General features: G+C 46.2%; 2 protein-coding genes and 1 long non-coding RNA gene across 4 annotated transcripts; 1 reads left to right on the top strand and 2 right to left on the bottom strand.

The window, feature by feature from the left end:
* Positions 1-34498: 34498 nt before the first annotated feature.
* Positions 34499-39769, bottom strand: LOC138372075 (apolipoprotein D-like). Its single transcript, XM_069337284.1, has 4 exons — positions 39564-39769; positions 38930-39149; positions 37575-37735; positions 34499-35419 (listed from the first exon to the last, which is right to left on the bottom strand). The coding sequence occupies exons 1-4, from the start codon at positions 39696-39698 to the stop codon at positions 35207-35209; spliced, it is 729 nt and encodes a 242-aa protein (XP_069193385.1). The 5' UTR covers positions 39699-39769; the 3' UTR covers positions 34499-35206.
* A 9543-nt stretch (positions 39770-49312) lies between these two features.
* On the top strand, positions 49313-55107 carry LOC138372074 (uncharacterized). Of its 2 annotated transcripts, XR_011230684.1 has the most exons (4): positions 49313-49470; positions 51316-51439; positions 51639-51701; positions 54538-55107. It is a non-coding gene; the product is annotated as an uncharacterized lncRNA (long non-coding RNA). The 2 variants fall into 2 exon arrangements; XR_011230683.1 differs by having other exon boundaries at positions 51316-51701.
* An 18689-nt stretch (positions 55108-73796) lies between these two features.
* Positions 73797-113594, bottom strand: LOC123765835 (uncharacterized). Its single transcript, XM_069337282.1, has 9 exons — positions 110715-113594; positions 109279-110649; positions 90237-90309; positions 87371-87421; positions 85921-86118; positions 85635-85764; positions 81931-82080; positions 74412-74445; positions 73797-73933 (listed from the first exon to the last, which is right to left on the bottom strand). Exons 1-8 carry the CDS (start codon positions 111629-111631, stop codon positions 74426-74428), a joined length of 2910 nt encoding a protein of 969 aa, XP_069193383.1. The 5' UTR covers positions 111632-113594; the 3' UTR covers positions 73797-73933; positions 74412-74425.
* Between the last annotated feature and the right edge of the window lie 30585 nt (positions 113595-144179).

Here is a 144179-nt window from a genome sequence, read left to right as displayed (position 1 = left end):
AGCGGAACGGTACGTCACTTTTGTGAGTCGATTTCATTTCAAATTACGTCCAAATTTGGCCATAGTGCGTATACCAGCGGAAAGTGAAGTTATTTTTAAGAGGACGGGTTGAGTGAGCGTGCTATCTTCTGACACCATTACAGGTATTACAGGTGTTACAAGAGCAGGTGTTACAAGAGCAGGTGTTACAAGAGCAGGTGTTACATGAGCAGGTGTTACAAGAGCAGGTGTTACAAGAGCAGGTGTTACACTTGTTCCTTTGGCCTTCATGAAAGGTGGATGGTATCCTGGAAGATGGATTTTCATTTCAATTGTGTTTTCTAATCTCTGTGTTTCACAGATGCCAATGCTGGGTATCTCTCCCTCAGCGTATATTTTACTTCTGCACAAGTACACGATGCTGTTGGCACTTGTGCAGAAGCCATGTAAACTACATAATCCATAAACTACATCTACATAATCCTCCCATATACGTTACAAATGTGAACTGTTATCACAAATTAAAGCTCAGTAATAACTGAGTGTTGTTGTATCCGTCAGTCTCGATAAGGTTAGGCGGGTTGCTCGGGTTGGTACGTTTCTGGGAATGGTGAACAGTTCTATTTTTTTACGGAGTGGCCTGAGTGGGCCAGACGCGGGTGTCGGTCAAGGCGGGGTCCCTCGCTCCGTATCACCGGATTGGTTTCCTGTTGGCCTGGGACAGGAAGCCTTTACCTGGGCTTACTGAGCCCCCTCCCCCCTAGGTCAACTACTGACCTTCTCTAGGATGCAGCTCACAACAGCTCCCTGGTACCTATTTACTACTAGGTCAATACAGGCAAAAGGTATAAGGTCCCCCTCCTAGGTCAGTCACTCATCTCCTCTAGGATGGAAGCCTCAACAATTGTCTATAGGTTTCCCCATTTAGTGCAAGGTGAACAGGTTCATCAGGTGAAACAGGCCCTGAGCTGTGAGCCGAAGCCTCACAGTGTTGTTGGTTAAGAGTCAGCTACTGGGAACTAAAAATTCCAAGTAGCACGGGCTATGGCGAGCCCGTGAAGCTGCAGTGGTCAGCTTAATCGCCTCGCAGCGAAGATCTCCTGAGTGTGAACCCTGGCCAGAGTAGTACGATTTACCTGGTTGTAAATCATTTGGCGGATCGTGTGCTGTAGCGCAGTAATCAGTGTAACATATTCTGAACCGAAAGGACCCGGGTTCTATTCCCCGACAGGACGGGACATTTGGACACGTTCCCATAAACTGTATGCTCACGTGGCAGTGAATAGATACAATTTAGACAACTATTGTGGCTTGCACTCTAGACAACGTCAGGTTTCTGACCAAGAAACCTCGTTTTTTTTTTTTTTTTTTTTTTTTTTTTTTTTTTTTTTTTTGAGATATATACAAGAGTTGTTACATTCTTGTACAGCCACTAGTACGCGTAGCGTTTCGGGCAAGTCCTTAATCCTATGGTCCCTGGAATACGATCCCTGCCGCGAAGAATCGTTGTTACAACCAAGTACACATTTTACTGTAGCGTTAAACAGAGGCTACAGTTAAGGAATTGCGCCCAGTAAATCCTCCCCGGCCAGGATACGAACCCATGACATAGCGCTCGCGGAACGCCAGGCGAGTGTCTTACCACTACACCACGGAGACTGTTTCTGACTCTCAGTAACGGGCTTCCGGTCCCCGACACGGGTCAGCCAGAGCACCTCAGAGAGAGCAGTAACACGGAGAGTCTGGTTTTTTTTTTTAGATTTAGCTATTCAGAACGAAGTGTCCATGTAGCACGGGCTATGGCGAGCCCGTAATGACGGAGAGTCGTCAACCAACACCCGAGAGAGAGAGGAGACGGCTCCTTACAAGGGGCCGTCTAGGAGCCGGTTGGTCGAGCGGACAGCACGCTGGACTTGTGATCCTGTGGTCCTGGGTTCGATCCCAGGCGCCGGCGAGAAACAATGGGCAAAGTTTCTTTCATCCGCCTGTTAATATAATAATATATATAATAGTTAATATAATAATGTTAATGTAATACCCCTGTTACCTAGCAGTAAAATAGGTACCTGGGTATTAGTCAGCTGTCACGGGCTGCTTCCTGGGGGTGGAGGCCTGGTCGAGGACCGGGCCGCGGGGACACTAAAGCCCCGAAATCATCTCAAGATAACCTCAAGATAAGGGTTAATGTTTGTTGCAGGGGAGATCGCAGTTATTCCTGAATAGGAATGAACTGTTGTCCCTACATCCTATAGTATTCACCTAGTTGTGTTTGCGGGGGTTGAGCTCTGATCTTTCGGCTCGCCTCTCAACTGTCAATCAACTGTTACTAACTACTAACTAATGTTTTTTTCTCTCTCTACACCCACACACACCCTCAGGAAGCAGCCCGTAACAGCTATTTAACTCCCAGGTACCTATTTACTGCTAGGTAACAGGAGCATCAGGGTGAAAGAAACTCTGCCCATTTGTCTCTGCTTAATCCGGGAATCGAACCCGGGCCTCAGAATTACGAGCCCTGCGCGCAGTCCACTCAGCTACCAGACCCTTACTGTTGGGGGTCCGTACACTTGACTGCACACCTGATTGTTCATAACATTATTCACTGTATACCTCATTCCCCACACACCTGGCTGACGGCACACCTGTAAATTAGAATTGCACATATATGCTGCCGGAATATCCACATATAAAGCCCACAAAACACCCTTCAAACTAAACAGCGAGTGAAGGTCTCCGACCAATATAAGGCATGGAAAAAAATATATATTTTTTTTTATCATGTTTAATTGCGAAAGTGGACGAGAGGTGCCAAGCTGAGGATGTGTGAGGTGGACGAGAGGTGCCAAGCTGAGGATGTGTGTGGTGGACGAGAGGTGCCAAGCTGAGGATGTGTGTGGTGGACGAGAGGTGCCAAGCTGAGGATGTGTGTGGTGGACGAGAGGTGCCAAGCTGAGGATGTGTGTGGTGGACGAGAGGTGCCAAGCTGAGGATGTGTGTGGTGGACGAGAGGTGCCAAGCTGAGGATGTGTGTGGTGGACGAGAGGTGCCAAGCTGAGGATGTGTGTGGTGGACGAGAGGTGCCAAGCTGAGGATGTGTGTGGTGGACGAGAGGTGCCAAGCTGAGGATGTGTGTGGTGGACGAGAGGTGCCAAGCTGAGGATGTGTGTGGTGGACGAGAGGTGCCAAGCTGAGGATGTGTGTGGTGGACGAGAGGTGCCAAGCTGAGGATGTGTGTGGTGCCAAGCTGAGGATGTGTGTGGTGCCAAGGTGAGGATGTGTGGTGCCAAGCTGAGGATGTGTGTGGTGCCAAGGTGAGGATGTGTGTGGTGCCAAGCTGAGGATGTGTGTGGTGCCAAGCTGAGGATGTGTGTGGTGCCAAGCTGAGGATGTGTGTGGTGCCAAGCTGAGGATGTGTGTGGTGCCAAGCTGAGGATGTGTGTGGTGCCTAGCTGAGGATGTGTGTGGTGCCAAGCTGAGGATGTGTGTGGTGCCAAGCTGAGGATGAATGTGTTTGGCACATTGTTCTTGTGCCAGTGTTGTTGACCTCCAAGGGTGTTGAGGGCAGACGAGGATATCCTCGTCTGCCCTCGATCGAGTCACAATAACGTGGCTGAAATATGTTGACCAGACCACACACTAGAAGGTGTAAAGGGACGCCGACGTTTCGGTCCGTCCTGGACCCTTCTCAAGTCGATTGTGGACAATCTTGAGGTTATCTTGAGATGATTTCAGGGCTTTAGTGTCCCCGTGACCAGGCCTCCACCCCCAGGAAGCAGCCCGTGACAGCTGACTAACACCCAGGTACCTATTTTACTGCTAGGTAACAGGGGCATAGGATGAAAGAAACTCTGCCCATTGTTTCTTGCCGGCGCCCGGGATCGAACCCGGGACCACAGGATCACAAGTCCAGTGTGCTGTCCGCTCGGCCGACCGGCTCCCTATCACAATGATCACAATCGACTTGAGAATAGTCCAGGACGGACCGAAACGTCGGCGTCTCTTCACTTTCTAGCGTGTGGTTTGGTGAGGTTGTTGATGGTAGGTAGGTGGTGGGCAGCCCTGACCCTTAGTGATATAGGAGGTGGGTGGGAGGAAAGTGCAAGGCCAAGTTCAAGTTTGCTGTGGTGTCTGGCACCCCACATGAGGACTACTTCTTCTTGTGGGCCTCACCTTGGTTTACTTAAGGACTGCCATCCATCAGGGGATGTTGTATAGGCTCTAGTCCAAGATTATAATACATTTTTATCTGCTATATGCAACGTTGGTACTGGGGTTGTGGTGGTTGGGTAGTTAGTGGTTCATTAGGTATGGTACAATAATATTATTCGGTCTCTGAAGTCGGTGAGTTATTGAGTTGTTTTTTTCCTTTAATGCATTATCAATGTTTCGTCACCACGATGAATGCCTGGTCAAGTGTTTGTGAACGAGGCTGAACAAACAGCTGCTCTGTCAGCTGGCCACGCCTAAACTTTCAGCTAATACTGTCGGCTGATCGCACCTTCACTGTCAGCTAACACCCCCTTCACTGTCAGCTAACACCCCTTCACTGTCAGCTAACACACACCTTCACTGTCAGCTAACACCCCCTTCACTGTCAGCTAACACACACCTTCACTGTCAGCTAACACACACCTTCACTGTCAGCTAACACACCTTCACTGTCAGCTAACACCACCTTCACTGTCAGGTAACACACCTTCACTGTCAGCTAACACACACCTTCACTGTCAGCTAACACCCCCTTCACTGTCAGCTAACACCACCTTCACTGTCAGCTAACACACACCTTCACTGTCAGCTAACACCCCTTCACAGTCAGCTAACACCACCTTCACTGTCAGGTAACACACCTTCACTGTCAGCTAACACCCCCTTCACTGTCAGCTAACACCCCCTTCACTGTCAGCTAACACCCCTTCACTGTCAGGTAACACCACCTTCACTGTCAGGTAACACACCTTCACTGTCAGCTAACACCCCCTTCACTGTCAGGTAACACACCTTCACTGTCAGCTAACACCCCCTTCTCTGTCAGCTAACACCCCCTTCACTGTCAGCTAACACCCCCTTCACTGTCAGCTAACACCCCCTTCACTGTCAGCTAACACACACCTTCACTGTCAGCTAACACACCTTCACTGTCAGCTAACACACACCTTCACTGTCAGCTAACACACCCTTCACTGTCAGCTAACACCCCCTTCACTGTCAGCTAACACCCCCTTCACTGTCAGCTAACACCCCCTTCACTGTCAGCTAACACCCCCTTCACTGTCAGCTAACACACCTTCACTGTCAGCTAACACACACCTTCACTGTCAGCTAACACACCTTCACTGTCAGCTAACACACACCTTCACTGTCAGCTAACACACCTTCACTGTCAGCTAACACACACCTTCACTGTCAGCTAACACACACCTTCACTGTCAGCTAACACACCTTCACTGTCAGCTAACACACCTTCACTGTCAGCTAACACCCCCTTCACTGTCAGCTAACACCCCTTCACTGTCAGCTAACACACCTTCACTGTCAGCTAACACACACCTTCACTGTCAGCTAACACACCTTCACTGTCAGCTAACACACACCTTCACTGTCAGCTAACACACACCTTCACTGTCAGCTAACACACCTTCACTGTCAGCTAACACACCTTCACTGTCAGGTAACACACCTTCACTGTCAGCTAACACCCCTTCACTGTCAGCTAACACACCTTCACTGTCAGCTAACACACACCTTCACTGTCAGCTAACACACCTTCACTATCAGCTAACACCCCCTTCACTGTCAGCTAACACCCCCTTCACTGTCAGCTAACACCCCCTTCACTGTCAGCTAACACCCCCTTCACTGTCAGCTAACACCCCCTTCACTGTCAGCTAACACCCCCTTCACTGTCAGCTAACACCCCCTTCACTGTCAGCTAACACCCCCTTCACTGTCAGCTAACACACCTTCACTGTCAGCTAACACACACCTTCACCATCAGCTAACACCACCTTCACCATCAGCTAACACCACCGTCACCATCAACGCAGTAACCACAACACAAACAACACAATTAAGGTGTTGCTAGCAAGATCCTGTCAACAAAGTGTTCGGGTTCATCCTAAAGACTTGTCGGTACGTTTATAGGTCAATACTTGGGTGTCCGTGGCCATTTTAGCTTACCGTGCCCAAGTGATGTGACCGTGCCCGGGTAAATAAGGTGACCGTGCCCGGGTAAATAAGGTGACCGTGCCCAGATAAGGTCACCAGTACCTTCCTCGTGGTGACCTACAGCAGTTCAACCACGCCCATCTCCCTCTGTGACCAGCACACGCCCATCTCCCTCTGTGACCAGCACACGCCCATCTCCCTCTGTGACCAGCACACGCCCATCTCCCTCTGTGACCAGCACACGCCCATCTCCCTCTGTGACCAGCACACGCCCATCTCCCTCTGTGACCAGCACACGCCCATCTTCCTCTGTGACCAGCACACGCCCATCTCCCTCTGTGACCAGCACACGCCCATCTCCCTCTGTGACCAGCACACGCCCATCTCCCTCTGTGACCAGCACACGCCCATCTCCCTCTGTGACCAGCACACGCCCATCTCCATCTGTGACCAGCACACGCCCATCTCCCTCTGTGACCAGCACACGCCCATCTCCATCTGTGACCAGCACACGCCCATCTCCCTCTGTGACCAGCACACGCCCATCTCCTCCCCGCACGCCTCCTCCCGCACGCCCTTCTACAAAATATCGCGTCAGATCACTCTACAATTTTCTCCTGCGACCTGGCCGGAGACCGGGCCGCAGGGACGATGATCCTCGAAACCAAAGAAGAGGGGGTAACTGTTACATAAAGCTGTCTTCCTCCAGACGTGACTTGGTTTAGAGCTCACACTCGGGCACTTTGACCGCTTCTAGTCGCATTACAGGAGCTCCAGTGATAGATTTGGGATGTCTGAAAAATATATGTGCACGCCAAACACCTGCAAAGCATTGGAGCTCGCCAAAGAGCTGCAAAATATGTGCGCTGGCCGAACATATGCATGTAATTTCAAAGGCCTTGTCTTGTATTGTTTACGTTCTGGTAATTGGGGCTTTATATTTCGCGACACGCTCCAGTTTACGCGAAAGAAAGATCACTTTTAAAAACTCGAGGGTGTAGCCAAAGCCCCCGAAATCATCTCAAGATAACTTCAAGATAACTACAAGATAACCTCAAGATAGCCTTACTGACACTGTCCTCATAGCGCGTGTAGCCTTGACACAATCTAGGAGCTACTTGCAACAGTTGCAACATATCTCTGCCATTTATATACTGTGATTAAGAATGTCAGTCCCACCTCAGATGTGCTGAGTGTTTGACAGCAGTCAACACAGATGTAGTGAGTGTTTGACAGCAGCCAACACAGGTGTAGTGAGTGGTTGACAACAGTCAACACAGATGTAGTGAGTGGTTGACAGCAGCCAACACAGGTGTAGTGAGTGGTTGACAGCAGTCAACACAGATGTAGTGAGTGGTTGACAGCAGTCAACACAGGTGTAGTGAGTGGTTGACAGCAGTCAACACAGGTGTAGTGAGTGGTTGACAGCAGTCAACACAGGTGTAGTGAGTGGTTGACAGCAGTCAACACAGGTGTAGTGAGTGGTTGACAGCAGTCAACACAGGTGTAGTGAGTGGTTGACAGACCCAACACAGGTGTAGTGAATGGTTGACAGACCCAACACAGGTATAGTGAGTGGTTGACAGAGTCAACACAGGTGTATATAGTGAGTGGGTGACAGAGCCAACACAGGTGTAGTGAGTGGTTGACAGAGTCAATACAGGTGTAGTGAGTGGTTGACAGAGTCAACACAGGTGTAGTGAGTGGTTGACAGCAGTCAACACAGGTGTATATAGTGAGTGGGTGTCAGAGCCAACACAGAGGAAGATAGTATCCCTCTAACGTTCAATATGTATTGAACCCGCCGGAGTTCAACACTCCGGTGCTAGTGGAAGTCCCAGAAATCAATCTTTCAATCAATCAATCAAACTATTCCTTTGCCATGTTTTAAGAGGTTCATGTCGCCTTGAGGCTAACAACGACAGATTAATTATCAGCCAAGAACATTAAAGTTCTCGTTCATATCTAAAAATAATATTATTACTTTGAGAGAACAAACGATCATTCAACGTTTAAATTAATTAATATACAAAAGCTAGTTACTGATAACTCATTAGCAGAAACATGTACACATTAGTAACTTTTTATTGTACTTTTCAGCCATGAATTATTTCTAGAAAAGTTGTTGCCGCAACGAGTATTTTATTGCACGCAAGACATAGTCAACAGTGATCGCTAACTAGGCTTGATCAAGGATGCTTTCTCTGTGTGAGGAAGAAGATAATATGGCCTTCATATCGTTAATGTCCCAACCTCAGGTCACTGGTGACCTGAGAGAGAGAGAGAGAGAGAGAGAGAGAGAGAGAGAGAGAGAGAGAGAGAGAGAGAGAGAGAGAGAGAGAGAGAGAGAGAGAGAGAGAGAGAGAGAGAGAGAGAGAGTGAGAGAGAGAGAGAGAGAGAGAGAGAGAGAGAGAGAGAGAGAGAGAGAGAGAGAGAGAGAGAGAGAGAGAGAGAGAGAGAGAGAGAGAGAGAGAGACAGACAGACAGACAGACAGACAGACAGACAGACAGACAGACAGACAGACAGACAGACAGACAGACAGACAGACAGACAGACAGACAGACACAGAGACACAGAGACACACACACACACACACAGAGCGAGAGAGATGAAAAGGAAACACTACTGGAATTAATACTTCCCTTAGTTATCACCAGCTGAGGGAGGCACTAAAACTTACCACAACCTTATCCCTGGAGCAAACACTGAGACACACACTTTAGGCACGACACGAACACGCCTCTATCTACCAGACACATCCAGGACTTCAGCACTCATCAAAGCAGCCAGCGCCGGAAGCAGCGTCCACCTGTAACCTAAACAAATATAGATGAAAAAATACTGGAGCCGTAAATGTGATCCAACCCGAGTCTGGATTTCAATTACCAGGGAAAAATTGTGTCTCCCTTACAGAAGCTTCGAAAATATACAACCAGGACCTCAAAAGCTACTCTGAAAGCCTGACCCCAAATGTCCCAAGAGGGTAGCAGTATATCTCAGTGTCATACAAAGCTACAGATTCTCAGTGTCTTACAGAGCTTGGAGGAGCCATGAGGCACAAAGGTGCAAAGTGGGTCAAATATGCTCAAACGGTGCTGAAACGGGTCATTTCTGGAGGAACGGGACCACAGACAAATGCTATAATTACAGAGGACCACATACTCCAGAGAACAACTCCTCACAAGCAAGATCCACAAAAACTACACCACGCCCAAGTAACCCAGATCCACCCCTCACACCCCAGACCCCAGACTGTTAAGTGACACCCCCATATCACACCCACCACCAAGTCCCACCACGGACAAAATCCACCGACCAAAGCCATACATACACAGTAGCCAACCTTCTCCCAAGTATACAATGCTCCAAACTCGTCAAAATACCAACCACTTGAAAATATTCCGTGTTTCCATACTAGCATCATGATTGAGGGGGGATACTAGTTCTGATTGACGGTAAGGATTGACTGATTGTAAATACAATGACGGTAAGGATTGACAGACTGTAAGTATTGAAGGACTGTATGCACTGACATGCTATTTGTAAATGTATGGTGAAATACAACACCATTATTCACAACATACGTCAGACCTAGATTAGAAAATTGCAGCTGCAACGTCGTGTTCGTACTAAGAGAAACATTAATAAAATAAAATAATTTAAACAAATATCATAAATAAAATAGATTTAAACAAAAATTGGGATCCATCAAAATGGGTCTCAAAATGTAATAAATGAGGAGATATGATTACTACATACAAGATCACATGAAGATAACTTAAAACAGGGAAGATTTTTAAAACTATCAATAATTTCGACCAATGGCTTCATTTACCAATTACTCATGGAATGTCGAAGAGAAAACTCTGAGTTAGAAAACTCTGAGTTAGAAAACTCTGAGTTAGAAAACTCTGAGTTAGAAAACTCTGAGTTAGAAAACTCTGAGTTAGAAAACTCTGAGTTAGAAAACTCTGAGTTAGAAAACTCTGAGCTCTGTTGTAGAGAAGAACTCTGAGGGAGCCGAGCGGACAGCACGCTGGACTTGTGATCCAGTGGTCCTGAGTTCGATCCCAGGCGCCGGCGAGAAACAATGGGCAGAGTTTCTTTCACCCTGTGCCCCTGTTACCTAGCAGTAAAATAGGTACCTGGGTGTTAGTCAGCTGTCACGGGCTGCTTCCTGGGGGTGGAAGCAGGGGACACTGAAAAAAAAGCCCCGAAATCATCTCAAGATAACCTCAAGATCAAGATCAAGAATCAGAAGCTCTTAGAAACAATGTATACAGATGATTACAATTCTGGCTGGACTGTACAAGTAAAGAGCGGTGACAAATTAAATTAATATATCTGGACGTAGATTGAATAACATTCATTACACACAGAAATCACACTAAACGTGATGCATCAATGAACAAATCCACAAGGGCCGTGACGAGGATTCGAACCTACGTCCGAGAACATCCCACATCCCAGACGCTGCCTTAATCGACTGAGCTACATGGTCAAAAAAAGAGTTGAAACTGAAGTTCTACTGAACTTACTGGATCCTGCAGCCTCTCCGAGACACAAACCAGGGTTTTACACAACTCCCCCATGCACTCGAGCTATTTCAATAGGCCGTTCTCCCTCTCGTCACGGCCCTTGTGATTTGTTCTTTGAATAACATTCATCTTACAAGTTTGAGGAGGATGTGTATGTTTACAGAGGTAGGCTGGTAGAAGACACCACGGTCTGTTTACAGAGGTAGGCTGGTAGAAGACAACATGGAGCCACAACCCCCTTGAGACACACGCAGCCATGTTGATGCAGACACCGAAGGGAACTCTTGCGAACACAAGTGGACCAAGCTCCTGCTCTTTGGCTTCACTCGTGAACTTTGAGACTAACATGTTGACCTTTGGTACCACCCTCACCAGGACCACCACCCGCTCCCACTTCTAGGGGACCATTACCCCTCCACAACGTCCCCTCAGGGTCCCTTTACCTTCTCAAGGATCGCCACCACCACACCCCCTGGATCCTCAGAAACATGCTACCTTTCCCTGCCCCCAGGGGCATTCTGTGCCCCTCACAAGGACCCCTTCCCCCCTCCCACGTCTGGGTCTCTGACTTCCCCTCCTCTCCTCCTCACAAGGATAACCCCTTCTCACCCCACTCTGATTCCATCACCACCCTAGCCGCCTCCCTCGAACTCTCACCAGACGCTCTCACTCAGGTCTGCCATCTTATATCTGTTATGCACACTGCGTATAGCCACACTTCCAGGTATCCCACCCCCTCCCTCTGACATATTCAGGTATAGCCCCTGACATATTCGGGTATAACCCCCTGACATATTCTGTGTTATGTTGTAGACCATCTCTGAGTTATATAAGTCTACCGTGAATATTATCAGAAAAGTCAAATGTGTGAACTTTTCGAATATTTCCTTGTTATGACTTTTGTACTCCAGATGACCTCTGTCTGACGGGTCCGCCTCCGACAGTGTTCGATCCTGTTCAGTTTAGACGACCCAAGTATCGAGCGCTTCGATGTTTCTTTGTTTTGTCTTCTGTAGACACTTTGTGTGGGATTGGCTATACAATATCTCCCCTCCCCCGCACACACTTTGACCTACAATTCTTTATTTATTTATTTAATTTATTTATTTATTTAATTATTTAATTATTTATTTATTTATATACAAGAAGGTACATTGGGGGGTTAACAGAGAATATAGAAATTAGGTTGAATTTACATTCTTGTAAAGCCACTAGCACGCATAGCGTTTCGGCCTTTGAAGAATTGTCTTTGAATTCGAACACAATCGACTTGAGAATGGTCCATGACGGACCGAAACGTCGTCGTCTCTCTAATTTCTAGTTTGTGGTTTGGTCAATATTTTTCAACCACGTTATTTGTGACTCCTCGTCTGCATTGTCTTTGAAGGTGCCCCCAATAAAGCTCTTCTCTATAACTTTGACACTCAGATATAGCTGGGAACACACTGACAATGCCAGTTTAGAGTGTTAGAGACATGTAGTGCTTCGGCTAGGATGATGCTCTGGGGCCAGATTCACGAAAGCACTTACGCAAGCACTTACGAACGTGAACATCTTTCCTCAATCTTTGACGGCTTTGGTTACATTTATAAAACAGTTTACAAGCATGAAAACTTCCCATTCAACTGTTGTTATTGTTATAAACAGCCTCCTGGTGCTTCGGGGCTCATTAACTGCTTAATAATTGGAAACAAAGCCGCCAAAGCTTATGAAAAGATGTACAGGTTCGTAAGTGTTTGCGTAAGTGCTTTCGTGAATCTGGCCCCTGGTTCTGTGTGTGTGGGAGGGGGGAGCGGGGATTGATGTGAGATGCGATAGAGTCGTGTTTGTTGGCTTAAAATGTTAACACCTTGAACAAGTGACCGTAGAGGTCGACATTAAAAGTGAAGGGATTCATATCTTGTGAACTTTTGAACAGCTGGCGGCCTTGAGTCGACTATTTACTTGTGCTTTGTTAGGACGCGCTAAGGCATCTAGGAAATAATTTAGTGATTTAGGTCTTTTTTCTATTTCAGGACTGTCCTTAGGTGTAATTGGTAGACTTTGTAAATGTGTTAAGTGCGGGCACATACGCACAGAGATATACAGGCGCACACACACACACACACACGTGGACATACACACACACACACACACACACACACACACACACACACACACACACACACACACACACACACACACACACACACACACACACACACACACACGTGGACATACACATATACACACACACACACACACACGTGGACATACACATATACACACACACACACACACACACACACGTGGACATACACATATACACACACACACACACACACACACGTGGACATACACATATACACACACACACACACACGTGGACATACACATATACACACACACACACACACACACACACACACGTGGACATACACATATACACACACACACAGGCCCCTGTTACCAAACAGTAAAGCAATTGAATTCTACGACCAGGCAACAAAAATAAGGCAAGAAAGAGAAGGGTGGGCAGACTGCATATTTTTGGATTGTCAGAAAGCCTTTGATACAGTGCCACACAAGAGGCTAGTGCGAAAGTTGGAGATGCAGGCTGGAGTGAGAGGGAAGGTACTCCGGTGGATAGAGGAATACCTAAGCAACAGGAGACAACGAGTCTGTGTGAGGGGTGAGGTCTCAGATTGGCGAGACGTCACAAGTGGAGTCCCGCAGGGGTCAGTCCTTGGACCTATACTGTTTCTGGTATATGTAAATGATCTCCCAGAGGGTATAGATTCGTTCCTCTCAATGTTTGCCGACGATGCAAAAATTATGAGGAGGATTGAAACAGAGGATGATAGTAGGAGGCTACAAGATGACCTGGATAGACTGAGTGAATGGTCCAACAAATGGCTGTTGAAGTTCAACCCGAGTAAATGCAAAGTAATGAAACTAGGCAGTGGAAACAGGAGGCCAGGCACAGGATACAGAATAGGAGATGAAGTACTTAATGAAACAGACAGAGAGAAAGATCTAGGAGTTGATATCACACCAAACCTGTCTCCTGAAGCCCACATAAAGAGAATAACGTCTGCGGCATATGCGAGGCTGGCTAACATCAGAACGGCGTTCAGGAACCTGTGTAAGGAATCATTCAGAATCTTGTACACCACATATGTAAGACCAATCCTGGAGTATGCGGCCCCAGCATGGAGCCCGTACCTTGTCAAGCACAAGACGAAGCTGGAAAAAGTCCAAAGGTATGCTACTAGACTAGTCCCAGAACTAAGAGGCATGAGTTATGAGGAAAGGCTGCGGGAAATGCACCTCACGACACTGGAAGACAGAAGAGTAAGGGGGGACATGATCACAAGCTACAAAATCCTCAGGGGAATCGACCGGGTAAACAAGGATGAACTTTTCAACATTGGTGGGACGCGAACAAGGGGACACAGGTGGAAGCTGAGTACCCAAATGAGCCACAGAGACGTTAGAAAGAACTTTTTCAGTGTCAGAGTAGTTAGCAAATGGAATGTATTAGGAAGTGATGTGGTGGAGGCTGACTCCATTCACAGTTTCAAATGTAGATATGATAGAGCCCAATAGGCTCAGGAATCTGTACACCAGTTGATTGACGGTTGAGAGGCGGGACCAAAGAGCCAGAGCTCAACCCCCGCAAGCACAATTAGGTGAGTACAATTAGGTGAGTACACACACACACACACACACACGTGGACATACACATATACACACACACACACACGTGGACATACACATATACACACACACACACACACACACACACACACACACGTGGACATACACATATACACACACACACACACACACACACACACACACACACACACACACACACGTGGACATACACATATACACACACACACACACACACACACGCCGGTGGCTGTGTGGATAGCACGCTGGACACGTAATTCTGTGGCCCGGGTTCGATTCCCGGCGCTGGCTAGAAACAATGGGCAGAGTTTCTCTCACCCTGATGCCCCTGTTACCAAACAGTAAAGAGGTACCTGGGAGTTACACAGCTGTTACGGCTTACTTCCTGTGTGTGTGTGGGGGGGAGGGTGTAAAAAAAATAGTACTTAGTAACAGTTGATTGATTGACAGTTGAGAGGCGGGCCGAAAGAGCAGAGCTCAACCCCCGTAAGCACAACTAGGTGAATACACATTCGATATGGTCCCGGATGAAAAACTCCTCCACAAACTAGAGAAGCAGGCTGTTGTGTCTGGAAGAGTGCTCAGGTGGGTCCGAGAGTGTCTGACAGGAAGGAAACAAAGTGTAACAGTGAGAGCAGAGACATCAGAGGGAAGAGAGGTTACGAGTGGAGTGCCACAAGGATCGGTTCTAGGGTAGATCCTATTTCTAATATATGACAATGACTTAGAGGAAATTGACTCCTTCATATCAATGTTTACCTGAGTTTACCTGAGAGCCACGCCTTATTTTAAGGAAGAGGCGTGGCTTGAGGAACCTTCGCAGCTCTGGGAGCATTGTATATTTTGTGCATGTACGGGCAAAGTATGGATAGCAGGAAATTTATGCAGACGAGGAGTCACAATACCGTGGCTGAAATATGTTGACCAAACCACACACTAGAAAGTGAAGAGACGACGACGTTTCGGTCCGTCCTGGACCATTCTCAAGTCGATTGACCGAAACGTCGTCGTCTCTTCACTTTCTAGTGTGTGGTTTGGTCAACAGGAAATTTATGTTAATCAAGAGATCAGTAAGAAAAAATGGGTTTGAAATTGTACTTTTCAAAATAGTTTGCCGTGTATGTGGTGGGGAGTGCAAAAAATCGTCGTGTGGGTTTGAATGTGACCCCTGGCACGCTGTTCCCTTGTGAATTCTGGCGACACCGACCAGCCTACATTCATCCCGTACCCCAGATCATTCCCTCTGCCAATTTGGGTGAGACTAGCCCCAAGCGTCTGGCCTCCTACTTTGGACAAACGGTCAAACAGACAGACATTATCTCTTATAGTATAGATATATACTCTAGATGAGCTACTCTGGTCTCTCCAGCGCCTTCCTCCTAAGCTTTCCCAGCATCAAGGAAACTGTCATTTTAAATTGTCCTCTCCTGATCTACCAGAGGACCCAAAAACGACGTTTTTTGGCGTTACGTAACGCATACGAGCGAAAATCGACGTTCTTTGTAGGAGGAGAGATTGCTTTCTCTCTCTTCCTCCTTCCAAGATTGCTTTCTCTCTCTTCCTCCTTCCAATTCTCTCTGCCCCTGCCTCCCTCCAGTTCTATCTGCCTCCCTCCCTCCGTCTCTCCTTCTTCTCTCTTCCTCCCTCCCTTCTGTTCTCTCTTCCTCCTTCCCGTTCTCTTTCCAGTGGGCAAAAGAAGCTTGAATAAGATTCAATCAACGTTATTGGCTTTTAATCCACGTCTATGACCAATTCCGGCAATAGTTTCCGGTCGCGCCGGGACATTGACGTTATGCAGGCGTTGAGTCACAATAACGTGGCTGAAGTATGTTGACCAGACCACACACTAGAAATTGAAGGGACGACGACGTTTCGGTCCGTCCTGGACCATTCTCAAGTCGAGAATGGTCCAGGACGGACCGAAACGTCGTCGTCCCTTCAATTTCTAGTGTGTGGTCTGGTCAATTGACGTTATCTCCAGCTTCTCATAACTGGCGGAAGCTCTTTGAGGGTTCTGGATACACTGACGCCTTACTACACCCACGTCCACACTCACCCCATTCATACACTCACCAATATACGCTTCTACAAGCTTCATACTTTGAGAAAGAGCTCCTACTAAAACATTCATATCTATTTGGATCACAACATTTGCAAGTGACAAGACATGTAAGTATTTTGAGCCCCCTCTGGGGCCTCTGAGGAACTTCTTCTTGAGATGATTTCGGGGCTTTAGTGTCCCCGCGGCCCGTTCCTCGACCAGGCATCCACCCCCAGGAAGCAGCCCGTGACAGCTGACTAACACCCAGGTACCTATTTTACTGCTAAGTAACAGGCGTTAAGGTGTATTACTGCAGTCAATAGATAAATATTTCGTTTGTCAACATGAAATATGGAATGGGCCTATAATTGTCCTGTAGTTCACTTGTGGAACAGCGTGTTCTCTGAACTACTGGTTTCGTCAATCATGTCAGTAATTTGTAATATTTACTAATTGGAAACCGTAAGAGCACGGGATTTCATATCCTAGCAGCAAATATGTATTTCATTTATAATTTGAATGTAATTCAATTCCTTATTCATGTGTTTATCAATAAATGAAAGTTTGATGCGTTTAGTATAAATTGTTCCCTGAACAATACTAATAAAGCTGATGAATTAACTGAAATTCTTGTGGCAACACTGCGGGTAATGAAGGCTCGTTGATTGAACCCGGTGCGGGTCACTCGTTGAGCACGGGAGACATCTCCCGTCACGCAGGGTGCAGTCGCACCTCCACAGATCTCCAGTATCAGCTCTTGATACTGGTAATGGCTCAAAAGGGCCACCACTTACGGGCTATTCATGCCCGTGCCACCTTTTGGGTGGCTTAATCTTCATCAATCAATCAATCACTCGTTGAGTCAACTGGCCACGACCCGCTCGGTGTTGTCTACGGGTCACTCATTGTTTACACCAACGCCGCTAGATGCGTCGGGATCGGCGGCGTCCTTCTGAGTGTCTTGTAGACCTGACTGGCAGGGGCTTGCCCTGCTGGTGGATAGTGCCGGACGTTGAAGGAGTCACTGCGGCGCCCACAGTGTCCTGGACCACCGGCTGTAGTACAAGTTGTTCATGCTTTGAGAACGGTGTGGAGGTAGGGCACCTCCTCCCCGGGCCTCAGTCGACACCCTTCCCTATACAAAACAAGGAGTGGCGGTTCTTCCCGCACATCAGCACGTGTCTACGAACACCGTCGAGACCCACACTCCCGGGGTCCCAAAACTTTAGGTGAGATTAATCCCTTTTCCTATCTGTAGTTGCTGTTGTTTTAGATCCAGCTACTGGGAACAAAGAGTTGCAAGTAGCACGGGTTATAGTGAGCCCGTAGTGGACTTACCTGGCACAGGAGCGGGGCTGTAACTGCTCAATCTGTAGATAACTGACCAATTACCTTGGCGATTGAAGTATGTATGTTTCCTCTGGTGACCCGGTTATGAAGCAGGGAACCCAACATTGACCGGAAGGTGAAATAGGTTCACCGATGCTCATATTAAATTCTATATTCCAATAGATTTGACACGTAGCAACTTGTGCAGCACCCCGCCACAACTAACTCGTAGCCTATAACCCTCCCGCAGTCCGCTACTTAAATAATATAATGTGGGACTGTGGCCAGATTCTCGAAGCAGTTACGCAAGTACTTACGAACGCGTACATCTTCCCTCAATCTTTGACGGCTTTGGTTACGTTTATTAAAGTTTACAAGCATGAAAACTTCCCAATGAACTGCTGTTATTGTTAAAAACAGCCTCCTGGTGCTTCGGAACTCATTAACTGTTTAATAATTGTAAACAAAGCCGCCAAAGATTGAGAGAAGATGAACAGGTTCGTAAGTGCTTGGGTAACTGCTTCGTGAATCTGGCCCCAGGCCAGGACAGCAGCTACCAGTCTGCAACCCAAGCTAGAGGTCACCTCCCGACACACCCTCACGTTAACAGCAACAACGAAGGGACAAAACTCGTTGGCAACTAAGCAGTGCCAAGTTATCCCACGCCAGTGTTATTAATAATAAGCGTCTAGGGCACTGATTAAGCCTTAAGTTTGTGATATTATATTGTCTATGAACTTTCCCCACATCAGTAGTCTACGTCCTAGGCTCAGAATCAAGTCACCCGGGTTCAATTCTCGGGCAGGGCAAGAACGGTTGGGTATGTTTCTTTTCATCAGATGCCTCTGTTCACCAAGCAGTAAATAAAAAAATCTTCCTCTCTTGCCTCACACGACGTGATAATGGTCCTGGACGGACCGAAACGTCGTCGTCTCGTCACTTTCCGACCTGTGTTTTGGTCCTTAGCTCAGCAGTAGCTCCATAAAGGCGTGTGACTGGCATCAGGGTCAAAGACTTCACCATTTACTACGGGTTCCGAGGGCATGGGGTTCGAGCCCCAGGCGGGACAGAAAGGGCTGGGAATATTTCCTTTCACCTGATGCCTTTTTTACATGTCACTTTTTCAACAATATATATACATACCCAGGACTAGGCAGCTGTTGTAGGTTGCATCTTTGGGAAGGTCAGTAGTGGGCCTAGAGGGGGGACCTTGATGAGACAAAGCACAGGCTTCCTGTCCCCGACTATGACGACCGATCTCCTGTTGCATCATGGGAAAGCAATGAAATTAATATGTCAAAACCTTGCCACCACCACTTTTATTATCATTCATAAGTATATTAAAACTTGGGGTAAACTTGGTACCTAATCTGTCAGGAGAGATGCTTATAGACCCTACTCGACTTCTCTTCAGCCTTTAGCCAGAAATGGGCTCTACTAGGCATACTCACCTGATGTTCGGCCAGAGACCAGAAAAAAGGGGTTTAAAAGCTTCATTGAGGTCTTAAAACAACATACAGGTATGCTCAGACTTTGCTAAAAGATCTATGCGAGCTCCACAGATGACCAAAAGACTGGGAAAAGTTCCTAAATATTAAAAACTGCAAGACTTTACACGTAGGTCATAACAATGCACAGCTACAATATCAACAACACATTCAGCGAATCAAAAACAAAAGGAAAAAGGGCCTCTGAGCAATGGTCCACCCGACACTGTAAGCTGCTTATCATATATTAACTACGGTAAAAAAAATAACTACGCCAGCTGGCTCATCCAACAAACCTTTGACGTCAAGGTAACGAAAGTGACTATTCTGCTGTACAAACTTCTTCTGAGTCCCCCCCCCCCATCTGGACTACTGCGTCCAAGCATGTAGACATTGGCTGCAAAAACAGACATAATTGTACTTGAAAAGGTTCAGGGCAGAGGTACAAATATCATCCCCTAAGTCAACAGCCATACCAGGAACGGTTGAGGGCCTCGGACCGGCGCCACAATACGCTCATGTGTCAAGGCTGCGTTCAGCGAGACCTTTAAAATACTGAGCAAATAAGAAGATATTAAGACATTAAACTAGACAGCTTCTTTACAAGGTGCAATGAAAGTCTCACAGGTGTCGACAGCTGCAAGCTCAACAAGCTCATCTATGAGCTCTTGTAACTCATCTATGTATGTACTTTTACCTGAAAAAGCATTTGAATTTTTGAATTTGAGCTAAAATGTTGGACAGATAGCAGGAGATGCTAAACCCCGCCCTCACTCTATGCTTCCTCACACACACACCCACACACACACACACACACACACACACACACACACACACACACACACACACACACACACACACACACACACACACACACACACACACACACACACACACACACAAATAGAAACTGAGTACCCAAATGAGCCACAGGGACGTTAGAAAGAACTTTTTCAGTGTCTGAGTAGTTAACAGAATGCATTAGACAGTGATGTGGTGGAGACTCCATACACAGTTTCAAATGTAGATATGATAGAGCCTACTTTAGAGCCCAGTAGGCTCAGGAACATGTACATCAGTTGATTGACAGTTGAGCGGCGGGACCAATGAGCCTGAGCTCAACCCCCGCAAGCTAGATGAGCTAGATGAGTACACACGTACGCCCAATTTCACACACTCATTTCCTACATTCTCTCTTTCTCTCACACAGTACATGTAATATTATTAATAAAAGCTGAAACACTGCTATTGGGAACGCAGAAACCATGATTTACGACTGGCGGTTGATGAGTCGGTGACATGATAGCCAGCGGGTGACTGGCGGGAGTGTGTGGTGGACAGGGGGTCTTGGAACCACAGCTATTTCATGAATTCACTGAACATGATAAGTTCACACTGAGTATATATATGTGTGAGAGTGTGTGTTAGCGTCGCTCACACACTAAAAAGAAGTGTGTGAGAGCGACCCAAAGTGATAGAGCTAAATACAGAGTCAGAGAGGGAAAAACTCGGTCTCTATGCCTTCATGTGTCCTGAAGCGCAGTAGTCTACGTCCTCGGCTCACAGTCGAGAGACCTGGGTTCGCTTTTCTCCGTGAATATTGCCTCTCTTTACCTAGCAGTAAATAGGCACCCGGGAGTTAGGCAACTGTTGTGGGTTGCATCGCGGTAAAGGTCGGTAGTTGACCTAGGACGGGTCTTAGTTGAATCAAAGTACAGGCTTCCTGTCCCCGAGAATGGTGATTAAATTTGGTCAGGAAACATGATATTTCAATTACAGAAGCAAAACAAGTCTTAATTTAATAATCTTAATTTAACTTTCAGAGAATTGTTTCTCTTTCTCTTGGTAACTTATGCTAAGTGACTTTTAGTACTGAGTCATATAGACCTCCAGGGGCGGGTCCCGCTCCGCCTCGACCCTCTTAAGCTACTAAGCTACTAGTGTCTTCAGAGCCTCGGGTTAAGTATGGTCAGTGCAATCGTACTTTTTGTGTTTACATTTCTCCTTCGAAGATATTTTATATTCATACAGACTTGTGTATATTACAATTTGCTTCAGAGAAAAGGCAGTTACAATCAGTTTAAATGCTTGGCTTTGATACACAAATCAGTAAGGCATTCTAAATCCTATTGAAGTATCATTAAATTAATAAATTGGACGTCAGGAGTTTGGTATGGAAGAGTTTGTGGTTCAGCTCCTGAACTGTTTATGACTAACCTTCCCCACCACTGCCCACTACGGTGGATATGCAGTTCCAAATAAACTAAATTAAACGTAGAAAGTTTAATTCTGCATACTATTAGAGAAGGGACGAAGGCTGCCCCACTGATCCACACATGGCAAACATCACACAGTGACCCCCTACCCCCAACCTCCCCCACACCTCCATTGTACACACTGACCCATCCCAACCTCACCACTGCACACCAACCCCTTCACCTCACTCTCTACACCACTTGCTGACCCCCTTCCCTCCTTCATCACCACGCAAAGGATAACGTAGGACTGACTAGACCAACGATCATGGTCTATTAAAATTGGTCATGAAACATCTGGGACCACTACCCTTTTAGGAGAAAAAAAGTCATCCAGGAGAAATAATCAGAATTAAAGTTATGTACACAAATGCAGATGGAATTGCGAATAAAGAGGTAGAGATACATGAAAAGGTGACAGAAGAGCAACCACACGTTGCAATAATGAAAACAAAACTGACAAGTGCTACTGGAAATGCAATCTTCCTGCAAGAATACCAATTAAGAAGGAAAGATAGGGAGAACATGGGTAGTGGCGTAGCTCCAACTACATTGGAGCTTTGAGAAAGTAAAATTATCAGAGGATTACCACCAGCAAGAATATTTTCTAGGAATAACAACAATTGGGGATGTGAAGACAGTGGTATAGTGATTTACAACGCCTCACCAAACGTCAAAAGGCCTATGGAGGAATATCATAAATGCAACGAGAAGAAATATAATTTCCATTCCCTTTATCCTAGAGACAATGGAAAAAGCTGAAACCGTGGAAAGGGAGGGGGGGGGGGCCGAGAACTGCAATTCTAATTTATAATTCATTTTGTATGTATGTATTTTTACCTGAGTACTGTAAAGTATTTAGTTATAATACATGGGGGATTTCAATCATAGACTGGATAAGAGAATGTGTCTCTGACGGGTAGAGCCCAGACGCTTTGTGATAGCCTCACTCAATTTTGCAAGAGGAATGGTCTCTGTGGATGGGGGGGGGGTTGTCGGTCCTATTAGCCCTATTAAGAGGGGGTCGGGTCCAGTAGCGAACCCCAGCATGTAATCGGTGAGAAATGGCTGGCTGAGACCCTAGATTTTTCATTCGAAACTTAATAAACGCTAATTAAGCTTTGCATTTTCTGAGAGTATAGAGGGTGGGACAGAGGGAAGGAGAGGGGGAGAATGTTGGGAAGAGAGTGGATATAGTGTAAGTAATGAGAGAGCGGGGTAATAATGGGAGAGGGAAGCAAGATTAATATTTGTGTACTATGTGAATTTGCGAGCCCCTTGAGGGACCTTAGACGAGGGTAGAAATAACCTAAGCTACTCTTATCCTTCTGAAAAGTATTTCATTACCTTATTAAACTTGAACAACACCACACCCTGACCCGATCCTCTCCTGCTTCATGACCACACCCCCGCCAAAAACTGACTCCCCTCGTTACTAGCACACTGATCCCCTCCACCCCACCTTGAACTACACAACTTGCTCTGATTCCACACCTACGACAGGCTGACCTCTGACTATTTTTGGGAGAAAGCCCAGAAAACCTGTCCTCCACAGTCAGGAGTCTTAACCTTGTGGTAGTCACTCACACACACACACACACACGTATATCTTTTAATTATATATGTCATTGCTAAGAATGGGCGAGGGAAAATGACCTGGTTTAATTCACTTTGTCGGGGACTGGCAGCCTGTGTATGGATGTAATAAATATACAAATAAATATATATACACCTTGGCCTGTATCAATGTTCCCCCCCCCCCCCCCCAACCAAGATCAAACTACTGATCCACCCCCACAACAGTTGTCTAACCCAGTAAATGTCTACCCATTTACTGCAAAGCAAACAGAGGCATTAGGCGAAAGGAAATTTGCCCAACAATTAGGCATCCTAGGTTAGAAATGTTATGTTATTCAGTGTTAGTAAGCAATAATTAGTCGGTTCTTTATTTACTTAAAATGTACAATGTGTTGTTATTGTAGTTTTGGTGATTACTTGGTACATTTTCAGTCAGGAATAAGCACGAGCATTTCCGACAATTTACTTAAAACGTTGAGAGTCCAAAGGGCGAGTTTAACATTGGGAGTATTAGATATGTTAATGAGGGAGGTGGGAACAGGTACAGTACTTTCCTATCAGTGACAAGGAGTGATCTACCTCTATGCCTCGCCAAATATTTTTCCAAAAGCTGTGGATGGAATTGACGTCAACTGCTTTCTTAAGTACATACCACTTGGCGACCATCCATACGTGGAACGAGAACTTAAATCTCTTCAGCTCAAAATCTGGAGACATGGTATAAATATTCCAGAGGACTTAAAAAAGAAAAAATCAGTCGGGCATGATTTTCCTGACTAATAATTCCACAATTGTCTAGATACAGCAAGAAAAAGGTTGGTAGACTGCATCTTCCCAAGCCTGATAAAGCACTCTAGATAATCCTCAAATTACTTGTGCATCTGGATATGAATTGGGCAACTATACACATGAGCAGCCTCTCTGCATTAACGGTGATGGAGGGACAAGAGGGCATTGGTGGAAGCTGGAAATTCACTGATCTTAGAAACTCTAGACAATTCTTGTACTTCGTATAGGTGGTAATTAAGTGGAATGCAATGAAAGAGGAGGTTGTGAAAGTTATTTCCATCCACAACTCTATAAAACAGATTGAGAGTATTACAAAGTGCAGGAGGTACAAAATACTAGACAATCAGCAGTTTTACTCCTTATCAGTGTCTATCAGGAGTGAGCTGGAGTAAATACAAAGTATTCAAAACACAGCTCAACATTAAAGTAGCTGCTGTAGGAAGAAGGGAGTCGTGCATACAGGGTTGACTAATGGCATTTTATCCATCTGAAAAGCATGGAATTGATTTTGTAATGAATGAATAGTAGTTTCTCAAACTTCACATTATCAATTGGGGAAACAAATTCAGAGATTGAATGAAATTCCAAATACCAACACGTTTCTTTTAGATAAAAAAAAGTATCTTGTGTGCAGCTGGCCACTTTCAACATGGGAGAATGATACTAGGCATTAAATTATAAAGTGTTTAATATAAATATTACACTTGTTTTAGATCAATAAAGCAATGTGTATCGAGATTACTTTAACTGGAATACTACACCGAAAATTATAAATATACAGCATTCAGAGCAATATGAACAGCTTTAATCTTTTAGATGGGATATGCAATCTAATGGTAATCCTTGTAGTTGTATGCACTGACGATGGCCCTTAGTGGATGGCTGCCTGGGAGTCCATCTAATCTGGAAGTAGAAGAGAACTAAGCTTTAAGGTGCAAAGAAAGATTACAATTTTACCTTTTTACACAATGGGATAATGTGACTTCTCATTTTGGTTTGTTCTTCAGGGTATACCAGATTTACCATTTTCTCTTTCAAGAGTAATGTGTACATTTCAATTCAATTAAAGCAAACATTTGTACACAATTCCCACAATTTAGTACAAACTTTTCTCCGAGTCCATAACTACAATCTGATGTAGATTAAACAAAATGCTACAAAACATTTCATAAATTAGTTCAACTAGATAAATTAATATTAAAACCAATAATGTTAAGTACTCTTAGTCTGCTATATCAATAATATCAATTAAATTACAAACCCATATCATAGGAATTTAGAATGTATTGTGCAAAAGGCTAAAATTGCTATAAATTGAAAATTTTGGAGTACAATATCTGGAATATATGAGGGCATACCCATTACAAGAAAATGGGTAAGCAAGGAAAAAAAAAATTGGCAATTCCATTTATTGGTTGTATTTCCTCTATGTTATTTGTCTGATACACTTATGGCCTGGCATTTTTATATTTAAAAAATACTGCTAGAATAACTATCAGACCATAAATGTTCGACTTGTACAAATACAACTAGGAAGCACATGGGAATTTTGTATATATATTCTGTGAGTGGTAGTGCCTCATTTTGTATGTCTAATTTTCTTTAACAGTTGCAATCCAATAACTAGATTAGAATATATCATTAGCAAATAAACTCCTAAAAGGTTGCAAATAGACATTTGGCCCTTTAAATAAAGCCCGGTTGGTCCGGCACTCCTTCAAGAGGAAACTAGATTTATTCCTCCAAGATGTCCACGGTTGTTCCGGCAATATTTCTTATGCTTGCTGGGAGGACGTTGAACAACCGCGGACCTCTGATGTTTATACAGTGTTCTCTGATTGTGCCTATGGCACCTCTGCTCTTCACTGGTTCTATTCTGCATTTTCTTCCAGGCCTGTTAGTTACTTTGTCAAGCTTTCAGCTTAGAGAATTCTCAAATATATGAGTTACTGTATTTAAACAATGTTGACTTATGCTGTGTGTGGAAAGAACAAAACTGTTCTAAGAAATTAATGTTCATGTAAAAATTATCATTAATTATATTGCTGACTAATGTTCCGAACAGGATATTCAACAATCCTATGCATATTTACTCAAGTATTTTAGAAAAGATACACATCAATGTCACTTACAAGGCCAAATTTCTATTTGCAACCTTTTAGGTGTTCATTTGCTAATGATACGTTCTAATCTAGTTACTGGATTGCATAGTACCTCTGCTGCCTCGTATTTCTTTACCACTTAATTATTCTTATCACTTGACAAAGATCACTCTAGAGTGGTTGCCTATGGAGCTCCCTTAATCTCCAGTAGTTTCAAGTACAAGCTTTAGCCACTACGTAATTTTCAACTTGCCATCTTGCTTCTACAAAAGAAGGGTTCTCAGGGTTCTACAAAACCTTGTGAACCCTGAGAGCTGGCTAGCTCTCAGCGATTCACCATTTTTCACTGTACTCTGCCATCTCTTATTGAGATAGCTATTTATGTTGGGGGCCATGATTGGTCGGGAACCAATACTGTAAATCAGTGGTTCTGAACCTTTTGACGAATGGCACTTTTTTTTTCCAATTCTCGAAAGACCCCCTCAAGAGGGTCTCGACTTACCAGTTAGGAATTGGGGCTTAAGATCATATGTGCATAATAAAGAATTGTTGGACATTTGTCAAGATATATGTATTTGTTAAAATTGCTTATTTAGTAATGGTACATGGGAAAAACAAATAAAACATTCATCCTCCAGAAATACCTTGCAATCACTTGTGTAGTTTTAATTCTGGCCAGAAGATGGGGCTTGCCTGCTGCTGCTTTAAAGGACTTCTGGAAAAGATAAAAAAACATGCTCACATATTTTGAAATATTTGTATGAAATTATTGTTTAAAAATTATAAATCAGAAGAGTTTTTATCAACACATTTTTTCAGTGTGTGTAACAACATAAAACATCATGGAACACAATAAACGAACAATTTGATTTTTTTTTTTTTAAAGAAATTACTGCATGGCTCATTGCCACAATACCACAGAAGGCTGCCTTCCTCAAGGTACCAAAACTGGCCAACTTTACGACTCATCACAGTTAAGCCAAAACACAAATTTATGATATCTATACTTCTGAATTTTTTTTTTTTTAATACCAGTATGTACACAGGCATAGAGGTGCCTTATATCATGGCTGCTGCAGTTAAGGATTATGTACAACCATCCTTTCTCAGGTGGCACTCTAAAAAATTCTCAGTGACTATATTATTTAACTTTTATAGTCAAAAGTAGGTACAGTAATAACTTTTACAACTCTTACCAATGTCCAAGAAGTTTTGAAAACTTTCCGTTGGCTGATTGGTAGTTTCTTCTGAAAGATATTTGATTTGTAACAAATTTGTTTCCCTTTCCTTCTATTTAGTGTCAATTGCACATTTGAAATATATTACTGTGGAAGTTTAGAAGTTTGTGGAGGGGGGTCTATCAAGATGGTCTTAAATAATTCAATATTTATCTGAATATCCAACCTTATAAATTATATTCTACACAACATTCATAACTATGGGATAATTGTTACAATACATGTTTGAGCAGAAAACAAAATCACTAATAAAAGGAGTGATAAAATTTAGTTTCTAATACAAATATTAACTTTATTGCTCTTTTTTTTTGTCTAATAGAGTAATGTCTATTAGGAACTTGTCTATGTAAACAATTTTATTTACAATACTGTACTTTGACCTACCCAAAATACAAGAATGTTTTCATCCTGGGCATCATGTGACGCCTCTAGTTGTGTTTTCATTCTGGCCAGAAGATGGTTCTTGCCCAGGTATATTCTTGCTCAAGATGACCATTCTGGAAAAGGACAGTGATTAGGGGTTTGGAAACATCTGCATAAAAATAATTAATTCTTTAAACTATCAGATAAATTTTTATCAACACTTTTTTTCAGTGTGTGTAACAACATGACACATCATGAATTGGCCTATAGCTCTCAGAAACACTAAACAGGAGATTTTGGTCTATACCAGAAGCATACCTAGAGAGGGTTTCGGGAGTTCTACTTCCCGAGCCCGGCCTGAGGCCAGGCTTGATATATCTGACAAAGGTTAAAATCTATCCCTTGGTCACTTTCTTCAAAGAGTACAACCATTCTAAATATGTTTAGAAATAATTTCAGAACCATTATATAAACTGAAAGAGATAACCTACAAAATGACACCATAATTGAGTATAGATGCAATACTTGCAACAAAATAAAATGATGATGGCCAAAGTTTCAGCCACCAAGAAATCAAGTTAACTTTGTTCAAGTTAACAGCAAGATACATGTGCATGACTATTTTAAAAAGGAGTTTCACTAGTATAAAAAATTTGAGAAAATTACTAGAGAAGAGTGGGGATTGAAGCAGTATCTCTTCATGAATGCCAAACGTGTGCCATATCCGAGCCACAACATGCTACAAAAGCTATTCAACCCAGAACACTGTGTTCTCTATTGAATTTGTTAGCCCCAAGGGTATGGCGTATCTGGTATTCACCAAGATGCTGGTTCAATCCCGCTCTGCTCTAAGGATTGTTTCATTAAATTAATATAACTACTGTAATTGTAATTTCCTTTTATATAAAAAAAATTATACTGTTATAATAAGTGTCATTTTTTAGATTAACTTCTGCACAACATGACTAATAATGGCAAAATACAAATGGCTAAGGACAGGCTCCTAGTTATCCTGGATGACCAGTAACTTCTATTGTGGCAACCAATGAGTAAGATTTAATATTAATCGATACTAGCTCTTATGGTTGCATTGTGCCGGTTATGGGCCACATCGGTTGTTACTCGTTAATTTATTGTCATGTGTTAACTCCTCAGTACAACAACATAATCCAATAATCCAATAATCCTACATCTGCCAATAATCCTACATAGGCCAATAATCCTACATCTGATTTAGAAAGTCAATTTTGGAAACTGAACCAAAAAATAGCATAACAAATTTGAAAAATTAGGCTTAGTCAATATAAAGTTTCTTTCCGAGCTTTATTATTTGAAAACTCCAAGAAAGATTCCAATGTACTAAGAGCATATTAAAAGTCAGGAGTTACAATCCTGCAGTGAACTTTCAAATATCCCTCCAAGAACACACATTATGCTTAGGAAGCCACATTAGAAATTCTATCTAGCCCAGAAATGATCAGATGATTAATTCCATAAAAATTCTCAAGCCTTTGCTTGGGCAGTACTGAATTTTAAAACAACTGGATTAACAAGGAAGAAAATGTTCAGTGTTCTAAGACAGGACATTAGAGCAGCTGAATGACATGAATTTTACCTCTTCAATGATACAAATTGCTGAATACAGTATTTAATAAAAAAACAAGATGCAATTCACAAATCTCATCAACAATTTAAATTCTTTTCTATACACTATCTTTTCCAACAAATTACTAGTTACTAAATTGTCTCAAGACAATTATTAATACAGGGTATAGATTTAGAAATGTTACTTAAAAAAAAAAATTAAAACATAACAGATCATGGCATACTTTTTTTTTTATCAAAATTACAAAACATGAGAAACAATCAGCTTCCTACTGTAATACCATGATTAAAGTTTAACCTTCTAGTTGTCCAACCTGTATGTTTATAGTCACCAGTTCCTGAAAGATCAGTCACTACTAAACAATCCCACAAGTCAAACTTTTTAATGTGTGTACTTTTCTGTTGAGGAGTAAGCTACATTCTGCCCACCTACTTTACCTTTGTTATTAACAATCAGGGTTGCATTAACACACTTCCAGCTTACCTACATATGTGTAAAAACTAAAGTTTTTAAAGCATAAGTCACAACACAAGTCAAGCCTGGCCTTGGGGAGTAGAACAACTCCCAGAACCCTATCAAGCAGGTATCATATCCTATGCCTTTATTTTTTATTCTGAAATGTCTGATCAACAGTAACGCGAAATGGTGTAACTTTTAATGTCTTGACTTACCCGAAAAATACTATATAGAACATTTTCATCATGGACAAACAAGAGGTGATACCACCAGTTGTGTTTATTTTTGGTAGAAGATAGCTCTTGCCCAGGCATACGCTCGTTCAAAACGACCATCCTGGAAAATGAAGTGTGCTGAGGGGTTTGGAAACATCAACACAAGATTAAATAATTCTTAAAACTGTCAGATAACTTTTTGTCAACACTATTTTTCAGTGTGTGTAACAACATGATACATCATAAAATAGCCCTATAACCTTCTGCATTTCTACCAAGTTTATAAACCACATACACAGGACTAATACATAAAAACCGACTAACAACTCTTTGAAATACCAAGTAGGGAAGAAGATTCATCTATTTGGCAAACATTTCCTCTTGTCAAGGATTAAGAGCTGTACAATAGGAGCTGCCAAATATGGGCCAATAGGCCTTTTGCAGTTTGCCCCGAGTCTCATGTTCTTAAAACTTGTTCTACTGGGGACTGGTTGTTTCTGACACGAGACAATTTGACGAAGCTCGTTTTCTGTTTGTTAAAAGCATAAATATTGTTATGCTTGGCTGTATTAGCTTAGGTTAGGATGTATTGGACTCAGCTGGGTAGGTTACATTGGGTTGAGCTAGGTTAGGTTAAGCAAGTTCCCATAACTGTTAACTCCTGGGTACCCATTTACAGATAGATGAACAGCGGCATCAGGCAAAAGGAAACGTGTCCAACCGTCTTTCCCACTCGGGGATCAAACCCGAGAACCTCCACCGAGTCGATGAAAACCATTGTAACTAGTTCACGAGTGTAAATTGCACTGTTTAATACTAGATTAGGATCCTGTACACGAACACAAAGTATACTAACGATGGATGTGGCATAAATTATAGTAAACCAAATCTAAAGATTCAAAATCACTGGAAACCTATGTAAACCAGTGACAGAGCCCTTTAAAATCCTTTTTTGCTGCCATTTAAAGTCAATTCAAAATTACCCATTTACCAAAAGCCACCCAAAGCGCCTTTAACATCTGTAAGAACACACATTTGTTTACTATAATTTTGGTGCTGAATGAAGATCCTGAAAATACAGTTCTATTCTAAAATTGGCTCAATTTATGACGAGACTAAAATAGGTTTTGGGCGAGAGAGGGAATTATCAGGGAAAAGCATTAAATCATTGCACCTATATAGCACTTATAAGGGGTCAGGATACGGATTTGGGATGGGACGGGGAAAAGAAATGGTGCTAAACCCACTTGGACGGTCGGGGATTGAACTCCGACCTGCAAGAAGCGAGACCGTCGCCCATAACGTATCGTCCGCCATCATCGCCTTCACTCAACACCAATTTTGGCCTAATTTAGTTATAAAATGAGCTTATATCTGTTATATAGTCATTTATCCCTAAGTTCCATATTCAGCACCAACATTATAGTAAGCAAATATACTACATTTCTTCACCTAATGTAATTTAAGGAAGCTTTGGGTATGTGTTAATGCCTTGCAAGAATATAAGACCACCAATAATTTATTATAACAATGGTGCTATACCCTCAATCTCTCTATACATTGGTATGTACGCTCACAACCCCAATGTACCTTATTGTATGTATATAAATAAATAAATAAACTTGCATAGGGAACAAGACCTGCTGGAACAATGGCAGTCCGTCCACCGTCAACTTGAAGTTATCACTTCAAGTTGATCTAGATAGGGTTTTGAAATGGTCAAAGGATTGGCAGATGCAGTTTAATGCTGATAAATGTAAAGTTCTGAGGTTAGGTAATGATGATAGAGTTACAAGATACGAGCTAGATGGTGTTGTGATTGCGAAGTCGGATTGCGAAAGGGATCTGGGAGTTATGATTAGTAAGAATTTAAAACAAAAGGATCAATGCATAAATGTTCGTAATAAGGCAAATCGGACACTTGGATTTATTAATCGCAGCGTTAGTAACAAGACACCTCGTGTGGTTCTCAAGCTATATCTTGCTCTAGTTAGGCCCCATTTAGATTATGCAGTTCAGTTTTGGTCGCCATATTATAGAATGGATATAAATTCACTTGAACGTGTCCAGCGTAGGATGACTAAGTTAATTCCCCAAATTAGAAATCTTTCATATGAAGAAAGATTAACAAAGCTTAAGTTGCATTCACTGGAAAGGCGAAGAGTTAGGGGTGACATGATAGAGGTTTACAAGTGGATGAATGGACATAACCGGGGGGATATTAATAGGGTATTAAAAGTATCAACACAGGACAGAACACGAAACAATGGATATAAATTGGATAAGTTTAGATTTAGGAAAGACTTGGGTAAATACTGGTTCAGTAACAGGGTTGTTGATTTGTGGAACCAATTGCCGCGTAACATTGTGGAGGTGGGGTCCCTCGATTGTTTCAAGCACGGGTTGGACAAGTATATGAGTGGGATTGGGTGGTTATAGAATAGGAGCTGCCTCGTATGGGCCAATAGGCCTTCTGCAGTTACCTTTGTTCTTATGTTCTTATGTTCTTATGTCCCAGCCGGTTGTACCAGTGATGGACACCGGTCAATATAACAGCTGCCATACGCCATACCGTAATGCACAAGTAACTAAGCTCCATCAACCCGCTGGGAAGACGGGACACCATGAGCGTAGCTCTCATCCTGTAACTACACTTAGGTAATTACTTACTTGAGATCGTCTCCTAACACCAGCAGGGAACAACTTAAGACTTGCTCGACGCGATGCTCATGCCACCAGGCCCAGTGTTACACGCTGTGTGGTGCTGCCACCTGGCGACCGTCCTGCTGGTTGGTGATGACTGGGGATGCTGCTGCTGCCACCTGGCGACTGGTGGAGATACTGGTGCTGCCACCTGGCAATCGTCCTGGTGACTGGAGGTGCTAGTGCTGCCACCTGGATATCGTCCTGGTGACGTGACGGTTAATTCATGTAACCTTTCCTCGTCACTCATACCAATAAGTTCTGGGACTATAGTCTGTTGGTATACCTTTCAATTTTCTCCAACTTCGTACTGTGCTTCACAAGGTACGGACTCCATACTACAGCTGCATATTTCAGGATTGGTCTGATATATATATATATAATATACAAGGTTCTAAATGATTTCTTACACAAACATCTAAAGGCAGTTCTAATGTTAGCCAGTCTTGCATATGCCACTGATGTAGCTTCAACAGATATGTTCGGTGTGATAGCAGTCCCTACATCCTTCTTTCTATCCGTTTCATGGAAGATTTCATATCTCATATCGTATCTTGTGTCTGGCCTCCTGCTCCCATCACCTAGTAGCTTCATTACTTTATATTTACTCCAGTTAAACTCTGTTAGCCGTTTGTTAGACAATACTTTGTCAAGGTCATCTTTTAGCTTTTTGCTGCCTTTCTCTGTGTTAATCCTTCTCATACTTTCTGCATCATCAGCAAACATTGAGAGGAGTGAGTGTATTCCCACTGGAAGATTGTTTACATATATGAGAAGTAGAATAGGTCCAAGACCTAAACCCTGTTGGACTCCGCTAATGACATCTCACCACTCCAAAATATCACCCTCAAAGTGATTCGCTGTCTTCTGTTCCACTTCTCTCTGGGGTTGCCATACTACCAATGGAGGGTTCCCCACTCCCATCTGAAGCTACTGGTGTTACTGTGCTGAGACCTGTGGGTTGCCCATTCCCTCTCGTGTCTCTCCCTTGCTTCTCCTACCTTGTCTCTCTCTTCCCTCATCATGTCTCTCTGCAGAAAAAAAACATTCTGCATTCCATTACATGCAAAAGTTTGCTGTTCGTGGTTAAGACTGCCTCTTTTGTGGCATTTTCTTGAATGCTATCTTTATCAGTCGATTTCTTATCTTGTAGCTGTCAAGCCTGAAGAACACCTTCTCTAAGGTACTATCAGCCCCCCATCCCCCTGACTTTGTACACCCTCAAGGAGCTTTGTCACAGTTGTTCGGTCCTTCCTTGTGTATACTTATACATGAGGCGGTGTTGGTGCTGTCACCTGGTGATCATCGAGAAGTAAATCTTAAATAATACAAGTGTATGCCTATACCTTTCAACATCATTACAGAAATATTGTACTGTATATCATTTGTTAAATTACTTAAACAAGTCATATATATATATTAGCTTCATGTTTAGTATTGAATGTTTACTCATTAAATCTATGAAGTCTCCAGGGCCTCCAGGAGCTCAACGGAGCACGACCTTCCCTCACGACTTCTGCTGCTCAAGTAACATCAAGATGTCCTGCGAGCCTCACATCATGTCAGCATAATATCGACATCTCCCTCCATGTCAATTATCTACATGTTCATCCTCTGCTAATGCTTTTTAAACTATTCACTGATATTTGTCAAGCATTTAATATAAAATGTCAAAACGCTGTCTGTGTATCACTTCCTTTATTCTATGCACCATTATGTAACAAACAACCTATGTATATTTTTAATACAAATTTTTATAATTATTATCCAAGATGAATTTATCATTATTATTATTATTATTACTTAAGAATTGAGTGGTAAATCTTAGTAAATCCAAATAGTACAAGAGAATGTGTGGACTGAGTGCATGTTTTAAGATTTGAAAACAGGAGCTGTTGCAATAGGCATGTTCTGAAGCAATACTGTTAGCACCTGTTGCAATGGTATTCTGCAGGAGTAAGTCAAAAATACATTTACTGGTTATATAAAGTTTATTTTAGGTACACGTAGACATGCGTTAACTAGTTTATATAAATATATATAATTGGTTGACAATTAAAGTTAATTACCACCAAACATGTTACCTATTAGTAAAGAAACACTTCAACTTCCGATATTGCCCTATCCATCACAATATGTTTGATAATATATATATAGTAATTTTCTCCATATTTCACGCTCCGTACCACTTGGAGATAGGCAGAAGCATAAATAGCAGCGTCCTCGTATGGGCAGAAAAGTCATGTTCGCAAATTAACATGTTATGAGCACAGCTTCGAGGCTGAAGGCATAGTCTTGGGAGCCCCAGTGACACTAGTGTGTATATGTTCCAAGGTTGGAGTAGTTACTAGGACAACTTTGGAAGAAATAAAAACTAGAGAGAGTCCCAGGAACCCCCCCTATATGACCCATGCTGAGAACCATGTTATTTCAGGTTTCGTGGCCTAGACGTTATATCCAGGTCTCATGGCCTAGACGTTATATCCAGGTCTCATGGCCTAGACGTTATATCCAGGTCTCATGGCCCAGACGTTATATCCAGGTTTCATGGCCTAGACGTTATATCCAGGTCTCATGGCCTAGACGTTATATCCAGGTCTCATGGCCTAGACGTTATATCCAGGTCTCATGGCCTAGACGTTATATCCAGGTCTCGTGGCCTAGACGTTATATCCAGGTCTCATGGCCTAGACGTTATATTGAGGTACTCCTTAGCTTCTTCAAGTGTCTTGATATCCTCCAGGTTTTCGTCACCGAGGAGACCCATCATACTCAGACCGTTGTGGTCTATCTTGAAATTGTAGTCGACCTGTGAAGGATCGAAGCAGTTGCCCTGGTCGATGGTATTGAGCCGGGAGAGGTCGATCTTGTATTTCGTAAGATCACTTTCCAGCTGCGCGAGGCATTAGGGTGATACATGTTATTTTAGATTATAAACATGGAAGTCACAGTATCACAATATATCTACAAGGAAATTTTCAGAGCAAGATGAGGATGGAACTAGCGTCCTGGGTTACTAGACACGCGTGTCTAAGAGTGACCCAGGACGCAGGTTCGATCCCCAGTCCTCCTACAAAGATTCCATATATTAGCTTGTTGCATATGATATATAAATATGCAAGCCTTCAAATTAAAAAATACATCAAGAACTCGTTCATGACACAACTCACACGGGGGAAAAACAAATAAGCATAGTATATGAAGAAATCCACAAGGGCCGTGACGAGGACTCGAACTTACGTCTGGGAGCATCCCAGACCCTGCTTGAATCGACAGAGCTACGACATGGTCACGGCCCTTGTGGATTTGTCCATTTGATACATCACGCTATTGTAATTTCTGTGTGTAAGCATAGTATATACTTAGCTATGGACTTAAGGGATATACAATTACGCATGCCAGAGAGGAGTGAGCACAATACTGGTTGAATGGTTGCTGTACCAAGATAATTTTGGAGCTACTTAATTTTTTAAAAAGTAATTATAAGAGACTAGGAACTTCTGTCGCAATGAATTTGTATTTAACAATAGTTTAGACACGCAACACAGAGTGGCTTACTGGTCTTTAATACTAGTTAGTGAACCTCGTCCAGGATGTTACATTTACTTCTGGTAGGGGCTGTGTTAACTCATCTTCGGAGCTCGAATGACTTTTTTCTTATATTTAAAATAATGTTGTTATTGCTGTTAGAAAGCCAAGATTATTAGCTACATTGTGAGCTTTATTTGAAAGAAATCCGCCAACTCTTAAGTAGTTTTTTAAAGTCTTGCTGATTACCCCCAAAGATGTGGCAATAATGGCGCGTTGAGGATTTATTTCGCCGCATTTCTGGCGGGAAAATTCAAACCTCAAAACACAATTTTATTTTTTCAAGAGTGAATTTATTAAGTTGTCTATCGAGTTAGACGAAATTTTAACAGAATACACATTTCAGCAGACTTTATAATTCATAGTACGGATATTTTGAGAAAAAATAAATATATTGTTTAAATATTTTTAAATATTTTTAAATGTTTTAAATATTTTACCTAGGGTGAGTAACCAAGATTATGTTTTAATGGCTAAATATATGATAAATTTTAATCTTCGAAAATTCCTGCAGTTCAGTGACCTACGTTCTTCGTTCCTGACTCACAATTTATGTATTTATTTACTTATTTATTTATATATATATACAAGAAGGTACATTGGGATTGTGAGGATACATAGCATAGTAATTACACTCTTGTAAAGCCACTAGTACGCGCAGCGTTTTGGCCAGAAATATCAGAAATCACAGGTTCGATCTCCGAACAGGGCAGAAATAAATGATTGGGCACTTTTTCTTTTCCCTGGTGCCTCTGTTCGCCAAGCGGTAAACAGGTACCTTAGAGTTAAGAAACTGTTGAAGGTTGCATTCTGGGGAAAATTTTGGTATCGAGATTCGAATGTTCGACCCACAGAGACCCTTAATACCAGCCTAGGTATACAGGCTTCTTGTCCCCAACTACGGGAATTATTTAGCGGCTTCAACGACCTAGTTTACTGGCTACATAAGATCCACAGCTTGGCTTGGTGCATCTTTGTTGAGCCACGGTTGGATACAGAGACGTATGGTACTCTGTTTTCTCTTTTGGAGTATCTCTATGGGTTAGCTTCCCGCCAAACACACACCGAAACTACGACGTTGGTACAACGTTCGAACCAGTTTTAACACCTAACCAGTTATAACAACCAATATAGCAAGTTGTAACAACGTTCTAATACGTCATAAACACGTTAAGCCAAGATGTAACAACTTTATTACAAGTTGTAACAAGCGGAAAATAGAGACAGTTTCGGTTTGTGTTTCCAGGGTTGTGCCTTATTATGTAGGAAGTATAACACTAATAACGTAATTATATTTTGGACAAGTGTTATATATATAGTAAAGAGACTATTGTAACACGTGTGCTTAGAAAGTTACATTTTGTACAAAGGGAAGTGTCAAATAATTACATTGCTCCAAAAAAAAAAAAGAGTTCACCGTTTCCTCTTAAGATCTGTGCAGAGTTATCTAAGACACGTACCTCTTTTATCTTGTCTGCTGGGAGCTCCTTGGTGCGGCTGAGAATGGTGGCTGACACTCTCTTGAAGATTCCCCACGACTGGCACTCAAGGTCTACGGCGTAGGTGTCGTAGTCTGTGTCCACTACTGTGTACACGGTGTTGATGACCTCGTCCAGTATATCTGTTAACACAATGGCTGAGGTGAGTGTCTGAGGCGCTCGGGAAGACCATGCACGCCCCCCTCACAAACTTCCCCGCCACCGTGCCATGGCCGCCCTCCCAAGATTAACCCCACGACAGTGTCATGGCCCAAGATTTACCTCAAACTCACATGAACACCATTACTGACTGTCTCTCCTGCCCTCTGCAACTGTCATGGCCACCCTCACTGGCTTGCTTTCCCCGTTCTCTTGAAGCTATCATGCACACCCCGACTGGCGTCCTCCTCCGAAACCCTCACGGGTGTTTGGAGGACGCCTCGCTGATCACACAATAGAATGAAAAGGAATTCAGCAACGCCATTTGTTAAAACTATGCTTACAAATATAAACTATGATTTTCATTGTTCCTCACGTCTGCTACTTCACCGCTCATGCGGCTAAACGTTTCCCTTGATGAGGAGCTAAGTTGTAGCTGCTGTCCGAGATCAACCAACTGAGAGAGGTCCTAGGAATGAGTGTGGGAGCAGAAGAGAACCCAGAAGCAAGGCACACAGTAAAAAACTGGATAGCTGGACGGTTGTGTGAGCAGGACACAACCATAGTGAAGATAGCTACTGACGATTTCAGACGTTGAACTCTTGTGCTCTCAGGTAGAACTCAGCGTCTAATACAGGACAGCTAAGCAGATCGACACAGATGCCAAGAATATTGACGTAATAGAGGACGCTCAGGTTATATTCAGATGGGACATTGTGCCAATATAATAGCAAGAAAAGGCCGCGGGTGTTTTTCCTGGTGCAGGAATAGAAGATATTGTTTATGACATGACCAATATAATGTTTGGAAAAGAAAACAGTCATGACTTTACATAGCACTGGAAGTAATAATGTAGGGAAATGTAGAAGTGTAGGAGTCTAGCTCTTTACCACACTAGTGCCCTCTCTCACCCACTCTAGCTCTATATACGTTCCTATATTCTATCCCTCCAAAATATTATAGTCCTATTACTGGTATGTTGACCAGACCACACACTAGAAAGGTGAAGGGACGACGACGTTTCGGTCCGTCCTGGGCCATTCTCAAGTCAATTGAGACTTGAGAATGGTCCAGGACGGACCGAAACGTCGTCGTCCCTTCACCTTCTAGTGTGTGGTCTAGTCAACATTCTTCAGCCACGTTATTGTGCCTCATCGCCTGCTATTACTGGTACTTACTGCCACTCCAGTCGAGCTTCATCTTGGCCGGGGTGGTCCGGTCCATCTTCAAGGTGCCCTCGTTGGTGACCGTGGCCTTGTAGGGGGTGACGTCGACGATGATGGGGGTGCGTAACTCCTGCACCTTGAAGCTGGTGCTGTTCTCCTGCAGGTCGAAGGTGGTGATCATACATCTGCTCGACGTCACCAGCTTCTTTATAACGTACCACGACCCGTTGAACTGTTGGAGCAGAGAGGTGCGTCAGGCAGGTCACTTGTCCTCCAGATAACTTGGAGTTGTTAGTAACTATTTCGACTCTGTTTTTTGATGCTTCGCTGTTGTCATTGACAATTTTTGGCCTGTTATGAATGCTTCGCCCCACGTACTTCAAATACAAATAATGGCCAACAGAGTATACACCTAAACTAACCTATTGATAATAAAACAACATGTTAAAATTGATGATTGCATCTTTGGGGACGGCCCACTGCTTTAACGAGCCTGACCTGAGAACATGTTGATCTGAGAGCTTTTATGAAACGCTACTTAACTAATAACACTTACGGCTTACTGTCGCAAAGTATATATATAATAGTAGTCCATTAATAAAGAACATAGAAACAATACAAACACACACACACACACACGACTTACTCTTTGAGGGTTGAAATCAGGAAAAGGTGTAAAAGGGTTGGTTGAGCAGCTGCCCCACATCATCTGATGGGCAGCACCGGTGGCCACCAGGGCTGCCAACACACCCACCACCACCACGCAGGTCTTGTGAATCATTGTGTTGTCACTGCTCGCCCTTCACCAAGTCTCAACCTGGGTTGCTTCCTATAGAGGGACGAGCATCGTGTTACATATGTCGGCAGGTAACTTTACACGTATGGCTTAATCAACCCGCTCTCGCACAAGACAGTACATATATAACTTATTGCTTATAGTCACTATTTGGCTGATTAATAAGTACATATGTGGTATATCTATGTTGTATAACGGGCTTATCATAGACGGTGCTATTGCGATTTATTGTTCCGCGTAGCTGAATCTAAAGCAAAATAGAATTAGTATACCCATTATATAGTATTATATAGTATACCCATTATATAGTAGAATTAGTATACCCTAGTATTAGATCAGCTGTAGACGATCAGTCACCTGAGTAAATTTTAGTGTTTATTTTTCTGTTTGAGGTGTTCCCTCTTGACGCTCTATCTTTTGTATCAAGATAAGTTCATGGGGTTGTGTCAGATAAAGGAAACTTTTACGGTGCTCTGATTTTTTTTATGTAAAATCCCGCAATTTTGACGGATTGGTCGATTTCGTTAAAAATGTTGTGTGAGGCGTGAGGGCAGATTGTCTACCAGTTAGGAAATAAACATTGAAAATCTCTAAAAACATCCTATTACATTGCTTCTAACTTTTATCTTTAGGTACTGGACTTGGGGAGGCGTATCAACATCCGGAGGGTTATTAAAACCATCACAAAAAGGTAAGTGACCAAGCCAACAGTCTTAAGGCCTATCAACCACTGGAGGGCCGTTAAGGTAAGTTTAAGTTTTAAATTTTTATTTTTCCGACCTCTACAAAAATTTATAGTACAAAATTTTCCTGCCCGAAACGCTTTGCGTAATAGTGGCTTTAGGCATTGTATGTACTAGCTCTACCTATAAGTCAAACAATCCTTGTAAATATTTATTGTATGTATGTACCTTACCTAAATAAAATTGTATTGTATTGTGTTGTATTGTAAAACGTGAATTTTTTGGGTATCGAACAGTATATGTTTGTACGTTCGGATGAATAATTGTCATATTACTTACTTATGGCACAGTCTCCGTGGTGTAGTGGTAAGACACTCGCCTGGCGTTCCGCGAGCGCTATGTCATGGGTTCGTATCCTGGCCGGGGAGGATTTACTGGGCGCAATTCCTTAACTGTAGCCTCTGTTTAACGCAACAGTAAAATGTGTACTTGGATGAAAAAACGATTCTTCGCGGCAGGGGATCGTATTCCAGGGACCATAGGATTAAGGACTTGCCCGAAACGCTACGCGTACTAGTGGCTCTACAAGAATGTAACAACTCTTGTATATATCTCAAAAAAAAAAAAAATATGTGTCATCATTGTATCTCTGCGTTGTGTATACATTCCTTCCGCTTAGAAGTGATCCTTCTTCCATGGCATTTCCAAATTGGCTTGAATTTTACGCATGTATGGTTTATGAGAGTTACCCCGGCAAAATGTCAATTTCCAATGTGTCTGAGCAACCCGTCCTCTTAAAAAGAACGTCACTTTTGGCTCGTATGCGCGATATGGCTAAATTTGGACGTAATTTGAAATGAAATCGACTCACAAAAGTGACGTTCTGTTCCGTTTTCTATTTGAGTCGTCCGGCCTACGCGCAGAGGTTATAAGAGGACACTTTAAATTAACGTTTTTCATAACGTTTTGAAACTTTATGAGAATTTCCTGCCCACCTAACCTATCAGAGGACCCTTAACTTACTGTTGTTGCAAAAAGAAATCCCAAATTTATTTTCATTTTTTTTTCATTTTCAAATTACGTCCAAATTCGGCCATACGGGCAAACGGCCAAAAGCGACGTTCTTTTTAAGAGGACAGGTTGTTGACCACCACCACTGTGGGCCTCGACGAGGGACAGGAAACCCGCGGCTTGTCAAGTTCCCCCCCTCCCTCTTTATTACCGTTTTTTTCCAGGCTGAATTTTGAGTTGGAGCGTTGTCTTAGCATATACGGCTTCTATATACGATCCTGTTTGATGTATCACTAAGGGTTTAATATCATTATTCTTGAATGACCGATAAACACACACAGAGATCACACTAACGTGATGCATCAAATGAACAAATCCACAAGGGCCGTGACGAGGATTCGAACCTGCGTCCGGGAGGATCTTGTGGATTTGTTCATTCGACCGATAAACAGTTGTGAGCTAGTCCAGTTTTCCGATATTTAGAATATTAGCATTTACTTGTGTATACCAATATGTCCTTAACAAATGGCGGAGTATTGCCTCTTTACAATTCCGCTGTTGACTTGGGATGGTGGGAATGTCGACAGACACTAGTGAAGTATAGCAGCACGGCGGCTATACTTCAAGAACAATAATATGTCATTCACTGATCACTGGTAATTTCAGCTCTGCCGGACAGTCAGTCTTCCTGACTTGAGAGGTTATCTTGAGATGATTTCGGGCCTTTTTAGTGTCCCCGCGGCCCGGTCCTCGACCAGGCCTCCACCCCCAGGAAGCAGCCTGTGACAGCTGACTAACACCCAGGTACCTATTTTACTGCTAGGTAACAGGGGCATAGGGTGAAAGAAACTCTGCCCATTGTTTCTCGCCGGCGCCTGGGATCGAACCCAGGACCACAGGATCACAAGTCCAGCGTGCTGTCCGCTCGGCCGACCGGCTCCCACATCCGATACACACCGGACTTGTGTATCACAACACAACACAGTTGCAAAAGTTGGGCATACAGATGATCCCATCTCAACCCCCATCAACTGATAAGGAATATTTATAATTAATATTAATTAAACTTGTCCGAAACGCTATGCGTACTAGTGGCTTTAGGTAGTGTATGTACTACCTCTATCTTTAAATCAAACAGAATGTATGTACTTTTCCTAAATATATTATTATTATTAAAACAAATTTGTCTCTCATTGCTAAGCCCGAGATACGCGAACAGTAGTTTTGTGTAAAATCACTGATAACTTCTGATTCACAAGGTTTTAGGAAGTGATGTGGTGGAGGCTGACTCCATACACAGTTTCAAGTGTAGATATGACAGAGCCCGATAGGCTCATGAATCTGTACACCTGTTGATTGACGGTTGAGAGGCGGGACCAAAGAGCCAGAGCTCAACCCCCGCAAACACAACTAGGTGAGTACAACTAGGTGAGTACAAGTCTGACAAACTGATGTATTTAAAAAAATAGTCACCACAAGATATAAATGTTATTGAAGACTAACAGTGGATGATGGTCTGACAATATGACCTCTTGAGCAGTTATCGCAAATATGCTGTCTTTGATACTCGCCTCTACACCTGGAGGGATGAGCACGAACTAAACTTTTCCACGTTCCTGCACGGCTTATATAGTGAGCCAGGGCCCCGGACGGTGCCTCAGTTGTCATGTAGTGCCGAGAGGTGATGTTTTTTCGCTCGTATGCCTCAATTAAGGCCAAAAATTTTAGTACTAGAAAATGGAAGCGGATGACCAAACCACACACTAGAAGGTGAAGGGACGACGACGTTTCGGTCCGTCTTGGTCCATTCTCAAGTCACAATCGACTTGAAAATGGTCCAGGACGGACCGAAACGTCGTCGTCCCTTCACATTGTAGTGTGTGGTCTGGTCATCATACTTTAGCCACGTTATTGTGACTCATCGCCTGCAAATGGAAGCGGCTCGCAAAAAGTGACGTTAGGAGGACGGACTGGGTGATGGCCATTGTCAGGATCCTCCCATCTGCTATTTTCATGTGGTAAAATACAATTAAAATAAGAATATCAGTTCTGTATAGTAAAATAAATGACTTAAAGAAAGATATTACTTAGCTTAAAAATGAATGTAGAGCGGACAAATTTTCAATAAAAAGTTAGGCAAATTAATATACTTTACATTCACAGGCTTTCAGTGCGTGTAGCATTAGATAGTTTGTTCTTAAACTAGACTTTGTACCACCTTAAGCCTCATGTTTTTCACAGTGGTCATGCGAACCTCGGTTTTCAACCTTTCAAACATCTACATCTATATAAAAGGGTGTTTGTCCAACGTCGGAAGCCAGACGCTAGTGGCTAGTCTCGTAAAACATTTCAGGATGACACAAGGGTTGTTGGTGACGGTCATAAGCAGGTCGGAGTTTGTCCCTCATAGTGACTTGAAGTGACTCTTATAAAGTTTGCAATGTGGTTTAGTTTTGTAGAGTTTTCCAACAGTTTCTCAGCATTTCATAATGTATGCTGAGATACATAATGTAACATAACCACAACTTTTTGTAACGATATTATGATGTTACAATGTTATACGAAGGTAACAGTAGTAAATATAACAGATGTAGACCCACGCTCTGCCGGTTACAACATATATAATATTTGGACTATTTTGGACTAGTACATTGTATGTACTAAGACTAGCATGGCAGCAGGCGTGGCTTAAAGCATATTTGATAGAAAGTGACCATATTTTTAGCATTGTTGATAATGCTGTCCAGGTATTCCATGCGTCTGACAATCTTCTTTACATGAGCGTGGAGTAAGGTGACCAGGTTACCGAAACTTATGGTCAGTCTGGGTTTTAGGAGAATGAAATACAGCAAGAATTTGTGTGCTATGTTATGTGCCCAAAGTTCCGTTCCTGCTTCAGGAATTTGTAATCTCTTTAGAATACAAATTCTAGAAGCAATCCTAATCAAAGAAAAAAGAGCATAGGCTTAGGGGCCCGCGCAGGAATATCCCTGCCCCTCCCTCCCCCCTCAGAAAAAAAAAATACTTTGCCTCATTACCAAAATGAGGCCTAGACCGAAACCCATTAGAAGGTAACGTCATTCATCAGCACCTGATCTCTGTGGCTTGGCTCGCCTAGCCTGTTCCTTACCTCTACCTGAGTACATAGTCCCCTTACCATGCACGCTAAACGGGCTCACCATAGCCCGTGCTACATGGAAAGTTCAGTTCCAAGTAGCTAAATCTAAAACAACAAGCAACATGCTAAACACCATATCTCACGGGAAGATGTTCCGCGCAGGAACGAAACTTTTCATGAAATATAGAATGCATCTTTTAAAGTTTCTGCCCGAAAAGCTTGGCGTAATAGTGGCTTTAGGCATTGTATGTACTAGCTCTATCTATAAATTCATAAATTTTTGTATCACCCCTTGTATGTATGTATTTTACCTAAATAAACATTTGAATTTTTTTAATTTTGAATGTGAATTGTTTAAGTATCAAGTCTTGTTGTGTAGCGGACAGCAGTTACAGCATCCCACTCATATACTTGTCCAACAGCATTGGACAAGTATATGAGTGGGATTGGGTGGTTATAAATAGGAGCTGCCTCGTATGGGCCAATAGGCCTTCTGCAGTTGCCTTTGTTCTTATGTTCATTATGGCCATATAACTTGCCCGGACTGCTCGGCATTATCCTTAGATTTTAATGAATTAAATGTTATATATAACGATCGATGTATCTTCACTGTCTCTGTGTGACAGTGAATATAAGCAGCATCTTTATCTGTTTCCCCTGCAGTAACCACACCCCTTCCCTCTCCGGGTCGGCCGAGCGGACAGCACGCTGGGCTTGTGATCCTGTGGTCCTGGGTTCGATCCCAGGTGCCGGCGAGAAACAATGGGCATAGTTTCTCTCACCCTATGCCCCTGTTACCTATCAGTAAATAGGTACCTGGGTGTTAGCTGTCACGGGCTGCTTCCTGGGGGTGGAGGCCTGGTCGAGGACCGGGCCGCAGGGACACTAAAAAGCCCCGAAATCATCTCCAGATATCCCCTTTGCTTCGTATGGTGTATTTAATTTCTCCCTCTACCTCGTATGGTCTGACAATAACCACATACTGGAAACATACATTGGTGAGCCTGGAGGCGAGACGTCCTGGTGGCCTTGGCTGCGATGGAGCAACTCCTGTTGTTGTAGTTTAAGATTCGCTACCTGGAACAAAATGTTCCAGGTGCTACCTGGAACAAAATGCTACCTGGAACAAAATGTTCCAGGTAGCACGGGCTATGGCGAGCCCGTAGTTGCTGGTTGTCTGGTGCCGGGAGGCGGGCACCCATCTCTCCTCACCCGATGCGTCACGTGTTCTGCGCAATCAACCAGTACGTTTAAAATTTGACGTATTTCTAAAGGTTAACGCACCGTAAAATATATACGTTTTCTATACATTGGCCTCGATAGGTTGGGTAACTTTCTTGGGTTCGTATATTTCTAGTTGCAGAAAATAGTTTTTTTTTTTTACGGAGTGGCAAATCGAGAAAAGTCTGAATGATTACCATTGCCAGTTTAAACAAAAAACCAAATAACACAGAAATCACACAGCTTAGTCCTTTATATTTTGTCAATAAATTTATATTTATACAACTAGTAGGAATGTAGTTAAAATGTGAATGATAGTCGAGCAGCTTGTCTCGGTCCGGTACACGTGACACAGTAGAGTATAAGCTGAGTTGGTTCAGTTATTATTATTAACATCTTTATTGACAAAATTAATTACAATTTTGCCTAATCTGAGGATTTTGATAGTCTTATTAAAGTGAGGATAATGCTGGTATTCACTGTCACGCAGGACAGAGAGTCATACATAAGACAATAGGTCTAAACTGTAGGCTGAAGCACATATATATCATTGTTACAATCAATGTTTTAATGTATGGATACGTGAAAACAACTTTCTACTGTGCACTGCCACACAAGGGCAGGGATGGGTTCATAAGTGATGCAGCTTAGAAGTAATATAAATAAAAATTGTTCTTCATTCTTTAAAATGGACAAGCAAATGGTTCAGTGTTGAGCTTGAGCCCTATATCAACCCCTGGAGAGTTATTAAGTATATTATAGTGCTATAAGATCTTGCTGACCAATCAGCAAGTAAGCTTACCGTCCTCTCGAATCTTGAAGATTAGATTACCAGTTCGTTATCGCGTTTTGACGAGCAGCTCCCCCAACGGCCACATAATGTTGTGCTATACATCATAGTTATGGGTTCGTGATGTCCAGTTTTCTGTTTGTGGCCGCTCGGTTAGGATAGGTTTGGGCAATTGTGTACATCATTTTTGTGACTTTGTGCCAACTCGAGAGGATATATATATATTTAAGTAAGCCATGTGTACAGAAGTAGTGTAGTACACTTCCCTGGTGTGTACACTGCCGCCACGCGGAGTTCACTCGTTCACATCTGGAAATGTTCAGTCAGACCACACTAGTTCAACAGCGCTGGTTATCTCGTAAATAATATATATTCAAAACACCAATGTCGAAGCTCATCATTAAAGACGCAGACCATTAAACATGACTTTAACCGTCAGGGACTGCTGGACTGAGTGAGCAGTTGAATCATAAATATAATGATACTTGTCATCATATCTTGACGCCTCTTTCTTTTTGGAATTACTGCGTCAGCAAAACTGATAGAAATGGAAGTGCTACGCTTTTTCTCACTGTTGGGATCTCTCAGCCGATGGAGCTTGGCTGAACTGGCCCAGATAGCAGCAGTAGGAGCTGAAATGAATGGCGAGTTCCATGAAAGGAAAGAGTGGAGCATCCGGTGCGTGTGCGTGAAGGTGGAGAGTGTGAGGCGGGGTGATGTACGGAAGGATGACGGCGCGGAACTCCGACTTTGTGGTCACGTCCATTGTCACCGCGTCCTGCTCCTCCGCTTCACTGACTCGCCCTCCACGACGCGTTCTGGAAACCCCAAATATTCAGGTGAAACTTGATTTTTGGATGATTCATGTTTTTATCCAGTAGCAGTCATCTTTTGGAATCTTCGTTTGTTGGGGGGTCCTCTTGGGTGTTTGTTAATCTCCACATACTGTTGACAGTTTCATCAGCTGTGTATCGTCTCCCTGATAGTATTGACAGGGAGGGTTTGGAGGATGTCAGTGAATCACTACTATGATTATGGACGATCTATTGTAATGTTAAGTCCCTTGGAAACGTGAATCCCTCTGGAAACTATGCTATTGTTTGTTGATACCTGGTTGATGGGGTTCTGGGAGTTCTTCTACTCCCCAAGCCCGGCCCGAGGCCAGGCTCGACTTGTGAGAGTTTGGTCCACCAGGCTGTTGCTTGGAGCGGCCCGCAGGCCCACATACCCACCACAGCCCGGTATGTTGCTTTGTTGTGTTCATGTTTTGTTGTAGCTGTTGTCCAAACTGTTGTTGTCGTTGAGTGCTATAGCTCCTTGCTGCTCCCCGTCCACGACTATTATTATTCGAATGGTGTACTGTTTTTGTTTAGTATTTAACTTGGTGTATGTGTTTCCTGGCGCAACATGGACGATGAGTAGACGTCTGACTCCAATCCCGCCTGGATGTCGCCGGAAAGTGCGTCACGATTTTAGCCAATTGGATCTCGATACGTAAGGCATCACTTTTCCACAGCCCGCACATACCACCCGGGGGGGGGGGGGAGGGCTCACAGGAACAGGTTATATCTTTGAGCAGCGAGAGCGATCCGGCTACGGCTAGCCCCGAGCGGTGCCGGAGATCAGCGGTTCTTGGCGCGTCCTCCGCCGGTGGTGAACATCTGACTCTTGCTCTGCTGATCGACACGTGAAGGTGTTAGTGTATTTTTGACTCGATTGGGAAAGATACAATTTCTATATGGCGAAAACGTCGTCTGGTGCCTCGGGACTTTTTTGGGTTTTAAAGTTTCCATTTGAAACCACAAACCTATACAACTTTTATCTTCACCTTCCAAAGATTGGTTTAATGGCAGATGCAATATCAAGCTCATTTCTAGTAAATACTAACACAAAATATTAAAAAATACCACCCTGTTTCTTTGTCGTTAATAGTTATTTAACCTGTTTCAGTCACCGGTAGCTCCACTGTTTTCCACAATGTTTGACACATAAGGAAGAACCCTTCAGGTTGTCTTTTTTCTTCCCTGCTACGTAACAGAATTTATTTTTATTTTCCCTATTGTTTTTATTAGATTTAGAGGTCGTAAACAGAGTGGCGTGGGTAGGGTGGGTGGTAGATTCTATGGGTAAGGTAGGTGGTAGATTCTATGGGTAAGGTAGGTGGTAGATTCTATGGTTAAGGTAGATTGGTAGATTCTGTGGGTTCGGTGTTGATGTTTGGCTAGGTGTATGTTTAGTATGATAGTATCATATAAGAATCTAGTATGTCTAGCTGGTATATACTCGGCACAACTAGATGACGTCGTCCATTTGGAAGGGGTTTCGGGAGCGGACTCACAGATGGCGCTGACGTCACTGCTCCGTGTTCCGACGGTGGACTTGGGTTCGTAACAGTGCCCGAGTCTGTGGGATTTTACTGGCAAGGTTAGCACCAACCGATGAAAAGAAGCTATTAAATTCATTTGCCATTTCTAAATCAGTTGGCGGTGTAAAGCCATCATTAGAGAGTGTTGTTTTGTAATAACATAGCATGTATATTGTTATAAAGACCCGGATTCATAAAGCAGTGTCGAAGCACTTCCGAACCTGTACATCTTTTCTCAATATTTGGCGGCTTTGTTTACAATTATTAAACAGTTAATGAGCTCCGAAGCACCAGGAGGCTGTTTATAACAATAAAATCAGTGGATTTTGAAGTTTTCATGCTTGTAAACTGTTTAATAAATGTAACCAAAGCCGCCAAAGATTGAGGAAAGATGTACAGGTTCGTAAATGCTGGCGTAACTGCTTTACGAATCCGAATCGAGGCGGATATATTTACATTCTGGGTTGTATTCCCGCGTAGTCAGCAGTCGGTTCCTGAACCCACGATCATCAACACGCTATTTATCTTACTCTATTTATCCAACAAAGAAATGGCTTCTGTCGGCCCATGTAAGTTTTTTAACCCTAAAATACATTTAAAAATATAGATAGAGTAGCCTAAAAACTAACTAAACTGCTTTTTTAATATTATAAAAAATTAGGGCTAATAGTTTAGCAGGCGGACTCCTGGTTTAACCTTGACGTCCTCCGCCTGGGAGCCGCCTTATCGCGTACTGTTTTCGCGATTTTCGATTCATACTGCCGTTTGGCTTAACTATTCAACGTTTGTTCGACGCCTGGCGCACATACCGTCTTGGGTCACGGGACGGTTGTTATTTTCAATGTGTTGTGGCTGGTTCTCCTGGCGGGGTGAGGTATGTCCGGCGCCAGCTTGGCCGAGAGGTGCCGGAAGTTAGGGAGTATTGGTGGGCTGCTGGTGGGCCCTCAGCCGTGGCGTGGGTTCCTTATTAAGATTCGGCGAGGCTTTGGTTGGCCAGCGATCCTGTGGATTTTTTTTTCTTTGTAGGAAAGAGGCATAGGTGAAGGGAAGTTTAGAAGTGGGGAAATACAGTGAGAGGTATCTTCTTGATAGTAGGTGCAGTTTGCATGAAGGGTTTGTCCTCCCGATGACTGCACCAGTACGCGTGGACGCGTTTATGTTGAGGATGATCGGAGCTACCAAGGTGTTTGTTACGTTATGCTGTGGATAGAAGAACAGTGATTAAAACAGAGGTGTGTTGTAGGGAGACTTGCCGCACCGTAGGGCGGTGTGTTGTGTTTATGGCGTCAGCTGATCCTTGGTGCTACGATGTTTTTCGTGTTTAGCCGTTGGTGGCGGCAGTTATAGAATAGGAGCTGCCTCGTATGGGCCAATAGGCCTTCTGCAGTTACCTTTGTTCTTATGTTCTTATGTTATGTTCTTATGAATGTGGCGCGGGTCAGATGTGACCCAATTTGTTGGTCGACTGCAGATATTTAGCCAGTGCTTTGACTATTTGGTATTTTTCTTGTAAAGAGTGGTCACCGCCTCCTAATATATGCTCGATGGTGAAGGGTATTTTAAGTGCGATAAAGACTTGTTTGAAATTTACTCTGGCACTATGATGTCGGAAGCAGTGCAGGAGATAGTGTTCGATTGTTTCAGGCACCCGACAGTGAGTACAGAGTTCACTGATGTCTGTTCTGTACTTAGAGCTGTGTGCTGCTACTTTGGTGTCTCCCAGCCTTAATCTGGCCATAGTTACATCATAAGAACATAAGAACAAAGGTAACTGCAGAAGGCCTATTGGCCCATACGAGGCAGCTCCTATTTATAACCACCCAATCCCACTCATATACTTGTCCAACCCGCGCTTGAAACAATCGAGGGACCCCACCTCCACAATGTTACGCGGCAATTGGTTCCACAAATCAACAACCCTGTTACTGAACCAGTATTTACCCAAGTCTTTCCTAAATCTAAACTTATCCAATTTATACCCATTGTTTCGTGTTCTGTCTTGTGTTGACTTTTAATACCCTATTAATATCCCATTTATGTCCATTCGCCTACTTGTAAACCTCTATCATGTCACCCCTAACTCTTCGCCTTTCCAGTGAATGCAACTTAAGCTTTGTTAATCTTTCTTCATATGAAAGATTTCTAATTTGGGGAATTAACTTAGTCATCCTACGCTGGACACGTTAAAGTGAATTTATATCCATTCTATAATATGGCGACCAAAACTGAACTGCATAATCTAAATGGGGCCTAACTAGAGCAAGATATAGCTTGAGAACCACACCAGGTGTCTTGTTACTAACGCTGCGATTAATAAATCAGTGTCCGATTTGCCTTATTACGAACATTTATGCATTGATCCTTTTGTTTTAAATTCTTACTAATCATAACACCCAGATCCCTTTCGCAATCAGACTTCGCAACCTTCAATAACAATTGAAGGGAAGGTGTGGGGCAAACAGGAGATCACACTTCTCAAGAAGAACAGAGAATATAAAGCAGAGATCGAAGATCTCGAGAAAAAAATAAAAAAGTGAGGTATGTAGTTAATAAACATATTGTAGTCTCTAGAGTGGAATATTGTTGCAAACTAACAGCCCTATTCAAAGCTTGCCGACTTGATCCATTATTTGCTGACCTGATCCATCCTCCTGCTTCCTTGACTCCATTGTCTCCATTCTTTGCCTATACCCCATAACCCCAATTCACTGATCAAAGATTACGAACCCTTTTGCAGGAGAGACAGGAGGCATACCAGAGGCGTATACATAGTCTACAGGAAAGACTGAAGAAATGTGAGGTATGTAGTTATTAACCATATTGTAGTCTCTTAGAGTGGAATATTGTTGCAAACTAACAACACTATTTAAAGCTGGAGTAATTGCTGACACGATTCATCCTCCTGCTCCCTTGACTCCATTGTCTTGCTTGCTTTGCCTATGCCCCCGATTTCACTGATCCTGGTCTTACTTAGTCTGTGTTGTTCTTTGCCTTTGTTTCTCCCTTGTTATCTCTGCTTCTGTTCTCTTTATTTCTGTCCATTCTTCAATGGAATATTTGTGATTTTTATGCCAATTTTCATGAACTCTAACCTCGAATTATACAGTTTTATCCACTTAAGTGTTTGTCTTCAGGAACCGATGCTTAGCACTTGTCCTGGTCGCTTGTGGCTCTTCCTCTCTTCCCCTCCAGCTTTTGCTGGGGCCCATAACTCTACTGCTCTCTTGATTCATTATGATATTCCCTTCGTCCCCCTACTTTTTCAATTGTACGTTCGGTGTTCTGCGGCCCGTATCTTTAATAATGATGAATAATAATTGTATATTCAGGTAAAAGTACATATATACAAGATGAGTTACAATGTTGAATTTCTAGAGCTAATACATACCAAGTCTAAAGCCCCTAATACGCACAGCGTTTCAGGCAAGATGTGACAAAAACACGACTAAAACTTAAAACTAATCGAGATCAATGCATAAATGAATTGAAAAAGGGAATAACAAAAGGAATGATCATAATTACATGATGGTAGGAACAGCAGAAATTGAAACAGAACAGCAGAAGTAATTTTAACTAAAAAAAAAAAAAAAACTCCTTATCCGGCCCGTTGGCGCTGTGAGGGGGCTTGGTGGTCGGCTGCCGGGGTGTGATGCTCCGTGGGACAGTCCTGTCCTTTTGCAGCCTTGTGCTCCTGCTGCTGTCTTCTCCGATTCTTCGCCGGATCGCTTTTCCTTTTGTTAGCTGCATTACGACGACCAGAGTATAAATCTTTTGCAGAAACGTAGGCTTCAGCATTTGAGTAGTTATCAGGAAGAGGTGCACCTGCATATTCATTAACAGGTTCATCACCAATAGGACGGTAATAGAGGGGTCTGGTAACCTTTACTGGAGGAGGTTGTAGCTGAATGGGTTTAGCATCTGGGAAAGCGCCAGAAAGAAGCTGGCAGTCCTTTGAACGGCCATATGCAGCTCTGCGTTCTGCTACAGAAGGGATTTCTTCTAGTTTCGTTTTTCTCCTCCATTTTCTCCTCTAATTGTCATTTCCTGACGACCTTTTGCTAGTTTTGATTATTCTTTTGGACTTCTGTTTTGCAGCCAGGGTGTTTGGGGACGCATTCTCTTGCGCCCATAGAACTGTAGTACCCAACGCCGTGAGCGAGGGGACCCTTTTATTGTCAACTCCTTTCGTCACTGAATCCGATCTCGACGGACTGACTGTTCTTAAGGTGGCGTTTGTGGGGTGTATACTCGTGACGCACCCCTAGGGGGGGCCCCGACTTGATCGGCGATAGCTTCTTGTTGGGTGTCCTGTGTCTAATTGTTGCTCCATGGTGGGTATGGGGACACATTCGTGAATGAATGTCTGATTCTCGTTTCATGTCAAATTCTGTTATTCTTATACCCTCTCAGGCTCGTGGGGTGGCCGACCAAGCCCCCCCGCCCCGTGTATGCTCTCGTTCTGCTTCTCATGTTCAGATGCTAAAATCTGTTGCCCAGTACATTGTTGCTGGGACGCCTGTCTTTTGAGTCAGAAGTGTAAGCCTGGCTCCTCTCCTTCATCCTCCCCGGCGGGAAAGAAGGCTTTGCTTTCTTCCTTGCTCCCTACCTCTGACTCTCTCGCTCCGTCCCCTCCCGTTTTGGTGGTTATGCCCCCTGTTCCTGCTATAGAGGTCTCTTTGGCCCCCGCTTCCCTCTCGGTTGCTGCCCTTGCTGAGGTGCACTCCCTGGTTTCTGCCCCCTCCTGCTGCTGTCCCTGACCCTCGGTTATTTCCCCCCCCCCTCTTCCTTCTCCAGACCCTGCTCGTCCGTCCCTGATCAGTCCTCTAGCTCCCTTCCCTCCTTTACTCGGTTTACCCATGCCCCTTAACCCTGACTTTGCTGACCCTGATCCTGCTCTTTAACGTGCTGTTCCCTTTTCACCTTTGTTTCCAGGGGTAGTAGACTATGGGTTCCTAGCCATATTGGAGTGTCCTTAAATAAACGTGTGGACGCTGCTGTTAAGGAGGCTATCTACACTCGTCCCATCTCCCGTAAAATTATCCCTTTTCCGACTTCTACCCAGTTATTCATTCCTCGATCCTTGTCCGTTGGTAGGGTTGTTGGTCTTCTGTTACTGGCAGCAAACAGCGTTCTCTCAAGGCTTAGTGTCCATATGGTCTTCCTCCTACTACCATAACCAGCGGTGGGAAACGGCTATGGCGAGGTTGCGTATTGGGCATACACGCATAACTCGCGGGCACTTAATGGCGTCACCCTGCTCCTTATTGTCCTAACTGCAATGTCCCTCTTGCAGTTGTGCATATCCTTGTTAAATGTCCGGACTTTCAGGACGAACGCGCGTCTTGCTTCCCGACCGCCCCTCACGGTCACTTGTCCCTCAATAGAATTTTTGGTGAATCCGATTTCTTTTATATCGTTCGCCTTAGGAGCTTTTGTTCTTGTATTGGCATCCTTAGTGACATTTAGCACCCTCTAAATATTCCGCACATATGGTGCTACATAGCCTTCCTGGCTTGGTGCCTTCTTTCAGGAATTACTTGCTCATCCTGTAACTACACTTGGGCAATTATTTTATAAACTTTATCATTATAATCACATATACAGTGCATGTAATGAAGAATTATTACATCTTTCAGACAAATTAGCTCTCCAGATGTGGACGACTTGAGAATGGTCCAGGACGGACCGAAACGTCGTCGTCGTCGTCCCTTCACCTTCTAGTGTGTGGTCTGGTCAACAGCAGTGTGTTTCTTCAGTTAGAATAAAAGAAGCATAACTGATAACAAAGCAGTTAATGAAGATGATTACCCAGAATCCATGGAATGTGCTGTTCCTCTAGTATATGACTTGCACATTTCAAAAGTTAGCATGGGCATTGTATAGATATTGTATACGTATTGTATATATATGCACTATACAAATTTTCACTTGAATTTGGATTTACAAATGTAAAATTATAATACAGAACATACATTATTAGTTCTTAAAATGTCATGGTTTATACATTTGATAAAATTGTCAAATTACCATTTATATTTATAACAGTATTAAATACTATTTTAATACTGGTACGCCATATGCATAGTGCACCTGACTTTTTTGGCAACGTAGAAGTATAGTATATTATATTTGACCGAAAAAGTGAGATTAATAATTCTAACACTAATTTTCTCATTGTTTTTTTACTGTCGATGGTAATTGAAAAATAAATTCTCCAAAATTCATCTTTATTTCTAGTCCAATGCGACACTTGAATGTGTTTCGTAATGTCTTATAACATTTTCAAAGACTTTAGTTTACACACACAACTGTAACCTGGAAAACACAAGTCTTACTTATCCGTCTTGTACTCCCATTTGGGTGAGGTGATATGGTGCAACAGTTTTGGATGAGGTGAACAAACTTGTAACAAATACAAGACAGAACACGCAACTATGGGTATTAGTTGGATATGAGAGCATAGGGATGGAAGTAACTGCAGAGGGCCTATTGGGCTATACTTCCTCTTGATGCCCCCTCCCCGCTCAGCTCGTTGTCGCCGTGTGGGGGGCTTAGTGGGCGGCTGCCGGAGTGTGATGCTCCTTGGGACAGTTCCTCTGTCCTTTTCTAGCCTTGTGCTCCTGCTGCCGTCCTCTCCAATTCTGCTGGGCATCTTTTCCTTTTCCTTCTGTTTCGTTCTTCTCCCCCCTCTTCTCCTATGTGCTTGCCGTTTCCTGCCGACCTTTTGCTCGTTCTGGTTCTTCCCTTGGACTTCTTCTATTTTGACGCCCGGGTGCTTGAGGATGCATACTCTTGCACCCGTAGAACTGCAGTACCCGACGTAGAGAGCGAGGGGGACCTTTTATTGTCAATCCCCATTTCGTCACTGAACCCGATCTCGACGGACTGTCGGTTTCTTAAGGTGGCGTTTGTGGGGCGTATACTCACGACGCACCCCTAGGAGGCCCCGGCAAGATCGGCGATAGCTTCTTGTTGGGTGTCCTGCCTCTAATTGTGGCTCCGTGGTGGGTGTGGGGGCACATTCGTGAATGAATTCTTCTTTTCGTCATGATAAACCCTGTTTCGGCTGCTTCTGGTTTACCTTCTCAGGTTCGTGGGGTGGGCGACTAAGCCCCCGGGTCGGTCCGTATTGGAAGACCGGGCTCTGTAGCCTCCGCTGCATTGGGCCCTGACCTTGCTCCTCCTTTGGCCTCTCTGACTCCTTCCCCTGGCTCCCCTCCCTCCTCTGTGGTTGGGTCGAGCCCCAAGCCCCCAGTGGTGACTACCTCGTCCCCTGGCGCGGCTCCTTCTCTAGTTGTAACTACTGCGCCTTTTAACCCCTCTCTCTCTGGGGGTTCTCACCGCCGTCCTCGTCACGGCCGCCCTCGCTCGATTCCTTCCAGTTCTGCTACCTATCAAGCCTTGTTTGGTCCCGCTTCGTGGGCCAAATATTTTGATCTCCTCCCTCTTGATTCTGCGCCTCCTGACGATTTCTCCCTCCATCGACATCTCGTTGATTCCGTGGATGCCTCCATTACTTTCAACCCCACTCGTCTCGGTACACGTGTCGTTGCTGCTTCTCAGGATGCTGCTTCCCGCTTGGCTGCCTTATCCTGCCTTGGCGAGACCCCTGTTCGGGTCTCGAAGAACGCTCAGTTGAATGCCAGTGTTGGCACTATTTTGCTCCCGCCCCATGTTGCGACCAGTGTTCGGGACCTGCGCGACTGCCACGGACGATATTCAACATATCCTTGCTGCCCAGGGCCATTCTATTCTCCAGGTGGACATGTTTACTCGTCCCCCTCGTGGTAGTCGTCGTCAACCCCTCCGGGTTGTGAAGATTACCTTAGATGGTAGGACCCTTCCACCCTCTGTCATTCTTGCTGGTGCCAGGTGCTCTGTCCAGGAGTACATTCCTTCTCGGCTCTGCAACAAGTGCTGGAGGTTTGGGCATGGTGCCCTCCGCTGCTCCGGGACTCTCTCTCTCTCTCTCTGTCCTTTGTGTGGTGGCGAAGGTCACTCTAAGTCAGAGTGCACTTCTCCCCAGGCTCGTTGCCTCAACTGTGGTGAGGCCCATCCTACCTTCTCCCGTGCGTGTGTCCATTACAAGCTTGAGGCAGCCGTCCTCAACTTGAAGCACCGGGAGCGTTTATCTTTTCCTGAGGCGAGATGCCAGGTTCGCCGGCTCCCGCCTTATGCTAATATCTCTTATGCTCGTGTGTTGCGCTCTTCCTCTCCTCGTCCTTCCCGCCTTCCTCAGACTCACAACCGTTTCCGGGCCTTGGACCCTGATGCGCCCACTGCCCCCTCGTTTGTTCCTTTGGGTTCTCTCCCGAGGGATCCTCCTCTTGGTCCTCTGTCTGGGGTTCCCCTTCCTTCTACCCGGTCTGTCGTGTCTACTGTGTCTTCTTCCTCATCCCCCTCTGATCCTCCTCCCCATCCTCTTCCTCCATCTATCGGCTCTCCCCACCGCCTGTCGGTGCGGGCGGATGTCCATCGCTCTCCTACCGGCCGTCGTGTGTGCTCTCGTTCAGCTTCTCTGTTGAGACACTGGAATCCGTTGCCCGGTACGTAGTTGCTGGGACACCGGTCTCTTAAGTCAGAAGCGTAAGCCTGGCTCCTCTCCTTCCTCTTCCTCGGTGGGTAAGAAGGCTTCGCTTTCTTCCTCAGGCTCCTACTTCTGGCTCTGTTGCTCCTTCCCCTCCCGTTTCAGTGATTACGCCCCCTGTTCCTGCTATGGAGGTTTCTTTGGCCCCTGCTTCCCTTTCGGTTGCTGCTCTTGCTGGGGTGCGCTCCCCTCTTTCTACTCCCCCTCTTCCTGCTGCTGTCCTTGACTGCTCCACTCCGTTGTATCCTCCCTGCTCCTCCTCCGGACCCCTGCCCGCCCTCCTCCTGATCTGTTCTCCCGTTTCCTTCCCTCCGTCTTTGCTCAGTTTACCCATGCCCCCTAACCCTGACTTTGCTGACCCTGATCCCGACCCTGATATTCTTTAACGTGCTCTGTTGCTCTTTCGCCTTTGTTTCTTCCTTGTTCTCTGTTTTTGTCCTCTTCTCGTCGTTGTCTATTCTTCAATGGAACGTTCGAGGTTATTACGCCAATTTCCTCGAACTCCAACTTCTGATTTCGCGGTTTTCGCCCCTTTGTGTCTGTCTCCAGGAGCCAATGCTTGGTGCTCGTCCTGGTCGTTTTCGTGGCTATTCCTTTCTCTCCCCCCCCCCCCCCCAGCCATTGCTGGGGCTTCTAATTCTTCTGCTCTCTTGATTCGTGCTGATGTTCCCTTTGTTCCTTTGCTTTTTCCTTCGCCTCTCCATTGTTCTGCTGCTCGTATCTTTGTGGGGAAATGGTACACAGTTTGTTCCATTTATATTCCCCCGAGTGTCCCGCTCTCTTCCTGATTTGAAACACCTCCTAGACTCCTTGCCGGAGCCTGTGCTCCTGCTGGGTGACTTCAATTGTCGTCATTCTCTTTGGGGTGATGTTCTGACGGATACCCGGGGTCGCCTCCTTGAGCCGTTTCTCCTCTCTTCTTCCATGCCTCTTCTGAATTCTGGTGGAATCCAGAAGAGTCCAAATGAGTCCAGACTCATTTGGACTCTCGGACTCGCACCCTTTCTTGTCTTGATCTTTCTCTGCTCTTCTTCTCTTTACTTAGGTTTCACGTGGCAGGTTCTTGATGACCTCCATGGAAGTGATCATTTCCCCATCCTTGTTTCCTTTTTCTCTTTTCGCCCTTCCCTCTCTTTCCCTAGGTGGCAGTTTGCTAAGGCAGACTGGACCCTATTTACCCTCAGTGCTGCTCTCTCTGACCTCTCCCTTCTGCCTCTCTCGCGCGCTCTCCTCCTTTTTCATGACACTGTCTTCAACGCTGCCCTCCGCTCTATTCCTCGCTCTTCCTCTCGGGGTCCACGGAAGTGAAGTGCGTTCCCTGGTGGAATGCGGACTGTGCTCGGGCTGTCCGCTGTAAGCGTGCAGCCTGGAAGAGGCACCGCCGTAGGCAGACGACCGATTCTTTTCTTTTCTTTCGGAAAGCGAGTGCGGTGGCCCGTAGGGCCATCCGTACGGCTAAACGTGAATGTTGGGCATCTTATGTCTCAACAATTACGTCCGAAACCCCTCTGGCCCAGATCTGGAAGCGTATCCGCAAGATAGCGGGTAAGTTCGTTCCCGATGTTTCACCGGTCCTTCACCTCCATGATACTCTTGTGGCGGACCCGTTGTAGGTCGCTTCCGAACTGGGTTCCCACTTTTCTTCTGTTAGCTCTGGTCTTCATCTTCCCCAATCTTTCCTTCTTCGTAAACCTGTCCTTGAGTCTCGTCCTTTAGATTTCTGCACTCATCTTCAGCTTCCCTATAATGATCCCTTCTCTCTCTCTGAACTTCGTTCAGCCCTGGCCCTCTGCGGTTCTACGGCGGCGGGCTCCGATGGTATTCATTATGAGATGCTTCGCCATCTCCCTCCGAGCACGTCTCAGTCTTTACTGAGTCTGTATAATCGGATCTGGGAGTCGTCGTCAGTCCCTGAGGGCTGGCTCGATGCCGTTGTCCTCCCTGTTCACAAACCGGGGTCTCTGGGTACTTCCCCTAAGGACTTTCGCCCTATTGCTCTCACAAGTTGTGTCTGCAAACTCTCTGAACGTATGATTAACGTTCGTCTGATGTGGTTCCTGGAACACCATCACCACCTCTCCCCTTCTCAATTAGGTTTCCGCAAGTGCCGCAGCACGACAGATGTCCTGGTGAACTTGGAGGTCTATATTCGTACTGCTTTTGCTGCGAAGACCTCAGTTGTTGCCGTCCTTTTTGACCTGGAAAAGGCTTACGACACCACTTGGCATTATCATATCCTATCTCAACTTCATTCTTTTGGCCTTCGTGGTCATCTCCCTCTCTTTCTCCGCAGCTTCCTCTCTCGTCGTTCCTTTTGGGTGCGCCTTGGTGCCGCTCTCTCTCCCTCTTTTCAGCAATACGAAGGTGTGCCCCAGGGTAGTGTTCTGAGCACTACTCTTTTTCTGGTTGCCCTCAATGGTCTTCTTTCCTCTCTTCCTTCTGGTGTCTTCTCCGCTCTCTATGTCGATGATCTTACCCTTTGTTGTCAGGGTGATGATTCGCCTCTCCTTCAACGCCGGCTTCAACTTGCAATTGATGCCGTGTCGTCTTGGGCCACAGATCATGGCTTCAAGTTCTCTACTTCTAAGACTTGTGCCATGACTTTTACGCGGAAACGGGTTGTTCTTCGTCCCTCTTTGTCACTTTATGGTCATCCCCTTGAATACAAAGATTCCGCGAAGCTTTTGGGGTTATTCCTTGACACTCGTTTGTCTTGGTCTCCCCATATCTCTTACCTCCGTGTTGAGTGCTCTAAGGCCCTTACCCTCCTTCGGGTCTTGTCCCATACTTCTTGGGGGGCAGATAGGCGCACTCTCCTTGCTTTACATTCCTCTCTCGTCCTGTCTAAGCTCGATTATGGTTGCCCTGCTTACTCGTCTGCTTCTCCTTCTACTCTTCGCCGTCTTGATGCTTTGCACCATACTGGGTTGCGCCTCAGTTCTGGTGCCTTTCGTTCGACTCCCATCCTTAGCTTGTATGTTGACACTGGCTTCCTGTCTCTCCGGGACCGCCGTGATCGCTACTGTCTTCGCTATCTTGCGCGGTCCTTGCAACATCCTTCCTCTCGCCTCTGTCGTGCTTTAACTTTTACCCCTCCTGCGGTTCCTGTTCCTCTTCACCACCTCCCTCTTTCTGTCCGGTTATCTCGCCTGCAGGATTCTCTTTCTGTTCGTATTTCTGATGTTTCTCCTCGTGTTGTTCCTTCTTTGCCCCCGTGGAGGGTCCCTCTTCCGCGGTTTTGTACATCCTTGACCCGTATCACTAAAGCTTTTACCCCCCCTACGGTTCTAAAACGCCTTTTCCTCGAGCACTTTTCTTCTCACTCCCGCTCCGTTTCTGTCTTCACCGATGGGTCTAAGTCAGCGGACGGTGTTGGCTACTCTGTTGTTTTTCCTGATCGCACTTATATGTGTCGCTTGCCTCCGGAGACTAGCATCTTTACAGCGGAACTTTATGCTATTCTCTATGCTCTTCGTCTCCTGCTTTCTCGTTGTCAGTCTTCCTTTGTAGTTGTTGTTGACTCTCGTAGTGCCCTCATGGCTCTCGGGTCCTTTAATCCAGTTCATCCAGTAGTTGTCGAAATCCAGCATTGGCTGTTTCTCGTTCACAGTAAATTTAAGTCGATTGAGTTTTGTTGGGTTCCCAGCCATATTGGTGTGTCTTTAAATGAACGTGCGGATGCTGCCGCCAAGAAAGCTGTCCGCTCTTGTCCCATCTCTCGTAAAGGCATTCCGTATTCCGACTTTTACCCGGTTATCCATTCCTCAGTCCTTACCCGTTGGCAGGCTTCTTGGTTGTCTGTTACTGGTAACAAGCTACGTACTCCTAAATGTTGTGTTTCCTCGTGGCAGTCCTCCTTCCACTGTAACCGGCGGTGGGAAACAGCTCTGGCGAGGTTGCGTATTGGCCATACTCGCTTAACCCATGGTCACTTGATGGAGCGCCGCCCTGCTCCTTATTGTCCTAGTTGCATTGTCCCTCTTACGGTCGTGCATGTCCTTCTTGAATGTCCTGACTTCCAGGACGAGCATGTGTCTTGCTTTCCGACCGCCCCTCGCGGTCACCTGTCCCTCGATAGAATTCTTGGTGACTCGGATACTTTTGATATCGTTCGCCTTATGCGTTTTTGTTCTCGTATTGGCATCCTTGGTGATATTTAGCGCCCTCTGATTATTTTGCGTATTTGATGGTGCTACATAGCCTTCCCGGTTTGGTGCCTTTTTTTGATAATTACTTACTTACTTCCTCTTGATGCTTCTATTTTGGTTCGGAGTCTTGAAGTGGGTAGAATATAGTTGTGCATTAATTGGCTGTTGATTGCTGGTGTTGACTTTTTGATGTGTAGTGCCTCGCAGATGTCGAGCCGCCTGCTATCGCTGTACCTTTCGGTGATTTCTCTGTTTTAGGCTTCTCTGGTGATGGTCTGGTTGTGAGAGGAGATTGTGTTCCTTTATGGAGCCCTGTTGCTTATGCATTGTTAATCATCTGGAAAGAGACGTTGTTGTCTTGCCTATATACTGAGTTCTTTGGGGCTTACTGTCCCCAAGTGGGCATTTGAAGGCATAGACGACGTTGTTCTCTTTCAAGGCATTCTGCTTTGTGCCTGGAGAGTTTTCATGAGTAGGTTGGTCGTTTTTTTGGTTTTATAGTAAATCGTCAATAATATTTTGTTTTTTTGTCTGTAGGGATAACATTCCTATCAACAATATCTTTCAGGACCCTTTCCTCCGTTTTATGAGCTGCGAGAAGTTCCTGTAAAATAGTCTAATAGGGGGTACATGTGTTGTCTTTGTTGACTCTTCAGAGGTTGCATGGCGTTTTACCTTTCTTCTTATGTCTTCAACAAAACCATTAGAGAAGCTGTTGTTGACTAGGACCTGTCTTACCCTACAGAGTTCATCGACTTGCTTCCATCCTGAGCTGTGACTGAGAGCACGGTCGACGTAAGCATTGACAACACTCCTCTTGTACCTGTCTGGGCAGTCACTATTGGCATTGAGGCACATTCCTATGTTTGTTTCCTTAGTGTAGACTGCAGTGTGGAAGCCTCCGCCTCTTTTCGTGACCGTTACATCTAGAAAGGGCAGCTTCCCATCCTTCTTTATCTCGTAAGTGAAACTCAACACAGGATTCCGCTCGAATGCCTCCTTCAGCTCCTGCAGACGTCTGACATCAGGTGCCTGTGTAAAAATATCATTATACCTGCAGTGTATGGCAAGTTTCAAGTCCATGTCAACTAAGACCTGTTCGATGGTGCCCATGTAGAAGTTTGCAAACAGGACAGCTAGGGAAGAACCCATGGCGACCCATCTACTTGCTTATACATGTGCGCATCTGGGCTCAAGAAGGGTGCCTCTTTAGTACAAGCTTGGAGTAGTTTCCTTAGAATGTTTTCTGGTATGTCAAGAGGAGTTAAAGCCGCCGTCGAGGTCCGGCCGCCGGTCCCGCCTCGATGGACACTCGTACCAGTCGGAGACGTTCACGTCCCTCCCGTCCACTCACCTCCACCCCGCCGCCTCCAACCTATTCCCGCCCACGAACACCTGCGACCCTGGATAGGGTCAATCAGTTAGTTTCCTTGGGATGCAATACAGATATTCTTGTATTTCATAACTACCTGAAATACGACCATAGTGTATTCCTCCTTCCTCACCCCCCACTTTGAACCAAAAAAACAACATTGTTGGTGTGTGACGGCAAAATGTTACGTTAAAATAGAAAAAATGAAAATGCATTAATCAATTCAGAGAAATTGTCATTCCTGCTCCATTTAACGGTTAATACATGCCATTTTCACTTCACCGAAGAATAGGCTTACTTGAGAGAAAATGTATTTACCTGCGTGTTTCTTGATGAGAGACTGGAGGGCGTAGAGGTGTTCAGGCACGGCCAGATCTCCTGCTATCCCCTGGCAATGGGTGCGAGCCTGGCGCCATTTTAGGGCGTGATAACTGACGGAAAAGCACTCGTCAAGCACGTGGAGTAGGGCGGGGGGGGGGGGGGGGGGGCAGCAGAAATCTGCAAGACGGATCCCCAGGTTGAAGGCAGTACAAAGCAGTGTAAGAGCATTGATATTGAAAGGTTTATAATGACCAAGTGATCCAAACCAGAGTTCTCTGGTGAATGTAAAGACAAAAATATTAGTAATTTTAAATCTCCCGCCAATTCGTGGAGCACGTTTGTGTGCGCTCGTGTCCCCTCAGTGTTGGTTTGATGATTGGGCATATAAGACCTATCAATTTCTTGAGGGGGTTACTACGGCCACCTCACTAGCTAACCGACCATCCAACAGGAGTGATTGAGTAAACTCAGCTTTAATACCCCTCTCGCGGTTGTTAAGGCTTAAAAGCACAACACCAAAAGAAAACCGTGTTGGTATCCGGTATGTGGGGGTCATGTCCAAGGAGGAGGAGGATGGACGGTATGGGGGTTACAGTGTGGGGTCCAGTGTCCTCACCTTCCCTTTAGTGGGGGATTAGGAAGCCACTACTTTGGCCTAGTGGGACCTCGATAAGCCTATTACTAAACTATCTCAGGATGTTGCTCGTAGTAATAGACAAACTTATGGGAAACTAATTTGCTGCTTGGTGAACAGAGGCATCAAGTAAGCGCCAACTTTCCCAATCGTTTCTGTCCCGTCCGAGGAATGCAACACTCTGTGTTCTCTCCTCATTTGTGAGACGAGAACGCAGAACACTGTGTTAACAGCGAAGTATATTCTGTTCCATAGTCTGGTGAACAATACCTCGAGAGAATATATATATCTATCAATTAATAGAAATGTCTGTCTGTCACACCACCACTATGACTGGCATGAGGACCAGGGACTACCATGACTGGCACGATGACCAGGGACTACCATGACTGGCATGAGTACTAGCATGAGGAATGTGTAATAGAGAATGCTCTGAGATACGTGTCAGACATAGGCTGGTTAGGGTAGGCCTAACTTAAATGCTTTGAGAAATATTAGCAATTATAAAAACCCTCGTGTAATTGTCATGGAGTCAAGTGTCAAGGACTTCTCCACAACACAGTGCTCATCACCACCACCACAACACCTCTCCTCCACAACACAGTGCTCATCACCACCATCACAACACCTCTCCTCCACAACACAGTGCTCATCACCACCACCACAACACCTCTTCTCCACAACACAGTGCTCATCATCACCACCACCACAACACCTCTCCTCCACAACACAGTGCTCATCACCACCACCACAACACCTCTCCTCCACAACACAGTGCTCATCACCACCACCACAACACCTCTCCTCCACAACACAGTGCTCATCACCACCACCACAACACCTCTTCTCCACAACACAGTGCTCATCATCACCACCACCACAACACCTCTCCTCCACAACACAGTGCTCATCACCACCACCACAACACCTCTCCTCCACAACACAGTGCTCATCACCACCACCACAACACCTCTTCTCCACAACACAGTGCTCATCACCACCACCACCACAACACCTCTCCTCCACAACACAGTGCTCATCACCACCACCACAACAAATTCAAACAAGTAACGAATACAACTGAGAAGCGGGAAATAACCCCACACAGACCATTGACTGAAACAGCACAGAGGAAAGGCTAATTATTAACTCAACCTTGATCCAGAAGGATCCACATGTCAAAAGTAAATAGGGAACGACCTGTAAAATATAAACACAATTCTCAATCAAATTTAGGCTAGATCTGTCCCCATCGATTTATGGCATTACCGAAGGTTAGGAAGGTTTCAAAATGAATCGAATTGACTAGTGAAGAATATCTTTACAAACAGTAAACCAGTGAAATATGTACTAGAAGAGATGAATTTGAGGAACATTGCAAAGTACCACGAAGTATATATTAATTAGGATACGTTTAATGACGAATAGGGAAAAGTGATAAATATCATGGAACAAAACCTTGAAAATAAGAGCATAAACAGTGAACAAGAACCATCAAGCCAGGTAACAGGTTGTACACCCTAATCGGTACACGTAGCATGGTGTGGTACCTATCGTAAGGAACAGGCAGTAATGACAAGGTCACAAGTCCACTACGGGCTCACCATAGCCCGTGCTACTTGGAACTTTTTGTTCCGGGTAGCGAATCTTAAACAACAAACAAAATAACGACAAGGTCAAGAAGCACCCCCTCCCTTGAAACGAATTTGAAATAAATGCAATCACAGCCCCTTAGAGAAACCAAAAATTACATATATATTACAAATGTAATATAAATATTACATTATTATTATTGTCAGAACAAAAGGGAGAACGGAGGGAGATACAAGAGAAAAAGGAAGGGAATAGAGAAGAAGGACGGAAAGCAAGAAAGAGAAAGAGACATTCTCTCAACTGTTACAGAGAGAACGGTTTGAGTGGCATATAATGGGAAAGGGAGGTTGGAGAAGGGTGTATGGGGGGGGGGTGACCAGGGGAAGTATAATTCCGCCATGTTGGCTATAATCGACCACACAAGTCAAAAACTTAGCAAAACAACAGCAACTTGAGTATCACCACTCCGGACATAATGAGCAACTTTCAGGAAAGGTAAAAGTTAAACACACAATTTTATTCAATATTTATTGTGTCCAGTAAACTATACCAGGTCACATCATCACTGGCCCTTACCTATTCCTGAACAGGAATATAAAAATAATATTTTGAATACAAACATACATTGTGTATAGACGTGGGTCGATATTCTGCATGAAAAAGAAAGACATAGATCGTGAATGCGCATGGAATAATGTGCCGTCTTTGTCGTCTGTTCACGAAGCAGGGTTGTGAAGCTATTGGAACCAAACAGCAAAAGAAACTAGTAAACAGTTGGATATTTGCTAGATAGAAAACATTTAACTATTATTATGACTTCACAGGTCTCTCGATCAAATTGATTATATCAGTGATACACAGTCATCTACAACACGTCGTTCACGTAAATACAGCTTCTCCTTAAACCACAAACCACCATATTGTGGATAATAAAATTTCATTCACTTTGTCTGGTCTGAGGTTTAAGGCTCCGATGGTCCAAGTGAATGAAATATGAATGTGAATGACACGTATATATCTTGTATATGCGTGTCATTCCTTTAGATTCCTGTGATTGATCTATTCAATCATATCTGAATGCATTCATTGTCCGGTCTTGGGACGTTCCGGGTTTGATCTGGTGGACGAACGTGGTGTTATCAAGGCTGAGACAAAGTGAACAAAGACTCTGAACACCATTAGCTTCCCAGGCGATATACAGCAACATCCATACGTTATTTTGATAACAAAAGAACGCATAAATACAAGTTCTTGACTTATAAATTTTGTGACAACTTAAAAATATGAGTTACGGCAGAAATGTTGACGGGATCTAGCTACAAAAAACGGGAACTAACTGCAGAAAACGGAGAGTTAAGGGGGAACTGCCCCTTCTAGCGTAATTGGTCCTTTATTGGAGCGGGAGAAGAGGCTGTACAGCTGTCGCCAGCAAGTGTGTCTCACCTCGGCGCTTCACCCGAGAGACAGTACCGATATTTCCCTCACTAGGGAGATAGTACTGACCCTTGTCTTACAGGGAGACATTTGCCTCACCAGGGAGATAGTACTGACCCTTGTCTTACAGGGAGACATTTGCCTCACCAGGGAGATAGTACTGACCCTTGTCTTACAGGGAGACATTTGCCTCACCAAAGACACACTACCAATAGTTACCTCACCTGGGAGACAATATTGACGCTTGCCTTACAACACATTAAACACACTTGCTCTAAATTGTTACTCATCCTCTGTCGCACCTTATTATTTGTACCTTTATTTTTCCCTATATAACTAAATGACCTAACAAAAACAATGTCTGGCTTGTTGTTCGCTAAGACAGCCGACACACCGCCGCAGTGTGTAGCGCTGGTCGCTATATGTCAAGTACCACAGGCTCCGGATACAGCTACAGGATCTACAGGAATATTACTACACTGAACAGAGAATAATATAGGGGAATATTCAGACAGGTAATAAGCCGTGGGGGGTTATGTTAGTGTTAAAGGTGTATCAGCTTCTGCAGGGCCACCACAACAGTTTACTGAGCCACCAGTAAGTATACTTTAGTCGTGAGTGTTGTGGAGGACTAAAGTAAAGGCAGTCGGGCAACTCTAGAACTTTACTGAAGCCTTCGGGTGTTCTGAACATAGGCTCTAAATGTTTCCTGCCAGGACAGAGACGTTTGGGCACTTCAGGTTTAGCTGATGCCTCTGCTCACTTAGCACCGAATAGGTAGTCAAGATATTTGCAAGCCATAACGCAAAATATGATTCAAAGTAATCGCTGCATACAAGGACGAAAGAAGTAATACGTCCCTTGTTTCCAGTGTTAATATCTCATATTCAGAACGGCCCAGGATTTCAGGGCAAAATAATATATTAGAGTAATAGGGGAGGCTTAAAATTATACTTCCACGACTGGTTCCTTATTCGTGTACAACTGGTCCACGACTGGTTCGCCATTCGTGTACCACTGGTCCACAACTGGTCCACCAATACCCTTCTAAGACTACCACTGGCCCACAACCTTACTGTATATTAAATAAGTTTGAACATGTAATATGGTTTTTTCCTTAAAAAAAAAAAATTGCTTCATAAGAAACCAAATAACTTCTGCTGGCGGACACCCAAGCAACGCCTCACATATACAGAAATTGGCATATGAACATTAATCAAGATATGAGGATTTTATAAAGTCAGCTTATCTTGACAAATCTATGATACACTTAACATTTTATGTGGGGTAAATATTGGCATGTATTCTCTGACACATACTGTAGATACGTCTAGACACACACCTTATCAAAATATATATATTTGCAATAATTACAAATCCTCTATATACATAATACTAAATCTAATCTATACATATACTCACATACATTGTCATAAATGTGTCATATGGGTACATTGTTGTCTCATGTGGATACATTGCTGTGTGTCTAATGTGGATACATACATTGTTGTGTGTCTCATGTGGATACATACATTGTTGTGTGTCTCATGTGGATACATACATTGTTGTGTGTCTCATGTGGATACATACATTGTTGTGTCTCATGTGGGTACATTGTTGTGTGTCTCATATGGGTACATTGTTGTGTGTCTCATATGGGTACATTGTTGTGTGTCTCATGTGGATACATACATTGTTGTGTGTCTCATATGGGTACATTGTTGTGTGTCTCATGTGGATACATACATTGTTGTGTGTCTCATATGGGTACATTGTTGTGTGTCTCATGTGGATACATACATTGTTGTGTGTCTCATATGGGTACATTGTTGTGTGTCTCATGTGGATACATACATACATATGTGACTGAGAGATGGCGGTGGCTCAAGCCGTGGCATTGGCCTCCGTAGCCGCTAAACTCACCCTCTAAACATAAATATCAAAGTGTTGTTGTAGCTCCTCCAGGCTCGCACGCAACTCTGACACACAGGTTAAGGGTACAATAACCGTGACAGGGTAAGGCCGTGCACAATGTTTTGCATCTTAATTACATTACAGCTAAGTAAAGAGCTCATGAGAGTGATCCCTACGGCGCCTACTGCACTTGGTCGTCGTCAGGGTAAATCCTCCTGACTGAGTACGCAGAAGGGGAGGGAGTCAGGGTAAAAAGGGCGTGTGTGTTTAATGGAGATATATTATATATGAAAACATATATTAAAATTAAACGTCCATAAAAAAATACGAATTCGGATAACGTAGTGAGAGGTGAGTGAAGCCAATCTATCTTCCTGTTTAGTTGGTACCTACTGTGACGATCGTCAATAGTCACGAATTCGTACGTACTTAGATAGTAGTATACTGACTAATAAGGAAGTCTTTTAAAAAATGAAGCTAAAAAACAAACTTAAATATTCCTAGGCCTAGTATAGCACACATATGTACTATATTAGGCCTCAGATATCGTGTATTAGGCCTAGGGAGGTTAGGTTAGTTTGTCAAAGCAACACAAGTAAAAAAAAAAACAGTTTTCCGGTTTGTCCAACTCAGTAGTTCTGATTTCTAGTTTCTAATTTCCTTGTTAGTCATTATATATACTATGGTCCTCATCGTTGCTATAAGTACTACCGAAACAGGAGAATGGGCTGGCGAAGAACAGTCTTGAAGAACGTGAAGGTTCTTGACGAACTTGGTAACTTTAACTGAAGATGTTCCCCCAGAACACTACAGCGGGAACCAGAAAGTTCAACTTAAGAGATTTTCGAAACCCAGGTCCTGGTCGAAGGCCAGGTCCTGGTCGAAGGCCAGGTCCTGGTCGAAGCCCAGGTCCTGGTCGAAGTTCAGGTCCTGGTCGAAGCCCAGGTCCTGGTCGAAGTCCAGGTCCTGGTCGAAGCCCAGGTCCTGGTCGAAGTTCAGGTCCTGGTCGAAGTTCAGGTCCTAGTCGAAGCCCATGTCTTGGTCGAAGGCCAGAACCTGGTCGAAGCCCAGGTCCTGGTCGAAGCCCAGGTCCTGGTCGAAGCCCAGGTCCTGGTCGAAGCCCAGAACCTGGTCGAAGTTCAGGTCCTGGTCGAAGTGAAACACTAAGGAAGGCAGCAAAGTCAAGATGCTCCAAGTCAAGGACGTTCCCACTCTTACGTCATAATAGTTTCGGATTCCTGAGAAAATAAAAGAAATACCTTATTAATATCGGTCAGTTAAATTAACATTTTAAGACAAACATCTTCTGTATGAACAGTTGTACATGTTAAATTGACTAAGAAAAGAAGTGGTGATGGTAGAAACAGCACAGCAGGAGGAAAAAAACCAATCAACTCGAACTTAATCAAATCTTGGAAACCATAAATCAGACCACATAATGTAACATTTAGAACAGGGATTCTTAACTCTTTTTTTTAAGATTATAGACCCTCGAAGGATCTATACCCCCCCCATAGCCAGGTCCACCACCAGTCCTCTTGGGTACCAACATGACCTTCAAAAGATGTCAATAGCTTGGTTTTACTTTGTGTGTGGATGGCGGGAAACAAAAGAGCCTCAGTTCGTATTGATAACTATGAGTTAATTCTAATATGACAACTTTTTTTAAACTGCTCCCTAGAAACACAAACCGAAACTGTCTCTATTTTCCGCTTGTTACAACTTGTAATAAAGTTGTTACCTCTTGGCTTAACGTGTTTATGACGTATTAGAACGTTGTTACAACTTGCTATATTGGTTGTTATAACTGGTTAGGAGGTGTTAAAACTTGTTCGAACGTTGTACCAACGTCGTAGTTTCGGTGTGTGTTTGGTGGGCTCAGAGATAAGAGTCCCACGTCCATATTATTTAGTTCCCATATTGTTAATGTCTTCGTGATATAATTTGTATAACATGGGCGACAAAAGGTAGGCATTAGACAGTATACTTCTGGATTTGCAGAAAGTATTTGATGGAATTCCTCATCAAAGACTTTTAAAATGAAATCACATAACACAGACGGTCGTGTACAAATTGCTAAAAATGATTATGTGAACACAACATTTAGGCCTATATGTGTATATGCGTAAGGTTGGATAGACGTTGCAAGTGGAGTGCCGCAAGGTTATCTTGAGATGAGGTTATCTTGAGATGATTTCGGGGCTTTTTTTTTTTTAGTGTCCCCGCGGCCCGGTCCTCGACCAGGCCTCCACCCCCAGGAAGCAGCCCGTGACAGCTGACTAACACCCAGGTACCTATTTTACTGCTAGGTAACAGGGGCATAGGGTGAAAGAAACTCTGCCCATTGTTTCTCGCCGGACACCTGGGATCGAACCCAGGACCACAGGATCACAAGTCCAGCATGCTGTCCGCTCGGCCGACCGGCTCCCTTGGTTTTACAAGGGAGCCGGTTTCTACAAGGGTCAGTCTTAGTTTTTGTACATGATATATATATAACAATGATGATGTCTAACGCTGTACGATATAAACCTTTATCAATACCACTAAACGGAGGACAGACTCGTTCATGTCCATATTGGCAAACGCTGCAAAGTTAATGAGGAGAGTTAGGATAGAGGAAGACTGCAAGAGAACGCAAGAAAAATTAGACAAAAAAGGAGGGTCTGAAAGTGGCTATTGGGCTTTAACCTCGAAAACTGGAAAGTTATGAAAATGGAAGAATAGACTTGACAGCAGGAAGAGTATGAAGTAAACTTCTCACTTCAGAAGAGGAGATGACAGTCGACACAATACTGTCGTACATTAGACAGTCGACACAATACTGTCGTACATTAGACAGTCGACACAATACTGTTGACTGTACCTAATAGCCGAGAGGTCGACACAAGTGGTGCCAGAAGCACACATTACCAAGATAACGTCGACAGCATGTGCAAAACCCGCCAATTATTAGTGTAGTTCAGATACCTAGATAAGCCTTTATTGCACGCACGTACATAATGTACGTCTGGTGTACACAACAGACGTGAGACCCATCCTGGAGGATGCAGCCCTCTGTGGTGTCCTCACTGGACACTAAAGCCCACTACGCCGAAGAACAGGAGGAGCAGTGTGGAGACATGATAGCAACATACAAGGTTCTAAGGGGGGGAATCGACAAAGTGGACAAAGCAGCAATGCTAATAATGGGTAATAATGGGAATTGGAGACGTAAATGGGTAGAGTTTCTTGTACTTGATGCCTCTGTCCACCTGGTAGTAAATAGGAACCTGTGAGATAGACAACTGTTGCGGGTTGCATTCTGGGGGTATGTACTCACCTATTTGTGCTTGCAGGGTCGAGGTCTAGCTCTTGTACCCCGCTTTTCTAGCCGTCGGGTTGTCTAATGCAATGACTCCTGACCTATTTCTTATCATACCTTCTTCTTAAAGTTGTGAACTGCATTTGCTTCTACAACCTAGGGCCAGATTCACGAAAGCACTTACGAACCTGTACATCTTTTCACAATCTTTGGCGGCTTTGTTTACAATTATTAAACAGTTAATTATCTCCGAAGCACCAGGAGGCTGTTTATAACAATAACAACAGTTAATCGGAAGTTTTCATGCTTTTAAACTGTATAATAAATGTAACCAAAGCCGTCAAAGATTGAGGAAAGTTGTACACGTTCGTAAGTGCTTGCGTAAGTGCCTTCGTGAATCTGGCCCCTGGTCGTGTAGGTCATTCCATTTACTCTCTACCCTTGAGATAAAGAAAACTTTCTAATATCTCTATGATATATCCGAGTCTCAAGCTTCCATCTGTGACCCCTTGTTCGAATGGTATTTATTGTAAACTTTTCCTCTCTTTCCACACTGTCACCCCCCTCTAAGTATTTTATACGTTTGTATCATGTCCCCCTCTCTCCCTCCTGCTTTCTAGCGTCGTCACGTTTTGTTCCTTCAGTCTCTCTTCATACCTCGTGTGTGTATTTACTATTTGTGCCTGCAGTATTGAGCTATTAGCTCTTGGACCCCGCCTTTCTAACCAATCTATTTTTCCTCTATTATATCAACTACTCTCTAACACACACACACATACACACACACACACACACACACACACACACACACACACACACACACACACACACACACACACACACACACACACACAGAGGGTGTTGAAACCTTGAAAAAACTACAGTCCAATTACCCAATCAAACATGAGAGGCAGGAAGGTTGTCAGAGAGGCCGCTAGCAGCTGACACATCGCACAAGTCATTAGTCGAATATTTGCTAAGCTGAATGTCACAATGGCACGACAGCTCATCGTTTATGAAAAGGCATATACTTCTCTCCGTTTTAATCAGTCTTATGACAGGCTGACGAACATCAGAATAGAGACGGGTGGGCACGTTATCTCTCACCTACTGCCTCTCTTCACCTAGCAGTAGATAGGTACCGGAACGGAACTAATAAGAGAAAGCGACAAGCCATTACGACTATATAGCACTTGGAAGCGGTCAGGATAAGGACGACGACGTTTCGGTCCGTCCTGGACCATTCATCAAGTCGATTATCGACTTGAGAATGGTTCAGGACGGACCGAAACGTCGTCGTCCCTTCTCCTTCTAGTGTGTGGTTTGGTCAACATTCTTCAGCCACGTTATTGTGACTCATCGCCTGTACAGGATAAGGAACTGGGATGGGACGGGGGATTTAGGAAACTGTTGTGGGAGGGGGTTGCATCCTGGGGAGGGTCATCCATAGTTTGGAACCTTGATAAGTCCCCAACTATAGGAAGACCATAAAGAGATGACTTGAAGGAGGAGGAGGAAGCCGTCCCCTGCCCCCCCTCGGACCCACCTGGAACGTATCGCGCATGATGGGGTCGGGAGACATGTCGGAAATGAGCTGCATGTCCTTCAGATCCTGCTCTTGACCGTCGAGCTCTGGGGACCTGGCTGGCTCCTCCGTGTCTTGAGGCGAGGTCTCCTTCCCGTCGGGGTCTTCCCTCTCCTCCGTCGCCGAGTCACCCGCTACGCCTTCTGCAGGAAGAACTTTACTGAAGATATTGAGGCTGTGCAATTGGTTCGAACTCGCGTCCTTGGCCTCCTCGGGCTTCAATATGTTGTCATTATGCAAGTTTATAGTTTAATGAACCTTCGCGACAAAAATATGGTTATGCCTTCATGAGTGCGTTCATTCTGCGTTCATGTGCGAGTTGATGTGTGCGTTCGTGTATGTGTTCAAAGGGCTAGTTGACTAGATGGTCCTCACTGTTGTACAGTTTCCTATGGATAGGTGAGAGGCTTGCACGAGAGGCCCAAGATTCCTATGGGAAGTGACTGTTGCATGCAGTAGTGAGATAAGGGAAGGTGACAGTTATGGCACACTGGGTGAAAGTTTGTGAGAGCTGTGTGAGAAAGAGAGAGGGAGAGAGGGAGAGATGGAGGAACACGGATCAAACTACATTTAGGTTAGGATAGTTTTAGCTAAGTTAGGTGGTAGAGAGAGAGGACTGACCTTGGTCGGGGACGTCATCGCTGGCGTCCGCAGGCTGGGGAAAATCACGACAAATCTTAACACTAAATAAAACCTCATCCCATTTATTTTGGTCACTGATTAATTAACACAATAAAAAAAGTCTGTTTGGGCAAGATATTAACACAGTAAACTAACAAGACTCTGGTCTGAGAGACGGTCAGGTAAACTAGCGGCCTCTAAGACCGGGAAGAAATAATTAGTTTGTTTCCCAGTATGACAGAGCAGGGGGATATTATTATATATCTCTGTTACTCGATTCTGTCTGTCTGTCTGTCTGTCTGTCTGTCTGTCTGTCTGTCTGTCTGTCTGTCTGTCTGTCTGTCTGTCTGTCTGTCTGTCTGTCTTGATCGATACATATCTCTCGTTCTTGATAGTCAGCCCAGTTTATGTACGAAGGTATATATTAGTCCCCCCCCCCCCCTTGCTGTTACCTGCAGGAGCGCCACCTGGCGGCATTATCACAAATTAGACTTAATTGAACTCGGGAATTTAAGACGTTGCGGTTTTTATATGTGCGCGCGCACACACACACACGCACACGTGCACACGCGCGTGCACACACACACACACACACACACACACGCACACACACGCGCGCGCGCACACACACACACACACACACACACACACACACACACACACACACACACACACACACACACACACACACACACACACGCACACACGCACACACACACGCGCACACACACACACACACACACACACACACACACACACACACACACACACACACACACACACACACACACACACACACACACACACAGAACACGGGTGGAACACGCACAAGGGGACACAGGTGGAAACTGAGTACCCAAATGAGCCACAGAGACATTAGAAAGAACTTTTTCAGTGTCAGAGTAGTTAACAAATGGAATGCATTAGGCAGTAATGTGGTGGAGGCTGACTCCATACACAGTTTCAAATGTAAATATGATAGAGCCCAGTAGGCTCAGGAATCTGTACACCAGTTGATTGACGGTTGAGAGGCGGGACCAAAGAGCCAGAGCTCAACCCCCGCAAGCACAACTAGGTGAGTACACGCACGAGAACGGGTAAAGTGGTGCTTAGCAGATATAGTGTTCGACTTTGTAAGCACATTCAAGTGAGTATTTTTAGGTCAGTAAATCCACCTACCAGCCATCACCACCTCCACCCACCTACCAGCCTTCACCACCTACACCCACCTACCAGCCATCACCACCTACACCCACCTACCAGCCTTCACCACCTACACCCACCTACCAGCCATCACCACCTACACCCACCTACCAGCCATCACCACCTACACCCACCTACCAGCCTTCACCACCTACACCCACCTACCAGCCTTCACCACCTACACCCACTTACCAGCCTTCACCACCTACACCCACCTACCAGCCATCACCACCTCCACCCACCTACCAGCCTTCACCACCTACACCCACCTACCAGCCTTCACCACCTACACCGACCTACCAGCCTTCACCACCTACACCCACCTACCAGCCATCACCACCTCCACCCACCTACCAGCCTTCACCACCTACACCCACCTACCAGCCTTCACCACCTACACCCACCTACCAGCCTTCACCACCTACACCCACCTACCAGCCTTCACCACCTACACCCACCTACCAGCCATCACCACCTACACCCACCTACCAGCCTTCACCACCTACACCCACCTACCAGCCTTCACCACCTACACCCACCTACCAGCCTTCACCACCTACACCCACCTACCAGCCATCACCACCTACACCCACCTACCAGCCATCACCACCTACACCCACCTACCAGTCATCACCACCTACACCCACCTACCAGCCTTCACCACCTACACCCACCTACCAGCCTTCACCACCTACACCCACCTACCAGCCTTCACCACCTACACCCACCTACCAGCCATCACCACCTCCACCCACCTACCAGCCTTCACCACCTACACCCACCTACCAGCCTTCACCACCTACACCGACCTACCAGCCTTCACCACCTACACCCACCTACCAGCCATCACCACCTCCACCCACCTACCAGCCTTCACCACCTACCAGCCTTCACCACCTACACCCACCTACCAGCCATCACCACCTACACCCACCTACCAGCCTTCACCACCTACACCCACCTACCAGCCTTCATCACCTACACCGACCTACCAGCCTTCACCACCTACACCCACCTACCAGCCTTCACCACCTACACCCACCTACCAGCCTTCACCACCTACACCCACCTACCAGCCATCACCACCTACACCCACCTACCAGCCATCACCACCTACACCCACCTACCAGCCTTCACCACCTACACCCACCTACCAGTCATCACCACCTACACCCACCTACCAGCCTTCACCACCTACACCCACCTACCAGTCATCACCACCTACACCCACCTACCAGCCTTCACCACCTTTATCGAATAACATTGATCCCAGCCGCCAGAGGGCCTCGTGCAATGTTCCATAATTACTAATGACTCGTTTTAAGAATTTAGGAATTTGGAACTAATCCAGCACTTGAGGAGAGTGCCGGCCGGCCCTTGCCCTTGCTAGCGTGAGAGCCTGTTATTAGCCTCAAGCGCGCGCGGAGTGCATCGATACTCGCAAACACTGTTTAGGGACCCTCGTCTTGTTTGAGGGCCCCCTCCCACCTTGAGGACTGGGAGCATGGAAGCCTCCTCCACCTTGAGGACTGGGAGCATGGATGCCTCCTCCACCTTGAGGACTGGGAGCATGGATGCCTCCTCCACCTTGAGGACTGGGAGCATGGATGCCTCCTCCACCTTGAGGACTGGGAGCATGGAAGGCTCCTCCACCTTGAGGACTGGGAGCATGGATGCCTCCTCCACCTTGAGGACTGGGAGCATGGATGCCTCCTCCACCTTGAGGACTGGGAGCATGGAAGCCTCCTCCACCTTGAGGACTGGGAGCATGGAAGCCTCCTCCACCTTGAGGACTGGGAGCATGGATAACCCTCCACCTTGAGGACTGGGAGCATAGATGCCTCCTCCACCTTGAGGACTGGGAGCATGGATGCCTCCTCCACCTTGAGGACTGGGAGCATGGATGCCTCCTCCACCTTGAGGACTGGGAGCATGGATAACCCTCCTCCTTGAGGACTGGGAGCATGGATAACCCTCCACCTTGAGGACTGGGAGCATGGATAACCCTCCACCTTGAGGACTGGGAGCATGGATAACCCTCCACCTTGAGGACTGGGAGCATGGATAACCCTCCACCTTGAGGACTGGGAGCATGGATAACCCTCCACCTTGAGGACTGGGAGCATGGATAACCCTCCACCTTGAGGACTGGGAGCATGGAAGCCTCCTCCACCTTGAGGACTGGGAGCATGGAAGACCCTCCACCTTGAGAACTGGGAGCATGGAAGCCTCCTCCACCTTGAGGACTGGGAGCATGGAAGCCTCCTCCACCTTGAGGACTGGGAGCATGGATAACCCTCCACCTTGAGGACTGGGAGCATGGAAGCCTCCTCCACCTTGAGGACTGGGAGCATGGATGCCTCCTCCACCTTGAGGACTGGGAGCATGGATAACCCTCCACCTTGAGGACTGGGAGCATGGATAACCCTCCACCTTGAGGACTGGGAGCATGGATAACCCTCCACCTTGAGGACTGGGAGCATGGATAACCCTCCACCTTGAGGACTGGGAGCATGGAAGCCTCCTCCACCTTGAGGACTGGGAATAAGAATAATCCTTCCGTCTTGAGTAAAGACAGCAAGGGAATAGCAATAATTTATTGAACACTCCCCCCCATATGCACATGGACTACGAAACATTTGGAAGAGAGTTCGATAATGGGCGGTGTGTGGGAGGGGCAGGTGCCCGCCACCCAGATCATAGCATGGGTAGGAGTCCACTACTCCTCCCCTCCTACCTCCCTACCTTCCCTCCCTACCTACCTACCTTCCCTCCCTACCTTCCCGCTCCCTACCTCCGCCTCCACTCGATATGCAGCGCGTCCTCAACCCGTGCCAGTTACTTCCGCCTACAGCGGCTGGTGGTGGTGGTGGTGGTGGTGGCCGGGCTGGAGGCCGGGGCGGGGTTCGATATTACAGCGGTTCAATGTACATTCGCCAATTCACTCCACCGTCTCACCCCCATACCAGGCTCCGTGGACTAGTAGGTCACGTCGGTCATATTTCACCACCATGTGGCCTCATTGATACGCTTCCTTACTCTTGATTGTTGTGGCACACACACACATTGTGTGTGTGTGTGTGTGTGTGTGTGTGTGTGTGTGTGTGTGTGTGTGTGTGTGTGTGTGTGTGTGTGTGTGTGTGTGTGTGTGTGTGTGGGGCTTGATTATTCTTTGATCTGACCGGCTTAGATGTTCAGTAGTCAAGTTCAAAAATAGTACTGACATCGCCTGTTGAACTGCTAGTTTAGTTTATTGTGTATAAGAAGCCTGTTATACGAGAAATTATTTGGAGCAGTTCCTGAGCTTGTTGTGTGCCTCTGTGACCTTCTCCACTACCCCTCACAGGATGGGTATGGGGGTCCACTACCACTCACAGGATGGGTATGGGGGTCCACTACCCCTCACAGGATGGGTATGGGGGTCCACTACCCCTCACAGGATGGGTATGGGGGTCCACTACCCCTCACAGGATGGGTATGGGGGTCCACTACCCCTCATAGGATGGGTATGGGGGGTCCACTACCCCTCACAGGATGGGTATGGGGGTCCACTACCCCTCACAGGATGGGTATGGGGGTCCACTACCCCTCACAGGATGGGTATGGGGGTCCACTACCCCTCATAGGATGGGTATGGGGGTCCACTACCCCTCACAGGATGGGTATGGGGGTCCACTACCACTCACAGGATGGGTATGGGGGTCCACTACCCCTCACAGGATGGGTATGGGGGTCCACTACCCCTCACAGGATGGGTATGGGGGTCCACTACCCCTCATAGGATGGGTATGGGGGGTCCACTACCCCTCACAGGATGGGTATGGGGGTCCACTACCCCTCACAGGATGGGTATGGGGGTCCACTACCCCTCATAGGATGGGTATGGGGGTCCACTACCCCTCATAGGATGGGTATGGGGGGTCCACTACCCCTCATAGGATGGGTATGGGGGGTCCACTACCCCTCATAGGATGGGTATGGGGGGTCCACTACCCCTCATAGGATGGGTATGGGGGTCCACTACCACTCACAGGATGGGTATGGGGGTCCACTACCCCTCATAGGATGGGTATGGGGGGTCCACTACCCCTCACAGGATGGGTATGGGGGTCCACTACCCCTCATAGGATGGGTATGGGGGTCCACTACCCCTCATAGGATGGGTATGGGGGGTCCACTACCCCTCACAGGATGGGTATGGGGGTCCACTACCCTTCACAGGATGGGTATGGGGGTCCACTACCCCTCACAGGATAGGTATGGGGGTCCACTACCCCTCACAGGATGGGTATGGGGGTCCACTACCCCTCACAGGATGGGTATGGGGGTCCACTACCCCTCACAGGATAGGTATGGGGGTCCACTACCCCTCACAGGATGGGTATGGGGGTCCACTACCCCTCATAGGATGGGTATGGAGGGTCCACTACCCCTCACAGGATGGGTATGGGGGTCCACTACCACTCACAGGATGTTTATGGGGTCCAATACCCCTAACAGGATGGGTATGGGGGTCCACTACCCCTCACAGGATGGGTATGGGGGTCCAGTACCCCTCACAGGATAGGTATGGGGGTCCACTACCTCTCACAGGATAGGTATGTGAGTCCACTACCCCTCACAGGATGGGTATGGGGGTCCACTACCCCTCACAGGATGGGTATGGGGTCCAATACCCCTCACAGGATGGGTATGGGGGTCCACTACCCCTCACAGGATGGGTATGGGGTCCAATACCCCTCACAGGATAGGTATGGGGGTCCACAACCACTCACAGGATGGGTATGGGGGTCCACTACCCCTCACAGGATGGGTATGGGGGTCCACTACCCCTCACAGGATGGGTATGGGGTCCACTACCTCTCACAGGATGGGTATGGGGGTCCACTACCCCTCACAGGATGGGTATGGGGTCCACTACCGCCCACAAGATGACCATTGGGTCCACTACCGCCCATGACATGGGTATGGGGTGCATAATAATTGAACAAAATCAAAATACATATCCCTGTGAGGACAAGGGTTCATAACAAGGCCATCCCGATGGGTATTAATACACAATTTTATTTATTGCGTGTGTGAACGAGCTTGAGAAAATACACACACACACACACACACACACACACACACACACACACACACACACACACACACACACACACACACACACACACACACACACACACACGCACGTAGGGAGAGTTAGGTCTAACTTAGGTAAGGTTAGGTAGACAGGTTCTGTTGGCATTTTCAGTACAGGGGAAGCAGCAGCTGTCTGGCTATCGTGACTCAGGGCGGGAACAGAATATGTCACAGTAAATACTTGATGCCGTGACCCGCGTGAGGGGGCGGTAACCTATATGAGGCCCGCAAGGCTGTCTCAAGTCCCACCTTCAAGACTCGTCAAGAATTTCCGTGTCCAATTGCGGAACTTGTACATCTTTCAACGATCATGGCGCTGCTTAGTGTGTATTTATCAATCACTTTATGAGCTTGGAAACCTCACAATCCAAGATTATTATTGTTATAGGCAACCTCTTGTAGCACTTGGTAGCTCGCAAACTGTTTACGAAATGGAGCCGTGAGTACGGGAAGATGTACTGGGGCCAGATTCACGAAGCAGTTACGCAAGTACTTACAAACATGTACATCTTTCCTCAATCTTTGACGGCTTTGGTTACATTTATTAAACAGTTTACAAGCATGAAAACTTGCCAATCAACTGTTGTTATTGTTATAAACAGCCTCCTGGTGCTTCGGAGCTCATTAACTGTTTAAAAATTGTAAACAAAGCCGCCAAAAATTGAGAAAAGATGTACAGGTTCGCAAGTGCTTGCGCAACTGCTTCCAGAATCTGGGCCCTGGTTTCGTAAAGTGGTCACAAGTGACTGATAAATCCTGACATGTTGCTATCTTTTGTTGGGCGCCATTTGTCTCGTTCTGTGTCTTCTCCTGTGTCTTCCTCACTACTGGTGGACATTGTCTCTCACTCTTTCTCCTCGCAGTTGTGTCATCATGTTCTAGCACTTGATTGTGTGTGTGTTCCTTCTCTCTCATTGTCGGCATTCGCCTCATATTTCTCATTTTCTTTAGGTCTTCGTGTTCTATCTCAGTTGTTGGTCCCTCCAAGCCCGCAATGTATATATTTTGCCTTCTTCCTGCTTCTCTTTCCTTTATCATGTTCTCTCTCCCTCTCTATTCACCTTTCTTTCTTCTCCCTGCTTCCCCTGCACCTTCTCTACCTTCTTCCCTACTTTCCCCCACTCGTTCCCTTCCCCTGCCTCCCGTCGCTGCCTCCCGAGGGCTCCGTCCTTACCTTGTCGTGGCCGAGGAGAGAAGCCGTGGCGATCCGGTTGATCCTGAAGTCCTCGGCCTGCTCCTCCTGCAGCACCTCCAGCACCGCCTCCCTCACCGTGCGACTCACCAGCGCCGCCACCATCTCCTCCTCCTCGTCGATGGCGTCCAGCTGCAACCACACAAACACACCTATAAGACACCCATTCCAGCCCCCCTTAAGGAACCTTGAACCCTCAAGGCAATGTTAAGCTTCATCACCATCAGTTCTCCACAAGCAACAAGTTATGCAGGCGAGGAGTCACAATAACGTGGCTGAAGTAAGTTGACCAGACCACACACACTAGAAGGTGAAGGGACGACGACGTTTAGGTCCGTCCTGGACCATTCTCAAGTGGGTTGAGAATGGTCCAGGACGGACCGAAACGTCGTCGTTCCTTCACCTTCTAGTGTGTGGTGTGGTCAGCAACAAGTTATAATCAACTCGGTCCCTAGTCATGTAGGGATCCATGGAAACTAACTAGCGGATAAATTAGAAAATAATAATAATAATAATAATAATAAAGCTGATCTGTATACCAGCTGTGGGATAACACAGTCCGCTGTAACACCGGGTACAGAGAGGTTATCCTCAGGTACAGAGCACCAAGTTTCAGGCCAGACACCACCAGGGGGCAGGCTCGAACCCGCCAAACACACACCGAAACTACGACGTTGGTACAACGTTCGAACACGTTTTAACACCTCCTAACCAATTATAACAACTAATATAGCAAGTTGTAACAACGTTCTAATACGTCATAAACACGTTAAGCCAAGATGTAGCAACTTTATTACAAGTTGTAACAAGCGGAAACTAGAGACAGTTTCGGTTTGTGTTTCCAGGGAAGTTGTCACGTCTGGCCTCCAATCAATGATATACACCGGTAACTTTACCTTTGTCAAGTGACTGTTGCCTTTGTAAAGTAATTGTCAGGAGAGTAAGCCATTACGGTAATATAACGTAATTGATGAGGATGTACGCATTCGGGTTGGGACGGAGGGAAGGAATGGTACCCAAGGGAAGCCGGTGGCTGAGCGGACAGAACACTGCACGTGTGATCCTGTGGTCCCGGGTTCGATCCCGGGCTCCGGCGAGAAGCAATGGGCAAAGTTTCTTTCACCCTGATGCCCCTGTTACCTAGCAGTAAACAGGTACCTGGGAGTTAGTCAGCTATCACGGGCTGCTTCCTGGGGGTGGAGGCCTGGTCGAGGACGGGGCCGTGGGGACACTAAAGCCCCGAAATCATCTCAAGATAACCTCAAGATAACCGCTGGGAGGGTCGCCTGCCATCGTTCGCTGGCCGAGGCGCCATATTGGATGACAGCAGAGACGTGTGCATGAAGAAAGCGTTAAACCACCTATTCACTAAGGTCCTGTTTTCTATATGGGGGCCACGCACGCTCACCCTTTGTGTCTGGTTCACACATTATGGTGATGGGTGCAAGGCTGGGAGGAGGTAGTCGGCCCTCGGCCAGGAAGGTACTCGACCCTCGGCCAGGAAGGTACTCGACCCTCGGCCAGGAAGGTACTCGACCCTCGGTCAGGAAGGTACTCGACCCTCGGTCAGGAAGGTACTCGACCCTCAGCCAGGAAGGTACTCGACCCTCAGCCAGGAAGGTACTCGACCCTCAGCCAGGAAGGTACTCGACCCTCAGCCAGGAAGGTACTCGACCCTCAGCCAGGAAGGTACTCGACCCTCGGCCAGGAAGGTACTCGACCCTCGGCCAGAAAGGTACTCGACCCTCAGCCAGAAAGGCCGACGACCTCGGCCAGAAAAAAAATATGCCTCCCCCCCCTGCCAGCCAGCCAGGAGGGGACCCACACTCCGAGGTTACATAATCGTTATGAACACACATAAAAAAAAAAATCCCAGGAACTTGACATTGAAGTTCAGGAGTTTCGGAGAAGTTGTGTCAGCCAGGCGGGGGGGGGGGGGGGGGGGTGAGGGGGGGAGGGGAGGGGGAGGTGTGGGGTTGGGGGGGGGGCGAAATATATGACTATTTGTCCACTTCAATCACCGCTTGGCAACACGGACCTCCTCTGTTCCGTCTTAGAACACATGTGACTAGATTAACTTGACCAATAAACATAGTTTATATATATTAACACAATTTAACCGCACGACCGTGGATAATAATAACATTTCATTCATTAGGGTGCTATAGGAGCCTTGAACCACCGACCCCAGGAGTTCATATATAATATATATATATATATATATATATATATATATATATATATATATATATATATATATATATATATATATAATATATATATATATATATATATATATATATATATATATATATATATATATATATATATGTCGTACCTAGTAGCCAGAACGCACTTATCAGCCTACTATGCAAGGCCCGATTTGCCTAATAAGCCAAGTTTTCATGAATTAATTGTCTTTCGACAACCTAACCTACCTAACCTAACCTAACCTAACTTTTTCGGCTACCTAACCTAACCTAACCTATAAAGATAGGTTAGGTTAGGTTAGGTAGGGTTGGTTAGGTTCGGTCATATATCTACGTTAATTTCAACTCCAATAAAAAAAAATTACCTCATACGTAATGAAATGGGTAGCTTTATCATTTCATAGGAAAAAAATTAGAAAAAATATATTAATTCAGGAAAACTTGGCTTATTAGGCAATTCGGGCCTTGCATAGTAGGCTGATAAGTGCGTTCTGGCTACTAGGTACGACATATATATATATATATATATATATAAGGAGGAGGAGGCCTACTCGGTGGCTGAATGGACAGCACTCGGGAGTCGTAATCCTAAGGTAGGACTACGAACTCCGCCGGCTTCGATCCCCGGCGGAGATGGAAACAATTGGGCAGACTTCCTTTCCCACTGATACCCCTGTTCACCTAGCAGTAAATAGGTACCTGGGAGTTAGACAGCTACTACGGGCTGCTTCCTGGGGATGTGTATGCGTGTGTTAGAGAGAAATATATGTAGTAGACATAAAAATAGATTGGTTAGAAAGGCGGGGTCCAAGAATCTTTGCCAAGTAAGTCTTGTAGTAAATGTTATCCCAGACGAGGTACACAAAACGCAAACAGCAATAGCTTCGGTGTTTGCCTGTAGCGTGTTTGCTTGTTCAGCTTTATGTACTCGTGTGTTTTAAGTTCCTTACCGCTGAGGCTTTATAAAGTTCCAGATTACATCTGTCCGTTCTCGGTCAAATGTTTCTTAATCCTGGCTGTCTTTGTCCTCTGGTCTAAACATCTGCCGTCAGGAGGTGATGGACACTCCTAATGGTGTTTTGAACAATACGTTGATCATATTCTACCTCCAGTACCCTTCTCCTGCCTCCAGTACCCTTCTCCTGCCTCCAGTACCCTTCTCCTGCCACCAGTACCCTTCTCTTGCCTCCAGTACCCTTCTCCTGCCTCCAGTACCCTTCTCCTGCCTCCAGTACCCTCCAGTACCCTCCTGTTGGTCAGGAACATACACGAGCCTCGTCCTTGTTACGAGGCGGGGTCTTGTAAGAGTCTGGTGGATCGTGCATTCAACAATTGTAATTAAGTAATTAAAGATACAAATAACTTTGTCCCCAACAATTAACTAGTCAAGAAGTCTGAAACTAACTACAAGTGCGGCGTGGCACCTGTACTTAGTGATACACCTGTCGCAGGTGCCGCCACACCCAGGACACCCACCTCTGACTCGTAGACCTGGGTGTGGGCGTCGACCCCTGGTGGGGAGTGGAACATGACGGGGGGCGCCGCCCCCTCCTCTCCCCAGTACTCCGTCTGCACCTTCCGCCTCCGACTCTGGGGGGCGCTCCAGCTGCGGGGAGAGAGAGAGAGAGGCGGGGCGGTGAGTAACAGGGTGATGAGTAAAGCAAGAGTGAGTCTAAGAGGGGTGAGTCGGCCAGGAAGCTTAAAGTCGACATGATTTGAAGATGTATAGGTTTCGTAAGGGGGGGGGGGGGCAGGCACTCACCGGTTCGTAGTAGTTCTCGGTCTGGACGAGGGCGTGGGAGCGCGGGTAGTGCCTGCCGCTGGCGGCGTGGGAGGCGTAGAGGGAACCCACCCCGGCACCAGGGTTGTCGCGTCGCAATCTGGCCCGCGCCTCCAGCTTCTCCCGGAACTCCTGGCGCCGCTGGTGCTGATGCTGCATCTCCGGCTCCATCTGTTCGTGCTGTAAGGGAGGGGGTCGAACCCGGGTCACAGTGGGTTGATCTCTCTCTCTCTCTCTCTCTCTCTCTCTCTCTCTCTCTCTCTCTCTCTCTCTCTCTCTCTCTCTCTCTCTCTCTCTCTCTCTCTCTCTCTCTCTCTCTCTCTCTCTCTCCCCCCCCACACACACACACACTCAGACTTGGGAGAAAACACAGAAAATAAATCATGTAATTGTAAACATTCACTGAGAATCCTTACACTGACACGTGCAAGAATGGTCACTTCTCAAAGTGACCATTCTTCTTCCAATCTGCAGACAAACGTGGTACAGACAGACTCTGCTTCTCGCAAGTACAGCAGAACTGTGTGTGTGTGTACCTGGCACGGTGCTGCTCTATGGGAGTAACACATGCTAATTATTGCAACATTAAATTAAGATACATTGTCTACTGTATATACTATGTCTATACTGTATATACTGTATTGTCTACTGTATATATACATTGTTTACTGAACCATGGGCTGCTGCATCCCTTTGAACCTTTGAATCTCTTAATGTTAGTATGAGACTGATCTGGGACTTGACTTGATCCATCATTCTCCGGACAGTCTTCTTCCTAGGTTCTAATTTGTTGCTTTTATTTCCCAGGTAGTCCCTTATTCTGGCGTAGTTCCCTTTTCTGGTGTCTACTTACCCTGTGTGTGTGTGTGTGTGTGTGTGTGTGTGTGTGTGTGTGTGTGTGTGTGTGTGTGTGTGTGTGTGTGTGTGTGTGTGTGTGTGTGTGTGTGTGTGTGTGTGTGTGTGTGTGTGTGTGTGTGTGTGTGTGTGTGTGTGTGTGTGTGTGTGTGTGCAGTACGCACCTATAAGATATCTTCTCCTCTTGGAAAGCTCGAAATATTAGTGAATGCCATATATATCTTGACTCAAGATATCAGGAGTCATCATAGTGTCATCTGGTGTCATGGCAAGCTATCAGACGAGATATCTGGTGTCATGGCAACACCAGAGGTGTACATCAGGGTATTCCCCAAGACACATTTATATCTTACGAAATCGTGGCTTAATACCTGGGGGCAAAGTGAACCTAAGACAGGTAAATCTCGGCACGATGCCTGGGTACGATACCTGGGGCATGGTAATGCCTGACACAATGCCTGGACACTACATAAGGCACTGTAAACCTAGGAATGGTAAACCAGGTCAACAATATCTGTCTCGGGGGACTGAGAGGAAGGTCCGTCCCAGCAGCCTCTTCAATGCCTCTCACACTCACCTGTTCCAAGGAGCGAGCATTGGTGAAGTAAGGATTCCATTTAGGATGATCCTGTGAGCAGGATGCCCCCACCAACAACAGCAGGAGGGGCAGCAGCAGCAGCAGCAGCAGCAGCAGCAGGGAGGGCAGCAGCAGTAGCAGCAGGATAAGGAATAAGGAGAGCCGTGGGACAGGAGAAAACGGGATAAGAGAGATATTAGAAAAACAATCCTCTTGGTAAAAAGATTTGTTTGTAAACAAAACTGAGTAAGAAAATGGGAAATTTAAATTCAAAATATGGATAACTTTAAAGTAATTCGAATACATCAATAAGACTAGAGAGGAATAATTGAAATGAAAGAGATAGAGGGAATAAGATGAAAGAGAGAGAGAGAGAGAACAATTATTTAAACTCTACATATCTATACTATAGAACTATGCAGCATAGCTTCACTATAAACTACAGCATACAATCAAGAGCCCAATCAGCTCCACGAGACGAGTGGGAACAAATATGACAATCAGAATTTCAAACAATATTTAAGTTAAAAAAAAACTGACTTGTAGAATCATCAGTGTCCACATTCCCCTCATGTAGCAGTCTTCAAGGAGCTGAGGAGCTCCTTCTAAGTACCGTATCAAGCACGACATGACAGGGAACTACGGAGACGTAGTTCCCAAGTACATGATGTTGAGAAAAATCCTCCATGTCTCATAGATCACAGATTGCGATATGAAGACCCTGGAAGAATTACAATTCCAGGTAGGATGTGCTTCGAGAATCCCTCGTTCTGTTGGTCTAACGTGATGAAAGTGATTCGTTAATGACTGTCGCGAGAGGGAAAGTTCCCATTACTGGCATGGTTAGGTAGTTAGCGGCCAAGATGGTGATTACAGTGAGGACAGTGGAAAGGCCTCGGTAAGCTGGGATGTCGGATTTACGGTCTTTGGTGAGTGATTATTGGGGATAATTATTGACTGTTTATGTGTGTGGGAGGAGGGGGGGGGGTGTTTGCGTGGGTGTGAGTATTGTGCCTGCAGGATCAAGCTGTTAGCTCTTGGACCCCGCCTTTCTAATCGTCGGTTGTGAAATGTACTGTACTCCAGTACAGTAATATACTGACCTATTTTCTTCTACACATATTCTCTCTCTCTCTCTCTCTCTCTCTCTCTCTCTCTCTCTCTCTCTCTCTCTCTCTCTCTCTCTCTCTCTCTCTCTCTCTCTCTCTCTCTCTCTCTCTCTCTCTCTCTCTCTCACGCACACACACACACACAGCAAAGCGAACAGAGATTTGAGAGGTCGTTGTTCTAAGGGCCCAGGTTTGATTCGCGATCAAGGCAGAAACACAGCTGCAGAGTTAACTCATCTGATGCCCCTGTTCACCTGTCAGTAAATAGGTACCTGGGAGTTAGACAGCTGCTACGGGTTGCATCCTGTGTGTGTGTGTGTGTGTGTACTCACCTAGTTGTACTCACCTAGTTGTGCTTGCGGGGGTTGAGCTCTGGCTCTTTGGTCCCGCCTCTCAACCGTCAGTCAACAGGTGTACAGGTTCCTGAGCCTATTGGGCTCTATCATATCTACACTCGAAACTGTGTATGGAGTCAGCCTCTACCACATTGCTTCCTAATGCATTCTATTTGTCAACCACTCTGACACTAAAAAAGTGTGTGTGTGTGTGTGTGTGTGTGTGTGTGTGTGTGTGTGTGTGTGTGTGTGTGTGTGTGTGTGTGTGTGTGTGTGTGTGTGTGCGTGTGTGTGTGTAAGAAATTTCTAGTTGTAAGAAATATATAGTCAATATGAGTCATAGATACTGACTGAGGAAAATATGCAGACGATGAGTCACAATAACGTGGCTGAAGCATGTTGACCAGACCACACACTAGAAGGTGAAGGGGACCATTCTCAAGTCGACTGTGATTCTCACAATCGACTTGAGAATGGTCCAGGACGGACCGAAACGTCGTCGTCCCTTCACTTTCTAGTGTGTGGTCTGACCAACGAGGAAAATAATGTCCGGAGTCAGTACATTAGACAACCGACGGTTAGAAAGGCGGGATCCAAGATCTGTAACAGCTCGATTATAGGGGGTCGTGAGGGCTGTAGTTATAGGGTAGTTAGGGTTGTAAGGTCATTTTTAAGGGTTGTTTATAGTGGTAAGGGTCTTTGGAGGAGGGAGGGCATGAGGGGTCATGATTGAATGACCTCTCCTCCCTTCCTCCAGTACAAGTCTCGCCTCTCTAATATAATTAACGTACATTTCCTGCACTAAGACTTCAAATTAACCTTCAAGGCCTCGTCGAGAAAAACGGGTTGTGGGGAGTAAATTGCGTTAAGCGTCGTTAATCTCCCTCCGGTTAGTGGGATACGCCTCCAAACGCTTAGATAATTAGCAAAGAAGCCAATAATTAAATTCATGAATTGCCTCGGTCAAGTAACTGAGACGGAAGGGCTATAATTGCTTCTACTTAGCCCAAATCAGCGGCCAGTTATGTGGGAATTTCCCCCCCCCCCCCTAAAGTGTATATCAGGCAAAGGGGAATAATGTAAGACTTATAACACTACTGAGAATGGATGAATAGTCTCCTGACGTTGAAGGGACTTTACGTAAGTGACTTGAGTCATGCACGAGTGAAGAATCGCGTACAGTCAGAGGAGTGAATTAAATGGTGAATACTCATCGCTGCTCACCCAACCATGCTGGAGCTATAAGGGTCAAGTTCATGACCTGAGAAGGCTTCGAGCCACACGTACATTGCTAATCCTAAATGATAGACTCGAGTGATACCTGGCTACACCTAGCGAAGAGGCCTCTTGTGTCTCTGGAGCTAGACTCCAGAGATGAGTAGAGACGAGTTTAAGAGATGAGTAGAGATGAGTAATACTCACGTCGCTGTCGAGGCGCTTGGCGTAGTTGGATCCTCTAACAACCCGGCGGTCGTACATCGGGTTGCCATTGCCTCTGGTGGTGGAGATAATTGGTTGTTAGGAGAGGGAATTATTAAGGGAAAGCGCCAAGCCATTACGGCTATATAGCATTTGGAAAGTGGGGAGGGGGGTCAGGATAAGGATTTGGGATGGGATTAGGGATGACATGAGCATTGGAATACCACTCCCTCAATATAAGGTGTGTGTGTGTGTGTTTTAAATCCCCCCAAATAACTTACCTGGGCATACACTTCTCTTTGTATACTGTGTGTATTAAAAACCGTGAAACGAAATTACGAAAGTTGTACAGCACTAGACGCCATTCTCCCTGGATTGTTGTTGTTCAAGATTCGCTACCTGGAACATAAAGTTCCAAGTAGCACGGGCTATGGTGAGCCCGTAATTTCTCCCCTGAGCTCTTCACGTCTAAACAAAACAAAACCCATAAATTACTTGAACTCGCGCGCAGAACTACCAACTGTACCAGATGACCCCAGCTGAGACATGACCTTGAGTCGACTACGACAGCGTGACCCCTTCAAGTATTGATAAATCCGGTTTTCTCAAAAACCCGAATCGGATTTATCAAGTATTCATAAATCCGGTTCGAGTTTTTTTGCGTTTCTAATAGTGTGTGTGACTTGAGTTTCACCTATGATAAGATATTAAACACGTTACGTGATGATATATTAACTTGCTTTTTGATATATAGTCAATACTCTGCTATAGCATATAGGAACAGGACTTTCTAAAGCTTTCATCTATAGCTAACGGGCTATAGCAGAAGGTGTCATCTTTTGCAGCCCAACCTCCTGGGGCCAGATTCACGAAAGCACTTACGCAAGCACTTACGAACGTGTCCATCTTTCCTCAATCATTGACGGCTTTGGTTACATTTATTAAACAGTTTACAAGCATGAAAACTTGCCATTCAACTGTTGTTATTGTTATAAACAGCCTCCTGGTGCTTCGGAGCTCATTAACTGTTTAATAATTGGAAACAAAGCCGCCAAAGATTGAGAAAAGATGTATAGGGGCCAGATTCACGAAAGTACTTACGCAAGCACTTACGAACGTGTACATCTTTCCTCAATCTTTGGCGGCTTTGTTTACAATTATTAAACAGTTAATGAGCCCCGAAGCACCAGGAGGCTGTTTATAACAATAACAACAGTTGATTGGCAAGTTTTCATGCTTGTAAACTGCTTAATAAATGTAACCAAAGCCGTCAAAGATTGAGGAAAGATGTACAGGTTCGTAAGTGCTTGCGTAAGTGCTTTCGTGAATCTGGCCCCTGTTTTGGTAATACTTATAGTAACGATGAGAATCATCTGAGGTTATCTTGAGATGATTTCGGGGCTTTAGTGTCCCCGCGGCCCGGTCCTCGACCAGGCCTCCACCCCCAGGAAGCAGCCCGTGACAGCTGACTAACTCCCAGGTACCTATTTACTGCTAGGTAACAGGGGCATTTAGGGTGAAAGAAACTTTGCCCATTTGTTTCTGCCTCGTGCGGGAATCGAACCCGCGCCACAGAATTACGAGCCCTGCGCGCTATCCACCAGGCTACGAGGCCCCCATAGACACTCTAGAACAACCATAGTACATATACCGACATACAACGAAATTAGAAAGTAGAAATCTCAACTATTGCGTGTCCTCTGCGGCCTCCTAGTCCAGAGGTCCAGCCAATGAAGGGAAAGGCGGATTCTGAGGGCCTGCCAGCTGAGTGGACAGCGCTTCGGACTCACAGTCCTGAGGTTGCGGGTTCGATCCCCGGTGGAGGTGGAGACAAATGGGCAGAGTTTCTGTCACCCTGTTATCTAGCAGTAAATAGGTACCTGGGAGTTAGACAGCTGCTACGGGCTGCTTCCTAGGGGGTGTGTAGCAAAAAAGGAGGCCTGGTCGAGGACCGGGCCGCGGGGACGCTAAGCCCCGAAATCATCTCAAGATAACTTCAAGATAGAGCGAGTTGGACAAACCGGAAAACAATTTTTTACTTGTGTTGTTTTGACAAATTAAACTAAGATAACCTAACCTCCTTAGGCCTAATATATGATATCTGAGGCCTAATATAGTACATATGTGTACTATACTAAGCCTAGGAATATTTAAATTTGTGTTTTAGCTTCATTTATTTTAAAAGAATGCCTTACTAGTCAGTATCCTACCATCTAAAAACTAAGAACGTACAAATTCTGACTATTGACGATAGTCACAATAGGTACTATCTAAAGCGGAGGATGGGTCGGCTTTTGATATAGTGTCCTAGCCGAACCCTGTCAAAAATGAGACTATAAATACCTGGTTTTCGAAGTACTGTGTAATTATTTTTGCTATTAAAGTACAAATAAAAAGCCAATGTGCATGGAAGGTACGAATAGTGAGGTGTGAGTACACCGTCACCGTGGAGGGCTCGCGTGTTGAAGCTGAACCAGTACTTGTAGTGACCAGAGTGAACCAGTAAACTGGGACCCATAGTTACTACCGTGAACCAGTCAAGCCACACACGGTAGGGGGCTAGAGTACATCTTTGTGGTAGCTTCACCCTCCCCACCACCACCAGGGAGGTGTGTGTGTGTGTGTGTATGTGTACTGTAAAGTGTGTGTGTACTCACCTAATTGTACTCACCTAATTGTGCTTGCGGGGGTTGAGCTCTGGCTCTTTGGTCCCGCCTCTCAACCGTCAATCAACTGGTGTACAGATTCCTGAGCCTATTGGGCTCTATCATATCTACATTTGAAACTGTGAATGGAGTCAGCCTCCACCACATCACTTCCTAATGCATTCCATTTGCTAACTACTCTGACACTGAAAAAGTTCTTTCTAACGTCTCTGTGGCTCATTTGGGTACTCAGCTTCCACCTGTGTCCCCTTGTTCGCGTCCCACCAGTGTTGAAAAGTTCATCCTTGTTTACCCGGTCGATTCCCCTGAGGATTTTGTAGGTTGTGATCATGTCCCCCCTTACTCTTCTGTCTTCCAGTGTCGTGAGGTGCATTTCCCGCAGCCTTTCCTCATAACTCATGCCTCTTAGTTCTGGGACTAGTCTAGTAGCATACCTTTGGACTTTTTCCAGCTTCGTCTTGTGCTTGACAAGGTACGGGCTCCATGCTGGGGCCGCATACTCCAGGATTGGTCTTACATATGTGGTGTACAAGATTCTGAATGATTCCTTACACAGGTTCCTGAACGCCGTTCTGATGTTAGCCAGCCTCGCATATGCCGCAGACGTTATTCTCTTTATGTGGGCTTCAGGAGACAGGTTTGGTGTGATATCAACTCCTAGATCTTTCTCTCTGTCTGTTTCATTAAGTACTTCATCTCCTCTTCTGTATCCTGTGCCTGGCCTCCTGTTTCCACTGCCTAGTTTCATTACTTTGCATTTACTCGGGTTGAACTTCAACAGCCATTTGTTGGACCATTCACTCAGTCTATCCAGGTCATCTTGTAGCCTCCTACTATCATCCTCTGTTTCAATCCTCCTCATAATTTTTGCATCGTCGGCAAACATTGAGAGGAACGAATCTATACCCTCTGGGAGATCATTTACATATACCAGAAACAGTATAGGTCCAAGGACTGACCCCTGCGGGACTCCACTTGTGACGTCTCGCCAATCTGAGACCTCACCCCTCACACAGACTCGTTGTCTCCTGTTGCTTAGGTATTCCTCTATCCACCGGAGTACCTTCCCTCTCACTCCAGCCTGCATCTCCAACTTTCGCACTAGCCTCTTGTGTGGCACTGTATCAAAGGCTTTCTGACAATCCAAAAATATGCAGTCTGCCCACCCTTCTCTTTCTTGCCTTATTTTTGTTGCCTGGTCGTAGAATTCAAGTAACCCTGTGAGGCAGGACCTGCCATCCCTGAACCCATGTTGATGCTGTGTTACAAAGTTCCTTCGCTCCAGATGCTCCACTAGTTTTTCTCGCACAATCTTCTCCATCAGCTTGCATGGTATGCAGGTTAGGGACACTGGCCTGTAGTTCAGTGCCTCCTGTCTATCCCCTTTCTTGTATATCGGGACTACGTTAGCTGCTTTCCAAATATCTGGCAGTTCCCCTGTTGCCAGTGATTTGTTATACACTATGGAGAGTGGTAGGCTCAGTTCTCTTGCTCCTTCCTTTAGAACCCAAGGGGAGATTCCATCTGGGCCTATAGCCTTCGTCACGTCCAACTCTAGTAAACACTTCCTTACTTCCCCACTGGTAATCTCAAACTCTTCCAGTGGTTCCTGGTTAGCTATTCCCTCACTTACCTCTGGAATTTCTCCTTGTTCTAAGGTGAAGACCTCCTGGAATTTCTTATTCAATTCCTCACACACTTCCTTGTCATTTGTAGTGAATCCTTCCGCCCCTATCCTTAATCTCATAACCTGTGTGTGTGTGTGTGTGTGTGTGTGTGTGTGTGTGTGTGTGTGTGTGTGTGTGTGTGTGTGTGTGTGTGTGTGTGTGTGTGTGTATGTGTACTGTAAAGTGTGTGTGTGTGTGTGTGTGTGTGTGTGTGTGTGTGTGTGTGTGTGTGTGTGTGTGTGTGTGTGTGTGTGTGTGTATGTGTACTGTAAAGTGTGTGTGTGTGTGTGTGTGTGTGTGTGTGTGTGTGTGTGTGTGTGTGTGTGTGTGTATGTGTACTGTAAAGTGTGTGTGTGTGTGTGTGTGTGTGTGTGTGTGTGTGTGTGTGTGTGTGTGTGTGTGTGTGTGTGTGTGTATGTGTACTGTAAAGTGTGTGTGTGTGTGTGTGTGTGTGTGTGTGTGTGTGTGTGTGTGTGTGTGTGTGTGTGTGTGTGTGTGTGTGTGCGCGCGCACACACACACACTTGTTGCTGGCGCGTATGTTTATGTGTATGATGGGGGGAGGGGGGGGGGGAGGGAAGCACCAGTAGGTATAGTGACACATGTATCGACGAGTGTCACTTCTCACGTGGAAGTGTTGGCACTCCTGCAGGGTCCACCAGCCACCCTGGCGACGCAGTGTTGCCAATAATACAAATAACTGTATTACAATACTCGTATTAATTGTATTACAATTCACCTCAAGGCTAAGATTTATCAAGAATCTCCATTCACGAAACCTGTAGATCTTCTCCTCAATCTTTATTTACACTTATTACTCATTGTAAGTGGCTCGAAGCGCTACGATGTTGCTTAATAGCAATAACTGGGTTGTTTATTTTCGAACTGGTAAACTGGTTAATAAATGTAAATAAAAGGAAAGATGCACAGGTTTCGTAGATGGTTAAGTGCTTGACGAGTTGTGACTGCCAGGGGACAGGGGACACCAGCTCGTCATATATGGACAGGTATTTTTTCTGAATTCAGTTTGATCTTTAGTTGTTTTTTCTCAAGAAGAATGCATAATTGTAAGGTGCGGTGGTAAATCCTGGGTGACCTCTTCCCGGGTTCTTGTGCGTCACTCCCTTCTCTCTCTGTGGTCCTCCTCCGGTCCGTCAGTCGCCACTCCCCCCCTGTCCGTCAGGCGCCACTCCCCCCTGTCCGCCAGGCGCCACTCCCCCCTGTCCGTCAGTCGCCACTCCCCCCTGTCCGTCAGTCGCCACTTCCCCCCTGTCCGTCAGGCGCCACTCCCCCCCTGTCCGTCAGGCGCCACTCCCCCCTGTCCGTCAGTCGCCACTCCCCCCTGTCCGTCAGTCGCCACTCCCCCCCTGTCCGTCAGGCGCCACTCCCCCCCACTCCGTCAGGCGTCACTCCTCCCCTATCCGTCAGGCGTCACTCCCCCCCTGTCCGTCAGTCGCCACTCCCCCCCTATCCGTCAGTCGCCACTCCCCCCACTCCGTCAGGCGTCACTCCCCCCCCTGTCCGTCAGGCGCCACTCCCCCCACTCCGTCAGGCGCCACTCCCCCCCTCTCCGTCAGGCGCCACTCCCCCCTCTCTGTTGATCACACAGAGATTTGTAAAAAAAATACTCAACATTCAGCGTGTCATCTGAAAGGCAGCGATGTATTAGTTACCGTGACCACGCTACGAGGAATATTGGCAGTGTGAGGGGCAAAGATATAGCTAAGATCAGGGGATTACCTAAGGACCCATTCCCCCTGGGGGCTCTTGTGGGGGAGTTTTGTAGGTAAGCGGTAATACCAATTGTCCAGACACTTCGCAACGTGATTGGCTGAAACGCTCAGATGAGACCCACCCATGGTACACTCTCTCTGATTGGTCAAACGAAAGTTACTAGTGACATCTGGCGATCCATAGACAAACAGGAACGAAACCCGTAACAGCCACACTAGAACGTTTCGTGTAATGTTACGTAGATTTAGCAAGTCTTAAGTCCTGTTTACGCTCGTCGGACCGTTAGAATGGTCTGGTTGGGTACTGTAGGCGTCGCGTGATCACCGCCGTAGATCAGGGAAGGACGTAGAAACTAATTTTAGAAACATTTAATAATTCAACGGTTGATATGGTATGCGGTGAGTGGCGGCTTACTACTCCGTGGGGCACGCGATATCCGGAACTCTAGAGGGGCGGTCTAGAGGCAGCGGTCTAGAGGGGCGGTCTAGAGGGGGCGGTCTAGAGGCAGCGGTCTAGAGGGGCGGTCTAGAGGGGGCGGTCTAGAGGCAGCGGTCTAGAGGGGCGGTCTAGAGGCAGCTTAACCAATCTATTTTTCCTCTATTATGTCTACTACATGTATTTCTAACGCACACACACACACACACACACACACACATCCCTAGGAAGCAGTCCGTAGCAGCTGTCGAACTCCCAAGTACCTAATTACTGCTACAGGAGGCAACAGGGTGAAAGAAACCCCTGCCCCATTTGTTTCCGCCTTCGTCGGGAATCGAACCCGGGCCATTAGAACTACGACCCGCAAGCGCTGTCCACTCAGTCACGAGGTGTGTGTGTGTATGTGTGTGTGTGTGTGTGTGTGTGTGTGTGTGTGTGTGTGTGTGTGTGTGTGTGTGTGTGTGTGTGTGTGTGTGTGTGTGCAAAGGTGTGTGTAAGCGTTGCTAGGGGCTGGTGGCGGCCTGTCTACACTAACCTGCGCAGCTGTCCTCTTAACCAGACAAAACACGCATTTCAAAAGTTCATTAGAACTTTCTCAACGCTTCTTGGAGTTCCTTGGAATACTTTTGACGATCAAACACCTACCGAACAACACGAGGTTACCAACTGTACCTTGGTTTAGTCTACCCCCCCCCCCCCAACATGTACGAAAAGTCCTCAATATCATAAGAATGACACTAACTCTCACAGACATGAGGAGTGTCTTATGAAGGTCTGTGAACCGTAACACTAGTGAGGCTAGTTACTAGTTAATTTTCCTGTTAGTGAAGCCAGTTGCTAGTGAAGCCACTTGCTAGTGAAGTCAGTTGTTGCCATGACTCGTCCTCGGTGCTTCTGTCTTCTTCTGTTGGACAGAAGTGGATGAATGTTATTTTATCCGTGAATCTGCTCCAAAGAGTTATGAGTGGGACTCGAACTTGCGACAAAAGGAACGCGAGGCATGGAGGCTCTGTACGGCGTGTGACCGCCTCCTTCTCTTCACTGTTGCACCAGAGGTCCTGAAACACAGTTTAATCACTTGCGACTATGTGAGTACAACGGTAATAATGCAATTTGACCGAGAAAGTAGTTTCTCACGTGCCAAATATTGGGCAGCAGGGGGCTGTAGGGGGCTACATGGAGCAGCAGGGGGCTGCAGGGGGCTACATGGAGCAGCAGGGGGCTGTAGGGGGCTGTAGGGGGCTACATGGAGCAGCAGGGGGCTACATGGAGCAGCAGGGGGCTGTAGGGGGCTACATGGAGCAGCATGGGGGCTGTAGGGGGCTACATGGAGCAGCAGGGGGCTGCAGAGGGCTACATGGAGCAGCAGGGGGCTGTAGGGGGCTACATGGAGCAGCAGGGGGCTGCAGGGGGCTACATGGAGCAGCAGGGGGCTGTATGGGGCTACATGGAGCAGCATGGGGGCTGTAGGGGGCTACATGGAGCAGCAGGGGGCTGCAGGGGGCTACATGGAGCAGCAGGGGGCTTTAGGGGGCTACATGGAGCAGCAGGGGGCTGTAGGGGGCTACATGGAGCAGCAGGGGGCTACATGGAGCAGCATGGGGGCTGTAGGGGGCTACATGGAGCAGCAGGGGGCTGCAGGGGGCTACATGGAGCAGCAGGGGGCTGTAGGGGGCTACATGGAGCAGCAGGGGGCTGTAGGGGGCTACATGGAGCAGCAGGGGGCTGTAGGGGGCTACATGGAGCAGCAGGGGGCTGTAGGGGGCTACATGGAGCAGCAGGGGGCTGTAGGGGGCTACATGGAGCAGCAGGGGGCTGTAGGGGGCTACATGGAGCAGCAGGGGGCTGTAGGGGGCTACATGGAGCAGCATGGGGCTGTAGGGGGCTACATGGAGCAGCAGGGGGCTGTAGGGGGCTACATGGAGCAGCAGGGGGGCTGTAGGGAGCAGCAGGGGGCTGTAGGGAGCAGCAGGGGGCTGTAGGGAGCAGCAGGGGGCTGTAGGGGGCTACATGGAGCAGCAGGGGGCTACATGGAGCAGCAGGGGGCTGTAGGGGGCTACATGGAGCAGCAGGGGGCTGTAGGGGGCTACATGGAGCAGCAGGGGGCTGTAGGGGGCTACATGGAGCAGCAGGGGGCTGTAGGGGGCTACATGGAGCAGCAGGGGGCTGCAGGGGGCTACATGGAGCAGTAGGGGGGCTGTAGGGAGCAGCAGGGGGCTGTAGGGAGCAGCAGGGGGCTGTAGGGAGCAGCAGGGGGCTGTAGGGGGCTACATGGAGCAGCAGGGGGCTACATGGAGCAGCAGGGGGCTACATGGAGCAGCAGGGGGCTGTAGGGGGCTACATGGAGCAGCAGGGGGATGTAGGGGGCTACATGGAGCAGCAGGGGGGCTGTAGGGAGCAGCAGGGAGCTGTAGGGAGCAGCAGGGGGCTGTAGGGAGCAGCAGGGGGCTGTAGGGAGCAGCAGGGGGCTGTAGGGAGCAGCAGGGGGCTGTAGGGGGCTACATGGAGCAGCAGGGGGCTACATGGAGCAGCAGGGGGCTGTAGGGGGCTACATGGAGCAGCAGGGGGCTGTAGGGGGCTACATGGAGCAGCAGGGGGCTGTAGGGGGCTACATGGAGCAGCAGGGGGCTACATGGAGCAGCAGGGGGCTACATGGAGCAGCATGGGGGGCTGTAGGGGGCAGCAAGGAGCAGCAGGGGGCTGTAGGGGGCAGCAAGGAGCAGCAGGGGGCTGTAGGGGGCAGCAAGGAGCAGCAGGGGGCTGTAGGGGGCAGCAAGGAGCAGCAGGGGGCTGTAGGGGGCAACATGGAGCAGCAGGGGGCTGTAGGGGGCAGCAAGGAGCAGCAGGGGGCTGTAGGGGGCAGCAAGGAGCAGCAGGGGGCTGTAGGGGGCAGCAAGGAGCAGCAGGGGGCTGTAGGGGGCAGCAAGGAGCAGCAGGGGGCTGTAGGGGGCAGCAAGGAGCAGCAGGGGGCTGTAGGGGGCAGCAAGGAGCAGACATACACCACAGGGGGGGAGGCAGCACGGGAGAGCAGTTAACACCGTGCAGCAGAAGAGATAATCGCTGCCTGGTCTTCCGTGAGCACTCCAATATATCGTAGCTTATTTTTATCGCCCATGACGACAGAGGCTATTGACCCCCTTGCTTGATGCAGAGGGGGGGGGGACTACCTGTTGACGCACGCACACACACACACACACACACACACACGCACACACACACACACACACACACACACACACACACACACACACACACACACACACACACACACACACACACACACACACACACACACACACACACACCTTATATTGAGGGAGAGGTATCCCAATGCTCATGTCATCCCTAATGCCATCCCAAATCCTTATCCTGACCCCCCACCCCCCCTTTCCAAGTGCTATATAGTCGTAATGGCTTGGCGCTTTCCGTTAATAATTCTCTCTCCTAACAACCAATTATCTCCACCACCAGAGGCAATGGCAACCCGATGTACGACCGCCGGGTTGTTAGAGGATCCAACTACGCCAAGCTCCTCGACAGCGACGTGAGTATTACTCATCTCTACTCATCTCTTAAATTCGCCTCTTGAGTCTAGCTCCAGAGACACAAGAGGCCTCTTCTCTAGGTATCTGTCTCTCAATCTTTATAATTTATCAATTTCTACCGTCACTAATTCTAATATAATTAACTTTAAACTAGACAAGATTTTCTTCATATCTCTGTGTGTCTAGTTCCCATCTATGTCCCCTCTTTGGCTCCGCTGCTTCTCACGCTTGAGTTCTCTTCCTAGTTCACTTCTTCTATCCCCTAGTTCACTTCTTCTATCCCTAGTTCACCTCTTCTATCCCTAGTTCACCTCTTCTATCCCTTTTGAGAATCCTCTGAGCACGTGTAGTAAGATACAGCGTCTTCAACATTCTCTCCTGAGTCAGTCCTTGTACCACTCTGGAACAAAACACGATTCGTTTCTGAGGCGTTTTCTCTGCTTTTGTTCTGGGACTTTTTTTTAAGGTTAGTTTCCACTCCGTTAATGCGATAACACCTGCATCACCTGGACCCTTATCAGTGCGACCTGATAAGGAGTCCAGGATGGCTCCTCCCTCCCTCCGTCCTCCGAGCCCCTGGGAAGAAACTGTGGGAGAGATAGTTAAAAAAAACACAACTCTCCATGTGCAGACGAAGAGTCACAGTAACCCGACTGAAAAATATTGACCAGACCACACACTAGAAAGTGAAGGGACGACGACGTTTCGGTCCGTCCTGGACCATTCTCAAGTCGATTGTGATAATGGTCTTGATCGACTTGAGAATGGTCCAGGATGGACCGAAACGTCGTCGCCGTCTCTTCAGTTTCTAGTGTGTGGTCTGGTCAACACAACTCTCCATCTTGACTATTTTAAGTCCACCAAACAAGGCGACCGTTGTATAAGCCAAGATTTAGCCGCCTTCCAGGAAGACTACACACGGGAAGACTTCACAAGCTCAGCACCGCATTTATTGCCCCGAATAACGCCACGAAGACCAGGATTAAAATAAAAGTAATAAAGGAGGGAGAGGGATAAAGAAAAATGACTTGGCAAAATACTCCGCGTCAACCAGGCAACCAGGAGGCCTGGTCGACGACCGGGCCGCGGGGACGCTAAGCCCCGGAAGCACCTCAAGGTAGGTAGGTCAGTAAAGCGGAGAGCAAATTTGCTGATTAGGGAATAGTGTTGTTCATCTATGTAACAAATGGCCCGGTAACATACCAGAAACAACAATGCAGGGATCCCTGCATTGTTTCAAGGGTAGGATAGACAAACGCACTCGTTTTATATATACATATATGAATTTGGGGGATATTAATAGGAGCTGCCTGGTATGGGTCAATAGGAGCTGCCTCGTATGGGTCAATAGGAGCTGCCTCGTATGGGTTAATATAGGAGCTGCCTCGTATGGGTCAATATAGGAGCTGCCTCGTATGGGTCAATAGATCTTCTGTAGTTTTGAATATTTGTATGTGACTTACGTGGTGACTTACGACCAGTCGTACGTGACCAGGATATTCTTAAATACAGCTGCCGTGAGCCTGACCTTCGAGGAAAGCCGTGATCACGCGACCTGTTGTTGACTCCCCGAGGCAGCGTCAACAGTCCATCAGCAGTCAACAAATACATTATTCTGAATTCAGTTCCAAAGCTTATTTTTGTTACGTCTAAACAAAAAAAAAAAAGCTTTCCTGTACCACAGGAAAGGTGTCTCAGGCTGTACTTTTTCAGCAGCTTGGGGACACCTGTGTAGCACCTGTGTCAAGTCAGAGTGCCAGTCTTTGCACCAGTCAGAGTGCCAGTCCAAAAACTTCACTAATTAATACCTGTGTTGGCACAGTGTGTGTGTGTGGGGGGGGTGGGGGGGTGGGGGGTTTGGGTGGGGTGGGGGGGTGGGGGGTTTGGGTGGGGTGGGGGGGGGCAACAATTCATACGCATGTTTCTTCAGTAGCGCAAATAATTGACGTCTTCAATGCCTGTCTTTCGCTCCATTGTTTACTTGTCAAAGACGGTTCCTCTCCTTTACCTTCTTCCATATTGACGAAAGAAAACGTGTGGAATTTTTTGCTAAGACTTCGTCAATATGACGCCGGTCGCTGTTGGTCCACGCTTTACCCGACTGCATGATAGGAGATTCGAACTCTGGCCTCAAAGAGTACGAGACGGGTGGTCTACCAACCACATGCTAACAATGAGGAATGAGATGGGACCTTCGATGACCTATGTGAATTAAATACAATATCGCCCGCACAACGCTTATTGTAGATTGTATCTTTCACAATCAATGTATTTCTCGCGCGCCCTGAAAACTCTTTAGGATTTGGTCTGGTATTTTGAGCAATGTTTGATTCATATTTAGGTTTATCAAGTGTAGTTAGGCTCTTAATGGCTGTTCCTCGCAACAAGGTATAATTGGTGCACAGTTGTGCCCCATTGTTACTGTGCTGTAGTCTACCATGTTCACGGTATTGGATTATGATTTATCATTTTAATAAGTAGTTTGGAACGTCATTCACTTCGTGTCCGGTACCAGGGGTCACTCTCACTACCTGTTTACACCAGTTTAATGGTCTGACAGTCTGCTACCTCACTTTCTCCCTCTCCCTGTAGCCTAGGGCTCTCTCTCTCTCTCTCTCTCTCTCTCTCTCTCTCTCTCTCTCTCTCTCTCTCTCTCTCTCTCTCTCTCTCTCTCTCTCTCTCTCTCTCTCTCTTTCTTCAGCTCTGCTATTTAACATTTTACAAGAATTATAGATCAATAACGGAGTTAGAGATTAGTCGATCATCCTCAATACATAATGCTTTTCTACAGGGTATCTCATGAACAGCGCTGATCCTCCACTGTGATTGGCCAAACGATCAGAAACTTCACTGTGATTGGCTGAACTGAACCCAATATTACCCCCCCCCCCTTGTCGACAGGCAGGTGAATAGGGACACGAGGCCTGAAGCATGTTTTATGTAGGGAATTTACGAAGAGCACGCAAGGTCCTCTTCGTAAGTTACGACCCACGATCACCGCATGACTTACGAGACTGACTGATGATCGGGGTATGAATCCACTTTGGTGTATCTGAGGAGGGAATGTCACCTTCCCTCTCTTAACACGAGTAAATGATTAGTCGATGATAATATCACGTTTGTTATTCTTTTGATAACTTGTTAAGGCTGTTTGATCTATTACGATTACAAAAGTATTGATATCGACGGATGATATCCAAGGGGTATAATGTTAATTTGAAGTAATTATCATAAATTATAAACTGCACAGGAGCGAGCGCACACGCACGCACCCACGCACCCACGCTCGCGCGCACGCTCGCACAGGCACCCACGCACGCACCCACGCACCCACGCACACGCACACGCACACACACACACACACACAGAGTAACCAATTTTCATCCAATTGCTTTCTAAAGTGGCAAAACATTTTTGTGAGGTTGTCACGTGTGGACACGGCGCCTGAGCACTCACACGCAACCCGCGAGTACATGCTGGCTGGACACATGACACTCGGGTCAAAGGCATCTTTTGTCTGGACATATGTATCCCTCAGGTCAAGAATGCCTGTTGGCTGGACACATACCAAACGGTTGATGGACTCATGTGCTGGACTCATGTGGCTGGACACATACCACTCAGGCCAAGGGGGCACCTGTTGGCGAGACACATACCAAGCCGTCGAGTGACACATACTGGTAACACGTGACACATGTGTGTGTCAGTAACCATACCTTGTGGCAGGAGAAAGTACAGTCTTGGCAGGAGTGTGATTGATCAATATCTCCGCTCATGTATTAGTGAAGAATGCTTCCACCACCTTGGAGGGGCAGAGTGAATGGGGGGGGGGGGAGCGAGGATGATGGTTTACAGGTCAAGCTTCAACTCCTGGGCTCTGCCTGTCGGTAGGATGTCGTCAATTGGAAATCTTTCGCGATGCCTCTTGTTCCATAGTTGTTCCATCTCCTGGAAGGTCTCTCGTAGCGAGACTGTTACACTCCACGGGTGCTGCTTGTGTGTGTTCAGCACAATCACAGCCTCACTTCATGCAGGTCGGCGCTCGATCCCCCAATGGTCCAAGTAGTTGGAAACCCTTCAATCCTCCATTTCCATATACCGGTTGCTCATCCTCATGATCTGGTAGGGTCATGAGGATCTGGTCCTCATACTTTTAGTCCTTATGATCCTTTAGTCATACTGCCTTAGTGCTTTCCCCTCATAATTAACAATGAACTCACTGGCCAGGGTTACCGTTTATCATTCATACAACCACTTACGAAACCTGTACATCTTTCCTTAGTATCTAGAACGGCTTTGTTTACCTATCACCAGGTACACGAGAGTCTTTCAGTTTAAGGCAGTTTAAGTTTAAGGCAGAGGAGCGGTACTCTAAGTCAGGCGAAGGCAATAGTTTACCAACCGAAGATTCCACAGTCTCACATGTGGTACAGCAGAATAGTAATGTGCTGTGAAAGGTAGTTTTATATCTCAGTGAGATGGGTAAAGAGCCAAAAGACCTCATGCATTTAAATATATTTTTATTATAGCTAAACGAGAAGGAAAGACAAATATGTTCTGAATCAAAGAGTACTTTAGCAAAGACTTTGCAAGTTAAGTTGCATTTTCATGTAATTCATTTTACAGTCGGTTATTAGAGGACATCTTATCTTGAGGTTATCTTGAGATGATTTCGGGGCTTAGCGTCCCCACGGCCCGGTCCTCGACCAGGCCTCCTTTTTTGTTACACCCCCCCCCCCCCGTCTAGGAAGCAGCAGCCCGTAGCAGCTGTCCAACTCCTAGGTACCTATTTACTGCTAGGTGAACAGTGGCATCAGGGTGAAAAAACTCTGCCCATTTGTTTCCGCCTCAACCTGAGATCGAACCAGGAACCTCAGGACTACGAATCCCGAGCGCTGTCCACTCAGCCGTCAGGCCCCTCAGGCAGTTGTCAGGCAGACATTAGAGTAAGAAAGGAATTAGAGAAATAATCACCAGTTTTATCAATGCGTCTCTAATTATCTATAAAGAATAACGGCTCTTTGTTAAGACAGAAAAAAAACCATTTCAAACATGTTTCTAAAGAATCTAAATTGGTCGTTTGACGAGGCTGTGATCGTATTAAATTAGAAATATTCGGTCAACTACATTTTAGTCAAAATACAAATAGTCCAGAGAAAACGTTTATCGATATTAAGGTGTAACTATTAAAGTATTGCAAGTTTTCAATTGAAGTCGCATTAGAATGCTACTGTTCATGTTATAACCTAAAAGGAAGAATAGTAACTGTGTGAATTACAGGTGAGAGGCAGAGTGCCTTACTGTGTAGAATGTTACCAGGACCTTCCCCCTCGTGTATCTCCATAAGATACATATTGTGTCCACAACACAAGACACGTGTATCACCGAGACACTCCGCAACACTAAGACACATCCCGCTGTGAGGGTCAGGAAGCCCTCTCGAGGGAACTGCCTTCGACAGCTTCGTCGTGGCCAGCTTCCTCAGGCGAAGGAAGCTTCCTCAGGCGAAGGAAGCTTCCTCAGGCGAAGGAAGCTTCCTCAGGCGAAGGAAGCTTCCTCAGGCGAAGGAAGCTTCCTCAGGTGAAGGAAGCTTCCTCAGGCGAAGGAAGCTTCCTCAGGCGAAGGAAGCTTCCTCAGGCGAAGGAAGCTTCCTCATCTAGACAATCGACTTGAGAATGGTCCAGGACGGACCGAAACGTCGTCGTCCCTTCACCTTCTAGTGTGTGGTCTGGTCAACATACTTCAGCCACGTTATTGTGACTCATCGTCTTCCTCATCTAATTCCTCACACTTAACTGCATCTCTTGGTGAAGATGAGTTTAGGGAGACGAGCTGATGAGTGGAGGAGGGGGGGGGGGGGGGTAGCAGAGATGATTGTTAGAGAGGCCGGGGTAGGTGTAGCTGGGAGGGGGGAGAGATATGGTTGTGGAATCTGAGGTAATTACTCATCAATATTGGTTTCTGGTTGTAGCTGTACGTCAGTCTGGTGGTTATTGATGTATTCTGTTTATAGGTTGTTATATTTCTTTGGGTTCTTGCCACCTAAGGCTGCTGTTAAGTGGCGTGTGTGTGAGTGTGTGTGTGTGTGTGTGTGTGTGTGTGTGTGTGTGTGTGTGTGTGTGTGTGTGTGTGTGTGTGTGTGTGTGTGTGTGTGTGTGTGTGTGGTGTGTGTGTGTGTGAGTGTGTGTGTGTGTGTGTGTGTGTGAGTGTGTGTGTGTGTGTGAGTGTGTACTCACCTAGTCACCTAGTTGTGTTTGCGGGGGTTGAGCTCTGGCTCTTTGGTCCCGCCTCTCAACCGTCAATCAACAGGTGTGTGTGTGTGTGTGTGTGTGTGTGTGTGTGTGTGTGTGTGTGTGTGTGTGTGTGTGTGTGTGTGTGTGTGTGTGTGTGTGAGTGTGTACTCACCTAGTCACCTAGTTGTGTTTGCGGGGGTTGAGCTCTGGCTCTTTGGTCCCGCCTCTCAACCGTCAATCAACAGGTGTGTGTGTGTGTGTGTGTGTGTGTGTGTGTGTGTGTGTGTGTGTGTGTGTGTGTGTGTGTGTGTGTGTGTGTGTGTGTGTGCGCGCGCGCGCGCGAAAATGTGTGTGTGAAAATATATGCAGAACATATATCTGCAGGTTTGTCCTATGTGTGTAACAAGTCTTGTGTGTGTGTGTGTGTTTTTAATGACGTGTTCGTGGCGCCGTTTCTGCATACTCGAGAACAGGTCTGACATACGTTAAAACAGTGCCGTGGTGCCTGCAGACGAAAGTGCGTGACTGCATTTTCCAATGTTCGTGTCCTACCTCGCTAACCCTTTCCCGGAACACCTGCCTGGTTAATACTATAATTGACAATAGACAATAAACCATAAAAAAAACAGAAATAAAACGTGAAAGCGACGTAATCAGCAAGCCAAGGAGGCCAGATAATTACAGGAACGTGGTACAAACTGCACCTCCTTTCTTACACACCTCTTAAAGAATTATTTCTTGTATATAACTTTTTATCTACACCATTTGGAGCGACTACAATTTGAGAGTCTTATAAAACACTTACCACACTCTTATCAAACATGGCTATCATACAATCAAATATTCACGCGTTTTTTTGTATATTCTTGTATTCTAATACTTCCAGTTATTGGTGTATATGACCAATGCAGACAGTGAGTCACTATAGCAGGGTTGAACATTAAGACACCCGACCCGTACATCTGAAGATGCAGGACGTGACGAGGTTCGGGTCCGTCTTGGACAATGATCAAGTTGTGTGAAGAGTGGCAAAGAAAGTGCCACTCTGGCACTTTCTTTGCCCGGGATGGAGGTCTCGTGATACGTAATACCATTCGTAATACTTCCTTCTCTTTGAGAATGAAGACGTATGCCATAGGCGTTAATAGGAATGAAGAAAACTGCAGAAGGCCAAATGAAGGTGAAATAAGAGACAAGAGAGAAAGGAAGATAGGAACAAGGAAAGAGAGCCAAAAGAGGGTAAAGCTAAGGTCAGATCAAGTCTGTTGAGGTTGTTAGAGCCTCTAACTATATACTGAGAACCCGCCAAACACACACCGAAACTACAACGTTGCTACAACGTTCGAAGAAATTTTACCACCACCTAACCAGTTATAACAACCAATATAGCACGTTGTAACAACGTTATAATACGTCATAAAGACGTTAAGCCAAGATGTATCAACTTTATTACAAGTTGTAACAAGCGGAAAATAGGGACAGTTTCGGTTTGTGTTTCCAGGGAAAGCCACGAGTCAACAGCACCAAGGCCAGGAGTAAGACTCGTGTTGAACATGTTGTTTATCAGAGCCGACTCGACAAGGCGGTGTGTGCCAAGTGTAGAAAAGTTCAGATTAATTTAAAAGAGCAGTCTATGGGGTTATTAAGAGTGCTAAACATGACAGGAGACAGCATTGTTTATGCAGGCGACGAGTCACAATAACGTGGCTACCAGTCTATGGGGTTATTAAGAGTGCTAAACATGACAGGAGACAGCATTGTTTATGCAGACGACGAGTCACAATAACGTGGCTAAAGTATGTTGACCAGACCACACACTAGAAGGTGAAGGGACGACGACGTTTCGGTCCGTCCTGGACCATTCTCAAGTCGATTGTTGTTTATATCTGGAGATTTAACACTACTTTTGTGTTCCTTAAGTCTGTCGTGGCCAGTTTTATCAAAGTACTGGAGAGGACAAGCAGAAGGAGCAGTAAGCGCTTGATTACTATCCAATTTCTTAAAAGACAAATTTTCCATCAAGAGGACGAAGGGCATTAGTGAGAGTTTGTGTGTTTAGATGTGAAGAGAAGGTTCAGCACACGGTAACTTGTCGGGATCAGGATAAGGATGATAGAAAAAATTCTTTAGGCCCGAGAGTAGCCACGGTTGATAACATGCAAGAGATCCACAAGGCGAGGGAATGAATTGTAAGGAAAAGAAATTTCAGAACCAGTAAAATACTTTCCAGATACCATAGAAAACTAATCTCTATAACAAGGACCTTGATAATTACTCAACGATTAAAAATAACGTAATTAAAACAATAACTTATTTATGACAAGGTAAACATGACAGTGGACTCGATGGTATCTCTCATGACACTGACAACCGTGACATATCTCTCATGACACTGACAACCGTGACATATCTCTCATGACACTGACCACCGTGACATATCTCTCATGACACTGACAACCGTGACATATCTCTCATGACACTGACAACCGTGACATATCTCTCATGACACTGACAACCGTGACATATCTCTCATGACACTGACAACCGTGACATATCTCTCATGACACTGACAACCGTGACATATCTCTCATGACACTGACAACCGTGACATATCTCTCATGACACTGACAACCGTGACATATCTCTCATGACTGGCCGCTGTTGTGGTCACCTCTGGACACCACAACAGCGGCCACCCCAGACAACGACCACATGTGACTATCACCTCCCCTGACGACACAAACAGGTATAATAACGCAGTCTTACCTGATTTTAAGTCTGAAAGAGGAGTTAGGGTCGTGATCCCACTGGTGCGTGGTGGCCACCCGGCCCGCGGCCATCCGTCGGACGTGTAGAAGTCTGGGCTGAGAACTGTAGGAGTAGACGTAGAGTTTCTCCTCCTCCGGGACCCAGACCTCGCTGGTAGAGCCCTCCTGGCCTTTCACAGACTTCTTGAGGTCCGATGATATCTTCGATTTGGCTCTTTTGCGTTTAAGTGTCTTGTTTTTGGTGCCGGCGGTGTTGGGTCGTGTTATGTCCTGGTAACGGATCTCCGGCATTGATTCCGCTTTCGTTACGGTGGTCGAATCTTCATCTGCTTGAGGTTTATCGTCTAAAAGGTGGCCCTCTGATCTGAAGGTGTTTAGTGCCAATGGTGAATTGTCGCCTCCTTCGACGGGAATGTTGACCGGAGGCAATTCTAACGTATTGCCGGGTGTTCCACCGTTGTGATATTCTTCAATCTTTATCGTTGGTTCCTGTTCTGGTTTGAGATGTTTTGCTTTGAACCTTGAAGGTAATTTATTGTTCTTTGGTTTGTTTACTTCTGGCCGAGTCGAAGACTGAACAGGCATTGGCCTCCAAGAAATAGGTTTCCTGTTTGTCATTATTTTGCTCCTGTCGTTCTGTTTTATCTGTGTTGACTTCTTGACCTCCGGTTCTTGAGTTAGACTTTTAGCTGCAAGCTTTCTTTTTCCTCTGTACGTGCCAGGAATCTTGGCAATGGCTGGTATTTCTTTGATTTCTTCCTCTTCATTTAGCGGTTGTTGTGATAGACTTGGGTCTTCATTAGCTGGTGCGTCTGACGCCGCCTCCGGCAAGTCTGACTCAGCCTGGACCTCACTGGAGTCCGGCACCTCTGGGTTTACCGGACTGTTTCCCTCGCCCGCTTCCCCATCTTTCTCCTCTTCAGCTACAACTGTTTCGTTGTTCTCTGATGATGCATTTTCTTCACCATCAACTGTCGCTTCAACAGCCTCTGCTTCACCATCATCAATTGTGGGTTCATTATCCAATGCTTCACCAACATCATCAGTTGGCTCATTATCCACAACTTCACCACCATCAATTGGCTCATTATTTCCCGCTCCACTATCATCAACAATTGCTTCTTTATCGCCTGGTTCACCATCATCAGCAGCTTCAATATTATTTGCCTCACCACCTTCCTCACCTTCATCTGCGATCTTCTCTTCACTGTCATTATCTTGACTATCATTTCCTGCTGCTTCTAAGGCCTCTGCTTGCTCCTCAACACTCGCTGTCACTGGGTTAGCCTCATCGTTGGTCTCTTCCGCCTCACCGGCTAAATCAGTGTCTACTTCGAAGTTTTCTGTTGCCTCATTGGCTTGTTCCTCACTTGCTTGGTTCTGCGTTCTCATTGCTTGGTTCTGCGTTCTCATTGCTTGGTTCTGCGTTCTCACTTGCTTGGTTCTGCGTTCTCACTGCTTGGTTCTGCGTTCTCATTGCTTGGTTCTGCGTTCTCACTGCTTGGTTCTGCGTTCTCACTGCTTGGTTCTGCGTTCTCACTGTTCTCTGGCACTGCCGTATCCGCAATGGCACCGAGACCTGCATCGCTAGAGAGGCCCAAGGACCCCTGAAAACTGGTGGCTAAAGAGTTTGGCTCGTCCATATCTCCTTGATAACCTGTGTTATCCTCTTCGATGTCGTTCGGCATGTCTTCGGCCTTCTCCCCGGGATCTTCAGCTTCAGGATCTATATTTACGGTTTCTGACTCGTCCAGATTGTTGTCCGGTGGATCTTCCTGTGTGTTTTCATCGGTGTTGTCGGCGTCGTGTTCCGCGTTGGGTTCACCAGCGGCGGCAGCTTCCGCGTCCGATTGATGGTCTGGATGAAGAACTTCCTCGTCGCCGTTAATACTTCCTCGTCCTTCGTCATCTTCTATATCATCTGCTTCTTTAGTCACAGTTTTTATTTCACTTTCTCCTTCCAGTTCAAAGTCCTCATCTTTCTCGGTATTGCTACTAATTCCTTCATCCTTACTGGTATTGCTGCCAGCTGATGGTATCCTAGAAGCGTCTCTGGCTTCCACGGAATCTTCATTCACTTTGTCGTTGCTTGATTCCCTTTGCTTTGCTCTCTCCTTACCTCTTATTCCATCATTCTTTCCCTTCGGCCTTGGCTTCCCTAGTCTCTTGGCCCTCTGCTGTGAGAGGTAGTCCTTGTGCTGGGGTGGCTTGTTGGCCATAGAATTCCCTGTAGTCTCTTCCCTTCCTCTCCTTGCTTTAGGGGTCGGGGTCCTTGACTCTCCTGATGCGAGGCTTCCTGGCGGGCTTGGTGGTGGAGACGAGGGCGGCACTACCGGCGTCCATTGGGTCATCGTGGGCTACAAGGTTCGCCAGCGACTGACTCGCCTCACTTATTGCGACGTCTGCCATGGTGTCAGGGGACTGCCATCATACGCGTTTACGCACCAAACTTCAAAAGACCGGTTCTTGTAGCATATTCAATTACTCCTCTACAAACTAACCGGTTTTGTCAAATTAGAACGGCTATTAGGGTAGTATATATATATCTGGGTTTAGTAATATAATCAGTGTATTGGTGTTTGCCGATGATGATGATGGTAATTCTGGCAGCCTAGCCCATGGCCTCAATTATGGTGAGGAGGCGGGAAGTGTAAGCGCGCGGGCAGTCCTGTGAGGGTGGCGGCCGGGTGTGTGGTGGGCGGCGCTGCTCTCTTGGCCGCCGCGCGGCTCGGCCAGAGTGGGGGGGGGGGGGGCTGGACTGACGAGCACGCCTCACCAGTCTGTGAAGGGCTGGTGCCCTAGTGAGGAGCAGACCTCACCAGTCTGTGAGGGCTGGTGCCTTAGTGAGGAGCAGACCTCACCAGTCTGTGAGGGCTGGTGCCTTAGTGAGGAGCAGACCTCATCAGTCTGTGAGAGCTGGTGCCTTAGTGAGGAGCAGACCTCACCAGTCTGTGAGAGCTGGTGCCCTTGTGAGGAGCAGGCCTCACCAGTCTGTGAGGGCTGGTGCCCTAGTGAAGAGCAGGCCTCACCAGTCTGTGAGGGCTGGTGCCCTAGTGAAGAGCAGGCCTCACCAGTCTGTGAGAGCTGGTGCCCTAGTGAGGAGCAGGCCTCACCAGTCTGTGAGGGCTGGTGCCCTAGTGAAGAGCAGACCTCACCAGTCTGTGAGGGCTGGTGCCCCTAGTGAAGAGCAGACCTCACCAGTCTGTGAGGGCTGGTGCCCTAGTGAAGAGCAGGCCTCACCAGTCTGTGAGAGCTGGTGCCCTAGTGAGGAGCAGGCCTCACCAGTCTGTGAGGGCTGGTGCCCTAGTGAAGAGCAGACCTCACCAGTCTGTGAGGGCTGGTGCCCTAGTGAAGAGCAGGCCTCACCAGTCTGTGAGGGCTGGTGCTCTAATGAGGAGCAGACCTCACCAGTCTGTGAGGGCTGGTGAGGGGGGGGCAGACCTCACCAGTCTGTGAGGGCTGGTGAGGGGGGGCAGACCTCACCAGTCTGTGAGGGCTGGTGAGGGGGGGGGCAGACCTCACCAGTCTGTGAGGGCTGGTGAGGGGGGGCAGACCTCACCCTACAGTTATCGGCGTACTGGATCCCGGCACCTTGGCGACCAGCTGTGTTGACGTATCGTGGTCACCCACCAAGACTCCAGCCAACACTTAATATTTCCAGTACTTTTATGTTTAAATTAATTAATTTTCCACAAATACTCTGGAATGCAGAGTTTCTGAATTGATATGTTCATGCGATTTTGGTAATTTACATATAATTATACTAGTGAGCACACGACCTCAGGAGAATGTTTTAATTCACTAACACCAGTCTTCGCCGCAGCTGCTCACTAGTGAGCACTATGTGAACAACATGTGAACACAAGGTCAACGCAGAGAGGGCGGAGGGGCGCGTGTCCTTCGCCTCGGGGGTCGACAGGTGACTGAGGCATGCAGCGCCAGGTGGCGACCCAGGCACCACGAAGTGTCACTCGTGGCCGCCAGTTGGCGCCTAGTGTCACCCACACGGAATTCCTCGCCCGGCACTCGTAATACCTCATGACCCTCCTTCACCTGGCGCACACGCATCGCATGCATCCTCCCTCATCCGGCACATCATCCGTATCACCCTCCCTCATCCGACACTCCAGCAACCTACACACGTCGCCCTCTTCTGACATTCCGTTAAGATCTACCCACGGAGAACGTCGTACGCACGACGTAGCCAGTCCACCAGTGACCAATAATATACTGGTAACCTCTCTTGCTTAACCCAGTTACTCAGAGTATCGCAAATAAAAGCAACCCATTTGTAATGCAAACAAAAGCCAGCTCCACGACTCCTTAAACAAAAGCCAGCTCCTCAACACCTCAAACAACAGCCAGCCCCTCAAACAAAAGCCAGCTCCTCAAACAAAAGCCAGCCCCTCAAACAAAAGCCAGCCCCTCAAACAAAAGCCAGCCCCTCAAACAAAAGCCAGCCCCTCAAACAAAAGCCAGCCCCTCAAACAAAAGCCAGCTCCTCAAACAAAAGCCAGCCCCTCAAACAAAAGCCAGCCCCTTAAACAAAAGCCAGCCCCTCAAACAACAGCCAGCCCCTCAAACAAAAGCCAGCTCCACGACTCCTCAAACAAAAGCCAGCTCCTCAACACCTCAAACAACAGCCAGCCCCTCAAACAACAGCCAGCCCCTCAAACAAAAGCCAGCTCCTCAAACAAAAGCCAGCCCCTCAAACAAAAGCCAGCCCCCTCAAACAAAAGCCAGCCCCTCAAACAAAAGCCAGCTCCTCAAACAAAAGCCAGCCCCTCAAGCAAAAGCCAGCCCCTCAAACAAAAGCCAGCTCCTCAAACAAAAGCCAGCCCCTCAAACAAAAGCCAGCCCCTCAAACAAAAGCCAGCCCCTCAAACAAAAGCCAGCCCCTCAAACAAAAGCCAGCCCCTCAAACAAAAGCCAGCCCCTCAAACAAAAGCCAGCTCCTCAAACAAAAGCCAGCCCCTCAAACAAAAGCCAGCCCCTCAAACAAAAGCCAGCCCCTCAAACAAAAGCCAGCCCCTCAAACAAAAGCCAGCCCCTCAAACAAAAGCCAGCCCCTCAAACAAAAGCCAGCCCCTCAAACAACAGCCAGCCCCTCAAACAAAAGCCAGCTCCACGACTCCTCAAACAAAAGCCAGCTCCTCAACACCTCAAACAACAGCCAGCCCCTCAAACAACAGCCAGCCCCTCAAACAAAAGCCAGCTCCTCAAACAAAAGCCAGCCCCTCAAACAAAAGCCAGCCCCCTCAAACAAAAGCCAGCCCCTCAAACAAAAGCCAGCTCCTCAAACAAAAGCCAGCCCCTCAAGCAAAAGCCAGCCCCTCAAACAAAAGCCAGCTCCTCAAACAAAAGCCAGCCCCTCAAACAAAAGCCAGCCCCTCAAACAAAAGCCAGCCCCTCAAACAAAAGCCAGCCCCTCAAACAAAAGCCAGCCCCTCAAACAAAAGCCAGCCCCTCAAACAAAAGCCAGCTCCTCAAACAAAAGCCAGCCCCTCAAACAAAAGCCAGCCCCTCAAACAAAAGCCAGCCCCTCAAACAAAAGCCAGCTCCTCAAACAAAAGCCAGCCCCTCAAACAAAAGCCAGCCCCTCAAACAAAAGCCAGCCCCTCAAACAAAAGCCAGCCCCTCAGACAAAAGCCAGCCCCTCAAACAAAAGCCAGCCCCTCAGACAAAAGCCAGCCCCTCAAACAAAAGCCAGCCTCTCAAACAAAAGCCAGCCCCTCACAAAACTTCAAACAGCCGCTGGCAGCCCCCTCACCAGCAGGGAGCTCCAAGACCCGTCAATTTTCAACACAATACTCTCCCCAAGACCAATACGTGTCAAAAAAATATATTAACCTTTTATTGAGAGGACTCCATGATGACTGGTAGGTGGTCATTACGACCCAACTGTAGTAATGGTGGTAGTATTAGTAGTAGTAATAGTAGGTAGTAAGTAGTGGTAGTATTAATAATAGTCGTAGTAATAGTAGTATCAGGGATAATACTAGACGCTAAAACAATTATCCAACACTCATATGAATATTATGTGTTGTATAATTATTTTATACATATACACCCCTACTTGCAGTTTACCTGAAGTATAGTCTTGAGTGGTATACGTTCGTCAGACTTAGGGTCAGAAGGTGACCATGGATACATTACAGAGGGACGTCGATAACAAATCTATTTCGAATCATATATATGTGAGGCATATTGATGTAAGATATATATTCCCCGTGAGGCATTCAGAAAATCTTAAGATAATACTCATATAGAAATGTTTTTGGACTTCATAGTTTATGAGGGATTATATGTAATCCTGACATATACAAGTGTGTGTGTGTGCGCGTGTGTGTGTGCGTGTGTGTGTGTGTGTGTGTGTGTGTGTGTGTGTGTGTGTGTGTGTGTGTGTGTGTGTACTCACCTAGTTGTACTCACCTAGTTGTGTTTGCGGGGGTTGAGCTCTGGCTCTTTGGTCCCACCTCTCAACCGTCAATAATTGTGTGTGTGTGTGTGTGTGTGTGTGTGTGTGTGTGTGTGTGTGTGCGTGTGTGTGTGCGCGTGTGTGTGTGTGTGTGTGTGTGTGTGTGTGTGTGTGTGTGTGTGTGTGTGTGTGTGTGTGTGTGTGTGTGTGTGTGTACTCACCTAGTTGTACTCACCTAGTTGTGTTTGCGGGGGTTGAGCTCTGGCTCTTTGGTCCCACCTCTCAACCGTCAATAATTGTGTGTGTGTGTGTGTGTGTGTGTGTGTGTGTGTGTGTGTGTGTGTGTGTGTGTGTGTGCGTGTGTGTGTGTGTGTGTGTGTGTGTGTGTGTGTGTGTGTGTGTGTGTGTGTGTGTGTGTGTGTGTAATTACCTAATTTAAATAACTTAAGTGTAATTACCTAATTGCAGTTACAAGGATAAGAGGTAAGCCCTTAGAAACCAGTCTTTTGTTATAGACTTTATTAATCGTTGTCTTACTTGTGGTTGTATGAGTTGAGCTTCAGCTCTGCCGTCCAGTCATTCAACCTTTCTATCAACTGGTTTACAAGTTGCCGAGCCTTTTGGGCACTGTCACGTCTACAGTGTAGCTGTGAATAGTCGGATTCCACTGCTTCACTTCTTAGAGCGCTTCAGTTGTTCACTATTTTATTGCAAAAAAAAAAAAATTATATTGCTTCTGTGACTCATTAAAAGTAATTAGTTCCCAATCATTGTCTTCTTGTTCGTGTAAAATCCATTTCACATAATTTACTTCTAATCAGTTTAATTAACTGAGGATTTTGTATATGGTAAACATGTCTCCTGTTTCTTGCCTCTTTTTCCAGTGACGTGAGGTTTAACTGCTTTAGTCTTTCCACGTAACTCATACCTTTCAGTTCTGGGACTGATCTGGTGGCATGCTTTAAGACTTTTTTTCATTTTCGTTTTATGTTTAACATGATAAGGATTCTATTATGACGATGCATAGTTTTCTTAGTCGCTGTGTGTCTTCTCTTTCCACTGACGGACCTGATCACTTTGTCGTTCATTTATTTATTCCTAATTTGGCTATGTAGAAGTTTAAATTTCTCCTTAGCCTTAGTTGCTACGTCATTCTAGTGAATTCCTATAAACTCGCTCATTTTTCATTTATTATTATTTTTTGATTTTGTGGTTCTCTTCTGATTTGTGTCATCTATATATTTTCCCAATAATATTTGTCTTCGACTATTTTGCCTCCAATTATTACCAGTCATCCCATAGACTAATATTTTTTCTTGGCTCTTGAATGTCTTCAAGGTAGTATGACCCTTTCCTCAGCTTACGTGCAGCTGCTCAGTACGTACTCCAACCTGTCTCCTGTGGTGCTATACCCCCACACTCCTAGTCCACACGGACATCATAAGGACGAGCAAAGGTGCGTGTGGGCGGCCGCCAGTCGCAACTATTCCATTGCAACAATTACACAATCAGCATGAATTGGAGATCGTTACTAAGAGGGCCGGCTGGGGCCTGAGCCAGAACCTCTTGCGGCCATTATTGGTCTTGAGCCGTGACGATATTACGCAAGAATGGGGGAGAATTATTTCTTGGTAGTGTTTGTGTTATCTTAGCTTTCTGTGACCGTCTCCCAGCGTGGGGGCTGTGGGAAGGGGGGGTGTGAGGAAGGGGCTGTGGGAAGGGGGTGGGAGGAAGGGGCTGTGGAAGGGGGGGTGTGAGGAAGGGGCTGTGGACAAATGGAAGGGATGAGAAGTGGTCGTGTTCACATGCACATGTCTACTCACATACAAGAACCTGCAGGATTGAACTTAGGCTGCTAACACCGCTTCTCTATCGTAATATAAACCAATAAATATCCGCTTATTTATCGCATCATTTTACATAAAAACTTGAGCATCGAGTCAGCCTTGACAACTTAGTCAACTCAATATTCTACTCACGCACAATAATAAACAAAGTAATTTCTAACATTTGTCACTCGCTTATGCCTCCAGTTTCCATCTCCTTTTAACCCTTCCCCAGGATGCCACCCCTAACAAGCTGACTAATCACTGGGTGTCTATCGCGGCTAATCCTTTCTATCCCACCCGGGATTCGAACCCGGAATTCCTGATTGTGAGTCGAGAAGGTGTCAACGTGACACATTTAAGAACCTTTGAATAATATGATTATTTATACATCAAATTTAAACAAAAATACTATTTTCCTGGTTAAACCAAACTTAAATATATTTAAAAATCTATATACACTAAGCATTTTTATAAAATATTAGTAAATTTATCATAAATTTTGTTTCAGAAATGCTGCTATTCTAAGCACTAAAGTTTAGCACACCCTGAAGTGCTAAACGCATCTATCAATAATATAAAATATTCAGCCATATATGTATATATATATATATATATATATATATATATATATATATATATATATATATATATATATATATATATATATATATATATGTATATATATATGAACGACGCTGGTTCAGCAAAACTAATAATCACTACCAATTTACAAAATACAGAAACAATAGAATATAAGAGCGAGCGCAGTGAAGAGATAATGTATATATATAGCAGAGTAACAGTTGCATCCCCCGCTCCTGTGTCAGGTAAGTCCACTAAGGGATCACCATACCCCGTGCTACTTTGGAACTTCTTGTTCCGAATAGCTGAATGAAAAAACAAGACCAGAGTAATTATAACGTGGGTCGCATTGTCCGTAGACTTTAATGCTTGCTCAGAAGTTAAAACTTTTCAGAACAAAGGGTTTAGAATCTCCTTTGTATGGATACCTCCTCACATCCACATTAGCAGGTAACAAGGATGAACATGAATTTCACTTAGATGAGGACACCACTTTTAAGATGAAGAAAGCCTTTTTTTATAGTAATAATATAAGGAGAGCGTGCATGTGTGACGTGATGGGAACACGTCTAGACGCAGTGACAACATTGGTCAGGTCACGGACACAAGTTACGTGCGTTCCCCTTATTAGGCTGGCGGCCTTGACCACTGGAGCCAAACTCGCTGACTACAGGGACGGGAAAGACTGAAAGACATAAAATTGCATATAACACACACACACACACACACACACACACACACACACACACACACACACACACACACACACACACACACACACACACTCACACACACACACACACACACTCACACACACACAAACACTCACACACACACACACACACACACACACACACACACACACACACACACACACACACACACACACACACACACACACACACACACACACACACACACACACACACACACACACACACACACACACACACACATACACACACACACACACACATACACACACACACACACACACACACACACACACACACACACACACACACACACTCACTCACACACACACACACACACACACACACACACACACACACACACAATGTACCTTCTCTCTCCCACCTGCCGAAACAAGAGTAGGAACGTCAACAAAACTTTATGGGTATATACACACGTGTTGATGAGTATATATACCCGTGTTGAATACAACGCGGTGAATGAATAGAAATAGAATAGAAATAGAATAGATAGTAAATAGAATCCACCCAGTACGAGGGGAATTACGAGGAGAAACAGGTGTTAGGACCACGACGAGGGGGACACAGACGGTGACACTTCAAGGGGGACGCAGAGAGGTCAAGGGGGACAAGTGGACAAGGTCGAGGGGACACATAAGGGGGGACCAGGATGAACACAAGCGTGATATCAAGACAGATAAACACACATAAACATGTACACTAACCAAAGCTACGTGTTAGCTTAAAGTTTTTGCACTTGCCAAAATTTCCCACTCTAGGGACTATGCAATGCGAGGGTTCCCTGAAATATTTGGCCTCAGATGCACGTTCTGAGAATGAGGCCTTTATTGAGGTATGTTGCATTGATTTGTGGAGCTGGTTGTGTCTAGTGTGTGAGGCCCCGTGGGCGGCCACCCAACCCACTCTCCCGCCTCCACCCGTGGGCGGCCACCCAACCCACTCTCCCGCCTCCACCCGTGGGCGGCCACCCAACCCACTCTCCCGCCTCCACCCGTGGGCGGCCACCCAACCCACTCTCCCGCCTCCACCCGTGGGCGGCCACCCAACCCACTCTCCCGCCTCCACCCGTGGGCGGCCACCCAACCCACTCTCCCGCCTCCACCCGTGGGCGGCCACCCAACCCGCCTCCACCCGTGGGCGGCCACCCAACCCACTCTCCCACCTCCACCCGTGGGCGGCCAACCAACCCGCCTCTACCCGTGGGCGGCCACCCAACCCACTCTCCCGCCTCCACCCGTGGGCGGCCAACCAACTCGCCTCTACCCGTGGGCGGCCACCCAACCCACTCTCCCGCCTCCACCCGTGGGCGGCCACCCAACCCACTCTCCCGCCTCCACCCGTGGGCGGCCACCCAACCCGCCTCCACCCATGGGCGGCCAGCCAGCCGTGCCAGCATGGGCGGACAAGTGACACACCAACATGGTCGCCACAGCTATATATAGACATTATAAAGCAGGTCAAGTATGGGGCTGGAGGAAGATGCCGTTGATAAAGTGACATTCGAGATTACGGCCCTTGCTGGAGCCTGGATTATCAGATACCAAGGGGATAACAACTGAGTATAAGTTTAACGAGGCGCCTGGTGGTGATTAGGCTGCAGGAGGCGTATATACTCTCTGCCAGACTAGCATGAGAATGTTGGATAGTTGTCTCCCTAAATGGGTCAATAGTGTGTGAACGTAGGAAGACGTCTTCCTCCCACATGGGTCAACACAGTGTACAATGGTCGCTGGCTCACGTGACTGCTCACACCATCGACTACAGCACCAGAGAGGCGTCGACACCACGGCAATAATTTATAGAATAAAGCACGATCGACACGTCGATATTGCGGTCAAACCTCTAAGGTATCCAGGCGGAGCCCTCGGACGGGGACCAGACCACTATCACCTCCGGCTGGAAACATCATCACCTGATCAACCTTCACTCTAAGAAGAGACTTTATAGTCTCCGTGGTGTAGTGGTAAGACACTCGCCTGGCGTTCCGGGAGCGCTATGTCATGGGTTCGTATCCTGGCCGGGGAGGATTTACTGCGCGCAATTCCTTAACTGTAGCCTCTGTTTAACGCAACAGTAAAATGTGTACTTGGATGAAAAAACGATTCTTCGCGGCAGGGGATCGTATTCCAGGGACCATAGGATTAAGGACTTGCGCGAAACGCTACGCGTACTAGTGGCTGTACAAGAATGTAACAACTCTTGTATATATCTCAAAAAAAAAAAAAATAAGAAAAATACTGAAATATTAACTTAGTCGACCAAGCCACACACTAGAAAGTGAAGGGACGACGACGACGTTTCGGTCCGTCCTGGACCATTCTCAAGTCGATTGTGTTCGAATTCAAAGATAATTCTTCGATTGGATAAGGCTTCGACAAGTCGATTGGTCCAGGACGGACCGAAACGTCGTCGTCCCTTCACTTTCTAGTGTGTGTTCTGGTCAACACATTTCAGCCACGTTATTGTGACTCCTCGTCTGCTTAACTTAGTCAATACGCACGTAAGAGAGGCGAATATTATGTGAATGTTAATGTGAATTATTTAGCTACAGTATCGAGGGAGACAAATGTTATGGATTAGGCTTACATCTCAGCCTATCGTTATGAAAATAAGGTGGACATAATTTGCGTACTAATGTGTGCCTAATTGTTTGAAAGATTGAGGTGTTGACCAGACCACACACTAGAAATTGAAGGGACGACGACGTTTCGTCCAATCGACTTGAGAATGGTCCAGGACGGACCGAAACGTCGTCGTCCCTTCAATTTCTAGTGTGTGGTCTGGTCAACATACTTCAGCCACGTTATTGTGACTCATCGCCTGCATTGAGGTGTTGCTTATTCTAAGACGTTGAACATATTTATTTAGTGTTTTCACGATGGAAAGGTATGCTAATTTGCCTTAGGCTATTCCTGAATTTGAACTATGCCTTATATTTTTATATTATAGTTATAATACAACATATTATATAATATGTATATATTGCAACATAGTTATATTATATATAGTTATAGGTACATTGCTACCCATGGACCTGTATATAATCACTTTGTTCTTGAACCTTATTAATTGTTGGCAGTAGTAGTATTTAAACTATCCCTCTTACAGTCATAAGGAACTAGCCATACTGAGCAGTAGTTAGTTATTAAGCTAAAGGGTGGATTGGGGGGGGGGGGCTGTAGCATTGTAATTAGTACTATTAGTGCATAATAAAATGACAACAATGTTATCTCTCTCTCTCTCTCTCTCTCTCTCCCTCTTTCTCTCTCTCTCTCTCTCTCTCTCTCTCTCTCTCTCTCTCTCTCTCTCTCTCTCTCTCTCTCTCTCTCTCTCTCTCTCTCTCTCTCTCTCTCTCTCTCTATCTCTCTCTCTCTCTTTCTCTTCATGCAGGTCGGCGTTCAATCCCCGACCGTCCAAGTGCTTAGGCACCATTCCTCCCCCCCCCCCCCCCGTCCCATCCCAAATCCTTATCCTGACCCCTTCCCAGTGCTATATAGTCGCAGTGGCTTGGCGCTTTCTCCCTGATAGTTCCCTTTCCTTCTCTCCCTCTCTCTTTCTCTCCCTCTCTCTTTCTCTCCCTCTCTCCCTCGCCCCCCCTCTCCCTCCCCCCCTCTCCCTCCCCCCCCCCCTCTCTCTCTCTCTCTCTCTCTCTCTCTCTCTCTCTCTCTCTCTCTCTCTCTCTCTCTCTCTCTCTCTCTCTCTCTCTCTCTCTCTCCCTCGCCCCCCTCTCAATCTCTCTCTCTCTCTCCCCCTCCCTGCCTGCCCCCATCAGACACCTCCCCCACCTAGTATAGCCAACCCCAGAATAGTTGACGTCGACCTTTGTTCTTTCAGCATAAATAGCAGAAGATATTATTCAAATGTCAAGGTCTATGGCATGTTCCAATTGTTAGTGGTGTATTTACTATTTCTTTGTGTCTGCAGAATCGAGTTATTAGCTCTTGGACTCCGCCTTGCTAACCAATCTGTTTTTCCTCTATTATATCTACAACATCTATTTCTCTCTAACACACGCACACACATACACATCCCTCAGGAAGCAGCCCGTGACAGCTGGCTAACTCCCAGGTACCTATTTACTGCTAGGTAACAGGCGCATCAGGGTGAAAGAAACTCTGCCCATTTGTTTTCGCCGACGGCCGGGATTGAACCCGGACCTTCGGATTACGACCCCCAAAGCGCCGTCTACTCAGCCGCGAGGCCCCTGTGTGTGTGTGTGTGTGTGTGTGTGTGTGTGTGTGTGTGTGTGTGTGTGTGTGTGTGTGTGTTTGCCCCCCACGGACGGTAGACCTTCACCCTGCTCACCTTGACTAAACAAAACTCGTGTTTATGAGCAATAACGCAAGAGAGAAGCCTCATTGAGGAAACGACCAATCAGGGACATTCTTTTGGTCTTTTGAACAGCCGTAAAATGTGGCAAATTATTAAACGACCTGCCAGCAGGCATAACAACTTGCTCCAACTTTCACACGGAGTTCACGACAGATTATGAACACTCAAGAAGGCTCTAATCATATCACACATCGTTTCTACACACATCTAGATCATCACCCGGAATATCCTGACCACCAAAATCGAAATAATTGATAGATACGATAATAGAAGATTAGACATAGCAGAAGCACTCAATATCAAACACTTATTTGAATAATTAGCAGCACCTTAAGACAGGTTTTACCATGACATGACACCCACTTCCTTTGGGTGTTTTCCTTCCTTTCCTTTCAATTTCCCTCTGCCTCTGAAGATGTTGAAGAGTGCTTTGGTGAAACGTGGCTTTTACCGACGCTCGTCAAATCCAGTAAATTTATAAAATGCACTATAAAGTATTTTCAATTTTTTAACAATTTAACAAGCGTGGCTGACACGTCAGTAGCCAAACACGCGCCTGCTGGACCTTGGTGACAAGAACGACAACAACACGCCAAAGCTCCACGATCACATGTTGGGGGCAGTGCTGGAGCTGCCCCCAACCCCAGCCCGATCACAACATCCCTCCAGACCCACCACCACATCCAGGGAGCAAAGCATTGATGCCATCTCAGGCCAGAGTCTGAGAGGCACCTGGCCCCCTCTCAGACCCTGGCCACGCAGGGAGACCGTGACCCTGATGGACACGTTAGTTAGTCTTCCTAACTATAGACATTGTTCGCTAGGACCCTCCCTCACTATAGACATTCTTCGCTAGGATCCTCCCTCACTATAGACATTCTTCGCTAGGACCCTCCCTCACTATAGACATTCTTCGCTAGGACCCTCCCTCACTATAGACATTCTTCGCTAGGACCCTCCCTCACTATAGACATTCTTCGCTAGGATCCTCCCTCACTATAGACATTCTTCGCGAGGATCCTCCCTCACTATAGACATTCTTCGCTAGGATCCTCCCTCACTATAGACATTCTACGCTAGGATCCTCCCTCATTATAGACATTCTTCGCTAAGAACCGTCTTCACTATAGACATTCTTCGCTAAGAACCGTCTTCACTATAGACATTCTTCGCTAAGAACCGTCTTCACTATAGACATTCTTCGCTAAGAACCGTCTTCACTATAGACATTCTTCGCTAGGAACCGTCTTCACTATAGACATTCTTCGCTAGGAACCGTCTTCACTATAGACATTCCAACACGACCACGTCACCCTGGGTGCTGCCAGCACCACCACCCAAAAGTTGCTCACTTCAGCTACCAGGAAACCCCGCCTTAACAAGACACTATGGATTACAAGTTCTTAGAACATGTAACCCAAAAATTCATAGATTCACAATCATTGCAAATTGAGCATTATGCAACGGAACAGAATCATGCAAATAGCTGGCCATTAGAAAGCACTCGTCCAAGGTCTCTCGTCTCGAGTAAATGTTTGTAAACACAATGTAAATGTAAATTTACATTGTAAATTTGGTCCTGTAAATGTTGTAAGTTGATTTTGTATATATTATTTTAAATTAATAACTCTTGAGTCATCGCGTGTGTCAACAAACGCACTCAAGGTGGTTTTCAATCTTCCTTAAGATAATGTTGAGGCACTCAACACCATGTTTTACTTAACTCTTAAGTAAAAACAAATAGAAAATAGAAGTGCAAGTATGGGAATTAGAACGTGTAGATAGTACATAGACGTGAGCACATGTATACATAGACATGCAACACACGCACACACACACACACACACACACACACACACACGTACAAACACACGCATTACATACAAAAAATACCCTCACCCACACACTAAAACACACAAACACACACACACACACACACACACACACACACACACACACACACACACACACACACACACACACACACACACACACACACACACACACACACACACACACACACACACACTCAAATTGCGGGATCACTCGAATTCCTCTCCCCCCCCCCCCTCCCATTGTTAAGTTTATCAATATACATTGAGCACATTCTTCACTTCAGGCATACCTTACGAGACATTCTTCACTAGACATTCTTGGCTAGGAACCTTCCTCACTATACACATTCCTTACTAGACATTCCTCACTATACACATTCCTTAATCTGGACATCCCTAAGGACGTTATAAATTTCCGATAAGATAATGTCAGAATATTATCATTTAAACTGGTTAATTGAGACAAGTGTGTCTTATATGTGTTCTACACACATAGTCTTCCTAGAGTGGAGTTAGTCTACACAACCTCAAGGTATACCGCCACACACCTGTCTACAGGTGTTCCAGAAAGCCCTAGCAAGTGAAACAGGTGTACCGGGAGGTCCAGGCAAGTGAAACAGGTGTACCGGGAGGTCCAGGCAAGTGAAACAGGTGTACCGGGAGGTCCAGGCAAGTGAAACAGGTGTACCAGGAGGTCCAGGCAAGTGAAACAGGTGTACCAGGAGGTCCTAGCAAGTGAAACAGGTGTATCAGGAGGTCCTAGCAAGTGAAACAGGTGTACCAGGAGGTCCTAGCAAGTGAAACAGGTGTACCAGGAGGTCCTAGCAAGTGAAACAGGTGTACCAGGAGGTCCTAGCAAGTGAAACAGGTGTACCAGGAGGTCCTAGCAAGTGAAACAGGTGTACCAGGAGGTCCTAGCAAGTGAAACAGGTGTACCAGGAGGTCCTAGCAAGTGAAACAGGTGTACCAGGAGGTCCTAGCAAGTGAAACAGGTGTACCAGGAGGTCCAGGCAAGTGAAACAGGTGTACCAGGAGGTCCTAGCAAGTGAAACAGGTGTACCAGGAGGTCCTAGCAAGTGAAACAGGTGTACCGGGAGGTCCAGGCAAGTGAAACAGGTGTACCGGGAGGTCCAGGCAAGTGAAACAGGTGTACCGGGAGGTCCAGGCAAGTGAAACAGGTGTACTAGGAGGTCCTAGCAAGTGAAACAGGTGTACCAGGAGGTCCTAGCAAGTGAAACAGGTGTACCAGGAGGTCCTAGCAAGTGAAACAGGAAACTAAGATAATCGAAGGAACTATAAGGAAAGTATAAGAACTGTTAAATGCGAACTATAGATAATATAATTCTTTAGAGAAGTTGCAAACATATACAGGGATTAGGGAAGGTAACAATGGTACACCACACAGGTACCCGGTACACCACACAGGTACCCGGTACACCGCACAGGCACCCGGTACGCCACACAGGTACCCGGTACACCATACAGGTACCCGGTACACCACACAGGTACCCGGTACGCCACACAGGTACCCGGTACACCGCACAGGCACCCGGTACACCACACAGGTACCCGGTACACCGCACAGGCACCCGGTACACCACACAGGTACCCGGTACACCACACAGGTACCCGGTACACCGCACAGGCACCCGGTACACCACACAGGCACCCGGTGCACCACACAGGTACCCGGTACACCACACAGGCACCCGGTACATCGCACAGGCACCCGGTACACCACACAGGTACCCGGTACACCACACAGGCACCCGGTACACCACACAGGTACCCGGTACACCGCACAGGCACCCGGTACACCACACAGGCACCCGGTGCACCACACAGGTACCCGGTACACCACACAGGCACCCGGTACATCGCACAGGCACCCGGTACACCACACAGGTACCCGGTACACCACACAGGCACCCAGTACACCACACAGGTACCCGGTACACCACACAGGTACCCGGTACACCACACAGGTACCCGGTACACCACACAAGCACCCGGTACACCACACAGGCACCCGGTACACCACACTGGAGATAGAGAGGTCAGAGTCAACGACAACCAGCTCAACTTTCAAGCGAAAATAATATATGTTGATTTGAGTAACTTTGACAAGAGTCACACACATACAGAGCCGCGTACGACACAGTAAATAACACAGTCAGGTACGAACTGGCGTGGTTCAACTCCTGGAACACGCGCTAATAATTTATATGGAATGTTGCAAGTGGAATGATGTGAGCTAGAGTTTCCCAACTTACAGTAGGTAGATGTTAAGATACTGGGAAAATATGTAGATTAAGGCACTCCTACACATATTCCATAATGGCGGGAGCACAAGCTCAGAGAATTTATAGAATGTCATTAGTTGGAAGTATAAAATTAAGAGTAGGTAAATGTGTATTGATCCACACGTGGTGGCTCTTATTGATTTGCTCCGATGCTCATTTATAATGTGTCTAAGTTACACTTGAAACAATTCACGGGTCTACTGTGTTGCCCGGTAATTTGTAAGCTGTACTTAGCGTTCACTGTAGCTTGGAGGTAGACGCTACAAGCTGTCCATTTTAGTATATAGTAAAAATTGTCATTCTCTCTCTCAACCACTTGGGTTAGACGGTAGCGCAACGGTCTCTCTTCATGTAGGTCGGCGTTCATTTCCCGATCGTCGAAGTGGTTGGGCACCATTCCTTTCCACCCAGTCCTATCCCAAATCCTTATCCTGACCTCTTCCAACAGCTGTATAGTCGTAATGGCTTGGCGTATTCTCTTGATAATTCCCTTCCCTTTATAAATACGAGACCATTTTCTTTAACAAATATCTGGTCATGTTGCAAGTTTTCTTTGGTGACAGTTATGGGGTGACTAAAGCTAAATCGACTCTCGCGAAGTCCTACGAGTATTCCTTGCGCGGGACATGTCTTTTCATACTGTACTTGGTAAATACTACTCAATTCTGTTCAGGAATATATAATCCGTAATTTGTATATCGATTACTCCAACGAATTAGCAGAAATATGACAAGCCAAGAAGATTTATATATTTTTTATTTTATTACATATACAATAGTTCTCACATTCTTGTACAGCCACTAGCAAGCATAGTCAGTCAGGGCAGGCCATTAAACCTAAATTTCCCCGGAATACGACCCGCTAAATCATTTAGCAACCAGGTACCCATTCACTGCTGGGTGAACAGAGGCTACAGTTTTAAGGATTGGCGCCCAGTCAATCCTTAGCCAGGATACGAACCCAAGCCAAATTGCTTGCGAAGCGCTTGCGAGTGCTTTACCACTGCGCCATGGGGACTTGCGATGAACAAAAATGTAAACAACAGCAATTCAAAACAAGGTGAAAAATATTCTTTAGGCCTAAACAGAAAACATGTGGATTGTGAAAAATATTCTTTAGGCCTAAACAGAAAACATGTGGATTGTAAAAAATAAATTTGACATTTTGGCATTTTTGGTCCTCCGATGCAGACCTCCAAAGGATACCTGATCAACCAGGCTGTGACTCATACGTCAAGCTGCGAGCAGCCGCGTCCAACAGCCTGGTTGACCAGTCCAGCAACCAGGAGGCCTGGTCGACGACCGGGCCGCGGGGACGCTAAGCCCCGGAAGCACCTCAAGGTAACCCCAAAGCTAATATACATGTTAGTTAATATATATATATATATATATATATATATATATATATATATATATATATATATATATATATATATATATATATATATATATATATATTTATATATATATATATAACACAAAATAATCATGAAATTAATATGTTTGCTATAGAAAGAAACCAAATCTAAACAAGCCAATGATATCGCTGGATGTCACCACAAGAGGCGTCCTGAGCACCAGGATGGGCGGAAGGAAGGAAGGAATTTATCAAGGGGAAAGGGCCAAGCCATTACGACTATATAGCACGACCGAATCCTTATCCTGGGGTCAGGATAAGGATTTGGGATGGGACGGGGGGGAAGGAATGGTGCCCAACCACTTGTGGACGGTCGGGGATTGAACGCCGACCTACATGAAGCGAGACCGTCGCTCTACCGTCCAGCCCAAGTGGGAGGGGATGGACGGAAGCTGCATGATAAACATCCATGCAGACACTAAACATTATGATAAACACCACAGTGTAAACACCACAGTCAGTGTAAACACCACAGTCAGTGTAAACACCACAGTCAGTGTAAACACCACAGTCAGTGTAAACACCACAGTCAGTGTAAACACCACAGTCAGTGTAAACACCACAGTCAGTGTAAACACCACAGTGTAAACACCACAGTCAGTGTAAACACCACAGTCAGTGTAAACACCACAGTCAGTGTAAACACCACACACTGAGGCAAATCATCCTTTACAACCATGGAATAGAAAATTTAAAATTGCAAGTATCATGCACAGCAAATGAAGATACTTACCTTGCAAACTTTTGGAACAACCTACCTGTTGTGGAACTGGAAAGAATAGACGTCTTAAAGATCTTTAATGAACTTTAAAATCAATCCGGAAAACTCGACAGATAAGCCGGGTCATCCACAAGATTGTTAAGAGTCATCTGAGACCCTTCGAGGGGCACAGTAGGGCTCCTTGAGAACCACTAAGAACGGTAGCACACACTCGTACGAAAGAAGAAACTAATGTTCCAACTAATCCTCCGATGCAGACGAGGAGTCACAATAACGTGGCTGAAACATGTTGACCAAACAAACACACTAGAAAGTGAAGGGACGACGACGTTTCAGTCCGTCCTGGACCATTCTCAATCGACTTGAGAATGGTCCAGGACGGACCAAAATGTCGTCGTCCCTTCACTTTCTAATGTGTGGTTTGGTCAACAAATCTTCCGATATTCAAGGTCATGCAAAATACCCATCGCACCGTATGAAATAACCTCACACGTGTTCACTAACATTAGAACCACACTAAACATGTTCAACTCACATTTTAAACACGAACAATTAAAAACAGGCGAAGTGCCAAACCACAGCACTCTGAAACCCACACAAATGACATTAGCAATCGCCCACTTACCCGGCTGACAGCACACTGGCTGAAATCACATTTCTGTAACATCAGATACAAACACTGTTCAGACAAGTTACATTACAGCTGTCACTGACGCTGATGACGGGAACTGGTGGTAGTACACCCAATAGGGATTCGAACCGAGAGGTGTCACCAGCTTCTCGGTGTATATTCACAGTTTATGATGACCAAACCACACATTAGAAAAAGGAGAAACTACGTCGTTTCGGTCCGTCCTAGATCATTATCGAGTCGTATGATGACGTTTCGGTCCGTCCTAGATCATTATCGAGTCGTATGATGACGTTTCGGTCCGTCCTAGATCATTATCGAGTCGTATGATGACGTTTCGGTCCGTCCTAGATCATTATCGAGTCGTATGATGACGTTTCGGTCCGTCCTAGATCATTATCGAGTCGTATGATGACGTTTCGGTCCGTCCTAGATCATTATCGAGTCGTATGATGACGTTTCGGTCCGTCCTAGATCATTATCGAGTCGTATGATGACGTTTTTTTTTTTTTTTTTTTTTTTTTTTTTTGTGATATATACAAGAGTTGTTACATTCTTGTACAGCCACTAGTACGCGTAGCGTTTCGGGCAAGTCCTTAATCCTATGGTCCCTGGAATACGATCCCCTGCCGCGAAGAATCGTTTTTTCATCCAAGTACACATTTTACTGTTGCGTTAAACAGAGGCTACAGTTAAGGAATTGCGCCCAGTAAATCCTCCCCGGCCAGGATACGAACCCATGACATAGCGCTCGCGGAACGCCAGGCGAGTGTCTTACCACTACACCACGGAGCGTTCTGGATCACACGACAGGTCCAGGACGGACCGAAACGTCGTCGTTTCTCCATTTGTAGATAAAATCATCAAGACAAATGGGGGAACTATGGCAAGCCGCTAGCTTCATGTCCTCGTCGAGGCCACTGATGAGATGGTGGCCCGTAGGAAAAATTAATTTAAATAGCAATTTATTTAAGACAGCGTTCAAAAATTTCCAAGTTTTCTTTGGTGATTCATATGGGGGTGACTAAAGTGTTTTGACACCGAGACGGAAATTCTCCTAGAGGCCCGGATAAAATTAAATTACTGCCTTGATAATTTGCTTTATATATTTATTACACATGTTAAAAGCTAAGTAAATGTTTTCATAATTATTTTTTAACATCTGATTATTTGATGAATTTAAACAATTTAAACAAATTATCAAAATATATATATGACTGCCTCTATGCAAAGTAATTGTAAAAGTATAGCATTAAACTATATGGAAATATAGCACTGGCCCTCGTATAACGCAATTTTTATATATTATAGTCAGTGTCTAGTCAGTGACTATACACTGACTAGACGTGACTAGGCACTACTAGACGTGACTTGCCACTGACTAGACGTGACTAGCCACTGACTAGACGTGACTAGCCCCTGACTAGACGTGACTAGGCACTGACTAGACGTGACTAGGCACTGACTAGACGTGACTAGGCACTGACGAGACGTGACTAGGCACTGACTAGACGTGACTAGCCCCTGACTAGACGTGACTAGGCACTACTAGACGTGACTAGGCACTGACTAGACGTGACTAGCCACTGACTAGACGTGACTAGCCACTGACTAGACGTGACTAGGCACTGACTAGATGTGACTAGGCACTACTAGACGTGACTAGCCACTGACTAGACGTGACTAGGCACTACTAGACGTGACTAGGAACTACTAGACGTGACTAGGCACTGACTAGACATGACTAGGCACTGACTAGACGTGACTAACCACTGACTAGATGTGACTAGGCACTACTAGACGTGACTAGGCACTACTAGACGTGACTAGGCACTACTAGGCGTGACTAGGCACTACTAGACGTGACTAGCCACTGACTAGACGTGACTAGACGTGACTAGGCACTGACTAGACGTGACTAGGCACTGACTAGACGTGACTAGGCACTGACTAGACGTGACTAGCCACTGACTAGACGTGACTATTCCCAAACCGTGAAGCAGAACCCGTACATCTCTTGGGTGGCTTAATCTTCATCAATCAATCTATCAAGCAGAGCAGACATCAACTAAAGCTGATGATCTCAGGCTCCTGCTAGCAGGTTTGGAAGTCTCTCAACTGGTTTACCCCTGGAATACAACTAGCCGATGGTTTTCCAACCAGGTCCCAGTTATTACTGGGTGAACAATAGTTAAGGTTCGATACCCAAGCACCCGTACCTACCTACCCAGGATTCTAACCCGGCTGACATCAGTGGCGTGGCATCGATGACTGTCACCTCTCAGAGGAATAATCCTATGGAAAAACCTATTTCTAATAGTTACTGAACAAAACACAATACTAAAAATTAATCTTAAAAAGCTGTAAAGCACTATTAATGCCTGAATAAATCTACAAGGGCCTGTGATGAGGGCTCGAACTTACGTCCAGGATGATCCCAGATTAATTCATTTGATATATAACGCTATTGTGTTTTCTGTGTGCACTATAATGCCTCTCCCTTCACTAAACTTCCGGAACGCCGCGAGGACATTTGCTGACAAAACCATAATTATCCCACAAAATCATTATATACCCAATGTCTGAAGATCATGCAAAATACCCTATAACTAATATAAAAAAATGCTTATAGTAGTATAGAATTAAGCATTAATAAATCGTAAATAATAAAGACAAATAAAAATGGTTAGAGTAGCGAGAAATGCACACTAGACAGTATAGTAGAGACTATACCGTCTATACTATAGTAGGGACTATACTGTCTATACTATAGTAGGGAATATACTATATAGTATAGTGTGTGTGGACTTACCCGGTGGGCAGCAGGGTGGCCGTGATCATGTGTCTGCAATGATCAACACAGAAAATATTGTTCAGATATTGTTACATGTCTCAGGTAGAGCTGGGAGTGGGAGGGAGGGAGGGAGGGAGGGGTAGGAGTCCTATGAGGGAGGGTGGGAGAGGTAGGAGACCTGGGAGGGAGAGATAAGAGACCTGGAAGGGAGGGAGGGAGAGATAGGAGACCTGGAAGGGAGGGAGGGAGAGTTAGGAGACCTGGAAGGGAAGCTGGGAGAGATAGGAGAACTGGAAGGGAAGCTGGGAGAGATAGGAGACCTGGGAGGGAAGCTGGGAGAGGTAGGAGACCTGGGAGGGAGAGATAGGAGACCTGGGAGGGAAGCTGGGAGAGGTAGGAGACCTGGGAGGGAGAGATAGGAGACCTGGGAGGGAAGCTGGGAGAGGTAGGAAACCTGGGAGGGAGAGATAGGAGACCTGGGAGGGAAGCTGGGAGAGGTAGGAGACCTGGGAGGGAGAGATAGGAGACCTGGGAGAGGTAGGAGACCTGGGAGGGAGAGATAGGAGACCTGGGAGGGTGGTTGTGGTGAAGCAGGCAATACAGTTCATACCTTAACATTACTCTTGTGATATACAAGCAACCTGTCCTCTCGAATCGTATTATGACGTCAAGATATGATGTACTATGAACCACAGCAGTTCGCTAATTAGACGAGCCGTTTCGTTTCCTATTGGTGGGCCCACGGTGAGGTTAAGTTTACCCAATTTAGTACATCACTTTCGTGACGTTGTGAACGCTCCAGAAGACAGGCTGATACAAGATAGTGGGGGGGGGGGTGAAACACCACATATAATGCACTTAATAAAACTAATGACATATTGTTAAAGATATATACAACAAAAATGACAACAGTGCAGTGATTAATATATTAGATAGCAGAGACACGAGACGATTGCATTAGCATACCAAAGTTGTAAATTATGACAGTAAATAATATTTGAAAATTAGCGTAATTCCAGCCGTCTCATTTACACAATGTGGCGTGACTCGCTCTCTCGGGCTCTACCAACCACTTGGGCTGGACGGTAGAGCGACGGTCTCGCTTTGGTCGGCGTTCAATCCCCTGATCGTCCATAAGTGGTTGGGGCACCATTCCTTTCCCCCACCGTCCCATCCCAAATCCTTATCCTGATCCCTTCCCAGTGCTATATAGTCGTAATGGCTTGGTGCACTCTCCCCTGATAGTTCAATTCCGTTTGCCTAAACCCTCTAGGGTACTGAGAATCTTTACACAAGCCAAGACCCCCTTGAGGTTATCTTGAGGTTATCTTGAGATAATTTCGGGGCTTTAGTGTCCCCGCGGCCCGGTCCTCGACCAGGCCTCCACCCCCAGGAAGCAGCCCGTGACAGCTGACTAACACCCAGGTACCTATTTTACTGCTAGGTAACAGGGGCATAGGGTGAAAGAAACTCTGCCCATTGTTTCTCGCCGGCGCCTGGGATCGAACCCAGGACCACAGGCTCACAAGTCCCGCGTGCTGTCCGCTCGGCCGACCGGCTCCCTCCCTCCCTGGCTACACTAGGCTGAGTGTTGACCAGTTCTCATTACCTGACTCTAGTAAGAGTGAGACACATTCGAGCACTCGGCCACATGGATGGGGAAGATAGCCAGTGTCTCATTTACTCTTCATCATGCCCTTCTGTCATGTCTCCTCTCTATCTCCTCTCACTATCTCTCTCCGTCATTCGGTCTTCTGCCTCCTGCTTCCTGTGTATATCTTTTCTCTTCTATTTCTTGTTTCCTAACTCTCTTTTGTCGGCGTTTCATCCCTCTCCTTGTTTCGCGCCTTTTCCTTAATTTACTCATATTTTTCCCTTTCCCCCCCCTCGCCTCTACTACAGAAACGTGCAGTTTACAAACTGGAATGCGCTTCATGTATGGTGTGTGTGTGTGTGTGTGTGTAAGGTACGACATAATGCGACCACTATGACTAAACACAACATGTAAGGGCTCCAAAATATGGCTCAGGTATCGAATTTGGGATATTTGGGATATTTTGAAAACTGCAGGGGGGTTTGGGCAAAATGTGACCCACCGCCGCTTTCAGTAATTGGCCTATTTTCGGTATAAAAATTCGGAATTTCAAACTGCGAATACGTGCAGAGAGCCAGAATTTGGCTCCAAAATATGGCTCAGGTATCGAATTTGGGATATTTGGGATATTTTGAAAACTGCAGGGGGGTTTGGGCAAAATGTGACCCACCGCCGCTTTCAGTAATTGGTCTATTTTCGGTAGAAAAAGTCGGAATTTCAAACTGCGAATAGGTGCAGAGAGCGAGAATTTGGCTCCAAAATATGGTTCAGGTATCGAATTTGGGATATTTGGGATATTTTGAAAACTGCAGGGGGGTTTGGGCAAAATGTGTCCCACCGCCGCTTTCAGTAATTGGCCTATTTTCGGTATAAAAATTCGGAATTTCAAACTGCGAATACGTGCAGAGAGCCAGAATTTGGCTCCAAAATATGGCTCAGATATCGAATTTGGGATATTTGGGATATTTTGAAAACTGCAGGGTTAGGATAGGTCAGGTTAGGTTAGGTTAGGTCAGGTCAGGTCAGGTCAGTCAGGTCATGTCAGGTCAGGTCAGGTCAGGTCAGGTCAGGTCAGGTCAGGTCAAGTCAGGACAGGTCAGGTCAGGTCAGGTCAGGTCAGGTCAGGTTAGGTCAGGTTAGGTTAGGTTAGGTTAGGTTAGGTCAGGTTAGGTCAGGTTAGGTCAGGTTAGGTCAGGTCAGGTCAGGTCAGGTTAGGTTAGGTTAGGTTAGGTTAGGTTAGGTTAGTTAGGTCAGGTCAGGTTAGGTCAGGTCAGGTCAGGTCAGGTTAGGTTAGTTAGGTTAGGTTAGGTTAGGTTAGGTTAGTGTTAGTTAGGTGTGTGTGTGTGTGTGTGTGTGTGTGTGTGTGTGTGTGTGTGTGTGTGTGTGTGTGTGTGTGTGTGTGTGTGTGTGTGTGTGTGTGTGTGTGCGCGCGTGTGTGTATAAGGTACGACACAAAGCGACCACTATGACTAAACACAACATATCAGGTATTGTCCCCCCAGCCAGCGAGAGGGCGCAGGGGTGCCAGACCAGACCTGGGGGAGGTGATCTCCCTCAGGTCTGGTGGAGGTCAGTACTCACAGGTCACCTCTCGTTCTTCAGGCTGGTCAGCTGGACCTCTAACACGGTGGGTGAGATGAGTGCTTGAGTGAGAGACAGGGAGAGAGAGAGAGAGAGATGTATATTTGACATAGTGCTTACAATAAGAAGATTGAGCAGAAGAGGAAGAGAGAGAGAGATCAGAATAAAGGCGTGTGTAGAGCAGGCACAAGGAGAGAGTAAAGGAATAATAGGACCGACGTCGGAGGAGCGAGAGCGGGAAGTCAACGCGTTACCTGTAAAAGAAGAAAACCGTGTAAATATTCACCGCAAACTCAAGTAAACTTAAAGACTACACGAAAGAATTATACCATATTTCATTCCATGTCCTTATACCCAATATTACTACCACCAGACTTCCTTGGTATATACTACCGAGAGAAAGCAACAAACAATGGATTCAATTTACGTGAAAGAAATCGAATCACGATGTTGGTCACTAAAAAATTTAATAACACAGTATAGTTATCTAAGTCTATAAAAAAAATGTCTTTCAGTGTGTGTGAAGAGGGCAGAGGCTTGGGGCTAGTCTCACCCAGCTTCACAAACTTGAAACATGGTGTTCATGTGAGTGCCTAAGGCCCGATGGGCTCGCCCCCAAATGCCATGCTTTAATCTTGCAGTCTCCGTGGTGTAGTGGTAAGACACTCGCCTGGCGTTCCGCGAGCGCTATGTCATGGGTTCGTATCCTGGCCGGGGAGGATTTACTGGGCGCAATTCCTTAACTGTAGCCTCTGTTTAACGCAACAGTCAAATGTGTACTTGGATGAAAAAACGATTCTTCGCGGCAGGGATCGTATTCCAGGGACCATAGGATTAAGGACTTGCCCGAAACGCTACGCGTACTAGTGGCTGTACAAGAATGTAACAACTCTTGTATATATCTCAAAAAAAAAAAATATCGACATCATCTAAAAAAATAAATAACATTCATTTTCGAATGTCATTTTTTCAAATAAGAACAAATATATACGAGATAAAATAAAGCTTTCCTATACTCTAGAGTAGAGTAGTTCCTTTATGTACCATCCCGTACCCATCCTGTGGAGATTAGGGGACCCTATACCCATCCTGTGGGGGCTAGTGGACCCTATACCCATCCTGTGGGCTCTAGTCGAAAAAACTACAGAAGCACATAATGGGTTCAGGAACTGAACCCTAAAATTGATTTAGCTAAGCAAATTTCAGTGGCATGTATTGTGTCTAGATCATCTTGTAGGGCATGACAATGTTCAAAGTCTCTTATTTTCCCTATTAGCTCGGTATGATCAGCAAGCATGTAAGTCTACAGTCCCTCTGGAAACTCATTTACATAGAAAATGAAGATTATTGGTGCTAGAAATGAATCTTGAGGAACTCCACTATTAACATTTCTCTAGTCTGATACATGGTCTCTGATTACCGCCCTCGTTGTTATCAGAAATGTTTTCATCCATGACATAAGTCTTCCTGTCACTCCTCCAGAAGGCGTGGGAGCCTTACCTGGGCCAGTTACTGACTCTGAGAGAGACGTGGGAGCCTTACCTGGGCCAGTTACTGACTCAGAGAGAGGCGTGGGAGCCTTACCTGGGCCAGTTACTGACTCAGAGAGACGTGGGAGCCTTACCTGGGCCAGTTACTGACTCAGAGAGAGGCGTGGGAGCCTTACCTGGGCCAGTTACTGACTCAGAGAGAGGCGTGGGAGCCTTACCTGGGCCAGTTACTGACTCAGAGAGACGTGGTAGCCTTACCTGGGCCAGTTACTGACTCAGAGAGAGACGTGGGAGCCTTACCTGGGCCAGTTACTGACTCAGAGAGAGACGTGGGAGCCTTACCTGGGCCAGTTACTGACTCAGAGAGAGACGTGGGAGCCTTACCTGGGCCAGTTACTGACTCAGAGAGAGACGTGGGAGCCTTACCTGGGCCAGTTACTGACTCAGAGAGAGACGTGGGAGCCTTACCTGGGCCAGTAACACTCAGGGGAGAGGCGTGGGAGTCTCTGACGTCTGTACTACAGCTACCAGCCAGTTTGCCATTTGACGTCAATGTAAGTTAAACTCCGGTGACGTTTAAGGAAGTTTCGTGTCCTGACGTGACGTGTAGTGATCGACTCTCGTGACGTATGGTGACGTATTGTACTGTTTCCGGGACGTGGTAGAGTGGTGTGTAGTGCCGTGCCACTTCTGTGAGGTGACACCTGGTGGAGTAATTTGTGGTGTCGTATGGTGTGGCCCTGACACAAGGGTGAGGTGGTTATCCCACGCCGGAGGAAGCATAACACAGTATTAGGTTAGCTTGCTAGTTATCGACAAGTGTTTCCACTTGACTAAAAATTCTTATTAGTTATCCCTTAACGCCGGTCTACTGCTAAATTTATGAGGGAATACTAATGAAAATATCGATATTGTGTGCACACCGGTGACCAGCCACGCCTATTGCCACACTTATCAGCCACGCCCACCGCGACCCTTATTCTTTAATAGTATCACCTACGACTCCTAATTTCTCTGGTTTCCATTTTCTCTGAAAATTCCTATTTTCTCTGATTTTCCCACTTTCTCTGATTCTTCCAATTTTTCTACTTCCTCTCTTTCTAATTCCTATTCTGTCTAGATCTTCCCATTTTCTCTGGTTGTTCCCATTTGAATTCACTTGACTCCGCGTACTTTAAAGAAATTCGAGAATTTGAACCTTTTTGAATGACTAGACTATGCAAAGAGATATACCTAAAGCCGTCTGACTGTTATCAAAGTTACACACCTTTGTATTTTACTGCGGATCAATCTTATTATATGCAAGTTGCAGACTGTAATTGTGCAATTACAAGTACGAGAGCGGGATCGAAGCCAGGGTTAGTGGCCGCTGCTAGCCTGGAGGGCTCGCTTCCTCGGAGCCTGCCTTGGCATTGGGTGCTTGAGTGCTGTCATTATCGCCTCCCAAGAACGTAGACCATGCTGTAAACTGTGATACTCCCATGGTTCATGCAGCGGGAGAGACATACAGAGACCCGGGCACCGCTGGGTACCCCGTTCTGTTCAATACTATACATATACTTAAAAATGTTCACCATTTGAAAGGTTCGTGACTTAATAGAAATAAAACAGATGATACTCTCTCTCTCTCTCTCTCTCTCTCTCTCTCTCTCTCTCTCTCTCTCTCTCTCTCTCTCTCTCTCTCTCTCTCTCTCTCTCTCTCTCTCACTCTCTCTCTCTCTCTCTCTCTCTCTCTCTCTCTCTCTCTCTCTCTCTCTCTCTCTCTCTCTCTCTCTCTCTCTCTCTCTCGATCACGTGTCGGCCATGTTGAGGACCTTAGGGTGGCGGGCCACGTGTCAGCCGCCACTTGCGGCCACAGTACGTCACAGACATTCCTGGGCGGTCACCAGAGGCGGAGTTCCGGTCGATACAACGAGTCCCCGCCCACAGTGGTCAGTTGAGCGTCTGATACAACGAGTCCCCGCCCACAGTGGTCAGATGAGCGTCTGATACAACGAGTCCCCGCCCACAGTGGTCAGTTGAGCGTCTGATACAACGAGTCCCCGCCCACAGTGGTCAGATGAGCGTCTGATACAACGAGTCCCCGCCCACAGTGGTCAGATGAGCGTCTGATACAACGAGTCCCCGCCCACAGTGGTCAGATGAGCGTCTGATACAACGAGTCCCCGCCCACAGTGGTCAGATGAGCGTCTGATACAACGAGTCCCCGCCCACAGTGGTCAGTTGAGCGTCTGATACAACGAGTTCCCGCCCACAGTGGTCAGATGAGCGTCTGATACAACGAGTCCCCGCCCACAGTGGTCAGTTGAGCGTCTGATACAACGAGTCCCCGCCCACAGTGGTCAGTTGAGCGTCTGATACAACGAGTCCCCGCCCACAGTGGTCAGTTGAGCGTCTGATACAACGAGTCCCCGCCCACAGTGGTCAGTTGAGCGTCTGATACAACGAGTCCCCACCCACAGTGGTCAGTTGAGCGTCTGATACAACGAGTCCCCGCCCACAGTGGTCAGATGAGCGTCTGATACAACGAGTCCCCGCCCACAGTGGTCAGATGAGCGTCTGATACAACAAGTCCCCGCCCACAGTGGTCAGTTGAGCGTCTGATACAACAAGTCCCCGCCCACCACGCCCAGATAAGGGCGGGAAGACCGTCGCCTCGCCACCACCACCATTACCACTATCACCACTACTACCACCACTACTACTACCACCACTACCACCATCACCCCGCGGGAGATCAACAGGTATTGTTTGATCACAAATATAAACATCTGACACACTAACAACCAGAGGAGTAGTAGTACACTACCCTATACTGCCTTATTCCCACCTTATATCTCAATCCTAAGATATCCTGAATCTTTATCCTACCTCCTTCCAATACGCTATTATCCCAGTTCCATTACATTATCTGATTACAAAAACCTACCCACTTCCGCTATACATATACAGAAATATGTATGTTTAATTTAGAGTAAATTGGAGCATATTTAAAATGCATACATTAAACTCACATGTAAAAATAACATTTAAATTTACTTAAACGAGAGTGTAGTTAGATGTAAGTATTTGCATTTTCCTCCTAAAGCAGAAGCAATCTAGAGCAACCCACCTCGTTCCAGGAACCGCGTGAAATATTTTAGACATAGATATAGTTAGATATTCTTTCTTAAATACCTATTACTATTTGTCTCTCCAAGCTAGGAAGCCAGACGTCTGATGCCAGCCTTTTAACAATGAGGAGTGGTGGGTATGGGATTGTCATAGGCCAGTCGGGGTCGGCTCCAATGCCAAAGTTTAAGAAATATGGGCTTGAATACTCCTCCCCCCTTACCCAGGCAATGTTCACGAAGTCTGAAATACTGGACGGAAGAGGGGCTCTGTACCTCAACAGGACTAAAAGGCTTATTACTTGAGCATAGCTCACTCTTAGTCTGTCTCATGTCGAGTGATTAATAAAACGATCTGGCAAGCCACGCTAAACTACCCTCCCAGGCCATTGGAGCATGCCCAATCACCTAATCACGGAAGAGGGAAGTGCGGTCAATACTCTTCAAGGGATGAAAGATAGGTTTCGATTAACTCCAAACAGGTGGGGAGGAGGGGAAGGGTAGGTGAGGGTCAATACACTCCAAGAGAAGATAGGTTAATACGCTCCAAAGGAGTGGTGAATGAGTTCAATACGCTCAAAAAGGGTTAGGGTCAATACGTTCAAAGAGGTGTCTGAGGGGGGGTCAATACGTTCAAAGAGATGTCTGGGGAGGGTCAATACGTTCAAAGAGATGGCTGGGGAGAGGGTCAATACGTTCAAAGGGATGTCTGGGGAGGGGGTCAATACGTTCAAAGAGGTGTCTGGGGAGGGGGTCAATACGCCCACAGAAGAGGCAGGTGAGGAACAACACGAAAGGGGTCAGTGAGGATAATTGGAGGTTCATTATAAAGGGCGGAACACTTAGCAAGAACTGTGGTATTATCCAGGCCTTGAGTCTGGTCGATATTGGGGGCCCCGGGTGTGTGGGATCATCACTCCTCGAGGGTCATGATGAGTTCACTACTGTCATGACCATTAGGGACATTACATGGATGGAGTAGAGGTTATATATTCCTGCCGCCCATGTAGAGTGTGTCTACTGGTCCCACGTACAGAGAAAGTGTGTGTGTACTGGTCCCATGTAGAGAGAAAGTGTGTGTACTGGTCCCATGTACAGAGAAAGTGTGTGTGTGTGTACTGGTCCCACGTACAGAGAAAGTGTGTGTGTACTGGTCCCACGTACAGAGAAAGTGTGTGTGTACTGGTCCCACGTACAGAGAAAGTGTGTGTGTACTGGTCCCACGTACAGAGAAAGTGTGTGTGTACTGGTCCCACGTACAGAGAAAGTGTGTGTGTACTGGTCCCACGTACAGAGAAAGTGTGTGTGTACTGGTCCCACGTACAGAGAAAGTGTGTGTGTACTGGTCCCACGTACAGAGAAAGTGTGTGTGTACTGGTCCCACGTACAGAGAAAGTGTGTGTGTACTGGTCCCACGTACAGAGAAAGTGTGTGTGTACTGGTCCCACGTACAGAGAAAGTGTGTGTGTACTGGTCCCACGTACAGAGAAAGTGTGTGTGTACTGGTCCCACGTACAGAGAAAGCGTGTGTGTACTGGTCCCACGTACAGAGAAAGTGTGTGTGTACTGGTCCCACGTACAGAGAAAGCGTGTGTGTACTGGTCCCACGTACAGAGAAAGTGTGTGTGTACTGGTCCCACGTACAGAGAAAGCGTGTGTGTACTGGTCCCACGTACAGAGAAAGTGTGTGTGTACTGGTCCCACGTACAGAGAAAGCGTGTGTGTACTGGTCCCACGTACAGAGAAAGTGTGTGTGTACTGGTCCCACGTACAGAGAAAGTGTGTGTGTACTGGTCCCACGTACAGAGAAAGTGTGTGTGTACTGGTCCCACGTACAGAGAAAGTGTGTGTGTACTGGTCCCACGTACAGAGAAAGTGTGTGTGTACTGGTCCCACGTACAGAGAAAGTGTGTGTGTACTGGTCCCACGTACAGAGAAAGTGTGTGTGTACTGGTCCCACGTACAGAGAAAGTGTGTGTGTACTGGTCCCACGTACAGAGAAAGTGTGTGTGTACTGGTCCCACGTACAGAGAAAGTGTGTGTGTACTGGTCCCACGTACAGAGAAAGTGTGTGTGTACTGGTCCCACGTACAGAGAAAGTGTGTGTGTACTGGTCCCACGTACAGAGAAAGTGTGTGTGTACTGGTCCCACGTACAGAGAAAGTGTGTGTGTACTGGTCCCACGTACAGAGAAAGTGTGTGTGTACTGGTCCCACGTACAGAGAAAGTGTGTGTGTACTGGTCCCACGTACAGAGAAAGTGTGTGTGTACTGGTCCCACGTACAGAGAAAGTGTGTGTGTACTGGTCCCACGTACAGAGAAAGTGTGTGTGTACTGGTCCCACGTACAGAGAAAGTGTGTGTGTACTGGTCCCACGTACAGAGAAAGCGTGTGTGTACTGGTCCCACGTACAGAGAAAGTGTGTGTGTACTGGTCCCACGTACAGAGAAAGCGTGTGTGTACTGGTCCCACGTACAGAGAAAGTGTGTGTGTACTGGTCCCACGTACAGAGAAAGCGTGTGTGTACTGGTCCCACGTACAGAGAAAGTGTGTGTGTACTGGTCCCACGTACAGAGAAAGTGTGTGTGTACTGGTCCCACGTACAGAGAAAGTGTGTGTGTACTGGTCCCACGTACAGAGAAAGTGTGTGTGTACTGGTCCCACGTACAGAGAAAGTGTGTGTGTACTGGTCCCACGTACAGAGAAAGTGTGTGTGTACTGGTCCCACGTACAGAGAAAGTGTGTGTGTACTGGTCCCACGTACAGAGAAAGTGTGTGTGTACTGGTCCCACGTACAGAGAAAGTGTGTGTGTACTGGTCCCACGTACAGAGAAAGTGTGTGTGTACTGGTCCCACGTACAGAGAAAGTGTGTGTGTACTGGTCCCACGTACAGAGAAAGTGTGTGTGTACTGGTCCCACGTACAGAGAAAGTGTGTGTGTACTGGTCCCACGTACAGAGAAAGTGTGTGTGTACTGGTCCCACGTACAGAGAAAGTGTGTGTGTACTGGTCCCACGTACAGAGAAAGTGTGTGTGTACTGGTCCCACGTACAGAGAAAGTGTGTGTGTACTGGTCCCACGTACAGAGAAAGTGTGTGTGTGTACTGGTCCCACGTACAGAGAAAGTGTGTGTGTACTGGTCCCACGTACAGAGAAAGTGTGTGTGTACTGGTCCCACGTACAGAGAAAGTGTGTGTGTACTGGTCCCACGTACAGAGAAAGTGTGTGTGTACTGGTCCCACGTACAGAGAAAGTGTGTGTGTACTGGTCCCACGTACAGAGAAAGTGTGTGTGTACTGGTCCCACGTACAGAGAAATTGTGTGTGTACTGGTCCCACGTACAGAGAAAGTGTGTGTGTACTGGTCCCACGTACAGAGAAAGTGTGTGTGTACTGGTCCCACGTACAGAGAAAGTGTGTGTGTGTACTGGGAGCCTCAGGACAGTGTCCCCAATATGTCACCGTTGTACACACTGCAAAATAATGATGTTTTAATGATTATCTGTTTAACTCTTTATCCTCTAACTTTA

The sequence above is a fragment of the Procambarus clarkii genome, chromosome 37 (assembly GCF_040958095.1).
Source record: "Procambarus clarkii isolate CNS0578487 chromosome 37, FALCON_Pclarkii_2.0, whole genome shotgun sequence".
In the NCBI taxonomy this organism is placed as follows: Eukaryota; Metazoa; Arthropoda; class Malacostraca; order Decapoda; family Cambaridae; genus Procambarus; species Procambarus clarkii.
The sequence above is the reverse complement of the archived record's forward strand: the minus strand, read 5'-3'. Positions and strand labels throughout refer to the sequence as shown.

Coding starts and splice junctions, on each gene's coding strand:
- LOC138372075 (XM_069337284.1), bottom strand. CDS start 39,698: ATGATTCACAAGACCTGCGTGGTGGTGGTGGGTGTGTTGGCAGCCCTG. Junction 37,736..38,929: donor GAAGCTCGACTGGAGTGGCA/GTAAGTACCAGT, acceptor TTGTGTTAACAG/ATATACTGGACGAGGTCATC. Junction 35,420..37,574: donor CAGCAGACAAGATAAAAGAG/GTACGTGTCTTA, acceptor TGCCTCGCGCAG/CTGGAAAGTGATCTTACGAA.
- LOC123765835 (XM_069337282.1), bottom strand. CDS start 111,631: ATGACCCAATGGACGCCGGTAGTGCCGCCCTCGTCTCCACCACCAAGC. Junction 90,310..109,278: donor TCTTTCAGACTTAAAATCAG/GTAAGACTGCGT, acceptor CTCCACCACCAG/AGGCAATGGCAACCCGATGT. Junction 86,119..87,370: donor ATGCTCGCTCCTTGGAACAG/GTGAGTGTGAGA, acceptor CCTCCCTTACAG/CACGAACAGATGGAGCCGGA.